Raw genomic sequence first — 144,179 nt, forward strand, 5'->3', positions numbered from 1 at the left:
TCTCTGTGTGTATGTGTATGTGTGTGTGTCTGTGTGCATATGTGTGCGTGTATGTGTGGGTGTGTATGTGTGTGAGTGTATGTGTGTGCGTCTGTGTGTGTGTGAGTGTATGTGTATGTATGTGTGTATGTGTGTGTGTATGTGTGTGTGTGTCTGTGTGTGTATGTGTGCATCTGTGTGTGTGAATGGGTGTATGTGTGTGTGTGAGCATGTGTGTGTTTGTATGTGTGTGTGAAAGAGAGAGTGTGTGGAGTGTGTGTGTGTGTTTGTGTGTGTGAGAGTGTTTGTGGAGTATGTGTGTGTGTATGTGTGTGTGGGTGTGAGAGAGTGTGTTTGTGGAGTATATGTGTGTGCGTGTATGCGTGGGTGTGTGTGTGTGTGCGAGAGAGAGTGTTTGTGGAGTGTGTGTATGTATGTGTGTGCGTGGGTGTGTGTGTGTGAGAGAGAGAGTGTGTTTGTGGAGTGTGTGTGTGAGAGAGAGTGCTTTTGGAGTGTGTGTGTGTATGTGTGAGATAGAGTGTGTGTGAGAGAGAGAGACAGTGTGCGTGTTTGTGTGTATGAGAGAGAGTGTGTGTGTGTGAGAAAGCGTGTGTGTCTGTGTGTGTCTGTGACCGTGTTTGTTTACGTGTGTGTCTGTGTGTGTCTGTGACCGTGTTTGTTTATATGTGTGTCTGTGTGTATGTGTCTGTGAGGGTGTGTATGTATGAGACAGTGAGTGTGTGTGTGTGAGTTTGAATGTGTGTGTGTGTCTGTGTGGGAGAGAGAGGGTGTGTGTGTGATTGTATGTGTGCGTGTGTGAGCGTGTGCATGTGTGTCTGTGAGTGAGCTTGTGTGTGTGTGTGTGTGTGTGTATGTGTGAGCATGTGCATGTGTGTCTGTGTGTGAGCTTGTGTGTATGTCTGTGTGTGTGTGTGTCTGTGTGTGTGTGTGTGTGTGTGTGTGTCTGTCTGTGTGTGTGTGTGTGTGTGTGTGGTGCTGAGGTACTGTCACCTGTGGGCCTTGTATATAGCCCACAAGGGTACTGGACCCAGCCACTGACCCCCACGTGCTGTGAATGAATTTTTAAAGAAGTCCTTGATGTAACTATGGGCATTATAAGGCTAGCATTTATTGATTATCTCTAATTGCCCAGGGGGCATTTGAAAGTAAACCACGTTACTGTGGGTCTGGAGTCACATGTAGGACAGATCAGGTAAAAACAGCAGCATTTCTTCCCTGAAGGACATTAGTGAAGCAGATGGGTTTTTACACCAATGGACAGTGATTACGTGGTTCCCATTAGGCCAGATCGTTATTTCAGATTTTTTATTGAATTCTAATTTCACCACCTGCCATGGCAGGATTGAAACCCAGATCCTAGGAACGTTAGCACGGTGTTCTCGATGTTCTGATGTCCTAGTCCAGCGACATTACCTCTAACTCGTCACTTCCCTGAATGTGTATTCATGACATCTCACTGTTTGCAAATTTCCTCCATTATTAGTGTATAAACTTCGGAAGTACTTAATTGTTTATAAGCTGCTATATGGGATCCTCAGGTCCATATCACTGCCAATCAAAGTGGGTAAAGATTTCTAACAGATTTAAGCTGTTTGGTAGAAGGATTTATGTGGGATGTGAGGATAAACCACTCCCCCCCCCCACCCCACCCCCCAGGGTGGTGGGGGTGTGGAACTCACTGCCCAGTTTGGTGGTGGGGGCAGAAATACTCATTGAAAAGGAATCTGGATCCGCCCCTGAAACACTGGGACCCGCAGGAATCCAGACCGGACAGTGCGGTTAGAATGGACGGATAGTTTATTCAGCTGGCATGGACATGATGGGCTGAATGGCCTCTTTCTGTGCTGGAACTATTGTACAATTCCGCGGCTCAATCCATTTTTTCTCTCATTCAACTGACTTACAGTGAAACAGCTACAGGAAAGCCAGGTGACTGCGCTATCTTATCCTCTATTTGCAACACTCATTGTTTCTTGCAGTTGCTCTCTCTCTCTCTCTCTCTCTCTCTCTCTGTCTCACACATTCTCTTTTCTTGGTACATCTCTCTCCGCTGAACCATTATCCACTGCACAATTCTCAGTCTCTCTGTCAGAGTGACCTGTGTTAGCTGCTCCATTGTCAATGAAGGATGAGGAAGGTCATTGATGCCTGGCATCTGTCTGTTAGTTTACGTGTGTGAGATATCTGTCTGACAGGACGTGTTACTGAAGTTAGCATTTGCCAGTGACCTGTTGCCAAGGAGCACTCATATTTTCCATGGTTCTTGGCATGAGTCCCATTGAAGCTTTTGGGAAATGTAGAGACATTAGCGCAAAGTTTGCAATTTGTTCGTCAATCCTTCTGCAAAAACTGTATCATTTTAGTCCCTGGTGTTTTGGTTATGAGTAGGAATGAGGAAAAGAATTGGTTTTACAAACTATGGGTGGCACGGTGACACAGTGGTTAGCACTGCTGCCTCACAGCGCCAGAGATCCGGGTTCAGTTCCTGCCTCAGGTGACTGACTGTGTGGAGTTTGCACGTTCTCCCTGTGTCTGCGTGGGTTTTCTCTGGGTGCTCCGGTTTCCTCCCACAATCCAAAGATGTGCAGGTCAGGTGAATTGGCCATGCTAAATTGCCCGTAGTGTTAGGTAAGGGGTAAATGTAGGGGAATGGGTCTGGTTGGGTTGCGCTTTGGTGGGTCGGTGTGGACTGATGGGCTGAAGGGCCTGTTTCCACACTGTAAGTAATCTAATCTAAGGATCGCTGCACATTTTAAAACCAAGTTTCCTGAACCTCACTGTAAATGCTATCTAGACAGCTGCAGGTGTGCTGTAGAAAATGGAGATTTGGCAACAAGTAGCTGATTGGTCTGTAGGCCAGTGATCACTAGTTGATGCCAAAGGTCTGCCAACAATGATGTGACTGGCTCCTGGGTAGCTGACAGGTCAGGGTGTAATGTTAATGGAGAACACATTGGAGTTCTGGAAGAGAAGGAGCTGTGTTTCCACTCTGCAGTAAAACAGCATGTCATGCCTTGAGGTAGCCAGTTTATTTCCCCTTTCCATTTGCTGCAAACAGTGACTTTTAATGAATAATTCAAAGACCTTTATAACCTTGAATCAGTCACCCTGTGCCTCCTGCAAACCAGTGACAGCATCCAGAGAAGGAAGGTTGAGGAACAACATTCTAATCAGTACAGGAATCATGACAGCAAACCCAGTAATCAGAGACTACTGACCAGCCTTCCTAGTCTTCCCATCCATCCATAACACCCAGGTTTTTTTGTGTATATGTCTATCTATATGTGTGTGTAAGGGGGAGTGTATAAAGGGGGTTAGATTTTTACCTAGTAGAGGTATATGCCAACTATTCATAATTGCTTACATCAATCTAGAGTCTATTGCTTGGTTACAAATAATAATTCTTGTTAAGTAGAGATAACTGGTTTGTGTTTTCTGTCAATGTGAGACTAAGAGACTGGTCGATTGGGGAATTCTGTGCACTTTTCAAAATGATGACTCTGAGAAAATCCCGGCCTACTGTAGGAGTGGGAGGATAATGATGTGAATCCAGAGTGAGGCCGCACTGTATATCCCTGCCAATAGTCAGTATTACCACCTCCTCTGGATGGGGGTTTCAAATCCCGCCCCCCCCCCCACAAACCCCCTCCTCTGTTGGCCTTGGGTAAAGACGTTATAAGGTATTACTGATCTCTCAATACTCCTTCATTTCCACGCTCACAATCGTCCAGATTTTGTTTGCAACAATTTCTGATACAGTGCTAATCTCTTTTGATCTATATCTGATCCATTATTGATCTATTATTGATCCATTATTGATCCATAGTTGATCCACTGTTGATCCACTGTTGATCGAGTATTGATCCAGTGCTGATCCACAGTTGATCCTTTGCTGATACATTTCTGTTTCACTGATTCTCTTTGTGGATCTACTATTGATCCAGTATTGACCCACTATTGATCCACTGCTTGGATTTGAAGCTCCCTCCCTCATCCTTGCCCCTACTTGGTCATGTGATCTCCTATCTACTTATATTTCTTGTGGTCAGGTCTTTGTTCCTAAGGTTCCTGTAAACTGCCTTGGAAAATGGCAGGTGCACAGAGGTGCTATATAAATGCAAGACCCTAATATCTTGATCCTCATAAAAGAAATACAGTCCAAGGTGGGACTGGCCAGCTACACAGACCCAGGCAGCACCATAGTCCGTTTCCACCTTAATTCTTGCCTGGGATATGGGTGTCTCCACCGGGGGCAGTATTTGTAGCCCATTCCTAATTGCCCCCGATCTGAGAGCCTTGTTTGGCCAATCCAGAAGGGGGGTAAGAGCTGTGGGTCTGAGTCACACATAGACCAGAATTCGATTTGATTTGATTTATTATTGTCACGTTTAGCAAGACATGGTGAAAGGTTTTGTTTTGCGTGCTATCCAGGCAAATCATATCTGACATAAATACACCAGGATCATAGAACACAACGCAGGATACAGTGTTTTATAACTACAGAGAAGATGCAGCAGATGACCAACTGGAATAATTGACAGGGCGTGTTGAGAAGCCTGATAGCAGTGGTGAAGGCACTGTTCTGTGGCAGACAGCCCCCCTGAGGTGAACAACTGGGCTCTTATCATTTAAAGGTCTCTGTGGCAGAAATCAGCTAGAGATTGGGAGAAGGCAATTGAATCTGAAGACACCATTATCCACTACGTTAGCCTCTCTCGTGCCCAGGGTCATTCCAGCCACAAAGGTGTGAGCTGTGCTTGGCTTGGTCGGAGGGCAGCACTCACGTTAATGCCAGGCAGCTATCTGACTTGTATATAAGACCAGTTATCTGCTACTGTTAGAGATAATCACTGTGCTCTGTTTGTTTAGTCTGGGTTAGGAGAGATTGCTGAGTCCTCTGTCTATTTCCTTCAGCCTTCACGTGTAAAGACATGCTGCTTGGAACCTCTCCTGAACACACAATACTTCCACACAGTTTCTGTGACATGTGCTCTCCCACTGACAGGGACATGGCTATGGATACAAACCCTTTCGAACAACACACTCTCAGACAGTACATTCCAGACCTGAACCTCTCAGGTGAGTTCGAATTCCCTCCCCCCCATCACGTGTTTAACCACAAATACACCTCAACAACCTTCACAACCCGGCAAACCCCACCAACGTCCTCCGCAGCGGCAAGGGAAGGTTTTCCTTTCGGGAAGATCCAGGCTGCTTTACAGCCAATTCAAACACTTCGCATTGTCATCACCGCTGTTACATAAGGAACACAGCAAGCTCCCACAAACAATAATGTATTCATTTGTGGTGTTAATTGAGGGATAAATATTGGCTCAGACACTTACCTGAGGCCTCACCTGAATGCTGTCAGTCAGTGTGGCTGCCCCTTTAAGGTGTTCAGGCAGCACGCTGTGTCAGCACATCAGCAGAATGAGGAGTGCACTGACTCTGGGTAGTTATAGGGCAGTGGGACAAAGAGGAGCACATAGAAATCACGAAGGGTTTGGAGAAGGTGTGATGGGAGATGAAAGTATGGTGGATAGACAGTGCTCAAAAGAAGGAGTGCTGGGTGAACGGGAGGTGGGGAATGTTAGCAGAGGGATGGTGGCATTTGGCCTGGGTGAAGAGTTAACACCCGGCCAGCAGAGAGATGACTGGAACATCGGGGAGTATGCAGATAGATACCATCTCAGCGACAGCAAAAAGGTGTTCCATATGAACATTAAAAACTAGGCCATTCAGCCCCTCGGAGCTGCTCCACCACAGATTGTAGGTGACGGCTCCCTCTTCTTACACTATCACATAGCTCTTCTGGAGTGGGTACTGGAAGCTACCTAAGGGGGCCTGCTCTCAGGCAGAAAGGGAGGCAGTGACACGGGGCCTCCTCAAAACTCCAACTCCTCAAAGAGGAGTAAGACTCTTGAGACCTTGATGAGAGATTGGCCATCAGTGTTCCAATCAGATTGGGCATCGTCAATTAGTCTGGGTCATCGCAGAGTTCCTGTTTGACAGTAAGCAGGGAATGACGGACTGGATTCTCCACCACCTCCACACTCTGTACAGTAAAGGAGGAGCCAGCACCAGCCTGAGCTAATATGTTAATTCCTCGACAAAGGAATAAACAGCAATCTATCAAGCAATTACATGTCAAAACCTGGAGCCACAGTCAGTTATTTATACTTGTCTCTGCCAGACTGTCTCCAATTGGAAGGTCAAATAATAGATCACATATTCTCATTCACGTGTTCTCCTGTTCAGTGCACAACCTGCAGTGCCAGTACAAGATTCACAGAGAAATGAGCGTTGCAGTCTCTCTCACCTCAGCCATTCACTGTTCAGACTTGCTCTGACAGTTGCAACTATTCTCATCCTCCAGAGTGAGCACCTCCCAGCCCCACCCCCACTCGCCCCATCCCCACCCAGGACTCACCCCGCAATCAGCACTGACTTAATTCAATAAAGGTGGGCAGTAATAGTTCTTCTGTACTCTCCACTCCACAGTATTCAGAATTCTCTGCAGGCAAATTGTCTGCACTGTCCCCCCATCAAATACCCCCAGGATAGGGTTAGATACAGAGTAAAGCTCTCTCTACACTGTCCTCATCAAACACTCCCAGGACAGGGTTAGATACAGAGTAAAGCTCACTCCACACTGTCCCCCCATCAAATACCCCCAGGACAGGGTTAGATACAGAGTAAAGCTCTCTCTACACTGTCACCCCATCAAACACTCCCAGGACAGGGTTAGATACAGAGTAAAGCTCACTCCACACTATCCCCCCATCAAATACCCCCAGGACAGGGTTAGATATAGAGTAAAGCTCTCTCTACACTGTCACCCCATCAAACACTCCCAGGACAGGGTTAGATACAGAGTAAAGCTCCCTCTACACTGTCCCTCATCAAACACTCCCAGGACAGGGACAGCACGGGGTTAGATACAGAGTAAAGCTCCCTCTACACTGTCCCCCATCAAACACTCCCAGGACAGGAACAGCACAGGGTTAGATACAGAGTAAAGCTTCATCTACACTGTCCCCATCAAACACTCCCAGGACAGGGACAGCACGGGGTTAGGTACAGAGTAAAGCTCCCTCTACACTGTACCCATCAAACATTCCCAGGACAGGGACAGTACAGGGTTAGATACGGTGTAAAGCTCCCTCTACACTGTCTCCACCTGAGCCACAATAACACAGTAAATGGGAATGTGATTGTTTTCTGTTTCCCAGTGTGGTTGTGTTGTGGTTCCTGGTTATGATGTAATGTCATGGATTTGAATTCTCTGTGAGTCAGTTGCTGCCTGGATGGTGATGGAACCTTTATTTTTAGTGCTGTGGTTTTTGAGAATATCTTCTTTCTTGTCCTGCAGCAGATAAACACAACAACGGCACAGCGGCACAGTGGTTAGCATTGTTGCCTCACAGCACCAGGGACCTGGGTTCAATTCCCGCCTCAGGCGACTGACTGCGTGGAGTTTGCACGTTCTCCCCGTGTCTGCGTGGGTTTCCTCCGGGTGCTCCGGTTTCCTCCCACAGTCCAAAGATGTGCGGATCAGGTGAATTGGCCATGCTAAATTGCCCGTAGTGTTAGGTAAGGGGTAAATGTAGCGGTATGGGTGGGTTGCGCTTCGGCGGGTCGGTGTGGACTTGTTGGGCCGAAGGGCCTGTTTCCACACTGTAAGTAATCTAATCTAAAAACCTCAAACTCAGTTTTAACATAGAACGTAGAGCAGTCCAACGCAGGACAGGCCCTTCGGCCCTCAATGTTGTCCCGGCCTTTTATCATACTCTAAGATCAGTGTATCTAATGTACACACCCTACATTGTACTATCATGCCTGGGCCTATTCATGTGTCGTTTAAATGTCCCTAATGTCTCTGCCTCTACTCCCACTGCTGGCAGTGCGTCCCACACACCCACCACCCTCTGTGTGATAAACCTCCCTCTGACATCTCCCCTAAACCTTCCTTCAATCATCTTAAACTTATGAGCCCTCGCGATAGCCATTTCCACCCTGGGAAAAAGTCTGTGTCTATCCACTCTATCTATGCCTCTCATCATCTTGTACACCTCTATCAAGTCACCACTCATCCTTCTTCACTCCAATGAGAAAAGTCCTACCTCCCTCAACCTTTCGTCATAAGACACACCCTCCAGTCCAGGCATCTTCCTGGGAAATCTCCTCTGCACCCTCTCTAAAGCTTCCACATCTTTCCTATAATGAGGCAACCAGAACTGGATACAATATTCCAAGTGTGGTCTAACTAGTGCCCTATAGAGCTGCAGCATAACCTCGCAGCTGTTAAACTCAATCCCCCTGCTAATGAAAGACAACACACCGTACGCCTTCTTAACAACCTTCTCAACTTGGGTGGCAACTTTGAGGGATCTATGGACATAGACCCCAAGATCCCTCTGTTCCTCCACACTGCCAAGAATCCTGCCTTTAACCCTGTAATCTGCATTCAAATTTGACCTTTCGAAATGAATCACTTCACACTTTTCCAGGTTAAACTCCATCTGCCACATACCAGCTAAGTTCTGCATCCTGTCAATGTCCCATTACAATCTACATCAACCCTCCAGACTATCCACAACTTCACCAATCTTCCTGTCATTGCAAACTTACTAACCCACCCTTCCACTTCCACATCAAAGACATTTATAAAAATCACAAAGAGCAGAGGTCTCAGAACAAATCCCTGCTGAACACCACTTGTCACCGAGTTCCAGGCTGAATACTTTCTATCTACCACTGCCCTCAGTCTTCTGTGGGCCAGCCAATTCTGTAGCCAGACAGACAGGTTTCCCTGTATGCCATGCCTCGTTACTTTCTGAATGAGCCTACCATGGGGAACCTTATCAAACACCTTGCTAAAATCCATGTACACCACATCCACTGCTCTACCTCATCAATGTGTTTTGTCACATCCTCAAAGAATTCAATCAGGTTTGTGAGGCATGACCTGCCCCTCACAAAGCCATGCTGACTATCTCTAATCAAACTACAGTTTTCCAAATTATCATAAATTCTGTCTCTCAGAATCCTCTCCAATAATTTGCCCACCACCGACATAAGACTGACAGGTCTGTAATTCCCAGGAATATCCCTATTCCCATTCTTGAACAAGGGAATGCCATTTTCCGCCCTCCAATCTTCTGGCCCTACTCCAGTGGACAGTGAGGAGGCAAAGATCATTGCTAAAGGCGCAACAATCTCTTCCCTCGCTTTGTTGCTTCATTGGGCATATCCCATCTGGCCCAAGAGATTTATCTATCCTGATATGTTTCAAATCTTTCAGCACATCCTCCTTCTTAGCATCAGCCTGTTTGAGCATATCAGCCTGTTTCACACTGACTGCAGGCTGTACCTCAACAACTCAACAGGGCACACAATCTTCAAAAAATGAACGCATGCTGTATTCTCAGAGCCATCACATCAAGATGCAGTGAGGGGCATATCACACAACAACCACACCCCTGGCTCCCAGCCCCCTCTCCTGACCCGCCCGCACCCCGCCCGACCCCCCCCTCCCGCTGGTCCTCCTGTCCCCCTTGGAGTGTTTGATGGGGAACAGTGTAGAGGGAGCTTTACTCTCAAGCTAACCCTGTCCTGGGAGTGTTTGATGAGGACAGTGTAGAGGGAGTTTTACTCTGTATTTAATGCTGTGCTGTCCCTGTCCTGGGAGTGTTTGATGGGGACAGTGTAGAGCGAGCTTTACTCTGTATTGAACACTGTGCTGTCCCTGTCCCTGGGAGGGTTTGATGGGGACAGTGTAGAGGGAGTTTTACTCTGCATTTAATGCTGTGCTGTCCCTGCCCTGGGAGGGTTTGATGGGGGACAGTATAGAGGGAGCTTTACTCCGTATCTAACCCTGTGCTATCCCTGCCCTGAGAGTGTTTAATGAGGACAGCGTAGAGGGAGCTTTACTCTGTATCTAACCCCGTACTGTCCCTGTCCTGGGAGTGTTTGATGGGGACAGTGTAGAGGGAGCTTTACTCTGTATCTAACCCCATACTGTCCCTGTCCTGGGAGTGTTTGATGGGGACAGTATAGAGGGAGCTTTACTCCGTATCTAACCCTATGCTATCCCTGCCCTGAGAGTGTTTGATGAGGACAGTGTAGAGGGAGCTTTACTCTGTAGCTAACCTTGTGCTGTCTCTGCCCTGGGAGTGTTTGATAGGGACAGTGTAGATGAAGCTTTACTCTGTATTAATGCTGTGCTATCCCTGTCCTGTGCGTGTTTGACGGGGACAGTGTAGAGGGAGCTTTACTCTGTATCTAACCCCATCCTGTTCCTGTCCTGGGAGTGTTTGATGGGGACAGTGTAGAGGGAGCTTTACTCTGTATCTAACCCCATGCTGTCCCTGTCCTGGGAGTGTTTGATGGGGACAGTGTAGAGAGAGCTTTACTCTGTAACTCACCCTGTGCTGTCTCTGTCCTGGGAGCGTTTGATGGGGATATTGTAGAGGGAGCTTTTTTCTGTATCTAACCCCGTGCTGTCACTGTCCTGGGAGTGTTTAATGGGGGTCAGTATAGAGGGAGCTTTACTCTGTATCTAAACCCGTGCTGTCACTGTCCTGGGAGTGTTTGATGCGGGGGGACAGTATAGAGGGAGCTTTACTCTGTGTCTAACCCCGTGCTGTCCCTGTCCTGGGAGTGTTTGATGGGACAGTGTAGAGGGAGCTTTACTCTGTAGCTAACCTTGTGCTGTCTCTGCCCTGAGAGTGTTTGATGGGGACAGTGTAGATGAAGCTTTACTCTGTATTAATGCTGTGCTATCCCTGTCCTGTGCGTGTTTGACGGGGACAGTGTAGAGGGAGCTTTACTCTGTATCTAACCCCATCCTGTTCCTGTCCTGGGAGTGTTTGATGGGGACAGTGTAGAGGGAGCTTTTCTCTGTATCTAACCCCGTGCTGTCCCTGTCCTGGGAGTGTTTGATGGGGACAGTGTAGAGAGAGCTTTACTCTGTAACTCACCCTGTGCTGTCCCTGTCCTGGGAGTGTTTGATGGGGACAGTGTAGAGGGAGCTTTTCTCTGTATCTAACCCTGTGCTGTCCCTGTCCTGGGAGTGTTTGATGGGGACAGTGTATAGGAACATTACTCTCTCTCTAACCACATGCTGTACCTTTCCCTGAATGATTAAAGAAGCTTTACTGTGACTATGTAATCCGGATCCAACGTCCCTGTGTGAAAATGGTTAAAAATAATTTGGCGGGTTGGCCTACAGCAGGTGACCTGCTGAGTTTTCCATGATGCCTGCACGCTCCGTGGTGATGAGATTTGCAGAACGCTGTCTCTGTGCAAAGCCGCCTTTGCTCAGCCCCTGAAGGACAAACTGCAGGAGCTGAAGTGAAACAGTTCCTGAATGTTTGCGGTGCAGTCAGTCAATGTTTAATGACATCCTTGTGAATCATCACCCCACAATCCAATTTGCCACCTGCAACTTACTTGAGACGGTCACTGCCCATCAAAGCAGAAATCATTGATCACATTGTGGTTAAACTATCAGCCACCCTCAATCATTCTTCACAAAGAATGTACATAACTTTTGGCAGCGGGGGAGGTGAGACCAGGCTATTCATGGACATAACAATGGGGTCAGACCAGAGTAATGAAGAACAGGGGCAATGGGGTTAGACTGGGGTATGAGGCAATGGATTAGACTGGGGTATTAATACATGGGGCAGTCGGATGACTGGGGTATTATGGACTGGGGCAATGGGGTTAGCCTGGGGTCATAAGCCTGGGGAAAGTCGGGTCATGCTGAGGTCAATTGGTGATATAGGGACCAGTCACTGAGAGCCACATTCGGCGGGGTGTTACTCATGTCCCCCCTACACATTAACAGCACAGAGGTGGGACGGGTGGAGAGTGTCAGGCTCCTGGGAGCGGTCATCCACAACAAACTTTCTTGGACTCTTCATGTGGACGCACTGGTTACAAAGACCCAACAACATCTCCCCTTCCTCAGGCAGCTGAGGAAGTTTGGCATGATGGCGAATATCCTTGCCAACCTTTATAGGCGCGCCATCGAGAGCATTCTGTCTGGATGTATCACTACCTGGTATGGCAACTGTACCATTCAAGATCAGAGACAGTTACAGCGAGTTAGCCCGGACAATCACAAAGGCCAATGTCCCTTCTATAGAATCCATCTACCAGGCTCCCTGTCAAGGAAAGGCCGCCAGCATTCTCAAAGATCCATCCCACCCTGGCAATATTTTTCTACAACCTCTACCATTGGGGAGAAGGTACAGAAGCCTGAACACATGCACCAGCCGGTTTCAAAACAACTTCTACCCGACTGTCGCTAGAATGCTGAATGGACTCACAAACTCTTAACATTAGCCTGTACCTTTTTTTTATATTTCAAAAATATACTTTATTCATAAAATATTTTGATGATCTGTACAATTGGTCATGCCATACATACGTAAACATTCCATATCTTTGCATACAGAGACAGAGTAATCATTCATACATACAGGTCTGTATGATTTCATATCCACATATTTAGCTGGGGGGTCAGCAGAGCCCCCTTACTGCGTCGGCCCCCTGTGCTTAGACAGGCAGACGTTACATGGTGGTCTGTCCCCACCGCGCCTTGGCAGTAGCTGCCCCAAGCTTCAGCGCATCCCTCAACACGTAGTCCTGGACCTTGGAATGTGCCAGTCTGCAACACTCAGTCGGGGTCAACTCCTTCAGCTGGAAGATTAACAGGTTTCGGACCGCCCAGAGAGCGTCCTTCACTGAGTTGATGATCCTCCAGGTGCAGTTGATGTTCGTCTTGGTGTGCGTCCTGGGGAACAGACCGTAGAGCACGGAGTCCTGCTGCACGGTACGAACCTCGACAAACACCACTGCATTCCTCTCCAGACTTCTTCTTCATAGGCACATTCCAGAAGGAAGTGTGTGACAATCTTGTCCCCCCCGCAGCTGCTTCGAGGGCAGCATGCGGTGCGGCTGAGAGTCCGGGCGTGCATAAAGGATCTCACAGGCAGAGCCCTTCTCACCACCAGCCAAGCCATGTCTTGATGCTTGTTGGAATGTTCTGGCGAAGAGGCATTCTGCCAAATGGCTTTGACAGTCTGCTCAGGGAATCTCTCGATAGGATCCGCCCTCTTCTTTTCCGGAAGGATCTCAAGGACACAATGTGCTGACCATTTCCTGATGGACTTGTGATCAAAGGTGTTTTTCTTCATAAACTTCTCCGCAAAGGACAGGTGATACGGAACGGTCCAACTACTCGGAGCGTTCCGCGGCAGCGAGGCCAGGCCCATCCTTCGCAACACCGGGGGTAGGAACCTCAGTACGTAGTGACACTTGGTGTTTGCATACCGGGATTCCACGCACAGCTTGATGCAGCCACACACAAAGGTGGCCATCAGGGTGAGGGTGACATTGGGTGTATTTTTCCCCCGTTGCCCAGATCTTTGTACAGCGAATCCCTTCGGACCCGGTCCATCTTTGATCTCCATATAAACCGGAAGATGGCCTGTGTTTTTGTTTTTTGCTGCTGTTTATCCATTATTTACTATCTACGCTACTTAACATGTGATCTGCCTGTATTGCTCACAAGACAAAGCTTTTCACTGTGCCTCAGTACATGTGACAATAAATTCTATTCAATTCAATTCAACATTCTGTTACATCACCCAATCGGAAATGGCTTAAGATGTTGCTACGGGATATTGTTGTCGGGATTGGTGCCTGTTGCTATGGGACGTTGATGTCATGGTGATGAACACGAGGTGATATAGCCAATTCCTTCTGTTATTGGCTACACTTAACAACACATTCGGAAGCATCATATTTGTCAGATCGGATTTGACTGGTTTTTGAGCTCTGACCCCTCCCTATATACCGAGTATTCTTGGCCATGTGTCCAGCTTCACCTACGGACAGAAGCAGATCATTCAGACCATCAAACCTGCTCAACTTTTCAACATGATCGTGACTGATCAAACACTTCAATCGACCCCCTAATAGTCAGAGGGACGTTGAGAAATACATTTGTAAGGCGATCTCAGCTATCTGTAAGAATAATAGGGTGGTTATGGTGGGGGATTTTAACTTTCCAAACACAGACTGGGACTGCCATAGTGTCAAGGGTTTAGATGGAGAAGAATTTGCTGTGTACAAGATAATTTTCTGATTCAGTATGTGGATGTACCTACTAGAGAAGGTGCAAAACCTGACCTCCTCTTGGGAAATAAGGCAGGGCAGGTGACTGAGGTGTCAGTGGGGGAGCACTTTGGGGCCAGTGACCATAGTTCTATTAGATTTAAAATAGTGATGGAAAAGGATAGACCAGATCTAAAAGTTGAAGTTCTAAATTGGAGGAAGGCTAATGTTGAGATATTTGTATCATCGTTAGTCACAGGGGAGGTGCCAGAAGACTGGAGGTTGGCAAACGTGGTGCCACTGTTTAAGGAGGGTGGTCAGGACAAGCCAGGGAACTATAGACCAATGAGCCTGACCTCGGTAGTGGAGGGAATCCTGAGGGACAGGATGTACATGTATTTGGAAAGGCAAGGAATGATTAGGGATAGTCAACACAGCTTTGTGAATGGGAAATCATGTCTCACAAACTTGATTGAGTTTTTTGAAGAAGTAACAAAGAGGATTGATGAGGGCAGAGCAGTGGATGTGATCTATATGGACTTCAGTAAGGCATTTGACAAGGTTCCCCATGGGAGACTGGTGAGCAAGGTTAGATCTTATGCAATACAGGGAGAAATCGCCATTTGAATACAGAGGTGGCTCAAAGATAGAAGACAGAAGATGGTGGTGGAGGGTTGTTTTTCAGACTGGAGGCCTATGACCAGTGGACTGCCACAAGGATCTGTGTTGGGTCCAGTACCTCTCATCATTTATATAAATGATTTGGATGTGAGCATAAGAGGTACAGTTAGTAAGTTTGCAGATGACACCAAAATTGGAGGTGTAGTGGACAGCAAAGAGGGTTACCTCAGATTACAACAGGATTTGGACCAGATGGGCCAATGGGCTGAGAAGTGGCAGATGGAGTTTAATTCAGATAAATGCGAGGTGCTGCATTTTGGGAAAGCAAATCTTAGCAGGACTTATACACTTAATGGTAAGGTCCTAGGGAGTGTTGTTGAACAAAGAGACCTTGGAGTGTAGGTTCATAGCTCCTTGAAAGTGGAGTCGCAGGTAGATAGGATAGTGAAGGCGACGTTTGGTATGCTTTCCTTTATTGGTCAGAGTATTGAGTACAGGAGTTGGGAGGTCATGTTGCGGCTGTACAGGACATTGGTTAGGCCACTGTTGGAATATTGTGTGCAATTCTGGTCTCCTTCTTACCAGAAAGATGTTGTGAAACTTGAAAGGGTTCAGAAAAGATTTACAAGGATGTTGCCAGGGTTGGAGGATCTGAGCTACAGGGAGAGGCTGAACAGGCTGGGGCTGTTTTCCCTGGAGCGTCGGAGGCTGAGGGGCGACCTTGTGGAGGTTTACAAAATTATGAGGGGCATGGGTAGGGTAAATAGACAAAGTCTTTTCCCTGGGGTCGGGGAGTCCAGAACTAGAGGGCATAGGTTTAGGGTGAGAGGGGAAAATTTAAAACAGACTTAAGGAGCAACTTTTCACACAGAGGGTGGTATGTGTATGGAATGAGCTGCCAGAGGAAGTGGTGGAGGCTGGTACAATTGCAACATTTAAAAGGCATTTGAGCTGGGTGCTGGCAGGTGAGACTAGATTGGTTGGGATATCTGGTCGGCAGTGGATGAGTTGGACCAAAGGGTCTGTTTCCGTGCTGAACATCTCTATGACTCTATGACTCTGCAATGTAGCACCTTCAGATCCTGGGCATTTTATTAGTACGACTGTGTAATTGATGCTAATTTCCTTCAACTCTTCCTTCTCCCTCACCACGTGGATCTTGAATTCTGGGCAATTTTTGTGTCTCCTCAGTGAATGTGCCTCTGTCAGTGTTGCTGCCAGTGCTTGGTGATGCTGGTAAACATGGGTGATATTCCTCTGCGAGGATTGTAGCGTTTGTGTATTAGTTCCCACCGTCTGATGTCGAGAATAGGCCACAGCTGGAGCTGAAGACTGCTGACCTTCCTATCTCGATGACCCACATTCAGAGCAGTACTGCAGGGTACACAGAACACCAGGCTCATAATCCAGCGTCAGGTTCCTAACCATTAACCTGATGTTATTCCCTGAATAGTTAATGTGTCAACCAAAAGTGGCAGCTGCTTTCTCTGAATGTGTGTTAGGTTCTGCATCAAGTTACACCTTGTCGATCACTCTTTCAAATGATGCGTGCTTCATGACTGTCAGTAACTACACAGAAAGGTACTTACTGACTATGGCCCACCAGTCTGTATACTAAGAATATAATTAGATTCCTCCAAGTATTTCACGTTTCATGATTTTTTAAAATTGCAGTTGTAATTTGTGCAAGTTCTCATATACATAGTCACAACAAATGTTATCAGTTATCAGTAAGATAGTGTCTTAACTTTAGTCAATTCCATTTCATCTCTGTACATGTATTGCATACTCTTTAAAAGGTCATGATTTGGAGACGCCGGTGTTGGACTGGGGTGTACAAAGTTAACAATCACACAACACCGGGTTATAGTCCAACAGGTTTAATTGGTGGTTTTGTTACACAACCACCCAATGAAGGAGCAGCGCTCCGAAAGCTAGTGCTTCCAAATCAACCTGTTGGACTATAACCTGGTGTTGTGTGATTTTTATCTTGAAAAGGTGTTCTCCTAACTGTGTGGTGCCACTGACTGTTCCTGTGGTATCTGCTGTTGTTCCTTCTCCAGGGAGTCGCATTCTTATGGCACCTGTGCTGTTGTGGTAAGGGTTGTTGTTGAACCATTTGGAAGGCTGTGTAATGAAGGAATGTGCTTGTAATGACTGGAATGTGCTGTGTAATGACTGGAAGGCTGTGTATTGACTGGAATGTGCTGTGTAATGACTGGAAGGCTGTGTATTGACTGGAATGTGCTGTGTAATGACTGGAAGGCTGTGCATTCTCTGGAATGTGCTGTGCAATGACTGGAAGGCTGTGTATTGTAACTAGTGGGGCAGGATCATAGGACACAGAATTTATAATAAAAGATTACAGTGTCACGCAACTGAAATGATATATTGAACAGACCTAGGTTGCTGTAACATCTTTCCTCTTTTAGAATGGGATTGCAGGTTTCAGTTCATTAATATGTAAATCCCAGAACGTTTCTCAACTCACATTCTCGAGATAACTTAAGGAAAGCTAAGTTCGGTCCCTATGAAGACAGCCCCAACAGGACCCCACAGTCTCTCTCTCTCACACACACACACACACACACAGACACACACACACACACACATATATATACACACGCACATACACACACACACACACACACACACACACACACTCACACACAGAGGCACACACACACACTGACACACACAGACACAGACACACACACGCAGAGACAGACACATACACACACAGACACATACACACACAGACACACACAGACACAGAAACGCAGAGACACAGACACACACACATACAGAGACACACACACACACACAGAGACACACACAGGCACACACATACAGAGACACACACACACACATGCAGACACACACACAGACACAGACACGCACACACACAGACACACATACAGACACACACACACACACACACACACAGACACACACACAGGCACACACATACAGAGACACACACAGACACAGACACATACACAGACCCACACATACAGAGGCATACACACACACAGACACACACATACTGACACACACACAGACACAAACACACACACGCAGAGAGAGAGAGAGGGACACACACACACACACACACACACAGACACACACACGCAGACACAGACACACACACACAGTCACGCAGACCCTCTCATACACATGCTCTCTCATACACATTCACAGATACACCCCCCCCCACACTCACACCCATTCACACACCCTCTCACAGACTTCTATTCCATCACACTCATGCACACACTATACCAAGCACTCACACTCTCTCTCTCTCCCTCTCTCTCCCTCACATGCACACAGACACACACACACACAGACACACACAGATAAGTCTATAGGATGAATTTGCATTTGCAGAATTGTATTTGTAAATATATTCTATTTTTGCTCGAAAAGCATCAGCCAGCCCATGTGACATTTTATAAAACCCTACTTTGGAAATAGAGCCAGTCTGACTCAAGGTTGGAATACAGACAGACTCTAACCTCACACCTTTAATGCATAGTCTGAGCTGTGATGTCACTTTTTTTAAATATAAAACCGTAAATTATCTTGAGAATGTGACTTTATAGAAGTTCTAGGATTTACATATTAATGAACCAAAACCTCCAACCAATTCTAAAGATGGAAGACTTAACAGAAACCTAGGATTGTTCAATGTAGCATTTTAATTGCATCACACTTAGATCTTTTACTATAAATTCTGTGTCTTTTGATCCTGCCCCATGAACTACCTGACAAAGGAGCAGTGCTCCGAAAGCTAGTGCTTCCAAATAAACCTGTTGGACTATAACCTGGTGTTGTATGTGTTAACATGGCATCCACCTCAGGCTCTGAACTGACTGACATCTTGGCTCATGTTTACCCAGGACAGTAGGTCTCTCACCTTTCTCTGACTTGACTCAGTTTGAGAATGAGAGGTCATAGCTTGAGGATGAGGGGTGGCAGATTTCAAAACAGGCTCAGTGGTTAGCACTGTTGCCTCACAGCGCCAGGGACCTGGGTTCAATCCCCGTCTCAGGCAACTGTCTGTATGGAGTTTGCACATTCTCCCCGTGTCTGTGTGGGTTTCCTCCGGGTGCTCCGGTTTCCTCCCACAGTCCAAAGATGTGCAGGTCAGGTGAATTGGCCATGTTAAATTGCCCAGTGCGTTAGATGCATTAGTCAGAGGGAAATGCAGGGGAATGGGTTTGGGGACTACTCTTGTTGGGCAAACTGTAGGGAATCTAATCTAATCTAGAATGACTTCTCTCAAAGGGTTATGAATTTGTGGAGTTCACTCCCCCCACAGTGTAGTGCACGCAGGGATACTGGGTAAATTTAAGGAGGAGATAAATAAGATCCTACAGCAACAGGTATGTTCCTGATACTTTCACACGACCCATTCATTGCTGTGTCCCGCATAGTTACCTTGCATTGTGGCATTTCTTTATTTGACATCATAAAACTCCCACACTGCTTCAGCTCTCACTGCCCGTTCGGATTCTGGTGACAGCTGTTTCTTGTTCTGTCTCCCAGTCCCACTCCCCCTGTCCAGGACACCGTGTACATGGACACACTCACACTCGTGAGACACTAAAACTTTCGTCAATCTTTCACAAATGCTCGCTGTGTTCTCACACCTATTGTCCCAGTCCCTCCGGCTAGCTTCTGGGCTGTCTGGGATCTGGGTGAGGTCCTTTCACTCTCATTCCTTGGGTATAGAGTTCCATCAGATACATGGCCCTGGCAGGGAAACCTCACAACCTCGACAAAATACTGATGTGGAGGAGCCAGGGTTGGACTGGGGTGGACAAAGTTAAAAATCACACAGCACCAGGTTATAGTCCAACAGGTTTAATTGGAAGCGCTAGCTTTCAGAGGACCATACAACACAGAATTTATTGCAAATGGGTTACAGTGCCGTGGAGCTGTAATGATATATTAAACAAATTTAGATTAAGTCTTTCATCTTTTAGAATGAGATATGCTATTTTTGGTTCTTTAATATGAGAAATTCCAGAATTCCTTGTAAGTTATATTCTCAAGATAGCTTCAACTATTCTAACAATCAGTGCCATCTCAGCTCAGACAATGCACTAAAGGTATGAGGTTAAAGTCTGTCTGTGTCCCAGTGTTGAGTCAGACTGGTTCTATTTCTAAAGTGGGACTAACAGAATCTTACATGGATTCATGCAGTTTTTGAGCAAAATAAAATGTAATTCTGCAAGTACAAATTCACCCCATAAACTTATAGGTGTGTACATGCAGGAGAGACAGAGTGAGTGTGTGTGTGTGAGTGTGTGTGTGTGTGTGTGAGTGTGTGTGTGTGTGTGAGTGTGTGTGTGTGTGTGTGAGTGTGAGTGTGTGTGAGTGTGTGTGTGTGTGTGTGTGAGTGTGTGTGTGAGTGTGAGTGTGTGTGAGTGTGTGTGTGTGTGAGTGTGTGTGTGTGCGAGTGTGTGTGTGCGAGTGTGTGTGTGTGTGTGTGAGTGTGTGTGTGAGTGTGAGTGTGTGTGAGTGTGTGTGTGTGTGAGTGTGTGTGTGAGTGTGAGTGTGTGACATGAACCCAAGGTCCCGGTTGAGGCCCCCCCCATGGATACCAGCTTGGCTATCAGCCACTGGTCTGCCACTCTGCGTTATTGCCTGTCCCGAAGTCCACCTTGGAGGATGGACATCCAAAGGTCCGATGCCGAATGTTCTGGACTGCTGAAGTGTTCCCCGACTGGGAGGGAACACTCCTGTCTGTTGAATGTTGTGCGGTGCCCATTCATTCGATGCCATAGCCTCTGCTTGGTCTCGCCAATGTACAATGCCTCAGGGCATCCTTGCCTGCAGCGTATGAGATAGGTAACGTTGGCCAAGTCACATGAGTACCTGCCGTGTACACAGTGAGTGGTGTTCCCATGTGTAATGGTGGTCTCTGTGTCGACACTCTGACACGTCTTGCAGTGGTTGCTATGACAGGGTTGTACAGTGTTGTGGTCGATGTTGTCCTGCAGGCTGGGCAGTTTGCTGCGGACAATGATCTGTTTGAGGTTTGGTGGTTGTTTAAAAGTGAGACAAGTGGAGGTGTGGGGAAGGTGCTCATCTTCATCGATAATGTGTTGCAGGTCACGAAGAACAGGGCGTAGTTTCTCTGTTCCTGGGAAGTACTGGACAAGGAAGGGTACCCTGTCAGTTGCAGCTCGTGTCTGTCTCCTGAGGGGGTCATTACATTTTCTCACTGTGGCGCGTCAGAACTGGCGGTCGATGAGTTGGGCATCGCTCTCTGTTCTTATGAGGGCATTCCTGAGCACCTTCAGGTGTCTGTCATGTTCCTGCTCATCTGAACAGGTCCTGTATATGTGTAGGGCTTGTCCATAGGGGATGGCTGTTTTAATATGTTTTGGGTGGAAGCTGGAGAAGTGTAGCATTGTGAGGTTGGCTGGGGGTTTGCGGTAGAGCGTGGTGCTGATGTGTCCCTCCTTGATGGAGATGCACATGTCCAAGAATGAGACAGATAGTCGAGAGTAGTCCATGGTGAGTTTGATGGTGGGATGAAACTTGTTGATGTCACTGTGTAGTTTTATCAGTGACTCCTCGCCATGAGTCCAGAGGAAGAAAATGTCATTAATGTACCTGGCAGGCAAAAGCAGAACTACAGACGCTGGAGATTAGAGTCAAGATCAGAGTGGTGCTGAAAAGGCACAGCAGGTCAGGTAGTATCCGAGAAGCAGGAAAATCGATGTTTCAGACCAGAGCCCTTCATCAGGAATGAGGCTGGGAGCCTCCAGGGTGGAGAGATAAATAGGGGTGGGGGCTGGGGCTGGGGAGAAGGTAGCTGAGAGTGCAATAGGTGGCTGGAGGTGGGGATGAAGGTGACTTGTCGGAGAGGAGGTGGAGTGGATAGCTGGAAAAGGAGCTAGGCAGGTCAGCCAAGTCCAGACAAGTCATGGGGAGAGTGCTGAGCTGGAAGGTTGGAACTAGGGTAAGGTGGGGGGAGGTGAAATGAGGAAACTGTTGAAGTCCACATTGATGCCCTGGGGTTGAAGTGTTCAAAGGCGGAAGATGAGGCGTTCTTCCTCCAGGCGTCTGGTGGTGAGGGAGCGGCGGTGAAGGAGGCCCAGGACCTCCATGTGCTCGGCAGAGTGGGAGGGGGAGTTGAAGTGTTGGGCCACGGGGCGGTGTGGTTGATTGGTGCGGCTGTCCCGGAGATGTTCCCTAAAGCGCTCTGCTAGGAGGTGCCCAGTCTCCCCAATGTAGAGGAGACCGCATCGGGAGCAACGGATACAATAAATGATATTAGTGGATGTGCAGGTAAAACTTTGATGGATGCGGAAGGCTCCTTTAGGGCCTTGGATGGAGGTGAGGGAGGAGGTGTGGGCGCAGGTTTTGCAATTCCTGCGGTGGCAGGGGAAGGTGCCAGGAAGGGAGGGTGGGTTGTTGGGGGGCGTGGACCTGACCAGGTAGTCACGGAGGGAACGGTCTTTGCGGAAGGCGGAAAGGGGTGGGGAGGGAAATATATCCCTGGTGGTGTATAGTGTTGGTTGGAGGTCCTGGGTAGAGAAGAAGTCTTGTTCGAACCTGTGCATGAAAATGTTGGCATTTTGGGGGACACATTTGGTCCCCATGGCTGTTCCATGTGTCTGAATGAAGAACTGGCTTTCCAAGGTGAAAGGTTTGTGCTTGAGGATAACGTGGATGAGTTGTAGGATGGGGTTGGAGATTGGCAGTTGTTGGTGCTGAGTACTGAGGCTGTTGCCGCGATGCCATCGTTGTGGGTGATGCTGGTGTAGAGTGTGGAAACGTCCATTGTGACAAGGAATGTTCCTGGTTTGACTGGTCCGTGGGTGCTGAGTTTCTGTAAGAAATCTGGACATGCCACAATGAGAAATAATAACAACCTCCTCAGGAGACAAACACAAGCTGCAACTGACAGGCTACTTCCCAGGAGCGGAAAAACTACACCATGTCCTTCACGGCCTACAACACATTATCGATGAAGATGAGCACCTTCCCCACACCTCCACGTCTCACCTTTAAACAACCACCAAACCTCAAACAGATCATTGTCCGCAGCAAACTGCCCAGCCTTCAGGGCAACATCGACCACAACACTGTACAACCCTGTCATAGCAGCCACTGCAAGACGTGTCAGTGTCGACACAGAGACCACCATTACACATGGGAACACCACTCACTGTGTACGCGGCAGGTACTCATGTGACTCGGCCAACGTTACCTATCTCATACGCTGCAGGCAAGGATGCCCTGAGGCATGGTACATTGGCAAGACCAAGCAGAGGTTACGGCATCGAATGAATGGCACCGCACAATAATCACCAGGCAGGAGAGTTCCCGCCCAGTCAGAGAACACTTCGGTGGTCCAGGACATTTGGCCTCGGAGTTTTGCATTACCATCCTCTAAGGCGGACTGCAGGACAGAAACGAAGCTGAAAATGTGTTGCTGGAAAAGCACAGCAGGTCAGGCAGCATCCAAGGAGCAGGAGAATCGATGTTTCGGGCATGAGCCCTGCTGCCCACAACCTCGACTTTCCTGTTCCTTGGATGCTGCCTGACCTGCTGCGCTTTTCCAGCAACACATTTTCAGCTCTGATCTCCAGCATCTGCAGACCTCACTTTCTCCTAGGACTTTAGGACAGGCAACAACACAGAGTGGCCGAGCAGAGGCTGAGAGCCAAGTTCAGTCCCCATGGGATTGGCCTCAACCGGGCGCACACACACACACACATACACACACACACACACACACACACACACCACATGCACGCACACACACACACCACACGCGCGCGCGCACACACACACGCGCACGCGCACGCACACACACACACACACCACACGCACACACACACACACCACACGCACGCGCACACACACACACGCACACACACACACACCGCACGCACACACATGCACATACACACACGCGCACACACACCCCACGCGCACGCACACACACACACCACACGCACACACACGCACACACACATACACACACACACACACAAACACACACACACATTCATGCAGCCCCTCTCTCATATGCACACACATGCACCCCTCCCTCTCACAGGCTTGTACCCCATCACACTCACTCACATACTTGACCAAGTTTACACACACACAAACACACTCTTTCACATACACTCACACGCACAGACTCACTCCACCTCTCCAGCACGCACACACCTTTCAGTTAAAGGGGTGAATTTGTATTTGCAGAATTACATTTTATTTTCCTCAAAAACTTTGGGGATAGCACAGTAACTCAAAGGTAGCACTGCAGCCTCACAGCACCAGAGACCCAGGTTCGATTCCAGCCTCAGGTGACTGGGTGGAGTTTACACATTCTCCCCATGTCTGCGTGTGGGTTTCCTCCTACAGTTCAGAGATGTGCAGGTTAGGTGAATTGGCCATGCTAAATTGCCCATAGTGATAGGTGCATTAGTCAGGGGTAAATATGGGCTAGGGGAATGGGTCTGAGTGGGTTACTCTTCGGTAGGTCAGTGTTGACTTGTTGGGCCAAATGGGGAATCTTAACTAAAAAAAACTATGAATCCATTTAAGATTCTGGAAATCCCACTTTAGAAATAGAGCCAGTCTGACTCAACACAGGGACACAGACAGACTTTAACCTCACACCTTTAAGGCATTGTCTGAGCTGAGATGGCACCCATTATTAGAAAAGCTGAAGCTATCTTGAGAATATAACTTACAAGGAATTCTGGGATTTTCATATTAAAGAACCAAAACTAGCATATCCCATTCTAAAAGACAAAAGGCAATCTAAATTTATTGAACATATCATTACAGCTCTATGGCACTGTAATCCTTTTACTATAAATTCTGTGTTGTATGGTCCTGTTCCACAACCACCTGATGAAGGAGCAGCGCTCCGAAAGCTAGTGCTTCCAAATAAACCTGTTGGACTATAACCTGGTGTTGTGGGATTTTTAACTTTAAAATGTACGTGGGTGAGCACCTGAACTGTCAGAACATTCAAGGCTATGGGCTTAATGCGGTAAAGTGGGAATACTGTACACATGTTAGCACACATTCAATGGGCTGAAAGGCCTCTTCTGTGCTGTGTGACTCTGAAAATGTATGAATTGTGAAGACGCTCACAGCTTCTTAGAGCTACAGCAGGACTTGTCTCAATCTTCCTCACTCTGTGAGAGTCACAGTGTGGGCTTATACTGGGTGGGATATTAAAGGGAGTGGGGAGTGAGGGGGGAGAGTGGGATTAGACTGGGTGGGATATGAAAGGGAGTGGGGAGTGAGGGGGGAGAGTGGGATTGGATTGGGTGGGATATTAAAGGGAGGGGGGAGTGAGGGGGGAGAGTGGGATTAGACTGGGTGGGATATTAAAGGGAGTGGGGAGTGAGGGGGAGAGTGGGATTAGACTGGGTGGGATATGAAAGGGAGTGGGGAGTGAGGGGGAGAGTGGGATTAGACTGGGTGGGATATTAAAGGGAGTGGGGAGTGAGGGGGAGAGTGGGATTAGACTGGGTGGGATATTAAAGGGAGCGGGGAGTGAGGGGGGAGAATGGGATTAGACTGGGTGGGATATTAAAGGGAGTGAGGGGGAGAGTGGGATTAGACTGGGTGGGATATTAAAGGGAGTGGGGAGTGAGGGGGGAGAGTGGGATTAGACTGGGTGGGATATTAAAGGGAGTGAGGGGGAGAGTGGGATTATACTGGGTGGGATATTAAAGGGAGTGGGGAGTGAGGGGGGAGAGTGGGATTAGACTGGGTGGGATATTAAAGGGAGCGGGGAGTGAGGGGGAGAGTGGGATTAGACTGGGTGGGATATTAAAGGGAGTGGGGACTGAGGAGGAGAGTGGGATTAGACTGTGTGGGATATTAAAGGGAGTGGGGAGTGAGGGGGGAGAGTGGGATTATACTGGGTGGGATATTAAAGGGAGCGGGGAGTGAGGGGGGAGAGTGGGATTAGACTGGGTGGGATATTAAAGGGAGTGGGGACTGAGGAGGAGAGTGGGATTAGACTGGGTGGGATATTAAAGGGAGTGGGGACTGAGGGGGGAGAGTGGGATTAGACTGGGTGGGATATTAAAGGGAGTGGGGAGTGAGGGGGGAGAATGGGATTAGACTGGGTGGGATATTAAAGGGAGCGGGGAGTGAGGGGGAGAGTGGGATTAGACTGGGTGGGATATTAAAGGGAGTGGGGACTGAGGGGGGAGAGTGGGATTAGACTGGGTGGGATATTAAAGGGAGTGGGGACTGAGGGGGGAGAGTGGGATTAGACTGGGTGGGATATTAAAGGGAGCGGGGAGTGAGGGGGAGAGTGGGATTAGACTGGGTGGGATATTAAAGGGAGTGGGGACTGAGGGGGGAGAGTGGGATTAGACTGGGTGGGATATTAAAGGGAGTGGGGACTGAGGGGGGAGAGTGGGATTAGACTGGGTGGGATATTAAAGGGAGCGGGGAGTGAGGGGGAGAGTGGGATTAGACTGGGTGGGATATTAAAGGGAGTGGGGACTGAGGGGGAGAGTGGGATTAGACTGGGTGGGATATTGAACAGTGTAGAAATGTTTTAAAACTGTGTTTTATTAGAGCTGTGTGGTGCGTGAGGTGAATGCTGGGCTGAACAGGGTGGGATTAGTTGCTCTCCAGTTCCTGTGGAGGATTTGTTGGTGATTTTACCCTGGAATATTCTGGAACATTTGGGGCCTCCAGTTTGTAACTGAGGACTCCATTTTGTGTTAGTAGGCGACTGTCAGGTGGAGGTGCTGTGGTTTGGAGCAATCATTGTCCCTGGGGTAGCTGACCGAGGGGGCCATGCTGTCTCTCCCAGGCTCACTGATGTCTTGTTCCAGCAGCAGGTTCTGACTGGTCTCAAAGGCCAGGCCCAGGTCCCACATCCAGACCCAGTCCCTAGGCCCTGGCTCTGGAGACGGGGGGGGGGGGGGGGGAGTAGAGGGCCAGGTTGGCGAGGGAGACCAGGGGGCCAGGATCCAGTGGGGCTGTGGGTTTGGGAGTCAGTGGGGTGGAGGATATGGTGTGAAATATCAGCTGTGGGACAAGGGCGGGCCGGGGGCATGAGGGCCAGGGGCGCAGGGGGGTTCGGGGGGGGGGGGGGGGGGGGGGGGGGGTGCATGGGGGGGTGGGGCAAGGGGAGACGGGGGACTGAGGGGCAGGGGGCCAAGGTCCAGTGGCTGGGAGGCCTGGCTGCACGGGAGGGGCCACAGACACAGGGAGGGGAGATGGAGCCGGGGGCGCAGGGGTGGCAGGGGAGTTCGGGGGGGGGCATGGGGGGTCATTTACGGAGACTCTGTCCCCCTGATTGGCTCCTGTCTGGGAAAGCAGCTCTGTTTGCTGTGTTGCTGACCCTCAGTGCTCCGGGAATGACTGAACCCACTGCTTCTGTTTGTATCTCTGTTTTGATTAAACCAGGCCATTTTTCTCCGTAGCTTCTGATTTATTTTCCTCCTACCCGCCCAGTTTGCAACGTATTCTTCAGTCCCTATGTGAGGGTTGTTCAGGATCTGAGCTGATATTTCACACTATGTCCTCCAGTGCCTGCTTCGTTGTCACTACCATTCCCCCAGCCTCTGTTTCCCCTTTCGCAGCTTCACGCTGACAGCTGTGTGTTTTTACACAGTCGCAGCTCACTGCGTATCTTCCTGCACACATTCCTGCTGCTGTCATCACCACCTCCTCACTCGGTACAGCAACGTAACAGAGCCAGCCAGCACACACCTCCAACTCGTAAACCATACACAGCCTCCTGCCGAGAGACTCAGCGAGTGACTGAGTGAGTGAGGAATTCAGCGAGTGGGTGGGTGGGTGAATGAGTGAGTGAGTGAGTGGGTGAGTGAGTGAGTGGATGAGTGGGTGGGTGAGTGAGTGGATGAGTGGGTGGGTGAGTGAGTGAACGAGTGGGTGAATGAGTGAGTGGTGAGTGAGCAAGTGGGTGAGTGGGTGAATGAGGGGGTGAGTGAGTGAGTGAGTGAGTGGGTGGGTGAGTGAGTGAGTGAGTGAGTGGGTGGGTGAGTGAGTGAGTGAGTGAGTGAGTGGGTGGGTGAGTGAGTGAGTGGGTGGGTGAGTGAGTGAGTGGATGGGTGAGTGAGTGGGTGGGTGAGTGAGTGAGTGGGTGAGTGAGCGAGTGGGTGAGTGAGTGGGTGAGTGGGTGAGTGAGTGGGTGAGTGGGTGAGTGAGTGGGTGAGTGAACGAGTGGGTGAGTGAGTGAGTGGGGGAGTGGGTGAGTGAGTGGGTGAGTGAACGAGTGGGTGAGTGAGTGAGTGGGGGAGTGGGTGAGTGAGTGAGCGAGTGGGGGAGTGGATGAGTGAGTGAGTGGGTGAGTGAGCGAGTGAGTGAGTGGGTGAGTGGGTGAGTGAGTGGGTGAGTGAACGAGTGGGTGAGTGAGTGAGTGGGGGAGTGGGTGAGTGAGTGAGTGAGTGGGTGAGTGAGTGAGTGAGTGGGGGAGTGGTGAGTGAGTGAGTGAGTGAGTGAGTGGGGGAGTGGGTGAGTGAGTGAGTGGGTGAGTGAGTGGGTGAATGAGCAAGTAACTGAATGAGCAATGGAGTGAGTGGAAGGTTTATTTAAAAATGTAATTCTTCGATTGGATGTAGGGATCAGTGGAAAGACCAGTCCTTGGTCCTGGTTTCGAACTTGGCCAGGTAAGATTCACCCACATGACTGTGCGTCTGTAGTCACACGTAGGCCTAGAACAGGCCAATGGGAACAATAACACCACACTACAGCTCCCGGAAACCAAAACAAAACACGATGAACCAGTGAAACTCAGCAGGTCTGGCGATGTCTGAGCAGAGAGGAAACAGGGTTAACAATTGGAATACAGTACAACTCTTCAGACCCCTCTCCTGAACCTGCTACACTTCCCCAGCGCTCTCAGCATCTCGATAAAACCGAAGCTTACTGTCTTCCCAGCCCCCAGCCCAACCCCCCTCTCACACACACACACCTTAAATACCCCAACCCTATAACACTCCAAGCATCACCCTCACCACACAACCTACCCATACACTCCATCCTCCAACTTCCAACCCAACACACGCACACACGCAGTCTCTCTCTGTCACACACAAAGTCTCTCTCTCCTTCTCTCACACACACAGACACAGTCTCTCTCTCTCATACAAACATAGACAGACCCAGTCTCTCTGTCTCACACAGACAGACACAACCTCTCTCTCTCTCACACACATACACAAACAGACACAGCCCCCTCTCTCTCTCTCTCTCTCTCTCTCTCTCACACACACACACACACACAGTCTCTCTCTCTCTGTACAAGAAGGACGGATTGCACCTAAGTTAGAAGGGGACTAATATACTGGCAGGGAAATTTGCTAGAACTGCTTGGGAGGATTTAAGCTAGTCAGGTGGGGAGGTGGGACCCAGGGAGATAGTGAGGAAAGAGATCAATCTGAGACAGGTACAGCTGAGAACAGAAGCGAGTCAACAGTCAGGGCAGGCAGGGATAAGGTAGGACTAATAAATTAAACTGCATTTATTTCAATGCAAGGGGCCTAACAGGGAAGGCAGATGAACTCAGGGCATGGTTAGGAACATGGGACTGGGATATCATAGCAATTACAGAAACATGGCTCAGGGATGGGCAGGACTGGCAGCTGAATGTTCCAGGATACAAATGCTACAGGAAGGATAGAAAGGGAGGCAAGAGAGGAGGGGGAGAGGAATTTTTGATAAGGGATAGCATTACAGCTGTGCTGAGGGAGGATATTCCCGGAAATACATCCAGGGATGTTATTTGGGTGGAACTGAGAAATAAGAAAGGGATGATCACCTTATTGGGATTGTATTATAGACTCCCTAATAGTCAGAGGGAAATTGAGAAACAAACTTGTAAGGAGATCTCAGCTATCTGTAAGAATAATAGAGTGGTTATGGTAAGGGATTTTAACTTTCCAAACATCGACTGGGACTGCCATAGTGTTAAAGGTTTAGATGGAGAGGAATTTCTTAAGTGGGTACAAGAAAAATTTCTGATTCAGTATGCGGATGTACCTACTAGAGAAGGTGCAAAACTTGACCTACTCTTGGGAAATAAGGCAGGGCAGGTGACTGAGGTGTCAGTGGGGGAGCACTTTGGGGCCAGCGACCACAATTCTATTTGTTTTAAAATAGTGATGGAAAAGGATAGACCAGATCTAAAAGTTGAAGTTCTAAATTGGAGAAAGGCCAATTTTGACGGTATTAGGCAAGAACTTTCGAAAGCTGATTGGAGGCAGATGTTCGCAGGTAAAGGGACGGCTGGAAAATGGGAAGCCTTCAGAAATGAGATAACAAGAATCCAGAGAAAGTATATTCCTGTCAGGGTGAAAGGGAAGGCTGGTAGGTATAGGGAATGCTGGATGACTAAAGAAATTGAGGGTTTGGTTAAGAAAAAGAAGGAAGCATGTGTAAGGTACAGACAGGATAGATCGAGTAAATCCTTAGAAGAGTATAAAGGTAGTAGGAGTATACTTAAGAGGGAAATCTGGAGGACAAAAATGGGACATGAGATAGCTTTGGCAAATAGAATTAAGGAGAATCCAAAGGGTTTTTACAAATACATTAAAGACAAAAGGGTATCTAGAGAGAGAATAGGGCCCCTCAAAGATCAGCAAGGCAGCGTTTGTGTGAAGCCACAGAAAATGGAGGAGATACTAAATAAATATTTTGCATCAGTATTTACTGTGGAAAAGGATATGGAAGATATAGACTGTAGGGAAATAGATGGTGACATCTTGCAAAATGTTCAGATTACAGAGGAGGAAGTGCTGGATGTGTTAAAATGGTTAAAGGTGGATAAATCCCCAGGACCTGATCAGGTGTACCCGAGAACTCTGTGGAAAGCTAGAGAAGGGATTGCTGGGCCTCTTGCTGAGATATTTATATCATCGATAGTCACAGGTGAGGTGCCGGAAGACTGGAGGTTGGCAAACATGGTGCCACTGTTTAAGAAGGGCGGTAAAGACAAGCCAGGGAACTACAGACCGGTGAGCCTGACCTCGGTGGTGGGCAAGTTGTTGGAGGGAATCCTGAGGGACAGGATGTACATGTATTTGGAAAGGCAAGGACTGATTCGGGATAGTCAACATGGCTTTGTGCATGGGAAATCATGTCTCACAAACTTGATTGAGTTTTTGAAGAAGTAACAAAGAAGATTGTTGAGGGCAGAGCAGTAGATGTGATCTTTATGGACTTCAGTAAGGTGTTTGACAACATTCCCCATAGGAGACTGATTAGCAAGGTTAGATCTCATGGAATACAGGGAGAACTAGCCATTTGGATAAAGAACTGGCTCAAAGGTAGAAGACAGGGGGTGGTGGTGGAGGGTTGTTTTTCAGACTGGAGGCCTGTGACCAGTGGAGTGCCACAAGGATCGGTGCTGGGCCCTCTACTTTTTGTCATTTACATAAATGATTTGGATGTGAGCATAAGAGGTACAGTTAGTAAGTTTGCAGATGACACCAAAATTGGAGGTGTAGTGGAGGGTTACCTCAGATTACAACAGGATCTAGACCAGATGGGCCAATGGGCTGAGAAGTGGCAGATGGAGTTTAATTCAGATAAATGCGAGGTGCTGCGTTTTGGGAAAGCAAATCTTAGCGGGACTTATACACTTAATGGTAAGGTCCTAGGGAGTGTTGCTGAACAAAGAGACCTGTGAGTGCAGGTTCATAGCTCCTTGAAAATGGAGTCACAGGTAGATAGGATAGTGAAGAAGGCATTTGGTATGCTTTCCTTTATTGGTCAGAGTATTGAGTACAGGAGTTGGGAGGTCATGTTGTGGCTGTCCAGGACATTTGTTCAGCCATTGTTGGAATATTGCGTGCAATTCTGGTCTCCTTCCTATCGGAAAGATGTTGTGAAACTTGAAAGGGTTCAGAAAAGATTTACAAGGATGTTGCCAGGGTTGGAGGATCTGAGCTACAGGGAGAGGCTGAACAGGCTGGGGCTGTTTTCCCTGGAGCGTCGGAGGCTGAGGGGTGACCTTATAGAGGTTTACAAAATTATGAGGGACATGGATAGGATAAATTGGCAAAGTCTTTTCCCTGGGGTTGGGGAGTCCAGAACTAGAGGGCATAGATTTAGGGTGAGAGGGGAAAGATATAAAAGGGACCTAAGAGGCAACGTTCTCACGCAGAGGGTGGTACGTGTATGGAATGAGCTGCCAGAGGATGTGGTGAAGGCTGGTACAATCGCAACATTTAAGAAGCATTTGGATGGGTATATGAATAGGAAGGGTTTGGAGGGATATGGGCCGGGTGCTGGCAGGTGGGACTAGATTGGGTTGGGATATCTGGTCAGCATGGACGGGTTGGACCGAAGGGTCTGTTTCCGTGCTCTACATCTCTGTGACTCGATGACTCTCACACACACACTGACACCCTCTCTCTCTCTCTCTCACACACACACCAACACAATCTCTCTCTCTCTCATACACACCGACACAATCTCTCTCTCACACACACACCAACACCGTATCTCTCTCTCACACACAGACACTGTCTCTCACTCTCTCTCTCTCTCACACACACACACCCAGACACAATCTCTTGTTCTATCTCTCTTTCTCACACACAAAACAGTCTCTCGCTTTCTCTCTCTCACACACACACCCCAACACAGTATCTAAGTCACTCACACACACACAGACACTGTCTCGCTCTCTCTCACAACACACTGATACTGACTCTCTCTCTCACACACACACACACACCGTCTCTCTCCCTTACATACATCGACATTGTGTCTCTCTCTCTCACACATACAGACACTGTCTCTCTCTCACACACACACACACTGACACAGTCTCTATCTCTCATACACACTGACACCATCTCTCTCTCTCACACACACACACTGAAACTGTCTCTCTCTCTCACACACACACACTGACACCGTCTCTCTCTCTCTCTCACACACACACTGACACCGTCTCTCACACACACAAACATGCACACACAACAACACAGTTTCTCTCTCTCACACACACATACACAGGCAGATACAGTCTCTCTTACACACATACACTGGCAGATACAGTCTGTCTCTCTCTCTCACACATACACAGGCAGATACAGTCTCTCTCTCTCTCACACATACACAGGCAGATAGTCTCTCTCTCTTACACACATACACAGGTATATACAGTCTCTCTCTCTCTCTCTCACATACACAGGCAGATACAGTCTCTCTCTCACATACACAGGCAGATACAGTCTCTCTCTCTCTCTCACACACATACACAGGCAGATACAGTCTCTCTCTCTCTCACACACACATACACAGGCAGATACAGTCTCTCTCTCACACATACACACATACACAGGTAGATACAGTCTCTCTCTCTCTCACATACACAGGCAGATACAGTCTCTCTCTCACATACACAGGCAGATACAGTCTCTCTCTCTCTCTCACACACATACACAGGCAGATACAGTCTCTCTCTCACACATACACAGGTAGATACAGTCTCTCTCTCTCTCACATACACAGGCAGATACAGTCTCTCTCACACACAGGTAGATACAGTCTCTCTCTCTCTCTCACATACACAGGCAGATACAGTCTCTCTCTCTCTCTTTCACACACACACACACACACCGATACCATCTCTCTCTCTCACACACACTGACACCATCTTCCTCTCACACACAAACACTGACAGCATCTCTCTCACACACAAACACACACACTGACACCGTCTCGCTCTCTCTCACACACACACTGACAGTCTCTATCTCTCATACACAATGACACCATCCCTCTCTCACACACATACTGACAGTCTCTAGCTCTCACACACTGATACCATCTCTATCTCTCACACACACTGACAAAGTCTCTATCTCTCATACATACTGACACCTCCTCTCTCTCACACACATACACTGACACCGTCTCTCTCTCGCTCACACACATACACAGGCAGATACGGTCTCTCTCTCTCTCTCTCTCTCTCTCTTTCTCTCTCTCTCTCACATACAAAGGCAGACACAGCCTCTCTCTCACACATACACATACACTGGCAGATACAGTCTGTCTCTCACATACACATACACAGGCAGATACAGTCTCTCTCACACACATACATATGCAGATACAGTCTCTCTCTCTCACACACTGGCAGTCACAGGGTTAATTTTCCTCCTTCCCCGATCATATTGAGCCTTGGTTGCTCTGGGGTTTGATTGACAGTTTAAGGGTGCACACCGCGAAATGCTGCCTTGCTGTAGTTTCAGCCCCATCTCGCCAGATTCGGGGAGGGGGGGGTGGGGGTGGTTGGAGGTGGGTGTTATATAAACGCAGTGGATGGCATTTGGTGCAAGTTTGCAGGAAGTTGCTGTGCACGTTCTGTTTCCTGGGCTTTAAGAGGCTGTGGTTTCATTTTTTTTTGCAGCCTTTGCGAGTTGCTTTTTATAGTCACAGTCTCGCTCTCTGTGTGTGTGTGTGTGTGTGGCAGACTGCTCAAGCTATCCAACCTTCACTGCTGAACTGGAACTATGGCGGCTTACTACAACAACATGCTGCGTGTGTCTCGGAGAGGGTTACCTGCAGGGACCTGGAACCAGGTGAGAGCTCCCTGCCTGCAGCTAGTACAGTGCATGGGCACCCCAGAGACTGGCACTGAGCCCCTTGCAAGGGCAAGGTCACACAGCCCTCTCTACAGTCACTGCTCTTTTATTTTAAATAAATACATTAGTGGGCAAAGCTGCAAGAAGACACATGTTGAGGATGAGGGGATGCCCGAGCTGGGTGGGGTCTGTGCCTGCTTTTTAAAGACCCCCTTGCTGAGACTTCCAGCCCAAGGTATTTGCAATGGGTTATTTCTGCTGGGCCTGCAGCACACTGTGTGGGTGTGTTTGGCCGGATTGGGTTTCTGCACTGGATTTTTTTTTAGCGGGGAGTTTTCACACACTGTGTTCCTGGGATCAAAACACAGTAAATCACACTTGGAGAGGGAATCCTTCTGGAGATCTGTGACCTTTTATCGATCTGAAACATTATGTCTGTTTCTCATGTGCACTCCAGCTGTCAGAGCTACTGAGTGGGGGGGAGTTTCCAGGCCTGTCTGTGGGAGAATACTGAGCTTAGTTTGCAGTGTTGGGTTGTAAAAAGACAGTTTTGGTGGGGTGGGGGTGGGTAGAATTGTATATTCCACTTTGGGGACTGTTGAGGTTTGGTTTGGATTGAACTGACCTGAAATAACCTGGTGGAAATATAGATTAATTTGAAAATATAAACTCTCTTCGTTTATCATTCTTTCACGCTGAGTCAAAGTTGGTATTGTTATGAACCTGTTCAGTAGTTGCTGGAGGAGCTGAGTGAGATTGTCCTTTATCAAGGTTATGTTTGTACTGAGTGTTAGAGGCTGTTAGTACGGGGATCCTGTGATTGGATAGGATTGTCTGGTTTGATGAGGAGGGGGGTAAATCAACATCCCTCTTTCTTTTAACCCCCCCTCCCCCTCCATTACAGGAAAAGTGAGCTTCTTGATGTTTGGCACAATGGCCTGGTTTCCATGGCTTTAGATAACATGGAATTTCAGTTCCTTTGGTTTAGTTTCAGTTTTTTTTAATGTTATTTATTTTTTCATTTTTGTTTTATTTTTGCCCCTTTTTTGCTGTAATCCAACTTCTTTTATAGAGTCATAGAGATGTACAGCATGGAAACAGACCCTTCAGTCCAACCCGTCCATGCCGACCAGATATCGGCGGCACGGTGGCACAGTGGTTAGCACTGCTGCCTCACAGCGCCAGAGACCTGGGTTCAATTCCCGACTCAGGCGACTGACTGTGTGGAGTTTGCACGTTCTCCCCGTGTCTGCGTGGGTTTCCTCCGGGTGCTCCGGTTTCCTCCCACAGTCCAAAGATGTGCAGGTCAGGTGAATTGGCCATGCTAAATTGCCCATAGTGTTAGGTAAGGGGTAAATGTAGGGGTATGAGTGGGTTGCGCTTCGGTGGGTCGGTGTGGACTTGTTGGGCCGAAGGGCCTGTTTCCACACTGTAAGTAATCTAATCTAATCCCAACCCAATCTAGTTCCACCTGCCAGCACCCGGCCCATATCCCTCCAAACCCTTCCTGTTCACATACCCATCCAGGTGCCTTTTAAATGTTGTAATTGTGGCAACCTCCATCACTTCCTCTGGCAGCTCATTCCATATATGCACCACCCTCTGTAAGAAAACATTGCCCCTTAGGCCTCTCTTTAGTTTAATCAAGAGGCACATCTCAATACAGAATATAATCAAGACAGAACCCACTCTATTCACTACTACAGACTTACTGCAAGGCCACACTTAAAACTATTCAATTTATCTGTTTCTGTGCAGTAACCTCTCCTAAACAGGTTCTTCCAAGATCAGTGTTTAAGTTTTCCTAGATGCACTCCAATGTCCAGCAATACATGAATTTAACAGCAAAGGCAGTAACTGCACAGGTTCACTGCTGTGTTAGTTAGCAGTCTGGGTCGGTCTGTCTGTCTCTCCTGCACTGACCTGACCTTTGTCTGTTATTCTCCCTTTTTAAAGGTGCTCTTATTTTGACTTTTTTTTCCCAAAATTCCAAAACAATGAGACAGCAGATAAAACAGTAATTGCTGCTCCTGGAATTTGAGGAAATCACCTCCAGCACCTAAAATATCTCAAAAAAAGAAGCAGCTGTTACAGCCAGAAATGTTTCCTGTCCTCCATCTTGGATTTTAACCTACTGCGAATCCTCTTGCAAGGATGCCTTCCTTGAAGAAGCTCTCTTCCTCCCTCTACAAGGATTTCAGTGAGTCCCTCTCTCACTGCACCCCCCGGGTCATCTCCTCTGCACAGAAGCTCTTCAGCCACGTTCTCAAACAGACCCGTTACCACAGCCACATCTCCTTCCTCAGCACCTGCCTACGGAACCGACTGATCCCACACGGACTCTCCAGTTTCCTCATTTCCCCTCCCCCCACCTTGTCTCATTCGGTTCCCTCAACTCAGCACCGCCCTCCTAACCTGCAATCTTCTTCCTGACCTCACCGCCCCCACCCCACTCTGGCCTTTCACCCTCACCTTGACCTCCTTCCACCTATCACATCTCCATCGCCCCTCCCCCAAGTCCCTCCTCCCTACCTTTTATCTTAGCCTGCTGGACACACTCTCCTCATTCCTGATGAAGGGCTTATGCCCCGAAACGTCGAATTTCCTGTTCCTTGGATGCTGCCTGACCTGCTGCGCTTTTCCAGCAACACATTTTCAGCTCTGATCTCCAGCATCTGCAGACCTCACTTTTTACTCCATCTTGGATTACCCAGAATACTTCACGGTGGCTGCTGTTATTGATTCCCTTGAATAAGGAAGTCACCAGTTTGAACCTTGCTCCTTGTCGTGTACCTGAGCTCAAAGCTAACACTGTCTTCAGACAGTGGGGAGGGTGCTGAGGCAGTGGGGAGGGTGCTGAGGCAGTGGGGAGGGTGCTGAGGCAGTAAGCAGAGCTTTCCATCGCTGTGTTGTCAAAGAGAGAGGTCCCCCTTTTATCTTGGTCAACACTCTCTCAAGGAACATCTAAAACCCATTGAGTAACAGGGTCCCTAACCCTGACTGGGAGGCCCAGTGTGGTATGTAATAGCATTTCTGAACAGGTTGATGAGAACAATAAGTTACTATAAAGGGCTTGTGTCACACAGCCGATTGGGTTTGTGTGATAGCCATACCTGTATTTCAGATTACAACCCACTGATGGTCTGTCTTCAGAGCTGTAACTTCTGTGCTCCTCCCTCGTTTGCCTCCTGGTCTCTCTGACCTCCTTCAATTATTGAAGGTTAATACTTATCTCCAGTGATGATGGTTATTCCTAAACAGAGCTGTGAATCTGTTTTTAAAAAAAAACCCAGGTTTTATCAGCAGTGCAGTCACATGCTCAGCTCCTGCCTTAAACAGCGACACGTGCTCGCTTGTTTACATTTCTGACATTTCTCACCTTGAAGAGGTGAATAACCAATCGAATGGCAGGCGGTTCCCTATCCAAGCATCACTCTGAGTGCAGTCTCTGCCCTAACTCCTCACTGTGTTTAAACAGAGACTCTGTACAAAGTAAACAGAGACTCGCACTACGTTCTGGTGAAACCAAACCAAGAGAGTACTTCATTGCAAACTCTCGACAGCATTCTCTGAGTGCCACCTTCTGTGAAATTGAAACCCCACCTTTTGATGGGTTTGAAGATGAATCTACAGCTGTCTTTACAGCTGGGAACCCAGAGAGATGTCTCTCACCAGGACAAAGCCAGATTTGAAAGCTTCTGATGATTTGAAATTTGGGATTCTTGTGTTTCCCCTGAATTTGGGGAGTAGCGGGTGGTATCCTTACTAAGCAGGTTGTCTTTAATCAGCCCAGTGAGTAACAGGATACTCCCAGTCTCCCCCTGTCCCCACTCCCTGTCCTGTCCTATATCCATGCCCATGCGCACCACCTCCTGCAGGTTTCCAGATGTTCAGGTGGAGGAGAGGACAGGACAGAACTGAGGTCAACACATCTATCACATCAACAATATACTTTATTAGGACTCTGTGGGCAACTTTCTCTACTCTATTATTTAATCTGTACGTAAAGCTCCTTCAACACCGTCCACATCAAACACTCCCAGCAAAGGGACTGCATGAGGTTTGCCGGGGTTGGAGGATCTGAGCTACAGGGAGAGGCTGAACAGGCTGGGGAACTTTTTCAAGGAGCAGATACGACGTGTCCTTGATATGTGTGTACCTATCAGGCAGGAAAGAAATGGTCGTGTGAGGGAGCCTTGTTTGACGAGGGAGGTTGAATGTCTAGTAAAGAGGAAGAAGGAGGCTTACATAAGGTTGAGGAAACAGGGTTCAGACAGAGCAGTGGAGGGATACAGGATAGCCAGAAGGGAGCTGAAGAAAGGGATTAGGAGAGCTAAGAGAGGGCATGAAAAATCCTTGGCGGGTAGGATCAAGGATAACCCCCAAGGCCTTTTATGCGTATGTGAGAAACATGAGAATGACGAGAACGAGGGTAGGTCCGATCAAGGACAGTAGTGGGAGACTGTGTATTGAGTCGGAAGAGATAGGAGAGGTCTTGAACAAGTACTTTTCTTCTGTATTTACGAACGAGAGGGACCGTATTGTTGAAGAGGAGAGTGTGAAACGGACTGGTAAGCTAGAAGAGATACTTGTTAGGAAGGAAGATGTGTTGGACATTTTGAACAACTTGAGGATAGACAAGTCCCCCGGGCCTGACGGGATATATCCTAGGATTATGTGGGAAGCAAGAGAGGAAATTGCAGTACCGTTGGGAATGATCTTTTCGTCTTCACTGTCAACGGGGGTGGTACCAGGGTACTGGAGAGTAGCGAATGTTGTGCCCCTGTTCAAAAAAGGGAATAGGGATAACCCCGGGAATTACAGGCCAGTTAGTCTTACTTCTGTGGTAGGCAAAGTAATGGAAAGGGTACTGAGGGATAGGATTTATGAGTATCTGGAAAGACACTGCTTGATTAGGGACAGCCAGCACGGATTTGTGAAGGGTAGGTCTTGCCTTACAAGTCTAATTGAATTCTTTGAGGAGGTGACCAAGCATGTGGATGAGGGTAGAGCAGTGGATGTAGTGTACATGGATTTTAGTAAGGCATTTGATAAGGTTCCCCATGGTAGGCTTATGCGGAAAGTCAGGAGGCATGGGATAGAGGGAAACTTGGCCAGTTGGATTGAAAACTGGCTAACCGGTCGAAGTCAGAGAGTGGTGGTAGATGGTAAATATTCAGCCTGGAGCCCAGTTACAAGCGGAGTTCCACAGGGATCAGTTCTGGGTCCTCTGCTGTTTGTAATTTTTATTAATGACTTGGATGAGGGAGTCGAAGGGTGGGTCAGTAAATTTGCAGATGATACGAAGATTGGTGGAGTTGTGGACAGTGAGGAGGGCTGTTGTCAGCTGCAAAGGGACTTAGATATGATGCAGAGCTGGGCTGAGGAGTGGCAGATGGAGTTCAACCCTGCCAAGTGTGAGGTTGTCCATTTTGGAAGAACAAATAAGAATGCGGAATACAGGGTTAACGGTAGAGTTCTTAGTCAGGTGGAGGAACAGAGGGATCTTGGGGTCTATGTACATAGATCTTTGAAAGTTGCCACTCAGGTGGATAGAGCTTGTAAGAAGGCCTATGGTGTATTAGCGTTCATTAGCAGAGGGATTGAATTCAAGAGTCGTGAAGTGATGTTGCAGCTGTACAGGACTTTGGTTAGGCCACATTTGGAGTACTGTGTGCAGTTCTGGTCGCCTCACTTTAGGAAAGATGTGGAAGCTTTGGAGAGGGTGCAGAGGAGATTTACCAGGCTGTTGCCTGGAATGGAGAATAGGTCGTACGAGGATAGGTTGAGAGTTCTCGGCCTTTTCTCGTTGGAACAGCGAAGGATGAGGGGTGACTTGATAGAGGTTTATAAGATGATCAGAGGAATAGATAGAGTAGACAGTCAGAAACTTTTTCCCCGGGTACAACAGAGTGTTACAAGGGGACATAAATTTAAGTTGAAGGGTGCAAGGTATAGGGGAGATGTCAGGGGTGGGTTCTTTACCCAGAGAGTGGTGGGGGCATGGAATGCGCTGCCTGTGGGAGTGGTAGAGTCAGAATCATTGGCGACCTTTAAGCGGCAATTGGATAGGTACATGGATGGATGCTTAATCTAGGATAGATGTTCGGCACAACATCGTGGGCTGTATTGTTCTATGTTCTATGTTTTCCCTGGAGTGTTGGAGGCTGAGGGGTGATCTTATAGAGATTTACAAAATTATGAGGGGCATGGATAGGATAAATAGACAAAGTCTTTCCCTTGGGTGGGGGAGTCCCAAACTAGAGGGCATAGGTTTAGGGTGAGAGGGGAATGATATAACAGCGATCTAAGGGGCAACTTTTTCACACAGAGGCTGGTGCGTGTGTGGAATGAGCTGCCAGAGGAAGTGGTGGAGGCTGGTACAATTGCAACGTTTAAGAGGCATTTGGATGGGTATATGAATAGGAAGGGTTTGGAGGGATATGGGCCGGGTGCTGGCAGGTGGGACTAGATTGGGTTGGGATATCTGTTCATCATAGACAGGTTGGACCGAAGGGTCTGTTTCCATGCTGTACATCTCTATGACTCCCAGGACAGGGGCAGCACATGGTTAGATAAAGAGTAAAACTTCCTCTACACTGTCCCCATCAAACACTCCCAGGGCAGGGACAGCACGGGGTTAGATACAGAGTAAAGCTCTCTCTACACTGTCCCCCATCAAACATTCCCAGGACAGGGACAGCACGGGGTTAGATACAGAGTAAAGCTCCCTCTACACTGTCCCCATCAAACATTCCCAGGACAGGGACAGCACGGGGTTAGATACAGAGTAAAGCTCCCTCTACACTGTCCCCATCAAACACTCCCAGGACAGGGACAGCACAGGGTTAGATACAGAGTAAAGCTGCTTCTGTTCTTTCAACCTGCATAGACTCTGTCCCTATTATTCCAATGACAGGGACAGCATGAGGTTTGATAAAGAATAAAATGTTCTCTGTCACATTAAACTGCCAGAGCAGGGACAACACGGGGTAAAGCTCTCTCTACTCTTTTTCATTGCAAAGTAATGCGTCCTCTGTGCTGGTCTCATCAAACTCCTGGGATAGGTACACAGAGGGTTAGAGTCCTCCAGCACAGAAACAGGCCCTTCGGCTCAAATCACCCACCACAGCCAGGCTCCCGAAACTGACCTAGTCCCATTGGCCTGCGTTTGGCCTACATCCCTCCAAACCCTTCCTATTCATATACCCATCCAGATACCTTTTAAATGTTGTAGTTGTACCAGCCTCCACCACATCCTCTCGCAGCTCATTCCATACACATACCATCTGCTGTGAAAACGTTGCTCCTTAGGCCCCTTTTAAATCTTTCCCTTCTCACCTTAAATCTATGCTGTTTAATTTTGGACTCCTACCCAAAGAAAAATGTCTTCGCTATTCTCTCTGCCCCTTATGTGTATATAGACCTCGATAAGGTCACCCCTTCGCCCCTAATACTCCAAGAAAAAATGTCCCAGCCTATTCAACTTCTCTGTATAGCTCAAACCCTCCAATCTCAGTAACATCCTTTTCAATCCTTTTTGCACGCTTTTTAATTTGATGTATGATTGTCACGTTTAACGGGATACAGTGAAAAATTTTGTTTTGCGTGCTATCCAGGCAAATCATCCCTTACATTAGTACATCAGAGCAATAGAACACCCCCCAGAATACAGTGTTACAGCTACAGAGAAGATGCAGAGAAAGATCAACTCTAATATAAGAGGTCTGTTCAGAAGTCTGATAACAGCAGATAAGATGCTGTTCTTCAATCTATTTACACGGGTTTTCAAACTATTTTATCTTCTGCTCGATGGAATCTGGTGGGAGACAGAATTACCAGGGTGGGAGAGGGATCTTTGATTAAGTTGGCTACTTTCCCAAGGCAGTAGCAAATGTAGATGGAGTCAATGGAAGGAAGGCTGCTTTAAGGGATGGACTGGGCTGTGTTCACAACTCTCTGTCATTTCTTGTGCTTTTGGGTAGAGCAGTTGCCATACCAAGATGTGATGAGTCTTGATGGGATGTTTTCTTAGGTGCGTCTATAAAAATTGGTCAGAGTTATTGCGAACATGCCAAATGTCCTTCGCCTTCTGAGAAAGTAGAGGTGTTGGTGTGTTTTCTTGACTGTAGCATTGAAGTGGAGGTAGCAGGACAGATTGTTGGCGATATGTCCTCCTCGGAACTTGAAGCCCTTGATCACCTCCATCACTGCCCCACTGATACAGACAGATGCGTGTCCTCCACTCTGTTCCTGAAGTCAATGATCAGCTCGTTCGTTTTGCTGACACTGAGGGAGAGATTGCTGGCCTATCCAGTTTGCTACCATCCTTCCTATTAGCAGGGCGACCAGAATTGTAACCGTACTCCAAATGTGGCCATATCAATGTCTTATACAGCTGTTCGGAGAAAGTGAGGACTGCAGGTGCTGCAGATCTGAATCGAGAATGTGTTGCTGGAAAAACACAGCAGGTCAGGCAGCATCCAAGGAGCAGGAGAATCGATGTTTCAAGCATAAGCCCTTCATCAGGAATGTGATGCTGTTCACCTTGTCTATACCTGATAAAGGGCTTATGCCCAAAACATCGACTCTCCTCCTCCTCAGATGCTGCATGGTGCTTTTCCAGCGCCACACTTTTCAACTCTTGCTGAACATGTTGTCCCAACTCCTGTGCTCAGTGTGCTGACCAATGAAGGCAAGTGTGTCAACTGCAGTCATCACCACCCTGTCTACCTGGAACACAGCTTCCAAGGAACTATGTAGCTGCACCATTAGGTCTTTCTGTTTGATTAGACTCCCATAGCATTAACTGTGTAGGTCCAGCTCTAGTTTGTCTAACCAAAATACAACTCCTTGCATTTATCTGAGTGAAACTCCATCTGCCACTCCTCAGCCCGGTGGTCCAGCTGATCAACATCCTGTTGTACTGTTAGATAATCTTCTTCACTGCCCACTACACCACCAATTTTGGTGTCATCCTCAAAAGTACTAACTGTATATTCACATCAAAATTGTTTGTTTCTATAAATGACGAATAACAGCGGACTCAGCACCACTGGTCACATGCCTCCAGTCTGAACAACAGCCCTCTGTCAACGTTGTCTCCAGTTGGCTAGCTGTGATCTGACCTTACTAACCAGTCTACCATGTGGAACCTTGTCGAAGGCCTTGCTGACGTTCATGAACATAACACTCACTGTTCTGCTCTCCTCTGTCTTGGTAACCTTTTTTAAAAAAACTCAATCAAGTTAGTGAGTCACGATTTCCCACGTACAAAGCAATGTTGGCTATACCTATTCAATGATTGTTTCTCCAAATGCATGTAGATCCTGTCCCTCCAATAGCCTCCCCACTACAGGCATTAGACTCACTGCTGTATTGTTCCCTGGCTTTCCTTGCAGCCCTCCTTAAATAATGGCACCACATGAGCCACCGTACAGTCTTCCAACACCACACCCATGGCTGGCAATGAAACTAGTTCCTCTGCTAGGGGCCCTACAATTTCCTCTCTGACTTCCCATAATGTCATGGTGGATATGTGATGTCAGTAGAGTAAAGCTTCCTCTACCCTGTCCCCCATCAAACACTGCCAGGGACAGGGACAGTACAGGTTAGACACAGAGTAAAGCTCCCTCTACACTGTCTCATCAATCGCTGCTAATTTCTGCTGTGTGCTGTGATATCAATCTCACATGAGCACAGTTAATTGGAGACTCACTGTTCAGTTTGTTCTATATTTCCTCTAATTGTGATCAGTCTGGAGCTGGGGGAGGGGAGGAGGTGGGGGTGATGGGGGAGGGGAGGAGGTGGGGCACTGGGAGACAATAGACAATAGATGCAGGAGTAGGCCATTCTGCCCTTCGAGTCTGCACCACCATTCATTATGATCATGGCTGATCATCCTCAATCAGTATCCTGTTCCTGCCTTATCCCCATAACCCTTGATTCCACTAGGAGGTGGGGGTGACGGGGGGGGGAGGTGGGGGCGACAGGGGGAGATCTGGGGGAGGGGTGGGAGGTGGGGGTGTGGGGGAGGGGAGGTGGTGTGGGGGCGACGGGGGAGAGTTGTGGGTGGAGTCGGGGAAAGGTGTGGGGGGGAGGTGGTGGGGGCAATGGGGAGAGGAGGCGGTGGGGGTGACGGGAGGAGGTGGGGGAGGGGAGAGGGTGGGGAGGGGAGGTGGGGGTGACTGGGGGATCTGGGGGAGCGTGTGCCCCTCAAGCTCAGTGTGCCTCATTGAGTTTGACACTGCAGCTGCTGTGTCAGCTAAACCCTCATACTGGGTCATACAGGACACTAAACAATGGACAAACCCATTCACCTCGACCTGTTGGCAGCAGCTCCTGAGAGACTCCTGACTGAGGCACAGACCCATTGCTGAGAGTTTATTGGCAGCCTGCTATTATTACACAGACAGACTACTGTGTACACGTGCTGCTCACTTCACAAAGTTTACTCAGCAAGTGCCACACGTGACAGGGCTTCATCTTACCCCCAGGTGTGAGACAGGGAGAGCCCTGTCTCTATCCCCATCCCCGTCACCGGTGAAGGGGGGCATTTATGACGGAGATGAGGTAACCTTTTTTTCTTTTGGAGTTGAGATTCTTTGGAATTCCCTTCCGAAAACGGCAGTGATGCAGGATTGTTCAATATTTCTAAGGCGGAGGGAGATAGATTCTTTATTAACCAAGGGGATGGAAGATGACTGGGGGATATGCAGGAATGTAGAGTGCGGGTTAAAATCAGACCAGTTTTGATCTTATTGAATGACATAACAGATAAGAGTGGCCGACTGTAGCGCAATGTTTGCCTGTTTGTGTTCCCCAGTATGCTTTCAGGTGTTTGACAGGCTAGCATTTATTTCTCGTCCTTAGTTGCCCTCTAAGGTGGGCATGAACTGCAGTCCTGGGGTGGCATGGAGGCTCAGTGGTTAGCACTGCTACCTCACAGCGCCAGGGACTCGGGTTCGATTCCAGCCTCAGGCAACTGTCTGTGTGGAGTTTGCACTTTCTCCCCGTTTCCTCCCACAATCCAAAGGTGTGCAGGTTAACTGGATTGGCCATGCTAAGTTGCCCGTAGTGTTCAGGGATGTGCAGGCTAGGTGGGTTAGCCAGGGGAAGTGCAGGGTTACAGGGAAAGGGTAGGGGGTGTGGGTCTGGATGGGATGCTCTTTGGAGGGTCAGTGTGATCTCAATGGGCTGAAAGGCCTGCTTCCATACTGTAGTGATTCTATGTGCTGTAGGGTGACCCACAATGCCCTTAGGCAGGGAAGTCCAGCATCCTGACCCAGAGACACTGAAGGAACGGTGATATATTTCCAAGTCAGGATGGTGAGGGGCTTGGAGGGAACTTGCAGGGGGTGGTGTTCCCATGTACCTGTTGCCCCTTGTCCTCCGGAAGGAAGAGACATTTTTAAAAGCAAGTTCCCTAACCCTCATTGTAAGTGCAGTTTACACAGCTGCTAGTCAAGCAGTGGGAGAGGGGATTACTGCAAACAAAGCTAAGTGCTGGGGAGGAAGGGCGATTCCGTCAGCAACCGTAGATGATTAGGCTATGGAATTGTGAGCAGTTTGTGACAAAGGAATTCTGCCTGACAACAACTGTGATTGGCTCCCAGGTAGCTGAGCAGCTTGTGAATGTGAACAATATGATCAGAAATCTTAAAACTTCATGCAGTTTTTTTTTAAAAAAAAAGCTAAAGCCTGACCAAACCAGTTTATTACTCTTCCCAATTCATCAGTGACTTCCTAATTTGTGAACCAGTCACTCTGTGTCTCCCACAGTCGAGTGGAGATACTGGAGAAGAGACACTGAGGCGTAATACATCCTGACAATAAAATGATATTCTCCGTGAACTGTGTGGACAGGGTCCATTAAACTTAGTTTCCAGTCATTCCCTTAGCCCAGAACAAATGTTTTTTTTTTGGTGTGTGCTGTTTGTAAGGGGGTTGAGAATGTCATCTTGTAGTAATAGCTGGAGTCTACTTGTAATAAATAGTCATTCTTGTTAAGCACAGGAACGTGCTCTGTGCTCTCTGTTTCCCTAGGGAAGTTTGTGTCCTTCAATTAGCTCTTTAACTTCTCTGAGGGTTCTAGAAATGGCAGGAGTTGATTTTCAGTGTGTGAGTCTGCTGTGGCCTGGATGGGGTTGAGCTTCTTGAGTGTTGTTGAAGTTGCCCCCATCCAGGCAAGTGGGCAATGTTCCAGCACACTCCTGACCTGAGCCTTGTAGATGCTGGACAGGCTTTGGGAGATCAGGAGGTGACAGGATATTTATACATAGATGCTAGCCTCTGACCAGCTCTTTGTGGTGAGTCCAGATCAGTTCCGAGTTCATGGTAACCCCCAGGATATGGTTTGTGAGTAAAATATAATGTGTTTCCTTTATTTCCAGTCTGTGTTTTCTGTACGTCATTGTTTTTCAAAGTTATCTCCTGATGTCACCCTCTAAGTGTGTATTCTTGTTTATGCTCTGAAATCTCTTCAGTGCAGGCCTGTGGTAGTGCACAGGGCCATCCTCAGACCAAAAGGGTCTGATATCCTCCCAGTGTCTGACAGCAACTCTCTGATACTCCCTCTCCGTCACTCATTAACCTCCCTGGAGCAAGGACTGAGGGGTAGGAGAGAGGGGGAAGGACTCAGGGCGAGAGGGTCTTGTAGGGAGAGGGGCTTGAAGTAAGGGAGCATGAAGGGAGGGCTCGGAGGTGGGGCGAGGGCAAAGGTCTATTGGTTGCTGAGGTTCACATAATGAAGAAGAACCAAATGAAAAGTGAATTGTTTCCAATGTTCAGTTCTGCAGCTGTTTGTTCTCCACCAGTGGGCAGAGACACACCAAGTTCTATGATGACCCTGTGTCAGCAGTGAAGGATATTCCTGATAATTCCACCTTACTGGTTGGAGGTGAGTTGCAATTCTTTTGTGCGTGTGTGTGTCAGGTATCTGTGATGTTCTCTCTTCTTGTGAGATGAAAGCTAATTGCTGCAGAGAAATCTGATCTTTTCGTCCCCTTTTCCTCTGCTCTGTGTACGCTATGCACATACTGTATTTTTTAGCAGTTGTACTGTTTTCTTGCTAACTCTGTGTGTTAGCATGTTAGTGTACCTTGAATAAGCTTTCTTTTGAAAATAGACTCCTCATTGTATTTATGAAGAAACTGGATTCTTAGACGTTGTTCCTTCAAACCCAGTCAAGAGAAATCACTTCACTGGTCACATCAGAAACTGGGGAAGTATTCCTCAGCAGGAATGACTTGATTGGGAAGTACTTTTAGTGAACAGCTTATTGTTAGGAGAGAAAAAGATGAAGTATAAGATGTTCTGGAATCTGATACTCTAATCATACATCGTTCAGAATTCCTGAGCACAGATGGTTCAGGAGACATGACATTTTGAGAAGTTCCTTTGATCATTCTTTTAAAAGTAACGATCAGTTTCACCCTGAACCCAACCAGAGGGTTGTACCAGAGAAGGGGGGAGGTTTTTTTTTTACTTGTATGTTGTGATCTCTGGGAGGGGATGGGGTGTTGTGTGAGGGTGGTGCCCACTCTCAAACCTTGGTGTCCCAATGTGTTGAATACTCACTTGCCCTGCCTTCCCTTCCTGCCTCACTGTTGTTAGGTTTTGGATTATGTGGCATCCCGGAGAACCTGATCAATGCTTTACTGAAGACTGGAGTCAAGGGCATCACAGCTGTCAGTAATAACGCGGGGTAAGTCTGACCAACCCCATCCTATCCCATCTCTGTCCTGGGAGAATTTAATGGGGGATCATGTAAAGGAGGCTTTACTCTGTCCCCATCAAACACTCCCAGGACAGGGACAGCACGGGGTTAGATACAGAGTAAATCTCCCTCTACACTGTCCCCATCAAACACTCCCAGGACAGGGACAGCACGGGGTTAGATACAGAGTAAAGCTCTCTCTACACTGTCCCCATCAAACACTCCCAGGACAGGGACAGCACGGGGTTAGATACAGAGTAAATCTCCCTCTACACTGTCCCCATCAAACACTCCCAGGACAGGGACAGCACAGGGTTAGATACAGAGTAAAGCTACCTCTCTAATCTTTAAATCTGAAAGTAAACTGAAGGTAAAGCTCCCTTGACAATGTCTCCATTAAACACTCCCAAGTGAGATACAACAAGGGATTAGAAATGGAGTAAAGCTCACTCTAATCTTTTAATCACAACATAAACTATTCTCTACACTGTATCTAACCCCATGCTATCCCTGTGCTGGGAGTGTTTAATGGGGACAGTGTAGAGAGAGCTTTACTCTGTATCTAACCCAGTGCTGTCCCTGTCCTGGGGGTGTTTGATTGGGACAGTGTAGAGGGAGCTTTACTCTGTTCCAGATGTAGTGATACGTGTTGAATAAGTCTCCTGGGTTTTGACCCTGCAGTTCCCAGGAATATTGGTTCTGGTTGAATGTTGACCTTGAGGAAGTGTGGGTCATTGTACTGGGATTACTGTAAGCTGCAGTTTAATTGATTGTAAATGATTCACCATGAAGTGTGATTGGTGCAACTGTCAGGTGAATAGCCTTTTCTAATCTGATGTGTGGATATTGGCTCTCATAAACTATTTATGTGTTAGCAGGGAGCCGAGATGTTGGTAAACGTTCTGACCCTGGCATTGAATTACTCGTCAAACAATCTAGCACAAGTGCTGTATGTGTGCGCACACAGAAAGGGGCATATCTTAATCAGGACAACAGCAAGCCACACGTCTGGGAGAGGGAGTTTCTGGAGGGGGTGGGTAGATTGTGGGGTTTCTGACTGTGTTACTGGGCAGTTTGAAATATATTCCTGTGTTTTCAAACTGACAGTGATGAGGGCAATCCCTTGATGGTGACACACCGTTTCTGTTTATTTCAGGGTCATTTGGCTGGTGGGTGAGAATGGAACTTCCAATAAATCTCTGTCAAGTCATTGAGTTTGTTTCCACGTGTATGGGCCGTGGGTGTCACTGGCTGGGCCAGCAGTTATTGCACGTCCCTAGTTGCCCTTGAGAAGGTGGGGGTGGGTCCATGTGCTGACCCACAGTCAGGACAGTGTGGGGAGGAGGGAGTTGGGGGTTGTACCTGTCTGCTGGTGTCCATCTGGTACATTTTGGCCTTAAGTTGTTGGAGGCTATCAGTTTGGCAGATACCGAGTAGCCACAGTGAGTTCTTGTCACTGGTCTGTTTGTGATGTGCAAGTGAGGGGGTGAAAGATGATGGAAGGTGGGTGAGACTGGAGATTAATCAGATTGGCCCAGATCCTGTTGAATGGGGTCACTGGACGAAATTGCCACCTCCTCCTGCTTTAAAATTGGTTGAGCCCGGGGCTTTCATCGCCATCCCCTGTGTATATGAGCATGGGGTACCATGTTCAGCCCGTGTTGGCAGTCTCTGTCCTGTTTAGGTGAAGGGGATTTTGCCGGGAACTGAATTCCTGACTCCTGGTTTTTGTTCTCTCACTGAGCCACATAACCTAGAAACAGACCCTTCGGCCCACAGTGTCTATGCTGACCAACATAACCCAAACTACACTCATCCCATTGACCCACACTCGGTCCACAACTAACTACTGTATATCCTGGCAATATCAATACTCATCCAGCTGTTTCTGAAATGTGAGCGTGCCTGTCTCCTCCACCCTCTCGGGCAGCACCTTCCAGATATCTACCACCCTCTGGGGGAAAAGTATTTATCTCCGACCTCCTCTGAAACACTAACTCCTTACCTTGGAGAATGCCCTCTGGTCTTTGACATATCTGCCATGGGGACGATATTCTCACGATCTGTGCCTCAATCAGATCCTTCCTCAGCCTCCTGTGTTCCAGTGAAAACTAACCCGGCCTTTCCAGTCACTCTCCGTAACTGAGATTTTCCATCCCAGGCAACATCCTGGTGAACCTCCTCTGCACCATCTCCAGTGCATTATTTTGACACTGTGGCGACCAGAACTGAACGCACTAGTCCATCTGTGGCCCAACAAATGTTTTATAAAGTTGTAACAAGACTTCCTTGCTCCTGCATTCTATGCTGTGACTAATAAAGCATCCCGTATGCCGTCTCACCACCCTGTCTACCTGTGCTGACCACCTGTCTACTTGTGTGCCAAGGTCGTTCATGGAATGCCCTGCCAGTAGCAGTGGTGGACTCTCCCTCTTTATGGGCATTTAAATGGGCATTGGATCAGCATATGGAGGATAGTGGGCTAGTGTAGGTTAGGTGGGCTTGGATCGACGCAACATCGAGGGCCGAAGGGCCTGTACTGCGCTGCATTTTTCTATGTTCGATGTCTCTTTGTTCCTCAGTACTCCCTAAGAACTTAACATACATTGTGTATGTCCTTCTCTGACACATCACGATATGTATTGACCAGGATTAAATCGTATCTGTCATTGCTCTGCCCAATTTCCCAGCTGACCAATAGCAGACTGTATCCTGAGACTATCCCCCTCACTACCAACAACACCCACCAATTCCCATGTCATCTGCAAACTTACTGATTAAACCATCTACATTCACATCCAAGTTGTTGCTGTGAATAACAAACAGCGAGGGGCCCAGCATCGATCCCTGGGGTACACTGCTGATCACAGGCTTCCTTTTACAAGCCAGCCCTCCACCACCCACCCTGTGCCTCCTGTTTGGAAGCTAATCCTGGATCCAGGTTGCCAACTTGCTATGGACCCATGTTGGACTGCCCTTCCATGTGGCTTGCCAAAGCTCTGACTGAAGTCCACTACCCTCGTCAATACACCGAAGACCCTCAATTATCCAAAGGTCATGGGTTTGGAGGGGGTGGGGGGGGAGGTGTATTTCGCTCGGTAATCGAATGCCAAATAACATCGTTTAGCCAAGCGTCAGAACCTTGCAATATTGCCGGATAATCCGATATCTGGATAATCGAATGTTGGATAATCGAGGTTTCTCTGTATTTGTCCCTTTTCAAAAAAAACTCTAACATTAGTCAGACAGGATCTCCCTCTGTTTAGATTAGATTAGGTGACTTACAGTGTGGAAACAGGCCCTTCGGCCCAACAAGTACACACCGACCCACCCATTCCCCTACATTTACCCCTTACCTAACACTACGGGCAATTTAGCATGGCCAATTCACCTGACCCGCACATCTTTGGACTGTGGGAGGAAACCGGAGCACCCGGAGGAAACCCACGCAGACACGGGGAGAACGTGCAAACTCCACACAGTCAGTCGCCTGAGTCGGGAATTGAACCCGGGTCTCTGGCGCTGTGAGGCAGCAGTGCTAACCACCGTGCCGCCCACAAACAACCCCCTGCTGACAATCCCTGCCTTTCTAAGTGTTGATTATCCAGTTCTTCAGAATTTTGTTCCAATAATTTCCCTCCCACTGATATCAGACTAACTGCTCTGGAATTGCCTGCTACCCTTCTTGAACAAAGGAACCACGTTATCTATCCTTCCGTCATCTGACATTTGTGGTCAGTGAGGTATGGAATATTTCCGCTAGGGCCCCAGCAATCTCTCCCCATAGCAGGCTGGGATACATCCCATCAGGCCCTGGGGTTTTAACGCTCTTGTATGCACTAAAACATCTAATACCGCCTCCTTATTAATTTTAAACCGGAATCTCACCATCCCAATGAATATATCCAGTTACAATAGCTTTCTGCTGTGTTAGTACAAATGAGAAATATACATTTTTAAGACCTCTCCCATGCCCACTGACTCCATGCAAACATTGGCCTTTTGGTCTTTATATGAGGCCCGATTCTTTCTCTGATAATCCACTTGCTGTAATATAAATAGGTTTTTGATTAATAAGGGGATGAAAGCTTATAGGGAGAAGGCAAGAGATTGTGGTTGTGAAATATATCAGCCATGATGGAATGGTGGAGGAGACTCGATGGGCTGAATGGCCTAATTCTGTGGTCAGTACGTCTGCTGTTTCATTAAATGGCCCAGTTTGTTGGGACTCAGGAAACACTGGGTGACATGTTTTGGTTCTCTCTCCCTCTCGCTCCTGCTTTCTCTACAGGGTGGATAATTTTGGCCTGGGGCTCCTGCTCCATACCAAGCAGATCAAACGGATGGTGGCATCTTATGTGGGTGAGAATGCGGAGTTTGAACGACAGTACCTATCTGGGGAACTGGAGGTGGAGCTGACCCCACAGGTAAGAAACACAGTGGCAGCTACATTTCCACTGCTCTCAGTGAGGGGATGGGGAGCCAGGCAATAATCAGTGGTACTGACCTCTGGTCCCCCACTCCTACTTCCACCATTAGGGACAGGCCTGGCAGAGGGAATATCGATTTACCTCCTGCCTGTTTCCAGGAACCCCCTCAGCACTCCAGTGGCAAAACTCCAAGGAAGTGAACCCAATTTCAATACAGCATTAGGCAGCTTTACTGGGAATAGTGTAGAGGGAGCTTTACTCTGTATCTAACCCTGTGCTGCCCCTGTCCTGGGTGTATTTGATGGGGGAGACAGTGTAGAGGGAGCTTTACACTGTATCTAACCCTGTGCTGCCCCTGTCCTGGGAGTGTTTGATGGGGATGGTGTAGAGGGAGCTTTACTCTGTATCTAACCCTGTGCTGTCCCTGTCCTGGGTGTATTTGATGGGGGTTACAGTGTAGAGAGAGCTTTACACTGTATCTAACCCTGTACTGTCCCTGTCCTGGGAGTGTTTGATGGGGGACAGTGTAGATGGAGCTTTACTCTGTATCTAACCCTGCGCTGTCCCTGCCCCTGGTGGGCAGGTTGGGGGAGCGGGGGGGAGTTGGGGGTGGGGGGAGTGTGTCGAGGATACTTTAACTTTAAAGGAATAGAGTGAGCTCTGTCTCGAATCTGTCTGTGTCTGTCCTGGGAGTATTTGATGTTGATAATTTTGAGTGTGATTTATTTTCCATGTGAAAATGAGCTGACATGGTTGTTCCTGAGGCACCGTTTGTGTGGCAGTCCCTGCACAGTTTTTTGGCTTTGGGACTGAACATCTGTATTCACACTTCATACCTGGCGGCACTGATTAATCTCCTGGCTTTTCTCTCTCTCTGTCTGTGTCTGTCTCTCTGTCTGTGTCTGTCTCTCTGTCTGTGTCTGTCTCTCTGTCTCTCTTTCTGTCTCCTTTCTCTCTCTGTCTCTCTTTCTCTCTCTCTCTTTTCCCCCCCCCAGGGAACGTTGGCTGAAAGAATTCGAGCTGGGGGTGCAGGGATACCTGCGTTTTTCACCCCCACTGCCTATGGGACGCTGATTGAGGAAGGAGGGGCCCCAATAAAATACAACAAGGACAGCAGTATTGGCATCGCCAGTGAGCCCAGAGAGGTAAGGAGTGCATTTCCCATCTGCTGCCCAATTCCCAGCTCACCCTGAGCCCCCTTACTGTGATGATCAGTCTCTGGGTGCTGATAGTGACAACATCTCTGTCCCTCTCTCCCTCCTGTCCTCAGTTGGGTGCTCGGTTTGATTTGATTGAGATGTTTTCTGAATGAGTTGGGATTGCGAGGTAGGAGTTTCATGTGGGATCAGGAATTCTGCTCCCGGTGGCTCAGTGACTAGCACTGCTGCTTCACAGCGCCAGGGGCCCGGGTTCGATTCCACCCTCTGGCTACTGCCCATTCTCCCCATGTCTGCGTGGGCTTCCTCCAGGTACTCCAGCTTCCTCCCACAGTCCAACAATGTGCAGGTTAGGGTGGATTGGCCATGGGAAATTGCCCTTAGTGTTCAGGGATGTCCAGGCTATGTAGGTGGGAAATTCTGGGTTATAGGGATAGGGTGGGTCTGGGTCTGGGTGGGATGCTGTTTGCAGGGTCAGTGTGAACTCAACGGGCCGAATAGCCTGCTCCCACACTGAAGGGTTTCTATGATTCTGATTTCATTGGTATTTTCAAACCATCTGAGTGGTCACGTGTTTTGATCCCAGCCTGAGACCTCTCTGATTAGGAGTGGGTGTGTGAGCGTCCCATGATAGAGTTGTCTTTCCTCACTCACCCCTGTGTAGCTCTATGCTGCAGTCTCTGGATTGGACGCTCGGAGCAAGAGGAGACCGTTCTGCCCTTTTAAATGGTCCTGACTGATCTTCCAGTTCATGCTCCCTGTTCCTGCCGACTCCCCGTGCTCTTGGATCCCTTTCGTCCCAGGAGGTACGTCAAAATCCTTGGAAAAACTCACTTCCTGTGGCCGAGAATCCCACTGGCTCCCCACTCGCTGGGTGGAGACATTTCTCCCATCTCAGTCCACAATGGCCCACCCCATATCCATCAAGTGTGAGCCCAGTACTGGATTCCCTGGTAATTGGGAACATCCTTGCTGCATTAACCCTGTCTACTCTTGCTAGAATTTTATGGATCTCTCAGATCCCCTCATTCTTTTAAGCTCCAAATGTTGCTAAAAGCTGTATTATGTAGTTGACTACATATCACTGCTGTAGATCCTGGTCCTGATGTTTAAATCTCCAATTAATCACATCCGGCCAATCAAATTGGTTACACAGCCCCCTCTACCTTACCCCACTCTCTCCCTCCCACCCTTTACTCTCCCTGGCCTCTGGATCCTCTCCATTCAACCCCCCCCCAGCCCCCGGTGATATTGAGGCTGATACCCTCCTGTTTTGTGTTTTCCCCTCAGGTGCGGGAGTTCAATGGCCGACACTACATTCTGGAGCGAGGGATCACTGGGGACTTTGCCCTCATCAAAGCATGGAAAGCTGATCGTGCGGGGAATGTTGTGTTCCGGTAAGCTGTGTTCCAGACGCTGGAGCAGGACTGGGGTTGGGGTCGAGTCTGGGTTGTTTGTGGGAGAGAAATCGCAGATTGTGACTGTGAGGTGACCTTATTGTTGTGTTGGCAGATCGTCTGTCCATCTGTCTGTCTGTCCGTCCTATTCACTCGTCAGGATGTGAGTGTTGCTGGTTGGGCTGGGACCAGCCAGGTGACTCACTGAGTGAGTGTCTCACTTGGCCACTCCAGAGGGCAGTGCAGAACCATGCGCATTGCTGTGGGTCTGGAGTCACATGGAGGCCAGACCAGATGAGTTCAGCGTATGGGCGGGAGGTGGTGGCTGAGTGCTGTTAATCCAGAAGGCTGATAGTGTTCTACGGACTGGGTTTGAATCCTGACATGGCAGATGGTGGAATTTTGAATTTAATCAAGAATCTGGAGTTAACAGTCTAATGATGACCACGAAACTGTCAGGAACAGTCAGCCTGGTTCACTCATGTCCCTAACGTCTGTCCTCCATCCTTACCTGGTCTGGCCTATGTGTGACTCCAGACCCCCAGCAATGTGGGTGGCTGTTACCTGTCCTCTGGGCAATGAGGGATGGATAACAAATACTATCGAGTAACATCCAGGTCCTGTGAATAAATTTAAAAAAAAACTTCCTCTCTAATGTGCATTAATGACCCAGATGGGATTTCTATGACAATTGGTGATGGTTGTCATGGTCACCATCACTGAGGAGAAAGTGAGGAGTGCAGATGCTGGAGATCAGAGCTGAAAATGTGTTGCTGGAAAAGCGCAGCAGGTCAGGCAGCATCCAAGGAGCAGGAGAATCGACATTTCGGGCATGAGCCCTTCTTCAGGAATGAGCAAGGGCTTATTCCTGAAGAAGGGCTTATGCCCGAAACGTCCAATCTCCTGTTCCTTGGGTGCTGCCTGACCTGCTGCGCTTTTCCAGCAACACATTTTCAGCTCACCATCACTGAGACTAGCTTTCAATCCCAGATTGATCAGTTGAGTATAAATTCCCACTGGGTGGCCCAATGGGATTTGAATCCATTTCTCCTGGGATTTTGATTAATCCAGTGACATTACTTCCCTGCTGTCTATCCAGTTCTATTAGGAGATGGTTTGGAAATTACTGTGATTGGTTGGGCCTATTGGGTGGGGGTAAGACTGGATGAATGGTGTATTCTAGATTAGAGTGGTGCTGGAAAAGCACAGCAGTTCAGGCAGCATCCGAGGAGCAGGAAAATCGACCTTTCAGGCAAAAGCCCTTCATCATTTTCTTGCTCCTCGGATACTGCCTGAACTGCTGTGCTTTTCCAGCACCACTAATCCAGAATCTGGTTTCCAGTATCTGCGGTCATTGTTTTTACCCGACTGAATGGTGTAGTTTCCCCCGGATACAGTGTCCCTGAGCTCCCACATACAGAAACCCACACTCTGCAGTGGGGAGCGGTTTGCGTTGATCGTGCTGACCTCTGTGAGCACCTGTGTTTACCCCCTGGGTGGGGGGGTAAGTGTCTGTCAGGCGTACAGTGTTACCCACCACACCCCAGGAGGGGACAGTCTGCCTTGTCCCATCGGCTCTGTATTGAAGCTTTTCCACCTGACCCCTCTACGTTCCCTTTCAGGAAAACGGCGCGGAATTTTAACCAGACCATGTGTAAAGCTGCGAGAGTGACGGTGGTGGAGGTAGGTGTGTACTCCTGGGCTGGAGGCATGTCTTGGTTTGAATGCCTAGGCTGAGAGGATGGTTTCTCCCTAAGCTGAGGGGAATCGAGAACAGTGGCCTCAACTCCGAGAAACAGAGGGGCCACTGTTTCAGCAGAGAGTTTAGAATCTTTGGAATTCTCTGCCCTAGAGGACTGTGGGTGGACAGTCCTTAAATAGTTTCAAGTCTGAGAGAGATATTTGGAAAGAAATGTACAGTAAGTGGGGGGGGGGGGGGCCAGGTTTATCTCGAATAGTGGTTTTGAACACTACAGCACAGTGAGTTCATTTCCCATGTAGTTTTAGTTAGATTTCTGGGTGTCCCTGCCATGGATCAGCAGTTGTTGTCCGTCTGTAATTAGCTCCTTGAGAAAGTGGTGTTCAGCTGCTGCCTTGTACTGTCTGAGGTGTATGCGGACGCTGGGAGTGACCGAGCGGGAGACGGTGTACAGGAGGTAGATGGACAGAGAGATGCTGGAGTTCTCCGAGTGCCAGGGCCTGTCAGAACTTGCTCTTTCCTCACGGAGTGTCGCATTTACATGCTGCTTGAGTGAGGAGGTAACCTAGCAACCAGCAAAGCCCATCGGTCACTCTGGGAGATTTGAAATACAATAAGGGAGGTGGGCCAGGAAGAGCTGGGAGTTTTTGAAGTTTGATTGGCTTGTTTTGATTTAATAGTGAGATTGAATTCTCTTTGAAGAATGAACACCTCATGCATTTGTTTAAGTTAGTTTAATATTCAATCCCATGGTCTCTGAGAGACTCTGAATCTGTCTCAACCAAACCATTCAGTCTGGCTGTCCTTCGAGAGTGGCCACACTCAGCACCAAGCCAGGCTCGGTGATCAAAATGTTGTTACTCTAAGAGGGAGTGTGTTTAGGATTTAATGAACAGGGACAGCACAGGGTTAGATACAGAGTAAAGCTCCCTCTACACTGTCCCCCACCAAACACTCCCAGGACATGGACAGCATGGGGTTAGATACAGAGTAAAGCTCCCTCTACACTGTCCCCATCAAACACTCCCAGGGCAGGGACAGCACGGGGTTAGATACAGAGCAAAGCTCCCTCTACACTGTCCCCATCAAACACTCCCAGGACAGGGACAGCACAGGGTTAGATACAGAATAAAGCTCCCTCTACACTGTCCCCCATCAAACACTCCCAGGACAGGGACAGCACGGGGTTAGATACAGAATAAAGCTCCCTCTACACTGTCCCCATCAAACACTCCCAGGACATGGACAGCATGGGGTTAGATACAGAGTAAAGCTCCCTCTACACTGTCCCCATCAAACACTCCCAGGGCAGGGACAGCATGGGATTAGATACAGAGCAAAGCTCCCTCTACACTGTCCCCATCAAACACTCCCAGGACAGGGACAGCACGGGGTTAGATACAGAATAAAGCTCCCTCTACACTGTCCCCATCAAACACTCCCAGGGCAGGGACAGCACGGGGTTAGATACAGAGTAAAGCTCCCTCTACACTGTCCCCATCAAACACTCCCAGGGCAGGGACAGCACGGGGTTAGATACAGAATAAAGCTCCCTCTACACTGTACCCCATCAAACACTCCCAGGACAGGGACAGCACGGGGTGAGATACAGAGTAAAGCTCACTCTACACTGTCCCCCATCAAACACTCCCAGGACAGGGACAGCACGGGGTTAGATACAGAATAAAGCTCCCTCTACACTGTCCCCATCAAACACTCCCAGGACAGGGACAGCACGGGGTTAGATACAGAATAAAGCTCCCTCTACACTGTCCCCATCAAACACTCCCAGGGCAGGGACAGCACGGGGTGAGATACAGAGTAAAGCTCACTCTACACTGTCCCCCATCAAACACTCCCAGGACAGGGACAGCACGGGGTTAGATACAGAGTAAAGCTCCCTCTACACTGTCCCCATCAAACACTCCCAGGACAGGGACAGCACGGGGTTAGATACAGAACAAAGCTCCCTCTACACTGTCCCCCATCAAACACTCCCAGGGCAGGGACAGCACGGGGTTAGATACAGAATAAAGCTCCCTCTACACTGTCCCCATCAAACACTCCCAGGGCAGGGACAGCACGGGGTGAGATACAGAGTAAAGCTCACTCTACACTGTCCCCCATCAAACACTCCCAGGACAGGGACAGCACGGAGTTAGATACAGAGTAAAGCTCCCTCTACACTGTCCCCATCAAACACTCCCAGGGCAGGGACAGCACGGGGTTAGATACAGAACAAAGCTCCCTCTACACTGTCCCCCATCAAACAATCCCAGGACGGGGACAGCACGGGGTTAGATAGAATAAAGCTCCCTCTACACTGTCCCCCACTATCAATCACTCCCAGGGACGGGGACAGCATGGGGTTAGATACAGAGTAAAGCTCCCTCTACACTGTCCCCATCAAACACTCCCAGGGCAGGGACAGCACGGGGTTAGATAGAGTAAAGCTCCCTCTACACTGTCCCCCCCATCAATCACTCCCAGGGACAGGGACAGCACCGGGTTAGATACAGAGTAAAGCTCCCTCTACACTGTCCCCCATCAAACACTCCCAGGACAGGGACAGCAGGGAGTTAGATACAGAGTAAAGCTTCCTCTACAAGGAGCCCAGATTGTACTGAGTGCAGTTCTCGAAGAGTCTCTATGCTGGGTGTAAATGTCCCACTCTGGCCTTGCTGAGTCACTGAGGTGGATGGTCTCTGTGCTTTCCCCTGGCTCCTGGAAAGGTCTGGAGGCAGGCCAGTCAAACCTGAGACGGTGTCACTGTGTTTGAGCTGGGATCAGCTATGGCCTGTCTGTTTACAGTCAGTGACCCACCTGAGAGAATGATCTCATTCAGGGGAGTGTCTGTCTCTGAGCTGGCCGGGAGAGAATCCGACCGGGATCATTGATAGGGGAAATCGGAATTGCGGGCGAGCGGAGGGTGGGTTGTTGGTGACAGTGTCTGTTTATGGTTTTTCCAGGTTGAGGAGATAGTTGACGTTGGATCGTTTGCCCCTGAAGATGTCCACATCCCCAGTATCTACGTGCAGAGAATCATCAAGGGGGACAACTATGAGAAACGGATTGAGGTGAGGAACACCACTGGGTGCGTCTTTGCACGAGAGAAAAGTGACAGCAAACAGAGCTCATCCAGGCCTCTGAGCCCATCCCTCACTGGGGGGCGTGGGGAGACACGTCCCTGCTCTGAGCTCCCCCAGCCAGGAGTTGGTGGAATGGGGTGGGGTGGCAGTGTCCCTGAGCTCCCCAGCAGAGGGTTCCCTGTGCCGTCAGTGGGAACAGTGTTCCTAATGGTGTGCTAGATGTAGTTGGGAATTAGAGGGTTATTTGAAGAGGAATCGAGTGGATGGTGATCGAGGGAGGTGGTGGGCAGGTAGAGCGATAATCGTTGGGCGAATGGCCTTCTTCTGTCTCATTGTGTCTGCTTCATGTTCTGTGATTCCTGAGCGCTGTTCTGAATCGACCACTGCCGCACAGACCACAGCAGTGGGGGGGGAAGGTCTGATTTCCTTCCCCAAGACTGAACACAGCATCAAACTCTAGATTAAACTGATTGGATTTTATTGTCAGCTAAAGGATTGTATATAGTTATGGGGGCCACGTTATGGGGAAGATGTGAGTGTATCGGAGAGAGTGTGGGGGTGGTTTACAGGAATGAGAAACTTCAGCGATGAGGATCGATTGAAGGAGTTGGGACTGTTCCCCTGGAGAGAGGAGGCTGAGAGGGGATCTGATGGAGGTTCTTAACATATGGGTGGGCAGAGGAGGGAGGGAGGAGCTTTTCCTGCTTGTGAAAGGATTGAGAATGAGGTAGCAGAGAGCGTAGTTCTGAGGAAAGGTCACTGGACCCGAAACATTAACTCAGGTTCACCCCCCCACAAATGCTGCCAGACCTGTTGAGTTTCTCCAGTATTCTGTTTGTTAGTTTCAGATTGTGAGGGGTTGATGAGGGGAGGATATGTCCTCCTGTGCTGGACACTAGTCCGAGGAGCAGTAGTTTAAAAATAAGAACTTTCCCTTTTAAGACCCCAATAAGGATATTTCCCCGCCCCCCTCTCAGGGTTGTGATTTTGTGGAATTCTCCTGTAGTGGACTCTGGGTTATTGAATGTACTCAAGGCCGTGTTAGAGAGAGAATTGATTGACGGTGAAGTGGGGGGTTATGGGAGGAGAAGCAGGATCTTCCTGGTGGAGTGTGCTGATAGGGTCACTGAGGTGTACAGCACGGAAACGGGCCCTTCGGCCCATCCTGTCCCCACTATTCCAATCCCATTTCCCAGCACTTGGCCCAAAGCCTTCATTGCCTCGGTATCACAAGTGCACATCTAATTACTTCAATGTTCTGAGGGTTTCTGTGCCACCCTTACAGACAGGTCCCACCACCCTCTGGGGGGTTGTTCTCACAACCAAAGGGCTGAATGGCCTACTCCTGTCCCTAAGTCCCTGTGTTTCTATAACCCTATAGAACGCGGAACAGAACAACACAGGAACAGGCCCTTCAGCCCACCTTGCCTAGGCTGTTCTGATGCCATTCTAATCTAATCCCGTCTGCCTCTCCCATGATCTGTATGTTTTAATCCCTGCCTGTCCCTGAATCTGTTGAAATGCTTCTTAAACTTTGCTATTGTATCTGCTCCTACCGCCTCTCCTGACTGTCTATTCCAGATACCGACCACCCTCTACGTTTATATTTTTTAAAAACAGCTTTTCTTGCACATCTCCTTTAAACTATCCCCCTCTCACCCTAAACCAATGGCCTCTAGAATTTGACATGTCCACCCTGAGAAAAAGTCTCTGACTATCCTCCCTACCCATACCTCTCAGAAATGTATACACTTCTATCAGCCTCTGATACTAGTGAAAACAATCCACGTTTGTCCAACCTCTCCTTCTAGCTGATACACTCCAGTCCTGGTAATATCCTGGTCAACCACCAAAGCCTCTCCATCCTTCCCATGAGGTGAATAGTTCCTTCTGCACCCAGCACCGATGGGCTGACTGGCCAGCTTCAAAATCCTGGAATTCCCTCCCTCAGGGCATTGTGGGTCACCCTACAGCACATGGACTGCAGCGGGTCAAGAAGGCAGCTCACCCCCCACCTTCACAAGGGGGCAACTGGGAACGGACAATAAATACTGGCCCAACCAGTGAAAGCATGACCTCCTCCTGTGAGGTGGCCATTCTGTGAGTCTGTTTCAATGTAATTCACTGCTACGTGGCCCTCCTGTACCTCATGGAAAGAGGTGGGAGATGCTGGGGTTGGTGCTAAGGTCAGCATTGATTTGTCTATCCTGAACTGACCTGCAGGAGGTGCTGGTGAGATGCCTTCCTGAACTGCTTTTGAGGTACAGTCATTTCTTCTGTAGAATGATAGTCATGTTCCTGTGCGAACCCATGCTATATAAGAATCACGCGATACAAATAACACTTAGTGTTGGTGATGCAATCGTGCTACAGCCAATACATGTTTTTAAAGTTTGCACTTTGGAAACAGTGTCCCAAGTTTGTTAATTGTGTTACAGCAAAATTGTGCATTCTAGTGGAATGACCTGTGCAGTGTTTCTTTTTTAATCAATGGAGTGGCCTGTTCAGATCGAGAGTCTGGATCAGTGGTGCTGGAAGAGCACAGCAGTTCAGGCAGCATCCAATGAGCAGCGAAATCGACGTTTCGGGCAAAAGCCCTGTCGATTTCGCTGCTCCTCGGATGCTGCCTGAACTGCTGTGCTCTTCCAGCACCACTGATCCAGAATCTGGTTTCCAGCATCTGCAGTCATGGTTGTTACCCTGTCCAGATCAAGAGTCAACCTCCTCACGGGAGGTGGGCTGGTGGTGGTCATGGTGAGAGGGCTTTGGAGTCTCATGTTGGCCAGACCGGGTGGAATGGCTGATTGGTTACAATCCACTTAGAGTGCACTAACTTTTAAAAGAAGTGAATTCCCCAACTGAAATAACCAAAATACAGGATTTCACTGTTGGAGAATTGCGTTGTAACCAGCTAAACTAAATGTAGATCAGAGGGTAAGTAACAAGCTGTTGATGTGTGTCACATTGAAAATGAAAGTCAGTTTTGTATCATTGAACAACATCATGAAGCGCTTTCTCTCTACAGCCCTTGGATATGAAGTGGTAAAGTGACCTAGACTGAAAATGTGTTGCTGGTTAAAGCACAGCAGGTTAGGCAGCATCCAAGGAATAGGAAATTCGACGTTTCGGGCATAAGCCCTTCATCAGGAATCCTGATGAAGGGCTTATGCCCGAAACGTCGAATTTCCTATTCCTTGGATGCTGCCTAACCTGCTGTGCTTTAACCAGCAACACATTTTCAGCTGTGATCTCCAGCATCTGCAGACCTCATTTTTTACCCCAAGTGACCTAGACTGCCAGGAAATGTTCATCATTGCCCTCCCCCAAAGCAGGCTGAACCTTCCAGGGTTCTTCCAGTCCTGTTGTCCTCTGCCGGAGTTTTCCTGGAGAGGGTTAATATCCTGTGTACACGAAGAGCTCACTGCTCGGGAACCCCAGCCATTCTGTTCCCTGCCAACTGGCCACAGAACCCTTTGGTATCTCTTGCTGTGCCTCCTTAACAAATCCATTTTCCTGGTTTCAGCCCAGCATCAGGTTGTCTTACCTGAGCTGTATTTTTATTGAGAGCAGTACAAAAAAAACTATCACTTAATCTTCTGTGGCTTTCTGTTTTGGTTTCTATCCCCATGGCAACCAGAGGTGACAGGGACTCATCTCCAAGCTGAAGTGTTTACCAGGAATTCAAATGTTCCCATCCCACCCACAGAAACAGGCCCTTCGGCCCACCATGCTGATTTTGTACATGTTCTATCCAGCTTGTGGGACTCACCCACCCCAGAAACTACCCCAACCATCCAAAAATCTAAAGCTCTCTCTCCTCCATCATCCCTTGAGCCACTTTAGACTTAAGAGGGCATCTTAACTTCCGTATTCATAGTTAAAAATCGCACAACACCAGGTTATAGTCCAGCAGGTTTATTTGAAAACACAAGCTTTCGGAATGCTGCTCCTTTTGTCAGGTGCTAGTGAGAGAGGATACATCGGACACAGAATTTTTAAAGTAAAAGATCAAAGGGTCCTACAATTGATATGAATGTATTGAACAAACCTAGATTGCTATTAAGACTTTAATCACTCAGAATGGAGATGCATGTTTCAAGAGATTAATATGTAAATACCAGAACTTCTTTCAAGTCTCTGCTCTGAGATACCTTAAAGTATGACCTTTCTTAAAGGCAGTGTCCCCATTCCGGATCTTTCCGGATGCTTCTGTGTTGCTGTAATGATATGATGTTCTTTCTGTTCAGAGACTAACTCTTCGGAAGCTGGGGGACTCTCAGCCCAAGCCGAAGACTGAGGCAGACGTCGTGAGGGAGCGCATCATTCGGCGAGCTGCTCTCGAGTTTGAGGATGGCATGTACGGTATCCTTTAGCAGCGGGCACAGCCACTGGCAGAGTGTCCAGCCTTTTAAAGGTTTAGAGGTCGGAGGGGAAGACGTTTCCAATGGGACAGGGTAAACTGGAGAAACGTAACCATTCTGATTGGCTGGCCACTGAAGTTACCAGCTGTGTCTTTGGCCAGTCATGGTTGCTCTATCATGTCGGGATCTCCAGCCAGTTAGAGTGGCTACATACAGGCAGGGGATCACAGGTTAAGGATACAGGGTGGGTCCGTTAGGACAGAGAAGAGGAGAAATGTCTTTACCCAGAGAGTGGGGAGCTGTGGCATTCCTAGCCACAGGCTAGAACATTGAATGTTTTCAAGATGAACTTACATATAGTTTTTAGGATGAAAGGGATCAAAGGGTTTGAGGGGAAGCATGAACAAGGGTCCGAGTTGGATGATCAGCCATGATCCTATTGAATGGCAGAGCAGGCTGGAGGGGCTGAATGGCCTTCTCCTGCTTCTGTTCTCCGTGTTAGGAGCCTGGGGAGAGGACGGAGTAGATCCTGCGGAGATGTTTCCGTTTTTTGGGAGTTTCAACTCTACAACAACGTCATGAAGGTTGAGTTGACTTGCTTTAGACAGTGGAGCTGTGAGGAATCTGCCCCCTTGTGGTCAGGATTCAGGTCACCGCTGACACAGCCCAGGCTGGGGAGGGACTGGGAGGAATTCCTGCATCCAAACCGAGAGAAACAAATTTACAGGCAGTTGCTGAGTGCTCATTAAGAGAGATGGTGTGAATGGATCAGGGAGAACGGTGTGACCAAGAGAATGTGAGGTCTGCAGATGCTGGAGATCAGAGTCGAGATATGGTGCTGGAAAAGCACAGCAGGTCAGACAGCATCTGAGGAGCAGGAGAGTAAACGTTTCGGGCATAAGCCCTTCATCAAGAATGTGAGGGGGAGCTGGGAAGGGAGCTGAGAGATTCGTAGGAGGGTGGGGCTGGGTCTGGGGGAAAAGTAGCTGGGAATGGAGTTTGACTTTTTGAACCGGGTTCTGGAGTTTGGATGGTCTTTAGTAAGACAGGAGTGTGTAGGACAGACCCTCCCAGATTGGAAGCAGTGCAGAGTGCTCGAGCTATGTTGCTGCTGATATGATGTATGGAGATCCATGTTAGACTTAACTGGAACTAACCAGCAAACCTGGGGATTGGGATGCCAATGTTAGCCAGCAACTTCATCAGACCTGACATCACCGTCCATCTCCAGAGTGAGAATGGTGTTCTGGGATTGGTAAGAGCTCACTGGGTTCCAGAGACAGTGTCACGGCATGGCACCCATTAACTCCAGCTTCCCAGACCGCCTCCATCCACTATAATTTGCTCATTGTTACAACAGGTCTACGGCAGACACTGTCTCCCTGGGTCTAGATTAGAGTGAGGAGAAAGTGATGTCTGCGATGCTGGAGATCCGAGCTAAAAATGTGTTGCTGGAAAAGCGCAGCAGGTCAGGCAGCATCCAAGGAACAGGAAATTTGACGTTTCGGGCATAAGCCCTTCTTCAGGAATTCCTGAAGAAGGGCTTATGCCCGAAACGTTGAATTTCCTGTTCCTTGGATGCTGCCTGACCTGCTGCGCTTTTCCAGCAACACATTTTCAGCTCTAGATTAGAGTGGTGCTGGAAAAGCGCAGCAGGTCAGGCAGTATCCGAGGAGCAGGAAAATTGACATTTCAGGCAAAAGCCCTTCATCAGGAATGTATCCCTACTCTCATCCCTGGAACATCTGGATAACAAGGACACTGACATCAGATCCCTATTTATTGAATTCACTGTTAAATCAAAATGCAAAGACACAGGGACAATGCTGCCATAGACTGAATTACCCGTCTTTCCACGTTGTTGAACACTTGCACGTGGAGTTCACTGGGGCTTGTAGATGAACGCCATTGTGTGGAATGATGCTCCTGTCAAATCAGTTTCACCCACAGGGGAAAGGCATTGCTGCCAAGCTCTGTATTCCCATCGCTCAGTGACAACAGACACTCAGCCGTTTCTAAGGGCAGTAAAAGGCCGTTACAATGCTCTGGGTCTGGAGACATGTGTTGATCTGATCCAGTAAGGACCATAAGCTGTGGGATAGGCCACTCAGCCCATTGAGTCTGCTCTGCCATTCAATGAGATCATATCTGATCTGATAATTACCACCTGCACTTTCCCTACGTTTACCCTCGGGAAGGAAATCAGCTATCCTTACCCAGTCTGATCTACAGATGACAATCAGTGCCAGCCTTACCCAAGGCCAAGTATGTGCTACAAATAATTGACCAGCTGTTCCAGCTAAAGACAGCTGCTGTCAGGAGAGAGTTTGTTTACCTCTTGGATCTCTCTGCCACCCGTGACGAGAGAGAGAATTGAAAAAAGATAGCACTTCCACAGCAAATCCCACCCAAAGAGAGGCAGACCTGGCACATAGGAAGGTGTTGGTCAGTCATCCCAGCTCCAGGACATCTCTGCAGGAGTCCCTCAGGGGAATATCCTAGGCCCAACCATCTTCAGCTGCTCCATCAATGACCTTCCCTCCACCATAAGGTCAGAAGTGGGGGATGTTCACTGATGATTGCACAATGTTCAGCCCCATTCACAACTCCTCAGGTACTGAAACAGTCTGTGTTCAAATGCAACAAGACCTGGACAGGGTCAGCCCAAACATGGATAAGTAACATTTGTAAATACCAGACAATGACCATCTCCAATCCGAGACAATCCAACCACTGCTCAATGGGGTTACCACCACTGAATCCCCTACTATCAACATCCTCAGGGTAACTATTGACCATTGAACAAGCCACATTGGCTATAACAGCCTGGATGGGGGCAGCTCCAACAACACTCAAGAAGGTTGATACCATCCAGGACAAAGCAGCCCCCACTTAATTGGCACCACATCCACAAACATCCCCTCCCTCCCCCACCGACCGCTCAGTAGCAGCAGGGTGTACCATCCCCTCCCTCCCCCACTGACGCTCAGTAACAGCAGTGTGTACCATCCCCTCCCTCCCCCCACCGACACTCAGTAACAGCAGTGTATACTGTCTACAAGATGCGTTGCAGAAATTCTCCAAAGATCCTCAGACAGCACCTTCCAAACCCATCACCACTTCCATCCAGAAGGACAAGGGCAGCAGATACATGGGAACACCACCCCCTGCAAGTTCCCCTCCAAGCCCCTCACCATCCTGACCTGGAAATATATTGCCGTTCCTTCACTATCGCTGGGTCAGAATCCTGGAATTCGCCCCCTCAGGGCATTGTGGGTCACCCTACAGCACATGGACTGCAGCGGGTCAGGAAGGCAGCTCACCCCCACCTTCTCAAGGGGCAATTAGAGACGGGGTACTAAACACTGGCCCAGCCAGCAACCCCCATATTCCACAAAGGAATGATAAAAATTCTACACCTACCCTGAATCACTTAAACTCTGGCACAACTGAGATGGGATCTGGGATGGGGGTTCTGACAGTGCTGATCGAGTGTGTACCACAACCAGGACCTGTGCCCAGCTCCCCCCCCCCCCTCCCCCCCACGCCCCAACCCCCCTCCTCCCTGGGGTTTAGTGAATTGGAGCACGTGCCATTTCTCTTCCTGTGGAGTCTTCAGAGCAGCTGGATCCTCCATCCTCAGGAAGGGGGGATAGCCTGCTCCTTGTAATATTCCAGAAAACCAAACCACCAAGTGGCAGACATGGAGGGTTAGACCCCACTCTGAGCACTGAGAGCAGATCACAACCCACACCTTCACAGCCATAGATTGGCCTTGGAGGGACGCCAGCATTGGTTTAAAGGATGATAGCTGGATGTCAGGGGGTGGTTAGGAGGAGAGAAAATCCAAATTAAACCTCTTTTCTCTAGAATTTCGAGCATTAAAAGGTGATCTGATCCAAGTCTTCAAGACATTAACAGGTGAAGACAATGTTCATAAAGGTAAACTATTCCCAATGATTGGAGATTTTGGATCTTGGGGCATAGTGTGAAAATGAAGGCCAGACTGTTCAGGGGGAGATGTTAGGAAGTACTTTCACTCACACAGACTGGGAGAGATTTGAAACTCTCTTCCACAAATGGCATAGATGTGGGATCAGTGTTAGTTTTAAACCTGAGAGAAAGAGAGGGATGTTTGTGAAGCAAAAGATGTTAAGGGATAATGGGCCAAAGGCAGGAATATGGAATTAGGCCACAGATTAATCATGGTCCCGTTGAATGGTGGGACAGGCTTGAGGGCTGAATGGCCTACCTTCCAATGAGTCTAGATTAGAGTGGTGCTGGAAAAGCACAGCAGGTCAGGCAGCATTGGCAGGGTAGGAAAATCGACGTTTCGGGCAAAAGCCCTTCCTCCTACTCGGATGCTGCCTGACCTGCTGTGCTTTTCCAGCACCACTCTAATCTGGCCTCTGATTTCCAGCATCTATAGTCCTCACTTTTGCCTGTCTTCCAGTGAGTGGAACCAACTGGGTACACACCTGTCTTCCCAGTGTTTGTCCGAGGGTCCCAAACAACCAGTTTGGATGTTGTTGTGTTTTGTAGCAAGTTGAGATTTGCAAAGGGAGCAGTGAGTCAGTGGATTCAGTGAGACAGGGGCCTGGGGATGGTGCTGACTGAATCATCGAAGGCATTTGCTGGTAACTGAGCGGGAGACATTCCCGCTCTGTCTCTCGCTGTCGCCAATGTGCTCTGTCTCACTGTTGCTCTCTGGCTGTCTGACAGGGTCCATATCCACTGGAGGGAGAGGAGGATGCAGACCTCATTAATGCAGGTGAGTATAATGGGGGAGGGATGAGGGGAGAATGCCGGGCGGGGGAGGGGAGGGGAAGGGAAGGGATTGTGGGGAGGTGATGGAGAGCGTGGGAATGGGTGGGGAGAGGAGTGTGGGAGTGGCGAGGGACCTGGGTGGGGTGGCAGAGGACTGTGCAGGGGTGGGGCTGAGACTACTGGGCACTCAGTTCGCTCAGGGGCCTGATTGGCCAGAGGGTATAGTAGGCAAGTCCCAGCAGCTCAAGGTTATCGAGGTTAATCCCCCTCCACCCACCTCCCCCAGTCCTGGGAGGGTGGGTTGGTGGTGGCTGTGGTAGTTCATAGAGCCTCCTTTCTCTCTCCAATGCAGAGATGTGACCCTCACTGTCTCTCCTGACCCTCACTGTCTCTCCCGACCCTCTGTCCTGGTGGCTCAGTCATGGAGCTGTGGTGAAGGTGGAACCCAGGCACTGCCCACTCACTGTTGAGGAACAGACAAACACCTGAATTCACAGTGTGGGGACTCCGTGCTAATAACATGTCTGTCTGTCTGTTCTGCTGCTTTTAGGTAAAGAGACAGTTACTGTTCTTCCCGGAGCCTCGTTTTTCTCCAGCGATGAGTCGTTCGCCATGATCCGGGGGTAAGTGCTGCTTTAAAACGTGTTGACAGGAGGCGGGGCATCACTGGCTGGGCGAGCAATTGTTCCTGTCAAGAAGGTGGGGGTGAGCTGCCTTCCTGACCCGCTGCAGTCCATGTGCTGTAGGGTGACCCACAATGCCCTGAGGGAGGGAATTCCAGGATTCTGACCCAGTGACACTGAAGGAACGGCGATATATTTCCAAGTCAGGATGGGGAGGGGCTTGGAGGGGAACTTGCAGGGGGTGGGTGTTCCCATGTATCTGCTGCCCTTGTCCTTCTAGATGGAAGTGGTGGTGGGTTTGGAAGGTGCTGCCTGAGGATCTTTGGTGAATTTCTGCAGCGCATCTTGTAGACAGTACACACTGCTGTTACTGAGTGTGGGTGGGGGAGGGAGGGGATGGTACACACTGCTGCTACTGAGTGTGGGTGGGGGAGGGAGGGGATGGTACACACTGCTGTTACTGAGCGTGGGTGGGGGAGGGAGGGGATGGTACACACTGCTGTTACTGAGCGTGGGTGGGGGAGGGAGGGGATGGTACACACTGCTGTTACTGAGTGTCGGTGGGGGAGGGAGGGGATGGTACACACTGCTGTTACTGAGTGTCGGTGGGGGAGGGAGGGGATGGTACACACTGCTGTTACTGAGTGTCGGTGGGGGAGGGAGGGGATGGTACACACTGCTGTTACTGAGTGTCGGTGGGGGAGGGAGGGGATGGTACACACTGCTGTTACTGAGCGTTGGTGGGGGAGGGAGGGGATGGTACACACTGCTGTTACTGAGCATCGGTGGGGGGAGGGAGGGGATGGTACACACTGCTGTTACTGAGCGTCGGTGGGGGGAGGGAGGGGATGGTACACACTGCTGTTACTGAGCGTCGGTGGGGGAGGGAGGGGATGGTACACACTGCTGCTACTGAGCGTCGGTGGGGGTGGGAGGGGATGGTACACACTGCTGTTACTGAGTGTGGGTGGGGGAGGGAGGGGATGGTACACACTGCTGTTACTGAGTGTCGGTGGGGGAGGGAGGGGATGGTACACACTGCTGTTACTGAGTGTCGGTGGGGGAGGGAGGGGATGGTACACACTGCTGTTACTGAGTGTCGGTGGGGGAGGGAGGGGATGGTACACACTGCTGTTACTGAGTGTCGGGGGGGAGGGAGGGGATGGTACACACTGCTGTTACTGAGTGTGGGTGGGGGAGGGAGGGGATGGTACACACTGCTGTTACTGAGTGTCGGTGGGGGAGGGAGGGGATGGTACACACTGCTGCTATTGAGCGTGGGTGGGGGGAGGGAGGGGATGATACACACTGCTGTTACTGAGCGTCGGTGGGGGGGGGGATGGTACACACTGCTGTTACTGAGTGTCGGTGGGGGAGGGAGGGGATGGTACACACTGCTGCTATTGAGCGTCGGTGTGGGGAGGGAGGGGATGTTTGTGGATGTGGTGCCAATTAAGTGGGGGCTGCTTTGTCCTGGATGGTGTTGAGCTTCTTGAGTGTTGTTAGAGCTGCTCCCATCCAGAGCAAGGGGGAGTATTCCATCACACTCCTGACTGGTGCCTTGTAGATGGTGGATAGACTTTGGGGAATTACCCGCTGCAGTATTCCCAGCTGCTCACCTGCTCTTGTAGCCGCTGTGTTTATTTGGTGAGTCCAATTGAGTTCAGATCTATACTAATAACCTGACCAACAGAGATGGTGGGGTTGTGGTAATGTCTCTGGACTAGGTATCCAGAATCCCATGCCAGTGTTGTGGGGACAGGGGTTTCAATCCTTTCGTGTCAAATAGTGACGTTTGAATCCAGTAGGAGTTGCAATGAAAAAGTTAATCTAATGATGACTATGTAACCGCTGTCATTTGTTGAAAACCCATCTGATTTATTAATGCCCTATAGGGATGGGAACTGCCGTTCTTACCTGGTCTGGTCGACATGTGACTCCAGACCCACAGCAATGGGGCTGACCTGCCTCTACCCTCTGGGTGATGAATACTGCTCCTGCCAGTAATGCCCACATCTCATGAACAGTTACAAGAATCTTTGTATCTGACCCCGTGCTGCCCCTGTCCTGGGAGTGTTTGATGGGAACAGTGTAGAGGGAGCTTTACTCTGTATCTAACCCCGTGCTGTCTCTGTGCTGGGAGTGTTTGATGGGGACAGTATAGAGGGAGCTTTACTCTGTATCTAACCCCGTGCTGTCCCTGTGCTGGGAGTGTTTGTTGGGGGAACAGTGTAGAGGGAGCTTTACTCTGTATCTAACCCTCTGCCCTGAAGCTCTTCAACCATGTCCTGAAACAAACTCGCCCCATGACCTGTCCTACCTGCCTATCTTCCTTTCCACCTATCCACTCCACCCTCCTCCCTGACCTATCACCTTCATCCCCTCCCCCACTCACCCATTGTACTCTATGCTACTCTCTCCCCACCCCCACCCTCCTCTAGCTTATCTCTCCACGCTTCAGGCTCACTGCCTTTATTCCTGATGAAGGGCTTTTGCCCGAAACGTCGAGTTTATTGCTTCTGGGATGCTGCCTGAACTGCTGTGCTCTTCCAGCACCACTGATCCAGAATCCAGGCTTTTTGAGATGAACACTGAAACTCCTGGCTGACATGATGAGCAGATGTGGTTTTGGTTTTTCTGAATGGAATTGCTTCAGTGTTTCTGTTTGTCTGTCTGTCTCACTCCAGGGGCCATGTGAATATGACGATGCTTGGTGGAATGCAGGTATCGAAATTTGGGGATTTGGCCAATTGGATGATTCCGGTGAGTGGGTTCTCGGAGTTGGTTATAAATCCCTGAATATAGAACTGCTTTGGGCAGTAGTTCCTGACATTACTAGATTCTGACGAGTTTGTGATCACCCTGACTGATTAGTGAGTGGAGTAAAACCATAACGTGGCGCTCTGGCCTGGCAATGGTGTTCTGGAGTCTGTCCGCTGCAGCACCATATCCTGGTATCTCCTTACCAGGAGGCTTTGTAATGTCATTCTGAGAGTGATTAGATAATTTGGTTATGGGATTCAAAAATAAACAACACAAGCTCAGTTAGATGGAGGGAGGGGGAGGTAGTCCCTGACTGACGCCTCCCCAGGTGACTCGATATCCTGCAAAGCTCCCAGACTCTGTGAAGTGCAGGCTCAGTTACAGAATGGCCCCTCAGCAGGTACCTTTTGGGCCTAGTCTGGTCATGGAAAAGCCCGTCGCATGTGGGAGAGAGTCCTGGACAGGGATTCATCCCGTCAAGGCCCCTGGCCTAGCCTCCCCCCTCAGCCCAGTGTATTGAGGTGGTGTACATGGACTTTAGTCAGGCCTATAACATGGAAGGCTGGTTCAAAAGGTCAGAGCCCAGGAGATCCACGGCAAACTGGATCCAGGATTAGCTTCCAAACAGGAGGCACAGGGTGGGGGGTGGAGGGCTGGCTTTGTCAAAGGAAGCCTGTGATCAGCAGTGTACCCCAGGAATCGATGCTGGGCCCCTCGCTGTTTGTTATTCACAGCAACAACTTGGATGTGAATGTAGACGGTTTAATCAGTAAGTTTGCAGATGACATGGGAATTGGTGGGTGTTGTTGGTAGTGAGGGGGATAGTCTCAGGATACAATCTGCTATTGGTCAGCTGGGAAATTGGGCAGAGCAATGGCAGATTAGATTTAATCCTGATAAGTGCGAGGCACAATATTTTGGGAGGTCTAATAAGAGAAGGACGTAGACAATGTATGTTAGTTTCTTAAGGAACACTGAGGAACAAAGAGACCGTGGTGTTATGGCATGGGGTAAACCCCTGCTAATTTAACCCTGACACACAGAGATGCTCACCATGTGCTGTAATGTTACATTTCGAGAGGGAAAAACTACTGCAGTGGCCACCACTTAAAGTAAAAATTAACAATTTTAATCTTTAAGTCCAGCAAAGAATATTAAAACCAACAACTATTTACAGTTCCTTTTCTCTTAAATCTATCTTTTACCTCCCACTCTACAACACTAATCCAATTTTTAAATAATCCCGATTAAGATTTACAAAAAAAAATCACGTTTCAAACCCGGTCAGCTTTGCCAGTTCTCCTTTGTGGAGTTTCCTCTGGGGATTCTCTCCAGGTTGGCCTTGATGTCCTGCTCCACAGACTCCCCACAGACAGGTACCTTTCAGAGAGCTCTTCAGCTAGCAGTCTGCATATGTTAGTCTTAGGCAGTTCTTCCCCTAACTGTACAAAATGTCCGGTTTTTTACCTCAAAACATCGGGACCGTTTCATTGGTTTTAATATTATCAAAATACGAAATTTAAATTTGATTAGACTTTGGTATCTTGGGGCATAATTTAAACTGTTTGGCCGAATTTGAATTTGTTTTTGCTTTCATGGCAACCCAGCTGCTGCTATTTGTTTCGACCAACTGTTACATTGTTACTGAATACAGGACTCTGTGCTTCTGTCAGTCCTTACTAGCTTTTCAACTCTCTTAAAGGTACAGTCCACCTTTACACCTTCACAACTGTGTACAAGTCCATAGATCTTGGAAGGTGTCAGCACAGAGAGACAAGATGGGGATGAATGTACACAGGATGCTTACCTTTCTGAGCCAGTGCTAATAGACTAGTAGGGAAGTCTTCTTACACCTTTATAAAATATTAGTCACAGATGGAATATTGAGTTCAGTTCTGGTCGCCACACTATTGGAAGGACGTGTTAGCACTGGGAATAGGGACAGAGGGAGACTGACCAGGGTGTGATAGCACTGGGAATAGGGACAGAGGGAGACTGACCAGGGTGTGATAGCACTGGGAATAGGGACAGAGGGAGACTGACCAGGGTGTGATAGCACTGGGAGAGGGGACAGAGGGAGACTGACCAGGGTGTGATAGCACTGGGAGAGGGGGCAGAGGGAGACTGACCAGGGTGTGATAGCACTGGGAGAGGGTATAGAGGGAGACTGACCAGGGTGTGATAGCACTGGGAATAGGGACAGAGGGAGACTGACCAGGGTGTGATAGCACTGGGAATAGGGACAGAGGGAGACTGACCAGGGTGTGATAGCACTGGGAGAGGGGGCAGAGGGAGACTGACCAGGGTGTGATAGCACTGGGAGAGGGGACAGAGGGAGACTGACCAGGGTGTGATAGCACTGGGAGAGGGGACAGAGGGAGACTGACCAGGGTGTGATAGCACTGGGAGAGGGGACAGAGGGAGACTGACCAGGGTGTGTTAGCACTGGGAGAGGAGACAGAGGGAGACTGACCAGGGTGTGATAGCACTGGGAGAGGGGACAGAGGGAGACTGACCAGGGTGTGATAGCACTGGGAGAGGGGACAGAGGGAGACTGACCAGGGTGTGACGGCACTGGGAGAGGGGACAGAGGGAGACTGACCAGGGTGTGACGGCACTGGGAGAGGGGACAGAGGGAGACTGACCAGGGTGTGACGGCACTGGGAGAGGGGACAGAGGGAGACTGACCAGGGTGTGATAGCATTGGGAGAGGGTACAGAGGGAGACTGACCAGGGTGTGATAGCACTGGGAGAGGGGACAGAGGGAGACTGACCAGGGTGTGATAGCACTGGGAGAGGGGACAGAGGGAGACTGACCAGGGTGTGATAGCACTGGGAGAGGGGACAGAGGGAGACTGACCAGGGTGTGATGGCACTGGGAGAGGGGACAGAGGGAGACTGACCAGGGTGTGATGGCACTGGGAGAGGGGACAGAGGGAGACTGACCAGGGTGTTGCCTGGAGAACTTTAGGTATGAGGAGAGACTGGATAGGCGGAGTTTGTTTTTCCTGGAGCAGGGGTGGTTTGGGGGGAATCTGACTGAGGGATACAAAATTACAAGGGGCATGGACAGCATAGACCATGAGAATATCTTCCCCATGACTGACACGTCTCAGACCATCAGTTGAAGGTGAGGACTAAGACATTTAGAAGAGAGTGAGGAGGTAAACGTTCTACTCCCCCCAGAGGGTGTAGGAATGTGGGCCGTACTGCCTGAGCAGGAGGTGGAGGTACTGCTACAATACTGAAGAAACATCTGGGTGAGCATTTAAAGCAGTAGGGTGTGCTAGTCTGGGGACCGAGTGCAGGTCAATGGGATTGGCGTAGTTTGGTGTTTGAAAGTTAGCTCCATTACCAAATGAACTCGCGTGAGTACAGTGAAGAATTTATAAGTCGCCGCTTATGGAAATCTGACGTACAAAGGTACCTTGGTGCACGCTCTTAAGTACAAATTCTTTGTATAAAGTAGAAAAATAAAGAAATATAAAGTACACAATTTACTGTCCTTGCACCCAGTCCATGCTGGGCTGTGCCTCCAGTCCATGGTTTGGCGTCCTTTAAAGCATGGGAGGTCTGGGAGGACTGGAGAATTGCCAATGCTGTCCCCTTGTTTAGGAAGGGTAGCAGGGATAATCCCAGTAATTACAGACTAGTGAGCCTGATGTCAGTGGTAGGGAAGCTGCCGGAGAAGGGATAGGAAATATACCCATTTGGAAAAAAATGGGCTTTTCAGTGATAGGCAGCAAGGTTTTGTGCAGGGAAGGTCATGTCTTACAAACCTAATAGAGTTCTTTCCAAGAGGTGACAAAGTTGATTGATGGAAGGGATGTAAATGTCATATAATACATGGACTTTAGTAAGGTGCTTGATGAGGTTCCCAATGGTAGGCTGATGAAGAAGGTCAAGTTGTGTTGGGTCCAGGGTGTTCTAGTTAGATGTATAGAGAACTGGCTGGGCAACAGGAGACAGGGTTGTAGTGGAAGGGAGTTACTTGAAATGGAGACCTGTGGCCAATGGTGTTCCACAAGGATCCGTGCTGGGACCACTGTTGTTTGTGATATACATAAATGATCTGGAGGGAGGTATAGGTGGTCTGATTAGCAAGTTTGCAAACGACACTATGATTGGTGGAGTAGCAGATATTGAAGGGGACTGTTAGAGAATAGAGCAGAATATAGATAGGTTGGAGAGTTAGGCAGAGAAATGGCAGATGCAGTTCAATCTGGAAATGCGAGGTGATGCATTTTGGAAGATCAAATTCAAGAGCGAACTATACAGTAAATGAAAAAGTCCTGGGGGAAAATTGATGTACAGAGAGATCTGGGTGTTCAGGTCCATTGTACCCTGAAGGTGGCAACACAGGTCAATAGAGCGGTCAAGAAGGCATACGGCATGCTTTTCTTCATTGGATGCGATATTGAGTACAAGATTTGGCAGGTCATGTTACAGTTGTATAAAACTTTGGTTTGGCTACATTTGAAATACTGTGTACAGTTCTGGTTGCCACATTACAGAAAGGATGTGGATGCTTTGGCGAGGGTGCAAAGGAGATTCATCGGGATATTGCCTGATATGCCAGGCGCTAGCTATGATGAGAGGTTGAGTAGATTAGGATCAGTTTCAATAGAAAGATGGAGGTTGAGGGGAAACCTGATTGAGTTCTACGTGAGACGTATAGACAGGGTGGATAGCAAGAAGCCTTTTTCCTAGAGTGGGGGACTCAATTACCATGGGTCACGAGTTCAAAGTGTGAGGAGAAAAGTTTAAGGTAGATGTGCAGGGAAAGTTAGGGGGTGGGGGGGATGCCTGGAATGCTTTGCCAGCGGAGATGGTAGGAGTGGCCAAGATGTGTCATTTAAGATGTATCTAGACAGATGCAAGAATGGACAGTGAGCAGAGGGATTCATATCCTTAAAAAATAGGCGACAGGTTTAGATAGAGGATCTGATTGGCCCAGGCCTGGAGGGCTGAAGGGTCTATTCCTGTGCTGTAATTTTCATGGTTCTTTGGGGCTTGTTGGTCTGTAGAGACATGATGGGCTGAAGGGCCTGTTTCCGTTCTATATGACTCTGACTCTACACTTTCTGGAGTTTAGAATAATGAGCTAGTCTCACAAAGAGGACTAGACAGGGTAAACGCGGGAAAGATATTCCTGATGATTGGACAGTCCGGAACCAGGGTGTCACAGTCTAAGGACACAGTAGGCCATTTGGGACTGAGCTGGGGAGAAATGTCTTCACCTAGAGAGTGTGAGATTGTAGTTGAGGCCACAACATTGAATGTTTTCAATAAGGAGTGAGATATAGTTCTTGGGGATAAAAGGATTGAAGAGCGTGGGGAGATAGTGGGGGGAAAAGGGGCTGTTTTTTTTTTGGCTGATCAGCCATGGCAGTACAGACTGGATGAACCTCTTCTATTGAATGGCAGAGTAGGCTTGAGGGGCTGAATGGCCTACGCTGCTCCTAGTTTCTATATTCCCATGTTCCTGCCTGTCTCTAAAAGCTCCTTATTTGAGGAATTCTACCTTGGGGGTGGGTGGGAGAATGTTGAGATTGGAGTTGCCTCATCACTGATAGCTGTGCACTCAGCTGCCGAGACTCTGCTCCACATCCCCCGACACACACACATATATACACACGCACACACACACACACACACACACATATATACACACGCACACACACACATATATACACAGACACACACACACAGACACACATATACACATACACGCACACACTGACACACACACACACACACAGAGACACATATACACAGACACACACACACATATACACACAGACACACACACACAGACACACATATACACATACACGCACACACTGACACACACACACACACACATACGCACAGACACATATACACACACACGCACACATATACGCGCACACACACATATACACATACACACACTGACACAGACACACACAGACACATACACACACATATATATATATATATATATACACACACACTCTCTCTCACACACACACACCTCAGCCTCTGTATCAGCTCCCACTCTCTTAATGAGGAGAAATGCGTTATGTTAATGAAAGTTGTTGTAGTTTACATCAGTAAGGGAGGACGGACCTGCCAGTTGGTGCTTGGTTAGGTGTTTAGTGTGACGCTGTGCTGTTGGTTTGACTTGTCAGTGATGGCTGGGGTGTCAGGCAGATTGCCGGCAGCTACTCTAGCAGTGTTTCAGTAAAACAGAGGTCTGCAGCAGACAGTCTCCCTCTCTCTGGGCGGGTGATTTATTGGCAGTATTCTGAAGGTCATTGTTGCTTTATCACATGCCTTGTATCACACCTTTTATTGATTTTATTTTTCTGTTCTGTTGTCCTCTGTACCATGGGATTACCCTTGCCTTTTCACAACGCCCCTACCCCTGTCCCCAGCCCCAGAGGGCAGTGACCTACTGCAGGTTGTATTGGATGTGAACAGACCTGGTCACCCCACACTGTCTCCTCCACCTCCACCTTCACCTGTTTCACTGCCTGCTCCTTCAGAGTGAATGAGTATGGTTTGATCCATTGATTTGGCTATAATCCTAACCCTCCTCACATCCCAGCTACCAGTCCCTGATAATATTTGAGGCAGAGGGAGCCACCCAGGCAAGAGTTGAGACCACAGACTGTTCAGCTATCTCCTTGTCGAATGGTGGAGTAGGTTTCAGAGGCTGAATGGCCTGTTCTGATTGCTGGTCATTATGTTAATCTTGTAAGGCCATGGAGGGGTTTTTAGTTCATCACTGGCTGGGTCGGGTATTTATCACCTGTCTCTAGTTGCCCCTTGAGGAAGGTGGGGGGTGAGCTGCCTTCCTGACCTGCTGCAGTCCATGTGCTGTAGGGTGACCCACAATGCCCTGAGGGAGGGAATTCCAGGATTCTGACCCAGCGACACTGAAGGAACGGTGATATATTTCCCAGTCAGGATGGTGAGGGGCTTGGAGGGGAACTTGCAGGGGATGGTGTTCCCATGTATGCTGCCCTTGTCCTTCTAGATGGAAGTGGGGGTGGGTTTGGAGGGTGCTGTCTGAGGATCTTTGGTGAGCTTCTTTTGAGAGTCTGCTCCCGCTGGTGTGTCTGTGATGCTGTGCGTTCTCTTCCAGGGGAAGATGGTGAAAGGAATGGGCGGAGCTATGGACCTGGTTGCCAACCCTGACACCAAGGTGGTAGTTACAATGGAGCACACCGCCAAGGTAATGGGGACAGCATTGCGGAGGGAGGGACAGGGAGAGGGAAGGGCGATGGGCAGAGTGGGAATCGACGTGTTTCTGGTCTATAATCACAGGTAGCTGAAAATGTGTTGCTGGAAAAGCGCAGCAGGTCAGGCAGCATCCAAGGAGCAGGAGAGTCGACGTTTCAGGCATGAGCCCTTCTTCAGGATTTCCTGCTCCTTGGATGCTGCCTGACCTGCTGCGCTTTTCCAGCAACACATTTTCAGCTCTGATACTCCAGCATCTGCAGTCCTCCCTTCCTCCTATAATCACATGTAGGCTGGACCGGGTGAAGACGGCAGATTTCCCTCTTGAAGGAGCTGGCATTTTATCGATGCTTTCGCCAACCTCGGGGGGCAGAAGCAGCTGGCAGTGTAGGGCACAAGGTCATGGGGAGGGGGACACGGGGGGGGGCGGGGAGAGGTGGTGAGGGCAAGAGCTCATGTTGCGTGGGTGGGGGGTCATGGGGGAGTGGTGGGGCAGAAGTCTTGTGGGTGGGGGGGTCATGGAGCGGTGGGGGCAGGGGGTTACGTGGGTGAGGGGTCATGGGGGAGCAGTGGGGGCAGGGGATTATGTGGATGGGGGGGTCATGGGGGAGCAGTGGGGGCAGGGGGTTATGTGGGTGGGGGGTCATGGGGGAGCGGTGGGGGCAGGGGGTTATGTGGGTGGGGGTCATGGGGGAGCGGTGGGGGCAGGGGGTTATGTCGGTGGGGGCAGGGGGTTATGTGGGTGGGGGGTCATGGGGGAGTGGTGGGGGCAGGGGGTTATGTGGGTGGGGGTCATGGGGGAGCGGTGGGGGCAGGGGGTTATGTGGGTGGGGGGTCACGGGGGAGCGGTGGGGGCGGGGTGTCACGGGGGAGCGGTGGGGAGTGACGGGGGAGTGGTGGGGGAGGGTACTCACAGGGAGGTATGTGAGTTAGAGGAGGAGGTGATAGACAGCAGTGGTGGCCGTCCAGTAGAGCCTGAGGTTTGCCTGTCTTGGGGAAACTGCACCACGATGAGCCGTGGTGTTTTTTCCTCTGTGTGGGCAGTATCCAAACACAGAGGGTTGCTGTGTGTCTTCATGTGCCTGCAACCCAAGGTACAATCTCCCCCACCCTGTTTACCCCTCACAGAATACTCCCTACTCACAAACACCCACCTCTCATCCCCTCACCTCTCCTCCTCCTTTTTTGTTTTCCCCCCCCCCCCACTCCACTTCCTCTTCTTCCTTGTCCCCACTTTCCATCCCCCCGCCTCAATCTTTCTCTCCCCCTTTCCCCTCCCACCCTGTCCTGTCCTGGGGCCTGCCCTGTGTGGTCAGTATTGAGGCAGAGGGACGTTCAGGTTTGTGAGGTACCTGTACGCCGTACAGGCGCTGAATTAAAGCACACTCTGTCTGTCTGTCCGTCTGTCTGTCTGTCTGTCACAGGGAGGAACACACAAGATCCTGGATAAATGTACTTTACCACTAACCGGGAAGAGCTGTGTAAACCGCCTCATCACTGAGAAGGTAAGGGTCTGATGCTACTTTGAGGAGATTAAAAAGCAGTGCATCCCTGACACATGAACATCGCTGGCTGGGCCCAGTATTTATTATCCGTCCCTAGTTGCCCCTTGAGAAGGTGGGGGTGAGCTGCCTTCCTGACCCGCTGCAGTCCATGTGCTGTAGGGTGACCCACAATGCCCTGAGGGAGGGAATTCCAGGATTCTGACCCAGTGACACTGAAGGAACGGTGATATATTTCCAAGTCAGGATGGTGAGGGGCTTGGAGGGGAACTTGCAGGGGGTGGTGTCCCACGTACCTGCTGCCCTTGTCCTTCTAGATGGAAGTGGTCATGGTGTGGAAGGTGGTGTTTGAGGAGTGCCTGCACTGACTGGAAGCCTGTTTGATGGATATCGATATTATTTAGGGAGGGGGAAAACAGCTTCATTTCTGTATGTCGGACCTGATTGGGGGGGATTGTGAGGGGTGTGTAGCCTCGGGGAGATTCAGTAAAGGAGCTGGCTGTTTGTGTCTGAGGTGGGGAAGTTGAAGGGCTTATGCCCGAAACGTCGAATTTCCTATTCCTTGGATACTGCCTAACCTGCTGTGCTTTAACCAGCAACACATTTTCAGCTGTGATCTCCAGCATCTGCAGACCTAATTTTTTACCCGAAGTTGTTTGAATGACCTTGTCAGAGGTTGGGTATATTCAGGCCCTGTGCACCAAGAGAGTTGTGATTGATTTTGGATCGAATGTTTCTGACGCCAGCTGAAAACGTAAGCTGTGAGGAGGAACACAACACCGAGAGAATGGAAAAGGCTCAAGACCAGGTCAGGGAGTGGTTAATGGGGAGGAAGCTGAGATCCACACAAAGTGAGACGATCTTTCGATAGGTGTGAAACTGTTGGGAGGGATTGCTGGTACAGAGCAGTAGGATGTAGGCGCAGCATAAAATCAGGAGTTAGCATGTTCTAACTTTATCAGGAATTTTGTTGTGACAATCAGCAATGTTTTCACTGTCATCACTAAATTACTATTTCCAGACTTTTTTAAAGTTTAATCTGTCATGGGGGGTGGGATTCAAACCTGGGTCCCCAGAACATTCGTTAAGTTTCTGGATCTCTCAGCCCCCCTTCCCCCTCCACATTCCTGGTGAAGGGATTTTGCCTGAAATGTTGATTTTTCCCGCTCCTCGGATGTTGCCTGACCCGCTGTGCTTTTCCAGCACCACACTTTTCCTTTCTGGATTGATAGTCTAGCAATAAGACCACTAAAGCCATCACCTCCCCTGTTTAACCCGTACCAGGGATCATCTTAGTGAGCTTTCCCAGAGCAGTCTCCAATGAAATAGGAACACAGCAACAGGAGGAGGCCATTCAGCCCCTCAAGCCTGTTCCACCATTCAGCCAGATTGTGACAGATCTGTGACCTTACTCCATTAACCTGAATACTTTGGCCCCATATCCCTTAATATCTTGTGATTAACAAACATCTGTCTCTCTCAGGTTTCAAATTAACAACCGATCCAGCATTCACTGTTGTTTTGGAAGAGAGTTCCAAACCCCTCCCACACTTTGTGTGGAAGTGTTTCCTAACATCTCCCCCGAACGGTCTGGCCCTCATTCTCAGACTATCCCCCTAGTTCTGGAATTCCCAACCAATGGGAATAATTTATCTTCATTATCTTCTTTTGGGCAGCACGGTGGCACAGTGGTTAGCACTGCTGCCTCACAGCACCTGAGACCCGGGTTCAATTCCCGCCTCAGGCGACTGACTGTGTGGAGTTTGCACGTTCTCCCTGTGTCTGCGTGGGTTTCCTCCGGGTGCTCCGGTTTCCTCCCACAGTCCAAAGATGTGCGGGTCAGGTGAATTGGCCATGCTAAATTGCCCGTAGTGTTAGGTAAGGGGTAAATGTAGGGGAATGGGTGGGTTGCGCTTCAGCGGGTCGGTGTGGACTTGTTGGGCCGAAAGGCCTGTTTCCACACTGTAAGTAATCTAATCTAATCTAATCTACCCTGTCTCCCCCATTAATATCTTCAAGACTTTGACCAGATCACCCCCTTAACCCTCTAAACTCTGAAGAGAACAAGTTTAATTTTATAATCTCTCCACTTAAGATAATCCCCAAAGCCCAGCTATCAGTTTTTATAAGCCAATGTTCTATCTTCCCTTGAACAAGGGACTAAAACTGGATCCTGGATGTGGTCTCTCCAGCACCTTGTACAGTTGCAATAAGACTTCCCTGCTCTTATACTCTACAGGCTCCTCTCTCTCTGGATGAAGATATCTCTGTCCTAAATGGCCTAGCCTGTACCGGGTCACTGAGAACATCCTTCCTGAGTTTACTCTGTCTACCCCTTGTTGGCTTCAATGAGGTCCCCTTTATTTTCCTAATGTTGATCTTTACTGGAAGGTGATTGGGGAACAGGAATGAAGAGTCTTGTTCCAATTGTATTGGGCTTGGTGTAAATATACCCAAAGTGCTGTGTGCTGTTTTAGTCTCGACAAGTATGAAAGGACAGACCCGTGTTGGAGGGGATTGACTGAGGATTCATCTGACCGGTTTCTGCAGTGAGGGGTTTGTCCCTGTGATGAGGGGCTGGGGGAATTGGAGCGATATTGACTGGGGTTCACAGCAATGAGAGATATCTCAGTCAATCCAAAAATCCTTAAGGCTCAAAGGGGACAGAGAGGCTGGGAGATGGAAAGCGTGGCTGTACAATCTCGGGGTCAAGATTAGAGTGGTGCTGGAAAAGCTCAGCAGGTCAGGCATCATCTGAGGAGCAGGAAAATCGACGTTTTGGGCAGGAATTTCCTGCTCCCTGGATGCTTTCCAAGCACCACACTGATCTTGACTCTGACCTCCAGCATCTGCAGTCCTCACTTACACCCCATAAAATCTCAGGGTCAGGGGTCAGTCATTTCAGACTGAGCTGAGGAGAAATATCTTCCTTCAGAGGGTGGGCAAATCCCTGCCCCAGAGACTCACGGAGGCAGTGTGTTGAGCACATTTAAAATGTAGATTAGTAGAATTTTGGATATTATAGGGGATATGAATTGGAAAGTTGGAGTAATGATCAAACATGAGCGAAAGCTTTAAAGGATATAGGGAGAAAGCAGGAACACAGGACAGACTCTGATCAGCCATGACCATATTGAATGGTGGAGCAAATGCAGAGGACCAAATGGCCTCCTTGTGACCCTATTTCTCGGCTAGGACAGTGCAGCACAGGAACAGACCCTTCGGTCCACCCTGTCTGTGCTGACCGTGATGCCATTGTAAATGAATCCCACCTGCCTTCCCTGGTCCCTATCCCTTTATTCTGTTTGTTCAGGTATCTTCCTAAATGCCTCTTAAACTTTGCTGGGGAATTTTGCTTCTACCACCTACCTCTGGCAGTGCATTCCAGGCACCTTCCACCCTCTGCATTTTCAAAAAAAACTTGCCTTCTCTTTAAACTTTCCCCTCCCCTTAACCTTATGTCCCTAGTTCTTTATATTGCCATCCTAGGGAAGAAAGACTGCCTGTCATGCTTCTCAGAATAGTATATATTTCTATCCGGTTGGCCCCTCAGCCTGTGACGCTCCAGTAAAAACAACCCAAGTTTGTCCAACCTCTCCTTATCTCTAACCCACTCCGATCCAGGCACCATCGTGGTAAACCTCTTCTGCACCCTCTCCAAAGCCTCCACATCCTTCCTATCGTGTAGTGCCCAGAACTGTACACAATACTCCCAAATACTGGCCCAACTAAAGTCTTATACGGCTGCAATGTGACTTGCCAACTTCTGCACTCCATTCCCCCAACCAATAAAGACAAGCATCTCCTTCACCACTTTCAGGAAGCTATAGACTTGTACTCCCTCTGTATATCAATGCTTCTAACTCCCTGCCATTCACTCCTACTTTCTTCTTGTATTTGATTTCCCAAGATACACTTCTCCAGATTCAACTCCATCTGCCACTTCTCTGTGGGACTTTCTAGCTGATCTATATCCTAGTCTGCCCCACCATTTAATATGATCACGGTTGACCATCTGGGACACTATTTACATTCCTTTGATAACCTTCCTCGCTATCCACAACTCGACCAACTTTTGTGTTGCCTGCAAACATTTTAATCTGACCACCTGCATTTTCCACTGCTTTTCATCGTTTATACAAACTATCTGGGTGTGAATTTAGAAGGTATGGTTAGTAGGTTTGCAGATGATACCAAAGTAAGTGGTATAGTGGACAGTGAGGAAGGTTATCTAAGAGTACAACAGGATCGTGATCAGAGGAGTGGGCTGAGGAGTGGAAATGGAGTTTAATTCCGATTAATGTGAGGTTCTGCAAATTTGGAAATGCAAATCAGGGCAGGATGTATACACCTAATATTAGGAAGTGTTGCTGAACAAAGATCTTGGAGTGCAGGTTCATAGTTCCTTGAAAATGGAGTCACAGGTAGATAGAATAGTGAAAAAGGCGTTTGGAATGCTTACCTCCTATTGGTCAGTGCATTGAATGTAGGAGTTGGGCTGTACAGGACATTGGTTCGGCCACATTTGGAATACTGCATTCAATTCTGGTCTCCCTGCTATAAGAAAGATGTTGTAAAACTTGAAAGGATTCAGAAAAGATTTACAAGGCTGTTGCCAGGGTTGGAGGATTAGAGCTATAGGGAGAGGCTGAACAGGCTGGGGCTGTTTTCCCTGGAGCATCGGAGTCTAAAGTGGGTGACCTTATAGAGGTTTATAAAATCATAAGGGGCATGGATAGGGTAAATAGACAAGGGGTTTTCCCTGGGGTGGGGGAGTCCAGAACTAGAGGGCATAGGTTTAGAGTGAGAGGGGAAAGATATAAAAGAGACCTAAGAGGCAACCTTTTCACACAGAGGGTGGTGCGTGTATGGAATGAGCTGCCAGAGGAAGTGGTGGGGGCTGGTACAACTACAGCGTTTAAAAGGCATCTGAATGGGTATATGAGTAGGAAGGGTTTAAAGGGATATGGGCCAAATGCTGGCAAATAGAACTAGATTAGTTCAAGATATGTGGTTGGGATGGATGAGTCGGACCGAAGGGTCTGTTTCCACGCTGTTGAACTCTGTTTGTAATTTATACAAATCGTTTGGATGTAAATAGAGTCCTAGAGGTCCCAGCACTGATCCTTGTGGAACACCATCTCCAGTCAGAAAAAAAAAACACCCCTGCACAACTACTTTTGGTCTTCAACGACCAAATCAATTTCGGATCCAACTTGCCAACTCACCGTGGATCCCATTTGCCTTCGTCCTCTGGACCAGCCCACCATGATGGACCTTCTCAAATGTTTTCGTAAAGTTCATGTGGACACCACCCATTGCTCTACCCTCATCAATCCTCCTCTCCACTTCCGCAATATCTGTGAGACAATGCCACCCCAACATAAGGCCATGCTGACTATCCCAAATGAGATATTTTTGTCATGCAGTGTTCCTGAATCTTGCCATCCTGATCTTTCATCCTCCCAGGAACATGCTGCTCCTGAACTCTGACCAACTGGCTCCCACATGTCCGGTGGGGATGTACCCCCAGGCCGCTGCCTCCAATCTCAATTTCTCCAGTTCTTGTCTCTGACTCTAGTGTGGACCAGCACGGCCTCCTCTCCTGTCCTCCAGCCTATCACTGTACTTCTTCAAATATGTCATTGTCTGAGCCCAGGGTGTGGCCCCTTTAAGAGAAACTGGTGACAGGGAGTCAGATTCAAGCTAGGTGTCTGGGGTCACAGGTCAGCAGCTCACCGTCGGACAGCAGCTCACCGTCGGACAGCAGCTCACCGTCGGACAGCAGCTCACCGTCGGACAGCAGCAGAGGCTGCCTCTGAAGATTCAGCCTCTGGTTCGTCACGACAATGTGAGGTTAGGTAGGAAGTTCAAAAATGAGCATTTGTCAATTAATTTAACTTGCTGTTAGTTTAGTCTTTGAATATCTCCTTTTTCAGTCTGTCCCTTTTCACCTTATTTTTTCCCTGGATCTTTTGATCCATTGAACCCTTTCCCATTTTCGTGATTTTGACTCTGTCTGATGATTACACTATTTCTCCGTTTCTAATTCAGTGTCTCTCTCTGTCTCTCTCCCCCTTATCTTCCCTTTGCTGACCCTTCCCACCTTTTCCCATCCCCTAACATATGCCCAAGTATTAGCTTTCTTTATTCTGCTGGTTGCTATCTTCCTGTGTTATACAATTGTCCCTTGGTTTCTCCGCCTGCCTGTTGCTGACACAATGAGCTGGGATCAGAGTGTGTCCGATACTCCCCCAGGGAGGGTCTGATACATGAACCTAACTAACTGTTCACAGCACTTACCACTTCCAGCTATCCAATCATCGCAGCACAGTCACTCACTCACTCACTACACACACTCACACTCTCACAGACACACACACACGCACGATTCATGGCTGTGTCTAGTCTGTATTGAACCCCATGCTGTCCCTCTCCTGGCTCTGTTTGACGGGGACTGTGAAGAAATTTAGGAGCAGGAGGAGGCCATTCAGCCCTTTAAGCCTGCTCTGCTATTAGAGTTATAGAGTCTTAGAGATGTAGAGCACGGAAACAGACCCTTCGGTCCAATCCGTCCATGCCGACCAGATATCCCAACCCAATCTAGTCCCACCTGCCAGCACCTGGCCCATATCCCTCCAAACCCTTCCTATTCATATACCCATCCAAATGCCTCTTAAATGTTGCAATTGGACCAGCCTCCACCACATCCTCTGGCAGCTCATTCCATACACATACCACCCTCTGCGTGAAAACGTTGCCCCTTGGGTCTCTTTTATATCTTTCCCCTCTCACCCAAAACCTATGTCCTCTAGTTCTAGACTCCCCCACCCCAGGGAAAAGACTTTGTCTATTTATCCTATCCATGCCCCTCATAATTTTGTAAACCTCTATAAAGTCACCCCTCAGCCTCCGACGCTCCAGGGAAAACAGCTCCAGCCTTTTCAGCCTCTCCCTGTAGCTCAGATCCTCCAACCCTGGCAACATCCTTGTAAATCTTTTCTGAACCCTTTCAAGTTTCACAACATCTTTCCGATGTTGGAGATCAGAATTGCACGCAATATTCCAACAGTGGCCTAACCAATGTCCTGTACAGCCACAACATGACCTTCCAACTCCTGTACTCAGTACTCTGACCAATAAAGGAAAGCATACCAAATGCCTTCTTCACTATCCTATCTACCTGCAACTCCACTTTCAAGGAGCTATGAACCTGTACTCCAAGGTCTCTTTGTTCAGCAACACTCCCTAGGACCTTACCATTAAGTGTATAAGTCCTGCTAAGATTTGCTTTCCCAAAATGCAGCACCTCGCATTTATCTGAATTAAACTCCATCTGCCACTTCTCAGCCCATTGGCCCACCTGGTCCAGATCCTGTTGTAATCTGAGGTAACCCTCTTCGCTGTCCACTACACCTCCAATTTTGGTGTCATCTGCAAACTTACTAACTGTACCTCTTATGCTCACATCCAAATCATTTCTGTAAATGACAAAAAGTAGAGGACCCTGCACCAATCCTTGTGGCACTCCACTGGTCACAGGCCTCCAGTCTGAAAAACAACCCTCCATCACCACCCTCTGTCTTCTACCTTTGAGCCAGTTCTGTATCCAAATGGCTAGTTCTCCCTGTATTCCATGAGATCTAACCTTGCTAATCAGTCTCCCAAGGAACGCCTTACTGAAGTCCATACAGATCACATCTACCGCTCTGCCTTCATCAATCCTCTTTGTTACTTCTTCAAAAAACTCAATCAAGTTTGTGAGACATGATTTCCCACGCACAAAGCCATGTTGACTATCCCTAATCAGTCCTTGCCTTTCCAAATATATGTACATCCTGTCCCTCAGGTGTCCCTCCAACAACTTGCCCACCACTGACATCAGGTTCACCGGTCTATAGTTCCCTGGCTTGTCCTTACCACCCTTCTTAAACAGTGGCACCACGTTTGCCAACCTCCAGTCTTCCGGCACCTCACCTGTGACTATCGATGATACAAATATCTCAGCAAGAGGTCCAGCAATCACTTCTCTAGCTTCCCACAGGGTTCTCGGGTTAGCACTGCTGCCTCACAGCGCCTGAGACCCCGGTTCAATTCCCGACTCAGGCGACTGACTGTGTGGAGTTTGCACTTTCTCCCCGTGTCTGCGTGGGTTTCCTCCGGGTGCTCCGGTTTCCTCCCACAGTCCAAAGATGTGTGGGTCAGGTGAATTGACCATGCTAAATTGCCCGTAGTGTTGGGTAAGGGGTAAATGTAGGAGTATGGGTGGGTTGCGCTTCGGCGGGTCGGTGTGGACTTGTTGGGCCGAAGGGCCCGTTTCCACACTGTGGGTAATCTAATCTAAAAAAACCTGATCAGGTCCTGGGGAATTATCCACCTTTAACCGTTTCACTTCCTCCTCTGTAATCTGAACATTTTGCAAAATGTCACCATCTATTTTCCTATAGTCTATATCTTCCATGTCCTTTTCCACAATAAATACTGATGCAAAATATTCATTTAGTATCTCTCCCATTTTCTGTGGCTCCACACAAAGGCTGCTCAGCTGATCTTTGAGGGGCCCTATTCTCTCCCCAGTTACCCTTTTGTCCTTAATGTATTTGTAAAAACTCTTTGGATTCTCCTTAATTCTATTTGCCAAAACTATCTCCTCTCCCCTTTTTTCCCTCCTGATTTCCCTCTTAAGTATATTCCTACTACCTTTATACCCTTCTAAGGATTCACTTGATCAACTAGTTTCCCTTGTCAACTCTACTAGTTACATCTTCATTAAATTCTAACAGATTAGAATTTCCCCTTCATAAATCCATGTAGAGGGAGTTTTACTCTCTATCTAACCCTGTGCTATGCCTGTCCTGAGTGAATTTGCTGAAGATAGTTTGGAGGGCACTTTACATTGAGTATAAAGGGAGATTTACTCTGACCTTGTGCTGTATGGAATCAGGATTTGTTGTTTATTTTGCGCATATATAGCCTTTGAGAAGTGGTGTGGAAAGGTGAGCTGGTTACAGGGATGTATTCAGAGTTGGGGAGGGGGAGGGAGTCGGTGACTGAGTGTGTTCCCAGGGCCCAGGCCTGCTTCTTGTTGGACTTTAGTGTGTGTCGAGCTGCGTGAGGTCAGATTTCAGGAAGAGAGGAGTGATTGCAGTGTCAGAGCCAGTCTGACGCTGGAACATTCTCCAGGGTGATACTGGGCCCTGACATGTATCAGACTGCTTGCTGGATTCCTGATGTAACATCTGTTTAAACACTTTCAGGCCGTCTTTGATGTTGATAAGAAGAAAGGTTTGACCCTGATTGAAATATTTGAAGGACTGACTGTGGACGATATCCGGAAATGTACGGGCTGTGACTTCAGTGTAAGTATCTGATTACTGTGACGCACTCACCCTCACTCCCTTCCAGCTTGTTGGCAATGATGGAAAGCATTCCATTTCATTCCTTACAGCACCAGGGTCCCAGGTTCAATTCCTGCCTCAGGCGAATGACTGTGTGGAGTTTGCACATTCTCCCCGTGTCTGCGTGGGATTCCTCCGGGTGCTCCGGTTTCCTCCCACAGTCCAAAGATGTGCGGGTCAGGTGAACTGGCCATGCTAAATTGCCCGTAGTGTTAGGTGCAGGGGTAAATGTAGGGGAGTGGGTCTGGGTGAGTGCGTTACGGCGGGTCGGTGTGGACTTGTTGGGCCGAAGGCCTGTTTCCACACTGTAAGTAATTTAATTATTCGGCTCCCTTGCTTCTCTCATCTGTACACTGACTGGTGTCTCACAGTCCTCCCTCTCCCTCTCCCAGAGATACTTGTACACTCACTGGTGTCTTGCCCTCAGTCAGAGAGAGATTTTGTTAAGTAATTTTCTTTTAAGATACAATCCCTAGCGGCCATTCAGCCCAACAAGTCCACACCAACCCTCCAAATAGCATCCCAACCAGACACCCCCCCCCCCAACCCTTTACCCCCACATTTCCCATGGCCAGACCACCCTGACCTGCACATCTTTGGACTGTGGGAGGAAACCGGAGCACCCGGAGGAAACCCACGCAGACACAGGGAGAACGTGCAAACTCCATACAGTCAGTCGCCCGAGGCTGGAACTAATCCTGGGACCCTGGCACTGAGCCACCGTGCCACTCCTTCTGTGTATGGCAAGGCACCTAGGGTGGTGAGGAGTCTGTTAGTGGTGAGGGGCTGGTGGAGGAGAGTTGGCAATTAAGGAAAGGGAAATGTTATTATTCCGTCTTGGTATCAGAGTGTCACTGGCTGGGTCAGCATCTAGTGGCCATCCCTGATTTACCCAATGGAGAGTGAACCCCATTGCTGTGGGTCTGGAGTCACACAGACCAGGTAAGGATGGCAGATTCCTTCCCTCAAGGACATTTGTGACCCTGATAGGTTTTAATAACAATCGACAATGGATTCATGGCCATCATTAGACTGCTAATTCCATGTTTTCATTGAATTCAACTTCCACCATCAGCCACGACGGGATTTGCGGGCTCTCTGGGTTACCAATGCAGTGATAATGTCACTCGGCTATCCAGGGATGTGCGGGAATGTGTTAGGAAGCTGGGGAGTTGGGATTGGGATTTGAGGGAGGTTGGGAGGCTCACAGCTTTCTCTCTCTGTGTTTGTGGTATACCCCGAGGGTGATTCTCAGTGAGCTAACAGCTCTGCCTCTCTCTCCTGCAGGTATCCCCCAACCTCCGGCCCATGGCACAGGTCTGAGTAAGTGGACAGAGCAGGCTTCCACTGGCTCTCGGCCTCTCCATGACGTTGTCCGAATCACAAAGGGAAATATTGCAGTGCCTCGAATATATACCGAAACTTCACATCTACCCACATGTTAACAAATCAATATTCAACTGAATGTATTTTTCTGTTACATGACGGGAAAATTTCACTGACTCTGTGCTTCCTGAATGAATGCACATATCATGGGGCTGTTGAAAGTGCAGAGTCAGTCAATTTACCCTGAAGGAATGTTATTAGGGGTTCGATACAGGATCCCATGCCTCCCTCTCGCTGTATCTTGCTGTGTTCTTATCAGCTGTTTAAATGTTGCTGTTACATTTCTTTCCCGTCCAAGTTGCATTTTTAGAAACAGGTGGTTTGTTCCAGGCAGTTTGTATTCCTCATCTGTGTGGTCAGTAATCTGGATCTATTTGCTTGCTTTTCCCCTATCTGCAGTGAGACTCCATTTCCCTCTGGTCACCAGGAGCAGAGGGAACATGGCCTCCTTGGGCTAAGGCAGCCATTTTGACCTGTTCCTTACACAGCCCCTACTACTGGTCCACCCAGTAGTTCTGACAGCCAACAGGCAGACAGTGCCCACGTGTCTGACAGGGAGACCGGGGGAGGGGGTGTGGGGGTTTGGCCCCTTTGACAGGAGGGGCTTTTTGGAAATCAGCGTGTTGACAACCAGCCAGGCTCCGCTGCAGAGCCCTAGCTGAGACCAAATGAATATGACTGTGGACACCATAACATTCAGCAACTTTGTCCCTGTGTGATGGAGAAAGCTGTTCCCTGGTAACATGCTAATAATGCTGTCAACCCCTCCCACCCCCAAATCAGCCTTCCACTCTGACCCTTGAACCTGAACCCAGATGTCCCCCTGGATTTTGGGAGTTGGAGGTGTCTACAGAGTTGTTAATTTATCTGTCTCCAAGCAGAGACCCAGCAGTAAGCCAGGGCGTGGTGCTCAGTGCCTGGGAGTTTCAGCCTCTCCCCTCTTTTTGCCCTGTTCCCTTCGGGAGAGTTCGCGAAGAGACCTTCCTCAAACCAGCAGAACATCAGCATGACACCATCTGTTCAATTTGCGAGTGACATCTGTAATTTATGTAGCGCCTTTTGTGGTAATAAAGTATTCCAAGTGTTTTACAGGAGCACACATCAATCTGAGGCATTGACACTGAGCTGGGTGAGCAGGAAGATGAACAACACTGGAACCTGCTCTCTTTTTAGACTTGGCAATTCTAATTTCTGATTTCTCACCACGCCCAGTTGTGTTCAGTGAACAGCAGTACGGAGGAATGATCAAATCCTGAACCACTGTCTACTTCACAGCAACAGTGTTCAGGACTTCTGCTGAAACCTCCTGCTGATATTGGGCATTTTAAATTATTCTGTACGTGTGTGTGGGTGCATGTATGTGTATGAGGAGAAAGTGAGGACTGCAGATGCTGGAGATCAGAGCTGAAAATGTGTTGCTGGAAAAGCAGCTTATGCCCAAAACGTCGATTCTCCTGCTCTTTGGATGCTGCCTGACCTGCTGCGCTTTTCCAGCAACACATTTTCAGCTGCATGTATGTGTATGTCTGTGTGAAAATACATCTGCACATGTGTCCCTGTACACTCTCTTCCACTTGGGTCATGCCAACAGTTGTGTTAAACAGGAATGAATGGGTACAAAGACCCCACATGCTTCAGGTAACCTTTACCTAGCACCAGCATTTCAGTCCGTCCAGAGGGCTGGGCAGTAAACACTACACTGGCCCTTTGTAATGCAGCAACCCCCTCCCTACCCCCACCTCCCATCACTGCGACAGTGAGCTGCAATCATCATCACTGGGATGGAGCAGTTGAGCTGTAAGGAGAGACCTGGATTGTTCTGTTCAGACCAGTAAAGACATGATTGAGATGCATCAGATTATGATTGGGTCTGGACAAGGGGATTAGAGAGCAGCTTTCCCCTGGGTTGAGGGGCCAATCATGAGGAGGTGTAGTTTTAGGGGAAGGGGCAGGACGGGCATTTGAGAAAAAAAATCTTTTTAACTCCGAGGGCAGTGGGAATCTGGAATGCACTGCCTGGGAAAGTTGTGAAGGCTGGAAATCTTCCAACCCATAAATATATTTGAATGAACACTTAGGGTGGCACAGTGGTTAGCACTGCAGCCTCACAGCACCAGAGACCCGGGTTCAATTCCCGCCTCAGGCGACTGTGTGGAGTTTGCACGTTCTCCCCGTGTCTGCGTGGGTTTCCTCCGGGTGCTCCGGTTTCCTCCCACAGTCCAAAGATGTGCGGGTCAGGTGAATTGGCCATGCTAAATTGCCCGTAGTGTTAGGTAAAGGGGTAGGGGTCTGGGTGGGTTACACTTCAGCGGGGTCGGTGTGGACTTGTTGGGCCGAAGGGCCTGTTTCCACACTGTAAGTAATCTAATCTAAAAATATCATAACATTGAAGGATATCGGACACATGCAGGAAATAGTGATTTGTGCATCTTTCGTGATAGTTATTTTGGGGTAGACTCAATGGGCCAAAGGGTCTTTTCTGTGCTGTATGACAATGACCAGTAACTGTGAGAGCCGTTTGACAGTAAGACCCTGTACACCTTCAGGGTGCTCTCAGACTCCACCAGATCAGTGTTTTCAAGTGTGTTGTCTCAACTTGATTGTTTGAGATTTGCTGGTGTGGTTTCGAGAGAGAGAGAGAGGAGTCTACAACCGCAACCGGGAGAGCTGCAGCCCATCGCCATCTCCCCTACTGCCCCAGTCAGACAGTGAGAGTGAGCTTGCTGCTTTTGGATGGTTTAATACCCAGCGATCAGTTAGGCTGCGAGCAGGTAGGTGTCTCGACAGTTGCTATCTATGTTCTGTATACCCTGTTTGCAAAACCATTTAATTGTTCATATATAAGTTTCTAGTGTAAATATTATCGCAGACACTTTACTGTTCATCTCCAACATGGGATAAAATTCCACTTTGGGTTTAAATTGTCTACTAAAGCTTAATCTTTGGTGAAAGTCCAACTTTGGACCCGTTTTTCACCTGCTGTGACATGTCAGGAGCGCCTAACAGAGTGTACAATTGTTGTAATGCTGAAAAACTCTGAACAGCGGAAACCCTGAGAATTTATTTCTTCTTCCAAGGGGTGTGGGTGTGATTGGTAAGACCAGCATTTATTGCTTCTTCCTAATTGCCCCCTGAACAGGGTATCTCCCTCGGTCATTTCAGAGGACAATTACGTCCACATTGCTGTGAGTCTGGGGAAGGACATGTGATTTTTTTACAACAATTGATGATATTTTCGCGGTCACTGAGACTAACTTCCAATCCCAGATTGATTCATAGTCTTCAGTCCAACCAGTCCACACCAACCATGTTCCCAAACTAAACTACTCCCCCGCCTGTACATGCTTGGCACATGGCCTTCCAACCCTTTCCTATTCACAAACTCATCCAAGTGCCTTTTAAACGTAACTGTACCTATATCCAGCACTTTCTCTGGCAGTTCGTATCACACGTGAGCCACTCCAGTTAAAAAAAAGTTGCCCCTTGTATCCTTTCTAAATCTTTCTCCACTCTCCTTAAAAATATGCCCCCTAGTCTGAAATCCCCCACCCTTGAGAAAAGGCATCTGCTATTCACCTTATCTGTACCTTTCATGATTTTATTAACCTAAGGCCACCCCTTATTCTGCTACGATCCAGTGAAAAAAGCAGCCGCAGCCTGTCCTGCTAACTGAAGCTTCCCAGTCCCCTGCTGACTGTGCTGATTTGAACTCATCCCCAGAGCTTGAACCTGGGACTCTACATTAATGTTAAAACAAAGTAATATACTGCGCATACTTCAAATAGGAGAGAGTGCTGGAGAAACTTGGGAGGTCCAGCAGAATCTGGACGTAAGCGGAATTAATGTTTTGGATCCGGTGACTTGGAGAGAAATTGTTTGGCTCCAAAGCTGCTACCAGGCCTGCTGAATTTCTCTAGCACCTGCTATATTTCTTACCCCTGGCTTACTGTCTCGACAGAGACACTATCTTTACTCACCCTACTGTTAATTTATACCTTTGACAGACACAGACAGGAGTTGTTCGCCTTGGAGCTTAGAAATTTAGAGGGGGATTTAGGTGAGGTTTCCAAGATATTAACATGAACTGATTTGTTTCTCTCTCTGTCTCCTCGAAGGTCCTTTTTAGGGAGGGAAATCTGCCATCTTTACCTGGTCTGGCCTACATGTGACTCCAGACCCACAGCAATGTGTTTTTCTGTTAACTACCCTCTGAAATGGCCTAATAAGGCACACCATGGACAGTAAATGCTGACCCAGTCAGTGATGCTCACATCCACTGAACATTCTCTTTTCAAAAGCTATCTGCTGGTGAATTGAGATTTCCTTTACCAAAAAAAAATGTTAAAATACCTGCTAAGTGTTGATCTCTAGTCCGAGTTTGAGTCTTAACATGCACACGTACAAGATTCATGACAATCCTAGAGCTGTAGAGCATGGAAACAGACCCTTCGGTCCAACCTGTCCATGCCGACCAGATATCCCAACCCAATCTAGTCCCACCTGCCAGTACCCGGCCCATTTCCCTCCAAACCCTTCCTATTCATATACCCATCCAAATGCCTCTTAAATGTTGCAATTGTACCAGCCTCCACCACATCCTCTGGCAGCTCATTCCATACACGTACCATCCTCTGCCTGAAAACGTTGCCCCTTAGGTCTCTTTTATACCTTTCCTCTCTCACCCTAAACCTATGCCCTTTAGTTCAGGACTCCCCCACCCCAGGGAAAAGACTTTGTCTATTTATCCTATCCATGCCCCTCATAATTTTGTAAACCTCTATAAGGTCACCCCTCAGCTTCCGACGCTCCAGGGAAAACAGCCCCAGCCTGTTCAGCCTCTCCCTGTAGCTCAGATCCTCCAACCCTGGCAACGTCCTTGTAAATCTTTTCTGAACCCTTTCAAGTTTCACAACATCTTTCCGATAGGAAGGAGACCAGAATTGCACGCAATGTTCCAACAGTGTCCTAACCAATGTCCTGTACAGCCACAACATGACCTCCCAACCCCTGTACTCAATACTCTGACCAATAAAGGAAAGCATACCAAACACCTTCCTCAGTGTCAGCAGTTACTGTTTTATACACTGTTGCATTATTTTGGAACTTTGGAGGAAAAAATGTCAAAACAACAGCACTATTTTTTTTAAAAAGGGCGAATCAGATTACTGTATTTTAATTTTTTACGAGGGGAGAGCGCGCAGTCAAGGGCTAGGCTAGCAACTCCAACGATCATCAGTGACAGCAGCATTGCTCTACCCTCACATAAACCAGTTCCATGTGACCACATAGAATGGGCCTTCCTTAATGTGATTAAAGCAGCCTGTATCATGGTACAGAGTTCACCATCTTTCAACTGCTTCCTCAGTATTGATCATCTTACCTGGTCAACAAGAGGAACAACGAACAATGCTCTCCAAATAACATTTGTTTTTGGGTAATGTATTATAGGGTCTGACCTTCCTCTGTTTCCGTTGCTGTATCTCAGTATCTGGTATCAGTATCACACTCTCGTTGTGGTTACAGTTTAAGCTAGGATTGCAGGTGGTCTGTTGCTGCAAGATATGGCAACTGCTGACAGTTTGTTTAATGAAGTATGCTTTAACATAATGTCTCAGCAAGTGTAGCAATGTATCATGGTCCTTTTCCGACACACACACACACACACACACACACACACACACACACACACACACACACACACACACACGATTGCTCCTTCTAAGGACAGTAATTTTTTAGCCTAAATGAATTTCATTAAGTCTCTCCATATCCATGGTTATTGCTTTCTCAAATATTTGTGGGGTGGTTGTTATCATCGTGGTGCCCACTCCTGTCAGTACAGCACCAGCTCTGAGTTGCATATACCAATATTTTTCCAGATAACCTAGACACTCTGGGTATGATGTGTCCCGAGGAAACGTAGTCCTGATGTCCTTTTACTAGTGAGGCTGATGCTTCCCTCTCCCCCAGATATGGATTTGGACTTGAATATTACTGCTATTACAACACAATTCAGGCTTCTCCCAATGTAGCGTGTATTTTGAAGGTGTACACTGTACCTTTAAGAGAGGACAGAGAGCGAATGCTGTTCTGAACTGAGAGATTACACGGACATGTGTATGTGACTAGATGACAGACCCAGGGTGTACTGGAAAATTGAAAATATGTTACATTTAGCTGTGAAATTGATACCTGAGTTGATTGCTGTTTTGTTAACCGCTTGAATTTAACCAAACAATTTAAGTTATGGCTCAGGATACTAAAGAGGAGAAAGTGAGGACTGCAGATGCTGGAGAGCAGAGCTGAAAATGTGTTGCTGGAAAAGCGCAGCAGGTCAGGCAGCATCCAAGGAGCAGGAGAATCGACGTTTCGGGCATGAGCCCTTCTTCAGGAATGAGGAGGGTGTGCCAGGCAGGCTAAGATAAAAGGTAGGGAGGAGGGACTTGGGGGAGGGGCGTTGGAAATGTGATAGGTGGAAGGAGGTTAAGATGAGGGTGATAGGCCTGAGTGTGGGTGGGGGCGGAGAGGTCAGGAAGAAGATTGCAGGTTAGGAAGGTGGTGCTGAGTTCGAGGGATTTGACTGAGACAAGGTGGGGGGAGGGGAAATGAGGAAACTGGAGAAATCTGAGTTCATCCCTTGTGGTTGGAGGGTTCCTAGATGAGGCGCTCTTCCTCCAGCCGTCGTGTTGCTATGGTCTGGCGATGGAGGAGTCCAAGGACCTGCATGTCCTTGGTGGAGTGGAAGGGGGAGTTGAAGTGTTGAGCCATGGGGTGGTTGGGTTGGTTGGTCCGGGTGTCCCAGAAGTGTTCTCTGAAACGGTCCGCAAGTAGGTGGCCTGTCTCCCCAATATAGAGGAGGCCACATCGGGTGCAGCAGATACAAGAAATGATGCGTATGGAGGTGCAGGTGAATTTGCGACTGATATGGAAGGATCCCTTGGGGCCTTCGGGCGACCGTATCAACATGGAGATTTACTACAAACCGACTGACTCCCACAGCTACCTGGACTACGCCTCCTCCCACCCTGCCCCCTGTTAAAACGCCATCCCATATTCCCAATTCCTTCATCTCAGCCGCATCTGCTCCCAGGAGGACCAGTTCCAATACCGTACAACCCAAATGGCCTCTTCTTCAAAGACCGCAATTCCCCCCCAGACGTGATCGACAATGCCTTCCACCCCATCTCCTCCACTTCCCACTCCTCCGCCCTTGAGCTCCACCCCTCCAATCGCCACCAGGACCGAACCTCACTGGTCCTCACCTACCACCCCACCAACCTCCACATACATCGTATCATCCGTCGTCATTTCCGTCACCTCCAAATGGACCCCACCACCAGGGATATATTTCCCTCCCCTCCCCAATCAGCATTCCGAAAAGACCACTCCCTCCGTGACTCCCTCGTCAGGTCCACACCCCCCACCAACCCAACCTCCACTCCCGGCACCTTCCCCTGCAACCGCAAGAAATGCAAAACTTGCGCCCACACCTCCTCCCTTACTTCCCTCCAAGGCCCCAAGGGATCCTTCCATATCCGCCACAAATTCACCTGCACCTCCACACACATCATTTCCTGCATCCGCTGCACCCGATGTGGCCTCCTCTATATCGGGGAGACAGGCCGCCTACTTGCGGAACGTTTCAGAGAATACCTCTGGGACACCCGGACCAACCAACCCAACCACCCCGTGGCTCAACACTTCAACTCCCCCTCCCATTCCACCGAGGACATGCAGGTCCTTGGACTCCTCCATCGCCAGACCATAGCAACACGACGGCTGGAGGAAGAGCGCCTCATCTTCCGCCTAGGAACCCTCCAACCACAAGGGATGAACTCAGATTTCTCCAGTTTCCTCATTTCCCCTACCCCCACCTTGTCTCAGTCAAATCCCTCGAACTCAGCACCACCTTCCTAACCTGCAATCTTCTTCCTGACCTCTCCGCCCCCACCCCACTCCGGCCTATCACCCTCACCTTGACCTCCTTACACCTATCGCATTTCCAACGCCCCTCCCCCAAGTCCCTCCTCCCTACCTTTTTATCTTAGCCTGCTTGGCACACTCTCCTCATTCCTGAAGAAGGGCTCATGCCCGAAACATCAATTCTCCTGCTCCTTGGATGCTGCCTGACCTACTGCGCTTTTCCAGCAACAGATTTTCAGTTCAGAATACTAAAACCCAATTGAGTTTGAATTTATTGTTTTGCCAACATCATACCAATGAGACAATCCAATTTTGGGGGGTATAAAATGCAGACCTTTTGAAAATTGGTCAGAGAGCAACTGCCATTGAGAGAGAAAACCACCTGGAGAGTTAATTCCAAACTAACATCCTGCTCTGAAAGAAATTTAGAAAATTCTCTATGATCCAGGGAAATTAGCAGCTGGAAAAATGAAGATACACAAGAAGACAGCTGCTGTGTGGTTTTGAAGCTAAGTTGATGTAACTTTAGTAAATGTCTTACTGGAACAGGATATTGTTATAGAGTTGGAAGCAGTTAGGCAGGGGGCTTACAGTTGTGAATTGTTTCATGTTCACCTTTAGAGTTAAAAATTGATATTATTTTCTTTAAATAATGGAATTTGGGAGTTCTCTGTCACTCATATTTTAAGATTATGGGGCAAGCTGAGCTTTTCTGGGTGTTTGTTTAATTAACAGAGAGGTTCACCACCGTGCTGTAACACAGGACAAATGTGAAACCCAAGGAGAAAGCATTTCAAACAGGAAGCACAATTGTAGAAAGCGTTTCTCCGTGTACCGTGTACCATGTACCGTGTTTAACTCTGAGCTGCCTCTGTACATTTTCAATGCTCTTAATTTCATTCTCTCAGAATTGTGACGGTGTGGAATGAGACCATTCAGTCCATAGTGCCTGCACTGGTTCTGTCCCCTCATGCCAATCTTTTTCCTTTACCCCATATCCCTGCACACCATTCCTACCCCAATAACCATCTAATGCCCCTCTTGAATACCTCCATTGAACCTGCATCCACCATGTTCCCAGGAAGTACATTCTTTTGCCAGACAATGGTGTATGAATGATCTGAATGTGGGGGATAGCGGGCATTACAGCCAAATTTACAGATGGTGCTAAAACAGATGTGAACGTAAGTTGCAATGAAGAAAAGTGAAGTTTACAGATGGATGGTAATAGGTTGGCTGATGATTGTGGATAAGTGAGAGGTTATATATTTTGTTTGGAGAAATAAAAAAGTGAGAAACTTCAGACTGTGCAGAGGGATCGGGTTGTTGTTAGGTGTGAATCACAGTAAACTATGATGTGGAGGAGCTGCTGTTGGACTGGGATGGACAATGTTAAAAATCACACAACACCAGGTTATAGTCCAACAGGTGTTTAGGTACAGCAGGTAATAAGGAAGGCAAACGGGGTTTCGTGTTTATTGCAAAAGGAACAGAACATAAAAGTACAGAAGTGTGGTTGCAACATTACGAGGCATTAGTGTGACTGCACCTGGAGTATTGTGCAGTGTTGGTCCCTTTACTTGAGAAGGGATGTACTTGTATTGGATACAGCTCCCAGGAACTTCACTGGGTTGATTCGGAGATGGGGAACGGTGGGTGGTGTGGGTGGGGGGTGGGGGGTGTGGGTGTGTGGGGAACGGTGGGGTGTGGGTGTGTGGGGGTTGTGGGTGTGTGGGGGGTGGGGTGTGGGGGGTGTGGGTGTGTGGGGATGCGGTTGCGGTTGTCTAATAAAGAGAGATGGATTCTAGGCCAGTGAATAAATTTGAGGATGATAGACAGACAGATTTTTAATGAGTAATGGGTTGAAGATTTATGGAGATGGGTGAGGAAAGTGGAGTTGAGGCTGAGATTAGGCATCTTCCGCCTGGGAACCCTCCAACCACAAGGGATGAACTCAGATTTCTCCAGTTTCCTCATTTCCCCTCCCCCCACCTTGTCTCAGTCGGTTCCCTCAACTCAGCACCGCCCTCCTAACCTGCAATCCTCTTCCTGACCTCTCCGCCCCCACCCCACTCCAGCCTATCACCCTCACCTTGACCTCCTTCCACCTATCCCACCTCCATCGCCCCTCCCCCAAGTCCCTCCTCCCTACCTTTTATCTTAGCCTGCCTGGCACCCTCTCCTCATTCCTGATGAAGGGCTTATGCCCGAAACGTCGAATTTCCTGTTCCTTGGATGCTGCCTAACCTGCTGCGCTTTAACCAGCAACACATTTTCAGTTGAGATTAGATCAGCCATGATCATATTAAATGGTGGCGCAGGCTTGAGGGGCTGAATGGCCTTCTCCTGCTCTTTATGTTACTAGATCCATACCCTGTCATTCTCGATGTAACCCTTACTGAGGCCAGTGTCTCCCTGGTACTTGCCCTGGTTTGAATTCCCATGTCCCCACAGTCTGAGTGCGGGTGTCTGGATACTAGTCCAGTGAGGCTCTGATCGATCACTGTGTCCCTCCACGCTCCTGTCTGTAACTACGTTTCCAGTGCAGAACAAAGTCTCCCTCCTGAAATGAAGTTAAAATGCACCATGCTGGATTGTGGCCGTGCAGGTGCTGTGTTTGAAACAACAAACATGATGTCCTGAAGGAGCCACCCCCAACCTCCCACCTCGGGGTGAACAGTATGGAATTAGAGTGCCACTCCCTGCTTCTGAAAATATCATTAACTGCACCAGGCCCTGAGTAAACACTGAAATTAACTTGTCCCTGCCTGACTGAAAGGTATGCAATAAACAGCGCCTCCCCCAGAATCAACACATCAGGCTGTTACAGTAAGGGAGAGTGGTGAGACAGCAAAAGGTGCTGTTCTTACAACAGGTTTTGTGTGTGAGCATTCCCCTCCCTCCGTCTTCATTATTAAGTAACGTTGGCGCGTTGTTGCTGTTGCATTGTTCAGGGAGGATGGTGGTGCTGTGATCATGTCACTGGAATAGAAACTCACACTAACATTGTGGGTGAAATCACACACTGAAATTTACGCCGTTTTGAAAAGGAGTCTGCTATCCTGACCTGGTCTGGGCTATAGGTGGCTCCAGACCTCCAGCAATGGGGTTAACTGCTCCATAATTACCCTCTGAAACGGCCAAGTGAGACTCACTTCAAGGGAGGGGAGGGCTGGGCTAGCCCTGCCTGTGACAGATAATAAAGAAAATAAATCTCAGCTGACAGTAGTACCTGATAATCAGATCTCCGAGTGAAACCTGCCGTCTATGAAGAGAAATCAAAGTTAATGTTTCAGGCAACTGAGACACTAACTCTGATTTCTCACAACAGAAGCTGCCTGAAGATTGTGCATGTTTTGAGCAGTCAATCCATGTAATATTTTGCAAATTCCAATTTGGAAATAGTGGTTAGCACTGCTGCCTCACAGCGCCAGCGACCTGGGTTCAATTCCCGACTCAGGGGACTGACTGTGTGGAGTTTGCACGTTCTCCCGTGTCTGCGTGGGTTTCCTCTGGGTGCTCCGGTTTCCTCCCACAGTCCAAAGATGTGCGGGTCAGGTGAATTGGCCACGCTAAATTGCCCGTAGTGTTAGGTAAGGGGTAATTGTAGGGGTATGGGTGGGTTGCGCTTCGGTGGGTCGGTGTGGACTTGTTGGGCCGAAGGGCCTGTTTCCACACTGTAAGTAATCTAATCTAATCTAATCTAAAAACCAGTCTTTGACTCAAGATTGGGACACAGACAGACTCTAACCTCACACCCTTTAATGCATTGTCTGAGCTGAGGTGTCATTTTTTTAAATGAAACCTTAAATTATTACATTAGATTACTTACAGTGTGGAAACAGGCCCTTCAGCCCAAAATGTCCACACTGACCCGCCGAAGCGCAACCCACCCATTCCCCTACATTTACCCCTTACCTAACACTACGGGCAATTTAGCGTGGCCAATTCACCTGGCCCGCACATCTTTGGACTGTGGGAGGAAACCGGAGCACCCGGAGGAAACCCACGCAGACACGGGGAGAACATGCAAACTCCTCACAGACCATCGCCTGAGGTGGGGATTGAACCCGGGTCTCTGGCGCTGAGAGGCAGCAGTGCTAACCACTGTGCCGCCCACAAATCTCAGGAATATGACTGGAAAGAAGTTCTGGGATTTACATATTAATGAACCACAACCTGCAACCCATTCTAAAGATAAAAATCACACATCACCAGGTTATTGTCCAATAGGTTTAATTGGTGGTTGTGTTACACAATGATGAAGGAGCATCGCTCCGAAAGCTAGTGCTTCCAAATAAACCTGTTGGACTATAACCTGGTGTTGTGTGATTTTTAACTTTGTACACCCCAGTCCAACACCGGCATCTCCAACTCATTCTAAAGACAAAAGGCTTAACAGCAATCTAGGATTGTTCAATTTATCGTTTCAGCTGCATCACACTGATCCTTTACAATAAATTCTGTGTCTTATGATCCTGCCCCACAACCACCTGATGAAGGAGCAGCACTCTGAAAGCTACTGCTTCTAAATAAACCTGCAGGACTATAACCTGGTGCTGTGTGGTTTTTAACTTGTCCACCCCAGTCCAACACCAGCTCATCCATATTAATTCTTGGTGTCAGTTCCTCAAACTCCTCTGCTACAGCTTCCTGTTTATTCTGCAGCTTGTCCCCTGCTGGGGTTTTGCTGCTGGCACAGGTCTTTACTGCCTGGGAGATGCCTGCACACTCACCCAACTTCTGGATGGTTCTCTCACCCTGAAGGGTAACTCTTTCCGGATCGGTTCCCCTTGGCAACAGCCCAATTTTATTCTTCTCTTGTTTTCAAAAACATCGAACTGCTCACCTCAAGGTTTCTTAAAAGCATCATCTAAATGCTAAATCTTGGGTAAACTAACTGCTGGCATCTTGGGTAAAAGTAACAAGACACCGATAGAAACAAGCTTAAAAATGTGTTGCAGGTCAGGCAGCATCAAAGGAACAGGAGAGTCGACGTTTCGGGCATAAGTCCTTCTTCAGGAATAAAATCGTCGATTCTCCTGCTCCTTGGATGCTGCCTGACCTGCTGCGCTTTTCCAGCAACACATTTTTAAGCTCTGATCCCCAGCATCTGCAGTCCTCACTTTCTCCTACCAACAGAAACAAACAAAATAGGAGCGGGACTAGGTCATTCGGCCCATTGAGTCTGCTCCCACCTTTTGTTATGATCGTAACTCCTGAGCCTGTTTCTCCTTTCCCCTCCTGCCCTTTGATCCCTCTAGCCCCAAGAGCTACATCCAACTCTGGCTCCAATCGCTTTCTGTGTCAGAGAGTTGCACAGGCTCCCCACTCTCTGCGCGAAGACATTTCTCCTCAGCTCAGTCCGAAACAGCCCACCCCATATTTTTCGACTGTGACCCTGATTCTGGAGTCCTCCACGATTGGGGTTGTCCAACCCACAAGGGAGATACTCAATAAATGGCAGCACACCAGGAAGCTCAGGGAAAGAGAGGGATCTTGGGGTGTTTGTCCACAGGCCCCTGGAGGTGGTGGGACAGGTTAATAGGGTGGTTAAGATAACATTAGATTACTATCAGTGTGGAAACAGGCCCTTCGGCCCACCAAGTCCACACCGACCCACCGAAGCACAACCCACCCATACCCCTACATTTACCCCTTACCTAACACTACGGGTAATTTAGCATGGCCAATTCACCTGACCTGTACATCTTTGGACTGTGGGAGGAAACCAGAGCACCCGGAGGAAACCCACGCAGACACGGGGAGAATGTGCAAACTCCACACAGTCAGTCGCCCGAGGCAGGAATTGAACCCGGTTCTCTGGCGCTGTGAGGCAGCAGTGCTAACCACCGTGCCACCCACTAAGAAGGCCATAGGGGACACTTGCCTTTATCAGTCAGGGCTTGGATGATCAGAGCAGGGAGGCTCTGGTGGAGCTGTCCAGGAGTTTAGGGAGGCCACAGCTGGAGGACTGTGTGCAGTTTCTGGTGCCCACACTATAGGAAGGATGTGATTGTACTGGGAGGGGGTACAGAGGGGATTCACCAGGATACTACCTGGGATGGAGCAGGTTAGTGATGAAGACAGGCTGGAGAAGCTCAGGGTGGTTTCTTTAGAGCAGAGAAGGCTGAGGAGGGTGGGGGGGGTGCCTGATCGAGGTGGATAAGATTATGAAGGGATGGGGGAGATAGCGGCTGCTCCCCCTTAGTCACAGGGTCAGTAACCGGGGAGATAATCGTTGGATGAAAGGATGGTGGGGGTCTGGAATGAACTGCCTGTAGCGGGGGTAGGGGGAGTTGAGGCAAGAAACCTCACAACCTTCAAACAGTACTGGAAGGAATATCATAACATTCCAGGCAATGGGCCAAGTGTGGGGGAAATGGGACTCATCGATAGGTTAGTGCAGAATCAATGGGCTGAAGGGCCTTTGCTGTGCTGAATGACTTGATGACTCAGCACCACGTACAGAACCTAAAACAAAATTCAACATCCTTTTAATCCTACATAATGCAGAAATACAAATTAATACATGTTTCTATCCTCTTCAGCAGTTAAGGTTTCAATAATATCATTAACATTCCTAATAAAATCTCTCTAATCCAATCTCACTTCCCCACTGTATGCGTTGTCCCAACTGTTTGAAACATTTAAAGCAGATGGAGCATTTTAAACTGAGTTTAATCGTGACTGTTTTACATTCCACCTTCTTTTTCTGGCTTTCCCTTGAAAATAAAAATACTTTCTCCCTTCTTCTCTGGTTCATCATCTTTAAAACCTCGATCAGCTCCCTATCAGGCTTATATCACAAAGAAATATTGCTGACAACTTTAATCTTTTCTGAACATTATAAACATTTGTTCAGGTATCATTTGAGGAATAAAAAAATACTCTTCTCCAGTATATCTACTTATTTTTCTGCATTTTAAAATCCATCTTCTGATCTGTTCTTGAAGCCACTATGTTTATGTGACAAGGCCAGTTCTGTTTCTGATTCCGCCCCCAAGTATTGATGGTGGGGGATTCAGTGATGGTAACACCATTGAATGTCAAGAGGCAATGGTTAGATTATGTCTTATTGGAGATGGTCAGAGCTTGGCATTTAAATGGGGAAAATGTTATTTGCCACTCATCAGCCCAAACCTGGATATTGTTCAGAATTTGCTGCATTTGAACACGGACTGCTTCAGTCTGTGAGGAGTTGTGAATGGGGCTGAACATTGTGCAGTCATCGGTGAACATCCCCCACTTCTGACCTCCTGATGAAGGGAAGGTCATTGATAAAGCAGCTGAAGGTGGTTGGGTCCAGGACACTCCCCTGAGGGACTCCTGCAGAGCTGTCCTGGAGCTGAGATGACTGACCCTCCAACAACCACAACCACCTTCCTCTGTGCCAGGGATGACTCTAACGGAGCACAAGTCTTCAGTACTATTGGCGGAATGTTGTCAGGGCCCATAGCCTTTGCAATGTTCAGTATCTCCAGCTGTCTCTTGATATGATTAGATTTTTAGTAGGTTAAAATCTTCGAGTAAAAAATGAGGTTTTAGATTAGACTTACAGCGTGGAAACAGGCCCTTCGGCCCAACAAGTCCACACCGACCCGCCGAAGCGCAACCCACCCATACCCCTACATTTACCCCTTACCTAACACTACGGGCAATTTAGCTTGGCCAATTCACCTGACCCGCACATCTTTGTGACTGTGGGAGGAAACCGGAGCACCCGGAGGAAACCCACGCAGACACGGGGAGAACGTGCAAACTCCACACAGTCAGTCGCCTGAGTCGGGAATTGAACCCAGGTCTACAGGCGCTGTGAGGCAGCAATGCTAACCACTGTGCCACCGTGCCGCCCTAAGATGCTGGAGATCACAGCTGCAAATGTGTTGCTGGTCAAAGCACAGCAGGTTAGGCAGCATCTCAGGAATAGAGAATTCGACGTTTCGAGCATAAGCCCTTCATCAGGAATAAGAGAGAGAGAGCCAAGCCGGCTGAGATAAAAGGTAGGGAGGAGGGACTAGGGGGAGGGGCGATGGAGGTGGGATAGGTGGAAGGAGGTCAAGGTGAGGGTGATAGGCCGGAGTGGGGTGGGGGCGGAGAGGTCAGGAAGAGGATTGCAGGTTAGGAGGGCGGTGCTGAGTTGAGGGAACCGACTGAGACAAGGTGGGGGGAGGGGAAATGAGGAAGCTGGAGAAATCTAACAGGCCCTTCGGCCCAACAAGTCCACACCGCCCCGCCGCAGCGCAACCCACCCATACCCCTACACTTACCCCTTAGCATGGCCAATTCACCTGACTTGCACATCTTTGGACTGTGGGAGGAAACCGGAGCACCCGGAGGAAACCCACGCAGACACGGGGAGAACGTGCAAACTCCACACAGTCAGTCGCCTGGGTCGGGAATTGAACCCGGGTCTCTGGCGCTGTGAGGCAGCAGTGCTAACCACTGTGCCACCGTGCCGCCATATCACGTGGAGTGAATGGAATTGACTGGAGCCTGGTCTCTGTGATGCTGGGGAACCACTAGAGGAGGCTGAGATGGATCATCCACTCAGCACTTCTGGGTGAAGATTGCTGCAAAAGCTTCACCTTTTTTGCCCTGACGTGCTGGGCTCCTCCATCATTGAGGATCGGGATACTTGTGGAGCCGTCTCCTCTGGTGACTTGTTGAAATTGCCCACCACCATTCCCAGCTGGCTGTGGAAGAACAGCAGAGCTCCGGTGTGATCTGTTGGTTGTGGAATCATTTCGCTCTGTCCATCACTTGCTGCCTTCTGCTGTTTAGTATCCTGATTGGCTGACTCACCAGGTTGGCCCCCCATCTTCAGTCAAGATTAGAGTGGTGCTGGAAAAGCACAGCAGGTCAGGCAGCATCCGAGGAGCTGGAGAATCAACGTTTCGGGCAGGAGCCCTTCATCAGGAATAGACCCCCATCCTCAGGTAGACCCGTGCTGCTCCTGCTGATCACTAACTACAAACCTTTTGTATTAAGGTTTATGCAGCACATATTCAAAATCCAAATAAATTATTAAAACACTAATAATTTGCAAACAGGATGTCCCTTTTGTACATCCATGTTAACTTGTTGTAATAGGATGATGCCTTTCTGAAGGTATTGTTCCCTCTGGTTTGGAATAAGGCCCATCATGATCTCTCGGTAGGACGGCACTTCGGTGACAGTGATTACAACTCCCTTACCTTTGCTACAGTCATGGAGAGCGATAGGAGCAGACGGTGTGGGAAAGTATTTCATTGGGGGTAGGGGGAATTACAATTCTATTGGGCAAGAACTGTGGAGCGTAAATTGGGAACAGATATTCTCAGGGAAATGCACAACGGAAATGTGTGGAAGCACTTATGGTTATTGCTAGATAGGTTTGTCCCACTGAGGCAAGGAAGGGATGATAGGGTGATAGGGTACAAATCGATGGGTTAAGTGGCCTCCTTCTGTGCTGTATAATTCTATATTTCCATGATTTTAGAGTTATGTCATAAATTCACTGTTATATTTTTAAAGTAGATTTTAAAATTATTCTTTGCCGGCTTCTAACTTGGTTCCAGTCCTAATGTTTATCACTTTTTCTGGCAAACTTATAGGCCATTGCAAACGTTAACTGACCTTGCTGTGAGTGCTGGGCAGATCTGTCCCACTGAGGCAAGGAAAGGATGGTATAGTGAAGGAATCTTGGATGACACGAGATGTGGGACATCTAGTCAAGAGGAAGAAGGAAGCTGACTTAAGGTTGAGGAAGCAAGGATCAGTCGGGGCTCTAGAGGGTTACAAGGTAGCCAAGAAGGAACTGAAGAATGGACTTAGGAGAGCTAAAAGGGGGCAAGAAAGGCCTTGGTGGGTAGGATTAAGGAAAACCCCAAGGCATTCTACATTTATGTGAGGATCAAGAGCATAGCCAGAGTGAGGGTAGAACCGATCAGGGATAGAGGAGGGGACCTGTGCCTGGAGTCAGAGGAGGTAGGGGAGGTCCTTAATGAATACTTTGCTTCAGTATTCATTAATGAGAAAGATCTTGGTCATTTGTGAGTACAGTCTGAAACAGGCTGATATGCTCAAACAGCTTGATGTTAAGAAGGAGGATGTGCTGGAAATTTTGAAAAACATGAGGTGACACAGTGGTTAGCACTGCTGTCTCACAGCGTCAGAGACCCGGGTTCAATTCCCGACTCAGGCGACTCTCTGTGTGGAGTTTACACATTCTCCCCGTGTCTGCGTGGGTTTCCTCCGGGTGCTCCGGTTTCCTCTGTCAATCGAAAAAAAGATGTGCAGGTTAGGTGAATTGGCCATGCTAAATTGCCTGTAGTGTTAGGTGAAGGGGTAAATGTCGGGGGAATGGATCTGGGTCGGTGTGGACTTGTTGGGCCGAAGGGCCTGTTTCCGCACTGTAAGTAATCTAATCTAATAAGTCCACTGGGCCAGCTGGGATATACCCAAGGTTACTACAGGAAGTGAGAGAAGAGATTGCTGTGCCTTTGGTAATGATCTTTGCATCCTCACTGTCCACTGAATAGGGCCAGATGATTGGAGGGTGGCAAATGCTATTCATTTGTTCAAGAAAGGGAATGGGGATAATCCTGGGAATTATAGACCGGTCAGTCTTATGGAGAGGATTATTGGAGAGGATTCTGATAGACTGGATTTATAATATTTGGAAAAGTGAAGTTTGATTAGAGATCGTCAGCATGGCTTTGTGAGGGGCAGGTCCTGCCTCACAAACCTCATTGAATTATTTGAAGATGTGACAAAACACATTGATGAAGGTAGAGCAGTGGATGTGCTGTATATGGATTTTAGCAAAGCATTTGGTAAGGTTCCCCATGGTAGGCTCATTCAGAAAGTAAGGAAGCATGGGATACAGGGAAATCTAGCTGTCTGGATACAGAATTGGCTGGCCCACAGGAGACAGTGTGGTGGCAATTGGAACGTATCTAGCCTGGAGCTCGGTGACCAGTGGTGTTCTGCAGGGATTGGTTCTGGGACCTCTGCTCTTCATGATTTGTATAAATGGCTTGGATAAGGAAGTGGAAGGGAGGATTAGTTAGTTTGCCGATGGCACAAAGGTGGTTGGAGTGGTGAATAGTGTGGAAGGCTGTTGTAGGCTTTAACAGAACATTGACAGGATACAGAACTGGGCTAGTATGTGGCAGATGGAGTTCAACCTGGAAACGTGTGAAGTTATTCATTTTGAAAGGGCAAATTAAAATGCAGACTAGGGTTAAAAGCAGGATTCTTGGCAGTGTGGAGGAACAGAGGGATCTTGGGGTCTATGTCCATAAATCTCTCAAAGTTGCCACCCAAGTTGATGGGTTTGTTAAGATGGTTTATAGTGTGTTGGCTTTCATGAGCAGGAGGATTGAGTTTAAGAGCCATGAGGTTATGCTTTAGCTGTACAGAGCCCTGGTTAGACCACATTTGGAATATTGTGTTCAGTTCTGTTCTCCTCATTATAGGGAAGATGTGGAAGCTTTAGAGAGGGTACAGAGGAGATTTCCCAGGATGCTGCCTGGACTGGAGAGTGTGTCTTATGAAGAAAGGTTGAGGGAGGTAGGACTTTTCTCATTGGAGTGAAAAAAGATGAGAGGTGACTTGATAGAGGTGTACAAGATGATGAGAGGCATAGATAGAGTGGATAGACAGAGACTTTTTCCCAGGGTGGAAATGGCTATCACAAGGGGCATAATTTTAAGGTGATTGAAGGAAGGTTTAGGGGAGATGTCAGAGGGAGGTCCATTACACTGAGGGTGGTGGGTGTGTGGGATGCACTGCCAGCAGTGGGAGTAGAGTCAGATACATTAGGGACATTTAAACGACATATGGATGACAGTACAATGAAGGTTATGTAGGTTAGTCTGATCTTGGAGTAGGATAAAAGGCCGGTACAAGATCAAGGGCCGAAGGGCCTGTCCTGTGCTGTACTGTTCTAGGTTCTGTGTTCCATGTTGTATGATGAATCCTGATTCTGATGTTTGTCATTTAAGTACATTATTTAGATGAGTATATAGGAAGCATTGCAGAGACAGGAATATCAGTTTCAGGACAGTGACGTGCACTGTCTAAGATTACAAAGGGATCTTCAGCAATTGGGTCAGGGCTGAGGAGGGGCAGATAGAGGTTAATTTGGATCGATGTGAAATATTGCATTTTGGTAAAACAAACAAGGACAGGATTTACACAATTATTGGTCGGTTGAAATTTGCATCACGGGGAGACAGGGTGGTTCAGAAGACATTTCACACACTTACCTTCATTACTCAGATGTCTGAGTGTAGGAGTTGGGGCGTTATGTTGAAGTTCAACAGGACATTGGTGAGGCACTTTCTGGAGTGCTGTGTGTTGTTGTGGTCTCTCTGTTCTCGGGAAGATATTATTAAATTGGAGAGGGTTCAGAAAAGATTTACCAGGATGTTGCTGGAAACGAAGGGCTTGAGTTATAAAGAAAGACTGGATAGGCTGGGAGTGTAGAAGGCTGAGGTTTATAAACACCATGAGGGACATAGATAAGGTGAATGACAAGGGTCTTTTCCCTGAGGTGGGCGAGCTCAAATCTCGGGGATATATATTTTTAAGGTGAGATGAGGATCAACCTTTTCTACACACAGAGTGGTTTGTGTGGAAGGAACTGCCAGAGAAGATGGAGGATGCAGGTACAGTTACAACATTTTACAATCAACTCACCAACTTCCCCAGATGCCCCATTGAAAGCATATGGTCCAGGTGCATAACGGCCTGGTGTGGCAACAGCTCGGCCCCAGGACCGTTAGACACTACAGGTGGTGGTGTGTACAGCCCAGACCATCACGGAAGCCAACCTTCCATCCATGGACTCCATTTACACAGCTCGCTGTCATGGAAAGGCTGTCAACTTTGAAGACCCCTCCTATCCCAGTAATGACCTCCTACAACCTCCTCTGTCAGGAAGATACAGAAACCAGCACACTCGCACCAGCAGGTTCAGGAACAGATTCTTCCTGCTGTTATCAAACTGATGAACGGACCTCTCTAACTTCAAATAAATGTTGATCTTGCTTTGTAGACCTCCTGTTCAGTGTAACCCTGTATGTCTCACTCTGTCTAAACCCACTGGGATTGGAATGTCATTGGTTGCTATGATCTGCCTGTACTCCTCACAAAACAAAACCTTTCACTGTTCTTAGGTACAGGTGCCTATAATAAACCAAATCCAACATTTAAAAGACATTGTTAATTTTAAATCTGACATAGATAAACTTTTCTTAAGGAAGGGTATTAATGGATAAAGGCCAAAGGCAGATTACATGGAGTTTGGCTTCTGATCAGCTATGATATCATTGAATGGTAGAACAGGCTTGAGGGGCTGAATGGCCTCCTCCTGTTGCTGTGTTCTTGTGTGAGTTTATTTCAGTGATAGCCTGGAGTTACACAGCAGTAGCAGGGAGGAGGCTGTTGATATAGCAGTGATTAAATTGATGTGTTCTCAACAGCACTGAGAGATGGTAACTGCTCATTTTCACACACCATCTGTGCTCTCACAACGTCTGCCTGCTGTTCCTTTTCTGTTCTCCCAAAACAAGAAATCAGTGAAATTAATCACTGGCAGAATTCAGGCCGGACAGCACTCAGTAATAACCAGGGCTGGGCCAGGGCTGCAGGGGCCTTGAATATTCGAGGTGGTATATGTTGAAGAGACAGAAGCTGAACAGGCCCAAGAACAGGAGTTTTTTTTGAGTTTTTTTTATTTACGAGGTCAATTCCTGGAATGGCGGGATTACCTTACACTGAAAGACTGGAGCGACTGGGCTTGTATACCCTTGAGTTTAGAAGACTGAGAGGGGATCTGATTGAGACATATAAGACTATGAAAGGCTTGGACACTCTGGAGGCAGGAAACATGTTTCTGCTGATGGGTGAGTCCCGAACCAGAGGACACAGCTTAAAAATACGGGGTAGACCATTTAGGACAGAGATGAGGAGAAACTTCTTCACCCAGAGAGTGGTGGGTGTGTGGAATGCTCTGCCCCAGAGGGCAGTGGAGGCCCAGTCTCTGGATTCATTTAAGAAAGAGTTGGATAGAGCTCTCAAGGATAGTGGAATCAAGGTTATGGAGATAAGGCAGGAAGCGGATACTGATTAGGAATGATCAACCATGATCATATTGAATGGCGGTGCAGGCTCGAAGGGCTGAATGGCCTACTCCTGCACCTATTGTCTATTGTCTATTGACAGGCAGAAAGCACCGACTGACAGTGGGAACATGAGTGCAGCAGACTGACACAGAGGCAGGGACAGATGATTAAACAATCAGCTGTAACCTCCTGGATAGTGTCAGAGACATTCCTGCCTGAACCACTTTGGAAAAACAGATAAAGGAAGAAAACACCTGTCAGTTTCTTGTTCAAATCTGATCCCTAAACTGAAAGGTTCTGGATTTAAGTCCATTTCAGTCAAATCCCACAAACACAGCAGAGTTTTTCTATTCTCTCTTGGAGTGTGAGGTCACTGGTTAGGTCAGAATCTGTTGTCCATCCCTGGTGACCCTCCAGCTGAGAGTCTCACTCACCTATCCCACAGGGTGGTTAAGAGTCAGCCCCTTTGCTGTGGAATTGGAGTCCCACATGTAGCACAGACTGGGGGAAGGATGGCAGATTTCCTTGCCCCAAAGGACATTACTGAACCTGATGGTTTTCCTTACAACAGTCACTATCGCTGAGAGTCGATTTCAATTCCAGAATTAGTAACAACCAATTGAATTCATTAACTGAATTCTGATTCTAGGGCAGGTAGAACAGGCAGATTGGTTCATTCAGCACCAACATAATGGTGCGATTGTGAGAAATCTCACCAGTAACTCTGTGTAAAATGAATCTATGTCCACAGAGTACAGTGTGTTAGTCTGATCCCCTGGATACTGAATCTACTGACATTCCTACAATGTCCCTGTCTGCTCATTGCTGAGAGACTGTCTATTGTGCTGTCGTTGGTAGCAGGATGTTAGCGTAAGGAAGTTTGAGTCATTGCCTGCTCATGGAAACCCATGTTCCTCTCTCAGCAGCAAGCTCACTTCTCCTGCTCATTAACATCGATTCCATTTGTGTGAATTTCTGTTTGCAAATCAGCTCCTACGCAAGAGAAAGAAAAAAAAATGCTCTTGAAAAGTAATTGACCAGCGAAGGACTAAGACCCAGGTCTCTGAATGTTCACTTCTTCCTGTGTTGTGTCTCTCTCTCTCAGCTCTGATCTCAGGTCACACACTGCTGCCATTTGTAATTGATCCTGAGTTTGCCCCCACAGCTCAGAGCCAGCTATGACCAGTGCTGCTGCTGGGGTGGAGGTACAGGAGGAGGGAGTGAGGACTGCAGATGCTGGAGATCAGAGCTGAAAATGTGTTGCTGGAAAAGCGCAGCAGGTCAGGCAGCATCCAAGGAGCAGGGGAGTCGACGTTTCGGGCAGAAGCCCTTCTTCAGGTACAGGAGCCAGTCTGACAAGGCAGAGGGGGAGATGCAGTTTGATGGTTTTTGGTGCAATGCTGCCCTCTTGACTCAGAATCATTATGTCTGTACGTCTGAGTGCTGCAGCCACCAGCTGTTACCATGTGAATGGGTGTGTTTGACAAGATATAATAAAAGACGTGTAAATGAAATCAATACAGCGGAGAGAATAAGCTTCAAACACCGTATCCTAGCAACAAGGAGTAAGTGCGGTAATGGAGGCCTCTGAGCAGCCACAATAGGTTGACACCAGGAAGGCAGTCACAAAACTCGTAATAACATCCACGTTTTAAAGAAGTTAACTGTTTGGTGCTCACCCACAGTGTTCCTTGTTGGAGCAGCTGCAGTGTTACTGTGATCTTCACTGGGATGCCTCTATCTCTGCACACTGCTCCAAAAGTGTCAATCTTCAGTCTCTTCACCTCCCAAAGTACCTTCCCCTGCAACTGGAAAAGGTGCAAAACCTGCCAGCACACTACCCCTCCTCACCCCTGGCTCCCAGGGCCCCAAACAGTCCTTCCAGGTGAGACAGAAGATCACCTGCCTCTCCTCCAACCTAGTTTACTGCATCAGGTGCTCCTGGTGTGGTCTTCTCTACATCAGGGAGACCAAACGTAAACTTAGGGAATGGTTCGCTGAGCATCTCAGCCAGGCCCGCAGGGGCTGACCGAACCTCCCAGTCACTGACCATTTCAATTCCCCTTCCCACTTCATTTCTGACATGACCTCCTCCTTTGGCCACAATGAACCAAACTGCAAATTGGAGGAACAACACCTCATCTTCCGCTTGGGAAGCCCACAGCCCGGAGGTCTCAACATTGAGCTCTCCAATTTAAAATAACCTCCCTTCCCATCCCCTGACTCCCTTTGCAGCCCTTCGTCACTCCTTCCACTCCTCCCTGACACCAACCAGATTCATTCCTCCCATTGGCCAATCCTTTACCTGTCTTCACCTATCCCCACCTCACTACCCTGCCCCCACCACCCCCTTTATCTGCAGCTTCCCCCCACACCCACCCCCAGTCCTGAAGAATGTGGACTTCTCCACCTCCTGATGCTGCCTGGCTTGTTGTGTTTTCCCAGCCTCCTGCCTGCCTACTTACTCCCTCTTTAAACAAGGGTATCACGTTAGTGAGTTTCAGGTCCTCAGGGACTCTCTCATATTCCAGCGATTCCTGAAAGATCACCACTAACGCCTCTACTGTCTTTCAGGTATCTCCCTTAGAACTCTGGGGTGTAGTCCATCTGGTCCAGGTGATTTATCCACCTTCAGGCCATTCAGTTTTCCTTGGTGATGGTCACCATACTCAGCTCTACATCCTCACTCTCTGGAATTTTTGGGATGTTACTTGTGTCTTCCACCATGAAGACTGAGGTGAAGTAATTATTCAGTGCCTCAGACATTTCCTTGTTCCCCACTCCTATTTCTCCAGCAACCCAATGTCCACTTGTGCCTGTCTTTTGCCTTTATACATCTAAAGAAACTCTTACAGCCTTCCTTTATATTACTGGCTAGCATACCCTCATATTTAATCTTCTCCCTCCTTATTTCTTTTCTCGCTGCCCTCTGTTGGTCTCTGTAAACTTCCCAATCCTCTGGGTTTCCCACTGCCCTTTGACACGTTTTCTCTTTTGCTTTAATGCTATCCCTGCCTTCCCTAGGCAGCCGCGGTTGCCTCACCCTCCCTGTACCAGGCTCCTTTTTCCTCGGGATGAATCTCTGCTGTGTCCCCTGAATTACTCCCAGAAACTCCTACCATTGCTGTTCCACTGTCTTTCCTGCTAGGCCCCTCTCCCAGTCAATTCTCTCCAGCTCCTCCCTCATGCCTCTGTAGTTGCCTTTATTCAGCTGTAACACCGTTACCTCTGATTCTATCTTCTCCTGCTCAAATTGCAGAGTAAATCCAACCATGTTGTGATCGCTGCTTCCTAAAGGTTCCTTCATGTTAATATCCTTTATCAACTCTGTCTCATTGCACAACACTGAATCCAGTATTGCCTGTTCTCTTGTGGACTCCACCACAAGCTGCTCCATAAAGCCATCTTGAAGACATTCCACAAATTCCTTTCCTTGCAATCCACTCCCAACCTGATTTTCCCAGTCCACCCGCATATTGAAATCCCCCATGGTCATTGTAACTTTGCCTTTCCTACACATCTTTTCTACGTCCTGGTCTATAGAACCATAGAGATGTACAGCACAGAAACAGACCCTTCAGTCCAACCCGTCCATGCCGACCAGATATCCCAACCCAATCTAGTCCCTCCTGCCAGCACCCGGCCCATATCCCTCCAAACCCTTCCTATTCATATACCCATCCAAATGCCTCTTAAATGTTGCAATTGGACCAGCCTCCACCACATCCTCTGGCAGCTCATTCCATACACGTACCACCCTCTGCATGAAAACATTGCCACTTAGGTCTCTTTTATATCTTTCCCATCTCACCCTAAACCTATGCCCTCTAGTTCTAGACTCCCCGACCCCAGGGAAAAGACTTTGCCTATTTATCCTATCCATGCCCCCCATAATTTTGTAAACCTCTATAAAGTCACCCCTCAGCCTCCGACGCTCCAGGGAAAACAGCCCCAGCCTGTTCAGCCTCTCCCTGTAGCTCAGATCCTCCAACCCTGGCAACATCCTTGTAAATCGTTTCTGAACCCTTTCAAGTTTCACAACATTTTTCCAATAGGAAGGAGACCAGAATTGCACCCAATATTCCAACAGAGGCCTAACCAATGTCCTGTACAGCCACAGCATGTCCTCCCAACTCCAGTACTCAATACTCTGACCAATAAAGGAAAGCATACCAAACGCCTTCTTCACTATCCTATCTACCTGCAACTCCACTTTCAAGGAGCTATGAACCTGCACTCCAAGGTCTCTTTGTTCAGCAACACTCCCTAGGACCTTACCATTAAGTGTATAAGTCCTGCTAAGATTTGCTTTCCCAAAATGCAGCACCTCGCATTTATCTGAATTAAACTCCATCTGCCATCTTTCAGCCCATTGGCCCATCTGGTCAAGATCCTTTTGTGATCTGAGGTAACCCTCTTCGCTGTCCACTACACCTCCAATTTTGGTGTCATCTGCAAACTTACTAACTGTACCTCTTATGCTCGCATCCAAATCATTTATGTAAATGACAAAAAGTAGAGGACCCAGCACCAATCCTTGTGGCACTCCACTGGTCACAGGCCTCCAGTCTGAAAAACAACCCTCCACTACCACCCTCTGTCTTCTACCTTTGAGCCAGTTCTGTATCCAAATGGCTAGTTCTCCCTGTATTCCATGAGATCTAACCTTGCTAATCAGTCTCCCATGGGGAACCTTGTCGAACGCCTTACTGAAGTCCATACAGATCACATCTACTACTCTGTCCTCATCAATCCTCTTTGTTACTTCTTCAAAAAACTCAATCAAGTTTGTGAGACATGATTTCCCACGCACAAAGCCATGTTGACTATCCCGAATCAGTCCTTGCCTTTCCAAATACATGTACATCCTGTCCCTCAGGATTCCCTCCAACAACTTGCCCACCACCGAGGTCAGGCTCACCGGTCTATAATTCCCTGGCTTGTCTTTACCGCCCTTCTTAAACAGTAGCACCATGTTTGCCAACCTCCAGTCTTCTGGCACCTCACCTGTGACTATCGATGATGCAAATATCTCAGCAAGAGGCCCAGCAATCACTTCCCTAGCTTCTCCCAGAGTTCTAGGGTACACCTGATCAGGTCCTGGGGATTTATCCACCTTTATTCATTTCAAGACATCCAGCACTTCCTCCTCTGTAATCTGGACATTTCCTGACTACCGTTTAGAGGCCTGTATATAACTCTAACTATGGTTTTTTAACCTTTCCACTTCCTCAATTCTACCCCACAGCTTCAACACTACCTGACCCTACTTCATTTTTTATATTGATCTAATTTCATTTCTTACTAATAAGGCACATGACAATAAATTCAATTCAGTTCAAATTCCACTCAATTCACATGCCTATCTTTTCAATAGGATGTATATCGATGTAGAGCATACTCAGCCTCTCCCTCTAACTCAAACGCTCCAATTCTGCAACATCTTTTCTGAACCCTTTCAAGTTTCACAACATCCTTCCTATAGCAGGAAGATGAGGATTGCCCGCAATATTCCAACAGTGGCCTAACCAATGTCCTGTACAGCCACAACATGACCTCCCAACTCCTGTACTCAATACTCTGGCCAATAAAGGAAAGCATACCAAACGCCTTCTTCACTATCCTATCTACCTGCAACTCCACTTTCAAGGAGCTATGAACCTGCACTCCAAGGTCTCTTTGTTCAGCAACACTCCCTAGGACCTTACCATTAAGTGTATAAATCCTGCTAAGGTTTGCTTTCCCAAAATGCAGCACCTCGTGTTTATCTAAATTAAACTCCATCTGCCACTCCCCAGCCCATTGGCTCATCTGGTCCAGATCCTGTTGTACTCTGAGGTAACCCTCTTCACTATCACTCACCATTGAAATGATGTCATGTAATCCCTGATGTCTTTCAAAGTTGCCTGAGTCCCACACTCTGTTGGACTCTCAGCCTTCACATGATGACCCCTACATGCCCCCCCCAGGGAGTCACTTTCAGACCTTGAAACCTATACAGATTAATTAATCACACACAAGTGTGTATTAATCCCAGCTCATGGCCATATGGGACAAGGATTCAAGAGAGCATTAGTTCGAAAAAAATACTGTACAGGGATGTGTATAAACTCTGGAGATTAGCATTAGATAAATACACTCATTTAGAGAACCTGTGCCGGCATTTTGGGCTGAATGGCCACATTCTGTGCTATGACACTTCACCAAACATATTCACAAGAGGCTGTCAATGTACTTTCAGCAAAAGAACAGAAAAGTCTATTATACTAAGGAAATAAAACAGGAATTACGTTATACCAGACAAAAACTATTTGTAATGATCTCATTACGAATATCCAGAAGAAAGATTCAGCCCTTACATGTCAACAACAATCTTACAGATACTCAGGCCTCACTCGCTTTGTCTTCGTACAGAAACTCTGGCTCAGCTGTTCGTCATTTTTCCAGCTTTCCTCTGACTGATCTCGAAACACCTTCAGAGTTAACATTTAGCCTTCCCATACCTTCAGCTTGCTGCAGTTTCTTGGCTAATCTTCTCATCAGTTAAACTCTGAAATGCCCTCCTCCCTCCACTGACACAGATTAATTAACTGACTTTCTCAATACTTCAGACTCTGTCTCCATTTGTCATTGGACAGCTCATTGGTAGGCCACATTGAGGGGCCTTCTTTTTTTAATACAATATATGTTTATTAAGAAAAAAATAGATTTTTAAATATTACAACAAATACAAAACAATGCAATTCAAAACAATACAAAAATAGTACAAAACTAAACCCAAATAATAAAACAAAATTCCCCAACCCACCCTCCTATACGAATGTATAAATATACATAGAGAAATATAAAATTAAAAAAAAACTAAACTAGGTATTTAACTAAATAAATAAATCTCCTTTGAATCCTCCCACTTCCTGCAGACCAAAGGGGTAGCCATGGGCACACGTATGGGCCCCAGCTATGCCTGTCTCTTTGTTGGCTACGTAGAACAGTTGATCTTCCGTAATTACACCAGCACCACTCCCCACCTCTTCCTCCGCTACATTGATGACTGCATTGGCGCCACCTCGTGCTCCCGCGAGGAGGTTGAGCAATTCATCAACTTCACCAACACATTCCACCCTGACCTTAAATTTACCTGGACCATCTCTGACACCTCCCTCCCCTTCCTGGACCTCTCCATCTCCATTAATGACGACCGACTTGACACTGACATTTTTTACAAACCCACCGACTCCCACAGCTACCTGGATTACACCTCTTCCCACCCTACCTCTTGCAAAAATGCCATCCTGTATTCCCAATTCCTTCCTGGACCAGTTCCACCAAAGAACACACCAGATGGCCTCCTTCTTTAGAGACCGCAATTTCCCCTCCCACGTGGTTCAAGATGCCCTCCAACGCATCTCGTCCACATCCCGCACCTCCGCCCTCAGACCCCACCCCTCCAACCGTAACAAGGACAGAACGCTCCTGGTACTCACCTTCCACCCTACCAACCTTCACATAAACCACATCATCCGCCAACATTTCCACCACCTCCAAACGGACCCCACCACCAGGGATATATTTCCCTCCCCACCCCTTTCCGCCTTCCGCAAAGACCATTCCCTCCGTGACTACCTGGTCAGGTCCACGCCCCCCTACGACCCACCCTCCCATCCTGGCACTTTCACCTGCCACCGCAGGAACTGTAAAACCTGTGCCCACACCTCCTCCCTCATCTCTATCCAAGACCCTAAAGGAGCCTTCCATATCCATCAAAGTTTTACCTGCACATCCACTAATATCATTTATTGTATCCGTTGCTCCCGATGCGGTCTCCTCTACATTGGGGAGACTGGGCGCCTCCTAGCAGAGCGCTTTAGGGAACATCTCCGAGACACCCGCACCAATCAACCACACCGCCCTGCGGCCCAACATTTCATCTCCCCCTCCCACTCTGCCGAGGACATGGAGGTCCTGGGCCTCCTTCACCGCCGCTCCCTCACCACCAGACGTCTGGAGGAAGAACGCCTCATCTTCCGCCTCGGAACACTTCAACCCCAGGGCATCAATGTGGGCTTCAACAGTTTCCTCATTTCCTCTCCCCCCACCTCATCCTAGTTTCAAACTTCCAGCTCAGCACTGTCCCCATGACTTGGCCGACCTGCCTAGCTCCTTTTCCACCTATCCACTCCACCCTCTCCTCCCTGACCTATCACCTTCATCCCCTCCCCCACTCACCCATTGTACTCTATGCTACTTTCTCCCCACCCCCACCCTCCTCTAGCTTATCTCTCCACCCTTCAGGCTCACTGCCTTTATTCCTGATGAAGGGCTTTTGCCCGAAACGTCGATGTTCCTGCTCCTCGGATGCTGCCTGAACTGCTGTGCTCTTCCAGCACCACTGATCCAGAATCTGGTTTCCAGCATCTGCAGTCATTGTTTTTACCTAAATAAGCAAATACCTAACAACAAACAAATAAATAGTGATAACTCAGCCCAGCCAAACAAAACACTCATACATTCACAGTTCCTCCTCCCTGGACATTGGACTCATGAAACACAATCGTTGCGGCTATATAAAAGCCCTTGTTAGTGTGGCAGATAAATCTGTGTCAAAAAGAATTACCACGTCTTGTAAAAATTCTCAGTTTTGTGGTGTACCACATTTGTGAGAAAATCCAGGGGAATATGCTCCATAACAATCTTCCGCCAACCCGACAGGCCTGGGGGTTTTTCGGATATCCAACCTAGCAACATATTCTTCCTTGCACAGAATGTAAGAATATTGAAAAGTTTTTCTTATGCGCGTCTGCAGGAAATACAATGTGTAGGCCCAAAAGGAGCGAAATAGGGTCCTTCTCCACCCCTACACCTGAACTCTTCTCCATTGGGCTCACCACAGCGCTCCAATATGTTTGAAGCCTGTCACAAGACAATGGGTAAGAGTGCCCGTGCAGACCTTGCACTTGGGACATGCTGAAGATACCCCTGGTTTAAATTTTGACAAATGGTCTGGGGCTAAGTGGACCCTGTCGAGAATCTTCAACTGTAAAGCAAATTGATATCTTCCTTGCATTCTCCCAAATATCCTCCCATGCCTCTGAGAAGACTTCAACACCCAGCTCTCTTTCCCACATCTTGCAGAGTCGATCAGACTCATCTGAGGTGGCACCCCCCAATTGGTGATATGAAGTACTGACAGAGAATGTACTCTTAGCCCTCTTTCTATGTCAGATTTGTAGGGTTCAGTCAAAAGTGTGGTCTTTTTTTGAATAAAATCCCTAACTTGCAAAGTTTGTGAGAAGATTTGTAGCTCGGGTGCTCGTTGTTGTGGTTCTGTTCGCCGAGCTGGGAATTTGTGTTGCAGACGTTTCGTCCCCTGTCTAGGTGACATCCTCAGTGCTTGGGAGCCTCCTGGGAAGTGCTTCTGTGATGTTTCCTCCGGCGTTTATAGTGGTTTGTACCTGTCGCTTCCAGTTGTCAGTTCCAGCTGTCAGCTGCAGTGGCCGGTATATTGGGTCCAGGTCGATGTGTTTGTTGATTGAATCTGTGGATGAGTGCCATGCCTCTAGGAATTCCCTGGCTGTTCTCTGTTTGGCTTGTCCTATAATAGTAGTGTTGTCCCAGTCGAACTCATGTTGCTTGTCATCTGTGTGTGTGGCTACTAAGGATATTGGTCGTGTCGTTTCGTGGCTAGTTGGTGTTCATGGATGCGGATCGTTAGCTGTCTTCCTGTTTGTCTTATGTAGTGTTTTGTGCAGTCCTTGCATGGGATTTTGTACATCCTATAGGCATGGCACTCATCTACAGATTCAATCAATAAGCACATCGACCTGGACCCAATATACCGGCCACTGCAGCGGACAGCTGGAACTGACAACCGGAAGCGACAGGTACAAACCACTATAAATGCCAGAGGAAAGATCACAGAAGCGCTTCACAGGAGGCTCCCAAGCACTGAGGATGTCACCTAGACAGGGGACGAAACGTCTATAACACAAATTCCCAGCTCAGCGAACATAACTGCTGTTGGCGTGCTTGAATTACATTAAGCAGCCTCCTAACGTTATTGGAGGATCTGCAACCCTTTATGAAGCCCTTCTGATCCTCTTTAATAATAGAGGGTAACAAAGTCTCCAGCCTTAACACAAGAGCCTTAGAGAGGATCTTAAAGTCCACATTTAAGAGCGAGATGGGCCTGTATGAAGCACAGTCTTCCGAATCCTTCTCTTTTTTAAGGATAAGTGAGATATTGGCCTCTCTCAGAGATGGTGGGAGACAATCATGACTGTATGAGTCATTAAACATATTGAGCATTGGGCCTGACAGTATTTTATAAATTCTTCATAGAATTCACTGGGAAGTCCACCAGGACCGGGCGCCTTCCACTCTGAAGCTGCCTCACAGCTTCCTGCACTTCTTGCTGTGATAATGGGGCATTGAGAAAGGACTGTTGTTCGGGAGTCACACCCGGGAGCTTCAGATCTCTAAAAAAGGATTCCATTTTGGCCTGTCCTCACAATTCCCAGATGGATATAATTTAGAGTAGAATCTCTGGAACGCCACATTAATCTTATTAGAATCACATGTTAGGTTCCCAGGCCCCTCCCTAATCGCTGTGATGGTTTGTGGGGCACTTCTCTTTCTGGCAAGGTATGCTAGGTATTTGCCTGGCTTGTCACCATGCTCGTATAACCTTTGCTTTGCAAAAGCCAGCTCCTTCTTTGCCATCTGCGTGAGCACGGAATTTAGTGCAGTCCGCAGTGCCGTAATCCTCTGTAGTTTGACCAACGAGGGTGTGTCAAAGTAGGCCTTCTCGGCTGCCTTCAACCGTGCTTCAAGGAGACGTTACTGTTCACCCTTCTGCCGCTTCCTACTGGTGGAATATGAAATAACTAACCCTCTGTCATAAGCTTTAGCAGTTCCCCAGTGAACAGATGAGCTGTCAACCGAGCCTATGTTGATGTCTAGGAATACCCGAAATTCCCTAGAGAAATACTCCACAAACTTACTGTCCATGAGAATAAAGGGGTCCATTCACCAGTACCTTGAATCCACTGTTACATCCTTAATTTTAACCATGAGGTACACTGGAGCATGATCAGAGATGGCAATATTACCAATCGTACAGAATGCCACCAGATCCAGGGTTACCGCAGGGGTCAGAAAAAAAATCAATCCTCGTGTGACATCTGTGCGGCTTGGAGAAAAACGTGAAATCCCCACCTGTCGGGTGGAGACACCTCCAGACGTCCACCAACCCTCATTCCCCACACAAACCCAATAACTGTTTAGTTTGTGCAGAGGGTATCGAGGGACCTTTAGGCAACCTGTCTACTGTGCGGTCCATGAGGCAGTTAAAATCTCCCCCTATAATGATGTGCCGAGACTTGAGATTTATTAGTTTAGAAAAAGAATCTACCAAGAATTTAAGAGGATGAGCTGGGGGGACAATAAACATTTAAAATGCCATATTCTTCCCCATTTATCAAGGCTTTAAGAATTACAAACCTCCCATATGTGTCTTTAACACATTCCAACAATTTAAATGAGAGATTTTACCTAAGCAATTTAGACACTCCCCTACTTCTGATATTAAATGAAAAATAAACTCGGTCAAAGCCATTCTGCTGTAATTTCAGATGCTCCTTGTCATCCAAATGTGTCTCCTGTAACAAAGCAATATCCACCTTCTCCTTTCTAAGGCTCAAGAGTACCTGCTTCCTCTTAATTGGTGAATGACTTCCCTTGATATTCCAGGTACACCATTTAATCAAATCATTAGCCATAATCTTCTGCAATTACATTTAAATTCCAGAGAGGAGGAACCCGAACCACAAATTGCTGAGCCTTAGTGTCACATGGTCCACCAAATATAAAAACTACATAATCTAAAACCACTACATTTAACAAACATACAAAATTATTAAAAATAAAAAAAATAAAAACCAGAAAACAAACCAACATATAAAATACCAAAAGCACTGAGGAGGGGAACTCACCCTCTGCCCGGAGGGGGCAACTACCCATCCCGCACTGCCCATAAATAGGTATCTAACCATCTCAAACACCTTCACTTCTCCCAGCTAGAGCCGCATCGCAAGCACAAGCTAAAAAGAATAAACACCCCATCGAATATCAATATGAATAAAAAAACATTATTTTATGAAGAAAGGGGGAATAAATACCCCACCCATCCTTTGGTATGTCCTAACTTAGAAATTTAAAACTTACATCTTAACCAACGCCAGACATAGTTTGAACCAAATTAGTATCAATAGAGGAATAAAAAGGGGAAGAAACAAAGCTCCAACCGGATTTCCTCCATTTCTTTTACAGAATGATAAACACATACCCAAGCAACAATATTTATACATACTGCAATTGTTTAAATTAGGTTAGTTTGTCCACAAAGTATCTTGCCTTCTCCGATGTGTCAAAGAGATGCATGGATCTATCTAAGGTGATCGGAAGCACTGCCGGATATCTCGGAGTACTGAATCCCAAGCTCCTTCAATCTTCTCTTGACACCATCATACCATTTTTGTTTCTGGATCACCGCTGCTGAAAAGTCCTGAAAAAACATGATCTTAGACGCCTCGTAAATTAGGGCCTTTCAATCCTTCCCCTGGAGTCTGGAAGCCTCCATGACATTCTCCTTATCCCGGGAATGATGGAACCGCACCAGGAAAGAATGAGGGCGTTGACCCAGACCCGACCTCCGCGCTGCGACCCGGTGAGCCCTCTCTATCTTCAATCCTCTCACACCAGTCTCCAAGACAAGGAATTTCGGAAGCCAATCTTCAACAAATTCCGCAGGTCGCTCACCTTCCTCACCCTCGGGCAGACCGATGATCCAAATGTTTTTTCTCCTGCCCCTGTTTTAAAGACCATCCACTTGGCCACGCAAATTACGGACCTGCGTCTTCAGGTCTTGGATCTCATCATTGGATGAACTTCCACCGCTGTGACCCTGTGCTCCACCTCATCCGTCCTCTTCTCCAGGTCTCCCAGCTGCTGCTCATGCTTCTGCAGCATGAGAGAGACTGGAGCCAGCTTCTCTTCAATCTGTTTCCCCAACATCTCGTGAGATTTCGAGAGCTGGTTCACCAGGTCCTGGAGAGTAATCTGCTCTGAGGCTGCTGCAGGCTGAGCTACAGACCAGGCCTCAGGTGCTCTTCCTCCCTTTTTAGGCATTTCTGGACAGCTGAAAATACAGGTAAGTCAATTTTTAAATGTTTCTTGGGACTCCACAATCTTTCCAACACCCCAAGAAATCCTGATGACCTGGGTTGGGTGGGTTAAAGGACCGTCTTGCTCCTGCTGCGATGCGAATCTCGGCACTGTGATCTCAGATCGCCGCCATCTTAGATTCCCCCGAGGGGCCATCTTATGAAAAGATAGTACAGAATCATAGAATCCCTGCAGTGTGGAAGCAGACCATTCAGCTCATTGAGTCCACATTGACCCTCGGAACAGAATCCCATCCAGACCCAACCCTCTAACCCATCCCTATAATCCTACATTTCCCATGGCTAACCCACTGAGGCTGCACATTCCTGAACACTATGGTCAATTTAACATGGTCAATCCACCTAATCTGCACACCTTCAGACTGTGGGAAGAAACTGGAACACCCAGAGGAAACCTACATAGACACAGAGAGAATGTGCAGCCTCTCAGTAGGTTAGAAATAGGTACATTGTGAGTTGGGCCTGTGCTCATTGGGGTTTAGAAGGATGGGAGGTGACTTTATTGAAACGTACAGGATTCTCAGGGGATGTGACAGGGGGAGATGTGGGAAGGTTGTTCCCCTTGTGAGGGAGAGACTAGGACCAGAGAGAATCATCTCAGAATAAGGGCTCACCCATTGAAGACAGAGATGAGGAGGAATGTCTTCCCTCCGAGGGGAGTGAATCTGTGGGAGACTGAGGGCTGTCGGGGCTGGGTCATTCAGGATATTCAAGGCTGAGATAGATTATTTAACAGGAAGGGGTTCGAGCATAATGGGGGAAAGGCAGGAAGGAGGGGTTGAGGATGATCAGATCAGACACCATCCCACTGAATGGTGGGAGAAAACTCGATGGGCTGAATGGCCTACTCTTGATAATCTTATGGTTTGTATGCGCTAAAACATTTGAAGAAAGTAATTTCTGTTTAACCTTTTCAGAAGCTGCAGCTAATTCCTGGCTGTAATACCTTCTGCCTTTTATCATCCTCTCATGGATTCAGTAAGATTGACATCATTGGGGATAAACCTTCCTGCTGGATTCTTCAGGCTGAGATAGCACTGTGCATCATTTACATATTCCGCTTCCATGGAAACTCACTGTGGCCTCATCACGCCCCTGGATTGGTGGCGTATCTTTGGGACATATTGTTCATTCTGGATCATCTGTGGGTGGCACGGTGGCACAGTGGTTAGCACTGCTGCCTCACAGCGCCAGAGACCCGGGTTCAATTCCTGCCTCAGGCGACTCTCTGTGTGGAGTTTGCACATTCTCCCCGTGTTTGTGTGGGTTTCCTCCGGGTGCTCCGGTTTCCTCCCACAGACACAAAGATGTGCAGGTCAGGTGAATTGGCCATGCTAAATTGCCCGTAGTGTTAAGTGTAGGGGTATGGGTGGGTAGCGGGTCGGTGTGGACTTGTTGGGCCGAAGGGCCTCTTTCCACACTGTAGGTAATCTAATCCTCATTTTGTACAAGGCCTGTGTTCTTTCAATCCATCCTTGATTCTCTGCCTCTCTCCTTTCCATATTAGACCATGCAGCAGGATGCTAGTCATCTGTTTCCCAGGATTTAAGATGTTACCGTCCCCAAGCCTCGAGCATAGAGGAGAGTGTACCTAGACAGTGTGGTATATGTAGTCTGACACATGTGTGCCACATATGTACCTGCTGCACCCCACTGATGGCATCCAGTTTTGTGAGAAACATTTGCCAAATGATTGTCAACGGGTGAAATGGGATGGATTTTCATCCCGACTCTTCTGTTTGACTGAGTGAGATCCACACAGAATCCTCACGCTCTCCATCTGCCTTCGGAGCAGTTACTGGGCTCCAGTCCGTCTTTTTCTTTATTTATTCATTGCACTAGGGCAACGCTGGCCAGGTCAGCATTTATTGCCCATCCCTAGAGTCAACTACATTGCTGTGGGTCTGGAGTCACATGTAGGCCAGACCAGATAACGCGAGCTGATTCCTTCCCTGAAGGGCAGTAGTGAACCAGATGGGTTTTCTCAACAGTCGACAATGGATTCATGGTCATCATTAGGCTCTTAATTCCAGAATTTATTTAGTTGAATTCAAATTCCACCATCTGCTATGGCAAGATTTGAACCTGGGTCCCCAGAACATGACCTGGGTTTCTGGATAAACAGTCCAGCCACTAAACTAATACCACTAAGCTATCACCTTCCACCACTGTGCCAGGTCAGTCACTGGTCCTGTGACCCCACTTTCATTCGTGTTGTCTAACTGAGATATTATTTTTTTCCATCCGGTGGGTGAGGAGTTGTCCTATAAACATACAAACAGATGGGTTCCTTCACTATCACTGGATCAAAAACCCTCCCTCAGGGCATTGTGGGTCACCCTACAGCACATGGACTGCAGAGGGTCAGGAAGGCAGCTCACCCCCACCTTCTCAAGGGGCAACTAGGGACAGGTAATAAATGCTGGGCCCAGCCAGTGGCACCCACAAATGAATTTTAAAATTATTGCCAATGACACAGGGAAGGCAATAGCCCCGGGGTATTATCGCTAGACTGTTAATCCTGAGACCCAGGTCATGTTTTGGGGACCTAGATTCAAGTTCTAAATTCAATAAAAATCTGGAATTAAGAGTCTAATGATGACCGTGAGTCAATTGTCAATTGTTGGAAAAGTCCAACTAATTCACTAATGTCATAGCGTCATAGAAACAGACCCTTCGGTCCAACCCGTCCATGCCGACCAGATATCCCAACCCAATCTAGTCCCACCTGCCAGCACCCGGCCCATATCCCTCCAAACCCTTCCTATTCATATACCCATCCAAATGCCTCTTAAATGTTACAATTGTACCAGCCTCCACCATATCCTCTGGCAGCTCATTCCATACACGTACCACCCTCTGTGTGAAAAAGCTGCCCATTAGGTCTCTTTTATATCTTTCCACTCTCACCCTAATGACAACGGGATAATACTTCATAAACATTAAAAATACTTGTTTGAGGAAAAATCACAATTTAAGCAGACTTTGACTCTACAAGTAAAGCAAGGAAGTTCCACAAATATTTATTTGAAACTCAAATATGTATACACAACCACCTTCAAACGAAACAGGAACAAGAGAAAGCCATTCGGCCTATAAAGCCTACTCTATCATTTAATCAGACAATAGACAATAGACAATAGGTGCAGGAGTAGGCCATTCTGCCCTTCGAGCCTGCACCACCATTCATTATGATCATGGCTGATCATCCTTAATCAGTATCCTGTTCCTGCCTTGATTCCACTATCCTTGAGAGCTCCATCCAACTCTTTCTTAAATGAATCCAGAGACTGGGCCTCCACTGCCCTCTGGGACAGAGCATTCCACACAGCCATCACTCTCTGGGTGAAGAAGTTTCTCCTCATCTCTATCCTAAATGGTCTACCCCGTATTTTTAAGCTGTGTCCTCTGGTTCGGGACTCACCCATCAGCGGAAACATGTTTCCTGCTGCCAGAGTGTCCAAACCTTGCATAATCTTATATGTCTCAATCAGATCCCCTCTCAGTCTTCTAAACTCAAGGGTATACAAGCCCAGTCACTCCAGTCTTTCAACATAAGATAATCCCGCCATTCCAGGAATTGACCTCGTGAACCTACGTTGCACTTCCTCAATAGCCAGAATGTCTTTCCTCAAATTTGGAGACCAGAACTGCACAGAATACTCCAGGTGTGGTCTCATCAGGGCCCTGTACAGCTGCAGAAGAACCTCTTTGCTTCTATACTCAATCCCTCTTGTTATGAAGGCCAGCATGCTATTAGCTTTCTTCACTACCTGCTGTACCTGCATGCTTACCTTCATTGACTGGTGTACAAGAATACCCAGCTCTCTTTGTACTGCCCCTTTACCTAAATTGATTCCATTTAGGTTGTAATCTGCCTTCCTGTTCTTGCTACCAAAGTGGATAACCATACATTTATCCACATTAAACTGCATCTGCCATGCATCTGCCCACTCACCTAACCTGTCCAGGTCACCCTGTAATCTCCTAACATCCTCAGCACACTTCACCCTGCCACCCAGCTTAGTATCATCAGCAAATTTGCTAGTGTTATTACTAATACCAACTTCTATATGATTAATATATATTGTAAAAAGCTGCGGTCCCAGCACTGATCCCTGCTGTACCCCACTGGTCACTGCCTGCCATTCCAATCATTGCTGATACAGTTGTGGCATTTTCTGTCTGACCCCATAACCTCTGCAGATTAAAATTAATCTAACAACCTCAAACATATTTAAAATCCTGGCCTTCAGTAATCTTTGTAATTCTCCCGTCCCCACACAACAATGATGGAATAATTGGAATAAATTCCTCCTCATCTCTATCTTAAATAAGAGGCACCGTATTTTGAAACTGTGCTCCCTAGTTCTGCAGGAGAAAGTGAGGACTGCAGATGCTGGAGATCAGAGCTGAAAATGTGTTGCTGGAAAAGCGCAGCAGGTCAGGCAGCATCCAAGGATCAGGAGAATTGACGTTTCGGGCATAAGCCTGAAGATGGACCTTCCTGAAGAAGGGCTCATGCCCGAAACGTCAATTCCCTGCTCCTTGGATGCTGCCTGACCTGCTGCGCTTTTCCAGCAACACATTTTCATCCCTAGTTCTGCACCCAACCTATCAAACCCCCTCAGCAGCTTATACATTTCAAAGATATCACCCCTCATTTTCACACCTCCAAGTACAGAGCCAGTTACTCAAGCTTTCTTCATGTGACAACTCCTTCGTTCTAAAAGTCAGCCTAGTGAACCATTTCAGGATCACTCCAATTGCAAGTACATCCATTGCTTGGTAAGGTAACCAAACCTGTACAATATCCACTGGGCACACTCTCAGTAATGCATCATACAACTGTACTAATGATTTCACACACTTCTCTAATCCATGTCCCCTTGCAATACCAGCCAATGTTCCACTTGCCTTTTTAAATTTCTTGCTGTTCTTGTATGGCAGTCTTTGCTAATTCACATATGAGAACACCAAGATCCATCTTTCCCTCTTAAGATCCATCTTAATTAATATTCATCTTTTCTCTTTTTCCTACCAAACTGAAGAACTTTGCATTTCCCACATTATATTCCATTTGCCAAACTTCTGTTCACTCAGTCTATCTACTAATATCTTTGGATCTCCAGCAAATTTAGCTTCAATGCCCCAAGTTCTTCATACAAGTTATTAGAGCAATAGGGTTAATATAAATTTAAAGAAGATGCCAACACTCTGCTAGTTATACTTGCCCAACCAGAAAATGACCAAGTTAACCTAACTCTATTTCAGGGAAGTTTGACAAACCTCTGATCCATACTAATGTATTAACCCCAACATCATGTGTCTTATCCAATGCCCATTGGAAATTCAAATAATCTGTGTATTGGTGCTGCTGTTTCAACCCTTGTAAGATTCTCAACTCAAATATTTTTATCAAAGACAATTTCTCTTTCATGAAATCACGTGGACTCCCCTTTATTGTATTACAGTTGTCTAAGGTACTGCTACTACTTCCTATGTATGGCAACAATTTCCCCAATTACAGATGTTAGGATAACTGGCCCAGTGTCCTGCTCTTTGTCGTCTCCTATGTTGAACAGAGGTGTTAGAGTTTGGTTTTCTATGTCACTGGGACCTTTCCAGAATCTAGGAGAGTTTCAAAGATGATAAACTATGCATCTACTATTTCTGCAGCCATTTATTTTTAAAGGCTGAGGATGCAACTATCAAATCCAGGAGAGCTGTATATTGTTGGTCAGGTTAGTTTTCCTTGTCTTTTTTTTTCTCCTACAATAGTGATTCCTTTAGGGAAGGAACCGGTCATCCTTACCTGGTCTGACCTACATGTGACTCCAGACCCACAGCAATGTGGGTGACTCCTAACTGTCCTCTGTTCTCAGAGACGGTCACAAATACATTCTACAAATTCTCCTTCCTGGCATCCCCTGACTATCCCAGCCTACCTGACAACGGAAATCACCCAGGATTCATATGCTGCCTTTGTTAATGCTCTTATTATCTCCTGGTTTATTCTCTCACCTCCTGGGCAATTAGAGATGGACAATCTCATCCTGTCAATGAAAAGAAAGATTCCTATTTGGTTGTGGTGGCCTTTTGGGAGTTCATTACCCATCTGCTGAGTCAGAACCCCGCCCCAGTGTTTCCTCACAGTACAGAGCGACTTGGGACTCTGACTACCCTGGGGAGCCAATCGGATTAGCTGTTCCAATGTCAGCTCTTTCTCGGATTGGATCCTCACACAGACTATTAAATATTTCAAATGAATTTATCTTTCGAAGCTCTGTATCTGTAACCTCTGGGTAGAGGATGTAATCCTGTTAAAGACACCTCAATTGATTTTCCCAAAGGCTGAGATTGGTGTCCCACTCTTGCCCATTCTATCACAACATTACGTTTGGAGCTAACATAAACATCAAATGGGTAAAAACAATGACTGCAGATGCTGGAAACCAGACTCTGGATCAGTGGTGCTGGAAGAGCACAGCAGTTCAGGCAGCATCCGATTTTCCTGCTCCTCGGATGCTGCCTGAACTGCCGTGCTCTTCCAGCACCACTAATCCAGAATAAACATCAAATGCTTTAATCATAAACGATCAAACATTGTTCTGTCTTTTGTCATCATGTCATCAGCTATTGGACTGGCAGCTAAAAACATACTGATTTGATGACTCTGCTCTTTCACGCAACAAACAGTATTTCAACACCATCTCGAACATCAAAAACTGTAAGTACAACAAACTTTTATCTACCCACCTCCATAGCCAGCGCTCCTCAAACATTCCAGAAGATTCTCCCAGCCTCTGGAACTGCTCGGACGCCATTAGCCATGCGGCTGGTGCAGCTGTCATCCCCACGCTGATTGATGATGTCACTTCGGCCCCCATCATGGCCACTCCCACAGCCACTTCCACCCCTCACAATTTCTCATGCATCACACGTGACATCACTTCCTCCCCTCACATCATCGCTGATGTCACACGCTCAGTGACTTCCGTCACCCCTACTGCCGTGTCTGCCACCACTTCTGCCCCCACCGCCACTCACCTGCATTCTGCTGACATGCCCCCCACAGATCCCACTGTCACTATCCCCACCCCCCAGAACCCTGAGGGGAACACCACCCCTGCTCATGATTCCATTCCCCCCACCATCACACCCACTCCAGTTACTGGCTCCGCCCCCACTCCCACTCCACACCCACACCAGATCCCAGCTCCCAGCCCTGCCGGGTTTTCACCATCCCTCCAGACCTTCCCCTCATTGAGGACGAACGATCAGTCCTCAGCAAAGGACTCACCTTCATCCCCCTCCGTCCACGCATCAATGAGTTTAATACACGCCGTGATGTCGAACAATTCTTCCGCCGCCTCCGCCTCCGAGCTTACTTTCACAATCAGGACTCCCGCCCACATTTCGAGGACCCCTTCGCCCACCTCCAACACACTGCATCCACCTGGACACCTCGCGCTGGCCTATTACCTGCCCTCGACCTCTTCATTTCCAGCTGCCGCCGGGACATTAACCGCCTCAACCTGTCTACCCCTCTCCCCCACTCCAACCTCTCACCCTCACAACGCACAGCCCTCCAATCCCTCTGCTCCAATCCCAACCTCACCATCAAGCCAGCAGATAAAGGGAACGCAGTGGTAGTCTGGCGCACTGACCTCTACACCGCTGAAGCCAAACGCCAACTCAAGGACACCTCTTCCTACCCCCCCTCGACCATGACCCCACCCCCCCATCACCAAACCATCATCTCCCAGACCATACAGAACCTCATCACCTCAGGAGATCTCCCACCCACAGCTTCCAACCTCATAGTCCGGGAACTCCGCACTGCCCGGTTCTACCTCCTTCCCAAGATCCACAAGCCTGACCACCCTGGCCAACCCATTGTCTCAGCATGCTCCTGCCCCACTGAACTCATCTCTACCTACCTCGACACTGTCCTATCCCCCTAGTCCAGGAACTCCCCACATACGTTCGAGACACCACCCACGCCCTCCACCTCCTCCAAGACTTCCGTTTCCCCAGCCCCCAACGCCTCATCTTCACCATGGATATCCAATCCCTCTACACCTCCATCCGCCATGACCAGGGCCTCCAAGCCCTCTGTTTTTTCTTCATTCCGACGTCCCCAACAGTACCCTTCCACCAACACTCTCATTCGTTTGGCCGAACTGGTCCTCACCCTTTACAATTTCTCCTTCGAATCCTCCCACTTCCTCCAGACCGTGGTGGGCGGCACGGTGGCACAGTGGTTAGTACTGCTGCCTCACAGCGCCAGAGACCCGGGTTCAATTCCCGACTCAGGCGACTGACTGTGTGGAGTTTGCACATTCTCCCCGTGTCTACGTGGGTTTCCTCGGGTGCTCTGGTCTCCTCCCATGTCCAAAGATGTGCAGGTCAGGTGAATTGGCCATGCTAAATTGCCCGTAGTGTTAGGTGAAGGGGTAAATGTAGGGGTATGGGTGGGTTGTGCTTCGGTGGGTCGGTGTGGACTTGTTGGGCCGAAGGGCCTGTTCCCACACTGTAAGTAATCTAATCTAAAAACCAAAGGTTAGCCATGGGCTGACAATGTGTTGCTGGAAAAGCACAGCAGGTCAGGCAGCATCCAAGGAGCAGGAGAATCGACGTTTCGGGCATGAGCCCTTCATCAGGAATGAGGAGAGGGTGCCAGGCAGGCTAAGATAAAAGGTAGGGAGGAGGGACTTGGGGGAGGGGCGATGGAAATGCGATAGGTGGAAGGAGGTCAAGGTGAGGGTGATAGGCCGGAGTGGGGTGGGGGCGGAGAGGTCAGGAAGAAGATTGCAGGTTAGGAAGGCGGTGCTGAAGAGCTTCTGTGCAGAGGAGATGACCTTCCTGTTCCTTGGATGCTGCCTGACCTGCTGCGCTTTTCCAGCAACACATTTTCAGCTCTGATCTCCAGCATCTGCAGTCCTCACTTTCTCCTCGAACAAAATTAGTAGACTTGCAAAGATAATAGTTCATGTCTCCTGGCAAAGACATATCCCAGTGAGGAAGAAGGATTCTAAGATGGAGATAAGCCAACCATGGTTAAACAGGAAAGTTAGCGATAGCGCCGAATTGAAATTAAACAAAGTCAATGTGGCAAAGATTCATGGGAAGCCAGAGGATTGGGAAAGTTTGAAAAAATCAACAAAAGGGCAACCTAAAAATCATGAAGAGAGAAAATAAACTTTGAAGGTAAACTTGCAAGTAACGTCAAGACAGAACAGTGAGAGCTTCTTCAAATATATAAAAAGGAAGGGAGTAGCCAGAGGACCCATGGGACTGAGGCTGGGGAAATAATAATGGCAGGGGAACTGAATAAATACTTACATCAGTCTTCATGGCAGAAAACACTGATAGCATTCCAAAATCACTAAATAATCGGGGGGGGAGGGGTGGGGGGGGGGTGGGGAGGGGGGGGAAGGAAATAAGTACAACAACTGTCTCAAGAGAGAAAGAACTTGGGAAACTGATGAGGCCTCTGGAGCTGACAGGATACAGAATCTGATAGCCACAGCGATAGTGGATTCACTGGGAGTAATCATCGAGGCAAATTGGCAACCTGGATCCAGGGTTAGCTTCCAAGCAGGAGGCACAGGGTGGGTGGTGGAGGGCTGGCTTGTAAAAGGAAGCCTGTGATCAGCAGTGTACCCCAGGGATCGATGCTGGGCCCCTCGCTGTTTGTTATTCACAGCAACAACTTGGATGTGAATGTAGACGGTTTAATCAGTAAGTTTGCAGATGACATGGGAATTGGTGGGTGTTGTTGGTAGTGAGGGGGATAGTCTCAGGATACAGTCTGCTATTGGTCAGCTGGGAAATTGGGCAGAGCAATTTATTCTCAATCAGTGTGGAGAGATGCATTTTGGGAGGTATAATACAGGAAGAATATACACATACTGAGGGACAAAGGGACCTTCTGTACAAGGATGGGATTACTGAATACTTGGAAGTGTACGGTAAAATAGGGCAAAGTCAGCCTGGTTTCATCAAGGGAGGCCATGCCTGACAAATCTGCTCGAATTCACTGAGGGAGTAATGAGCAGGTTAGACCAAGGAGAGCTAATGGATGTCATCTACCTGGACTTCCAGAAGGCCTTTGACAAGGTGTCGCACAGGAGGCTGCTGAGTAAGATAAGGGCCCATGGTGTTAGTGTGGATAGAAGCTGGGCTGTCTGGCAGAAAACAGAGAGTGAGGATAAAAGGATCCTTCTCAGGATAGCAGCTGGTGATAAGTGGTGTTCCGTAAAGGGTCAGTGTTGGGGACACAAGGTTTCACTTCATACATTAATAATCGAGATGCAGGAACTGAGGGCATTCTGGCGAAGTTTGTAGATGATACAAAGACAGGGAGAGGGACAGGTGGCATTGAGGAGGCTGCAGAAGGATTTGGACAGGTTAGGAGAGTAGGCAAAGAACTGGCAGATGGAGTACAATATGGGAAAGTGTGAGGTCATGCACTTTGGGAGGAAGAATCCTAGTCCAGGTTGAGTCAGTCATTAGGAAGGTAAGTGCAATGATGGTGTTTATTTTGAGAGGATGTGAATATAAAAGCAGGGATGTATTTCTGAGGCTCTGTCAGGCTCTGGTCAGACCACATGTGGAGTATTGTGTGCAGTTTTGGGCCCAGGAAGGATGCAATGGCCCTGGAGTGTGTTCAGAGGAGGTTCATGAGAATGGTCCCTGGAATGAAAACATGTGAGGAATGTTTGAGGACCCTGGGTTTATACTGGATGGAGTTTAGAAGGATGAGGGGGGAGTCTAATAGAAACATACAGAATACTGAATGGCCTGGACAGAGTGGATGTTGGGTAGCTATTTCCATTGGTAAGAGAGACTAGGACCCGAGGGCACAACCTTTAAGTGAAGGGAAGACCTTTTAGAATGGAGATAAGGAGAAACTTCTTCAGCCAGAGAGTGGGGAATCATAGAGTCATAGAGATGTACAGCACAGAAACAGACCCTTCGGTCCAACCCGTCCATGCCGACCAGATATCCCAACCCAATCTAGTCCCACCTGCCAGCACCCGGCCCATATCCCTCCAAACCCTTCCTATTCATATATCCATCCAAATGCCTCTTAAATGTTGTAATTCTACCAGCCTCCACCACTTCCTCTGACAGTTCATTCCATACATGTACCACCCTCTGTGTGAAAGAGTTGCCCCTTAGATCCCTTTTATATCTTTCCCCTCTCACCCTAAACCTATGCCCTCTAGTCTGGACTCCCCCACCCCAGGGAAAAGACTTTGTCTATTAATCTTATCCATACACCTCATGATTTTAGAAACCTCTATAAGGTCGCCCCTCAGCCTCCAACACTCCAGGGAAAACAGCCCCAGCCTGTTCAGCCTCTTCCTGTAGATCAGATCCTCCAACCCTGGCAACATCCTTGTAAATCTTTTCTGAACCCTTTCAAGTTTCACAACATCTTTCCGATAGGAAGGAGACCAGAACTGCACGCAATATTCCAACAGTGGCCTAGCCAATGTCCTGTACAGCCGCAACATGACCTCCCAACCCCTGTACTCAATACTCTGACCAATAAAGGAAAGCATACCAAATGCCTTCTTCACTATCCTACCTACCTGCGACTCCACTTTCAAGAAGCTATGAACCTGCACTCCAGGGTCTCTTTGTTCAGCAACACTCCCCAGGACCTTACCATTAAGTGTATAAGTCCTGCTAAGATTTGCTTTTCCAAAGTGCAGCACCTCACATTTATCTGAATTAAACCTCATCTGCCACTTCTCAGCCCATTGGCCCATCTGGTCCAGATCCTGTTGTAATCTGAGGTAACCTTCTTCGCTGTCCACTACACCTCCAATTTTGGTGTCATCTGCAAACTTACTAACTATACCACCTATGCTCACATCTAAATATAGAAAGGTAGAGGACCCAGCACTGATCCTCGTGGCACTCCACTGGTCACAGGCCTCCAGTCTGAAAAACAACCCTCCACCACCACCCTCTACGAGAGATGTAAAACAATATTTATGAAACGTCTGGACAAGGACTAACAATGCCATGGAATAGTAGTTTGTGAACCAAGTGCAAGTAAATGGGATTAGTGTAGTTTATTTTTGTGGTCAGTATAGACATAGTGGGCAGAAGGGCCTGTGTCTATGCTGTTGACTCTCTGTATCTCTATGACTCTCTGTGTGATTCCAGTGTTTCATATACAACAGTGTGAAACTGTATCCCATCTTAGTCACCTAACTGTACTTCAAAACACAGAATAGACATTTATATCTGAATTAAAGGTAAATTGTGGTCAATTATAAATCATAAGTGGCAGATATAACTGAGACAGGTGTTATCGAGTGGGCCAGCAGCTGACTCAACGTACCAATCATTGAACCGAGTCACAATCTCCTTCCTCTTGAAGAATTTCCTTCCAGGGACTGATCCCTAAAGTTCCAGGAAAGTTCCAGGTCATGGAATAAAAGGGACAACAACAACGTGGATACAAAACTGGCCGAGTGAAAGGGAACAGAGAGGGATGGTCAATTCCTCCACAACCACCTGGTGAAGGAGCAGCGCTCTGAAAGCTAGTGATTCCAAATAAACCTGTTGGACTATAACCTGGTGTCATGTGATTTTTAACTTTGTCCACCCCAGTCCAACACCGGCATCTCCAAATCTTGAAATATTGAGAACACCAAATCATGCTCAATAGATCTTGTTCAGGCTGGAGGAGGGTTTGTCCTGGAGTTCCCCAGAGGGCAGTATTGGGACCCTTCCTTTTCCGAATAATGATCTGGATATTGTTATAGGGGACACCCTGCAAGGCTGCGTACTCTCCCCTTTATCATACACCTTACACACTCACGACTGTGTGGCCAAATTCAGCTGTAACTCCAGTTGCCAATTTGCTGATGACACCACTGCAGTAGGTCGGATCTCACACAACCATGAGACAGAATAGAAGGAAGAAATAGAGAGCTTAGTACCATGCTGTGAAGGCAGCAATCCCAACTTCGATGTCAGCGAAACAGAGGAGGTGGTCCTCGACTTCAGGAAGCAGAGTGGAGGACATGCCCCTGTCTGTATCAGTGGGGCAGTGGTCGGGGTGATCGAGGGCTTCAAGTTCCGAGGAGGACACATCGCCAACAATCTGTCCTGCTACCTCCACTTCAAGATGCGGCCTACTATGGTGTGTCTACTTCAACGCCAGGAGCATCCGGAATAAGGTGGGTGAACTTGCAGCATGGGTTGGTACCTGGGACTTCAATGTTGTGGCCATTTCGGAGACATGGGTAGAGCAGAGACAGGAATGGTTGTTGCCGAGTTTAGATGTTTCGGTAAGATCAGGAAGGAGGTAAAAGAGGGGGAGGTGTGGAATTGTTAGTCAAGGACGGTATTACGGAGGCAGAAAGGGTGTTTGATGTGCACTCGTCTACTGAGGTAAAATGGGCTGTGGTTAGAAACAGGAAAGGAGAGGTAACCCTGTTGGGAGTTTTCTATAGGCCTCCAAAAAGTTCCAGAGATATAGAGGAAAGGATTGCACAGATGATTCTGGATAGGAGCGAAAGTAACAGGGTAATTGTTATGGGGGGGTCTTTAACTTTCCAAATACTGACTGGAAATGCTATAGTTCAAGTAGTTTAGATGGGTCAGTTTTTGCCCAGTGTGTGCTGGAGGGTTTCCTGACACAGTATGTAGACAGGCCAACAACCTCGACCACTGCCCCACTGATACAGACAGGGGCATGTCCTCCACTCTGCTTCCTGAAGAAGGGCTTATGCCCGAAACGTCGATTCTCCTGCTCCTCGGATGCTGCCTGGCCTGCTGTGCTTTTCCAGACCAGATTGGATTTGGAACTGGGTAATGAAGCTGGCCAGGTGTTAGATTTGGAGGTAGGTGAGCACTTTGGTGATAGGAAGTGACAAATGAGGTGATTCACTTTGGAAGGAGCAACAGGAATACAAAGTACTGGACTAATGGCAAGATTCTTGGTAATGTAGATGAGCAGAGAGATCTCGGTGTCCAGGTACACAGATCCCTCAAGTTGCCACCCAGGTTGATAGGGTTGTTAAGAAGGCATACCATGTGTTAGCTTTTATTGGTAGAGGGATTGAGTCTCAGAGCTATGAGGTCACATTGCAGCTGTACAAAACTCTGGTGCGGCCGCACTTGGAGTATTGTGTACAGTTCTAGTCACAGTATAGGAAGATATGGAAGCTTTGGAAAGGGTGCAGAGGAGATTTACTGGGATGCTGCCTGGTATGGAGGGAAGGTCTTATGAGGAAAGGCTGAGGGACTTGAGGCTGTTTTCGTTAGAGAGAAGAAGGTTGAGAGGTGACTGAATAGAGGCATATAAAATTATTAGAGGGTTTGATAGGGTGGACAGGGAGAGCCTTTTTCCTCAGATGGTGATGGCTAGGGGTGATAGATGTAAGACAGATGTCAGAGGTAGTTTATTTACTCAGAGAGTAGTGGAGGCTGGAACGCACTACCTGCAACAGTAGTAGACTCGCCAACTTTAAGAACATGAAATGGTCATTGGATGGGCACATGGATGAGAATGGAATAGTGTAGGTTAGATGGGCTTCAGATTGGTTTCACAGTCAGCGCAACATTGAGGGCCGAAGGGCCTGTACTGCGCTGTAATGTTCTATGTTCTAAAGCACACCAACACCTCTACTTTCTCAGAAGGCGAAGGATATTTGGCATGTTCGCAATGACTCTGACCAATTATTATAGACGCACCTTAGAAAACATCCCATCAAGACTCATCACAGCTTGGAACGGCAACTGCTCTGTCCAAAAGCACAAGAAATGACAGAGAGTTGTGAACACAGCCCAGTCCATCTCTTAAAGCAGCCTTCCTTCCACTGACTCCATCTACATTTGCTACTACCTTGGGAAAGTAGCCAACTTAATCAAAGATCCCTCTCCCACCCTGGTAATTCTGTCTCCCACCAGATTCCATTGAGCAGAAGATTCGATAGTTTGAAAACCCGTGTAAATAGATTGAAGAACAGCATCTTATCTGCTGTTATCAGACTTCTGAACAGACCTCTTATATTACAGTTGATCTTTCTGCATCTTCTCTGTAGCTGTAACACTGTATTCTGTGGGGTGTTCTATTGCTCTGATGTACTAATGTAAGGGACGATTTGCCTGGATAGCACGCAAAACAAAACTTTTCACTGTATCCTGGTACATGTGACAATCATACATCAAATGCCAATCCAACAGTTCAATATAATTTCAAATATTAAACATGATTATCTGGTGAGCAAGATCCAGAACTCAATATTTAAGGATATTCATTATTTAGCAAAGAGAGGAAATGAGGAAAAGAAAGTAAGATAATGTTCCTAATAATGAGATAATTATATCAGTGTGAGAGGATCGTAGATCAAAAGATCAAGAGATCGAGTCAGTTTGGGTGGAATTAAGAAATAGTAAAGGGAAGCAGGGATTTGGTTATAGGACACCAAATAGATCATACAAATCAGGAAGTTAGAGATACTTGTGACACAGGTAATGTAGTGTACAAAATCCCATGCAAGGACTGCACAAAACACTACATAGGACAAACAGGAAGACAGCTAACGACCCGCATCCATGAACACCAACTAGCCACGAAACGACACGACCAGCTATCCTTAGTAGCCACACACTCAGATGACAAACAACATGAATTCGATTGGGACAACACCACTATTATAGGGCAGGCCAAACAGAGAACAGCCAGGGGATTCCTAGAGGCATGGCACTCCTCCACAAATTCTATCAACAGACACATCGACCTAGACCCTATATACCGGCCACTGCAGTGGACAGCAACTGACAACCGGAAGTAGCAGATTCAAACCACTATAAATGCCGGAGGAATCAGCACAGAAGCGCTTCACAGGAGGCTCCCAAGCGCTGAGGATGTCACCTGGACAGAGGATGGAACGTTTGCAACAAAAACTCCCAGCTCGGCGAACAGAACCACAACATCGAGCACCCAAGCTACAAATCTTCTCACAAACTTTGAATAGGTAACATACTGACAATGGGTGACTTCAATTTAAATATAGCCAGGGTCAAACAGATTCAAGAACAGTTTGTTCCCAGCTGTTATCAAACTTTTGGACAGATCTCTTAAATGTTAATGTTGGTCTCTCTCTCTCTCTCTCTCGCTCTCTCTCTCTGTACCTTCTCTGTGCTGTAACACTATCTTCTGCACTAATTCTGTTCCCTGGTGCTTTTTGCCTGGTTTACTCTGTCTGTATAGCTTGCAAAACAACACTTTTCACAGCCTCTCGGTATGCATGTCAACAATAAATCAAATACAAACTCAATCAACATTAATACAGTGTGGGATAAATTCCGAAAATGCATTAATAAGAGTTTCTCGAATAATGTGTTCAAGGACCAACCGGAGCTTGGGCTATTTTGGATTTGATGTCATAAAATGAGGAAAGGCCAATTCATAACTTGCTGTAAAGGAGCCTTTGGAAAATAGTGACCATAAAATATAGATATCAACTTGACAATTGAATGCAACAAGGAAGGGGACAGTTGTCTTGGGTGGATTGGGAGAATGTCATATAATAGCAACAGGCAATGGTTAGTATTTAAAATACATACCAGAAGGTCTACATTATACATGTGTGTGAGTGTATAACATATATAGCTGAAAATGTGTTGCTGGAAAAGCGCAGCAGGTCAGGCAGCATCCAAGGAGCAGGAGAATCGACGTTTCGGGCATGAGCCCTTCTTCAGGAATGAGGAGGGTGTGCCAAGCAGGCTAAGATAAAAGGTAGGGAGGAGGGACTTGGGGGAGGGGCATTGGAAATGCGATAGGTGGAAGGAGGTCAAGGTGAGGGTGATAGGCCGGAGTAGGGTGGGGGCGGAGAGGTCAGGAAGAAGATTGCAGGTTAGGAAGGTGGTGCTGAGTTCAAGGGATTTGACTGAGACAAGGTGGGGGGAGGGGAAATGAGGAAACTGGAGAAATCTGAGTTCATCCCTTGTGGTTGGAGGGTTCCCAGGCGGAAGATGAGGCGCTCTTCCTCCAGCCGTGTTGC

General features: G+C 48.1%; 1 protein-coding gene across 2 annotated transcripts; it reads left to right on the plus strand.

Moving 5' to 3' along the window:
- The first annotated feature begins 28,346 nt into the window (after window positions 1-28,346).
- oxct1a (3-oxoacid CoA transferase 1a) lies at window positions 28,347-92,945 on the plus strand. Of its 2 annotated transcripts, none has more exons than XM_060834196.1 (18): window positions 28,347-28,406; window positions 34,229-34,337; window positions 47,130-47,238; window positions 47,955-48,045; window positions 52,349-52,484; window positions 53,483-53,632; window positions 54,935-55,041; window positions 56,664-56,724; window positions 59,710-59,817; window positions 64,077-64,191; window positions 65,351-65,445; window positions 68,913-68,961; window positions 69,508-69,580; window positions 72,268-72,343; window positions 79,476-79,565; window positions 80,995-81,075; window positions 90,330-90,431; window positions 91,758-92,945. In XM_060834196.1, exons 2-18 carry the CDS (start codon window positions 34,269-34,271, stop codon window positions 91,791-91,793), a joined length of 1,548 nt encoding a protein of 515 aa, XP_060690179.1. In that variant the 5' UTR covers window positions 28,347-28,406; window positions 34,229-34,268; the 3' UTR covers window positions 91,794-92,945. The 2 variants fall into 2 exon arrangements, with proteins under 2 accessions (XP_060690179.1, XP_060690170.1); XM_060834187.1 differs by having other exon boundaries at window positions 28,392-28,406; window positions 34,166-34,337.
- Window positions 92,946-144,179: the final 51,234 nt, after the last annotated feature.

This window comes from Hemiscyllium ocellatum, chromosome 2, assembly GCF_020745735.1.
Source record: "Hemiscyllium ocellatum isolate sHemOce1 chromosome 2, sHemOce1.pat.X.cur, whole genome shotgun sequence".
NCBI lineage: Eukaryota > Metazoa > Chordata > Chondrichthyes > Orectolobiformes > Hemiscylliidae > Hemiscyllium > Hemiscyllium ocellatum.

Coding starts and splice junctions, on each gene's coding strand:
- oxct1a (XM_060834196.1), top strand. CDS start 34,269: ATGGCGGCTTACTACAACAACATGCTGCGTGTGTCTCGGAGAGGGTTA. Junction 48,046..52,348: donor GCTGTCAGTAATAACGCGGG/GTAAGTCTGACC, acceptor CTTTCTCTACAG/GGTGGATAATTTTGGCCTGG. Junction 59,818..64,076: donor ACTATGAGAAACGGATTGAG/GTGAGGAACACC, acceptor CTTTCTGTTCAG/AGACTAACTCTTCGGAAGCT.